At 42.3% G+C, this 144,179-nt stretch overlaps 1 protein-coding gene and 1 long non-coding RNA gene across 2 annotated transcripts; both read left to right on the forward strand.

Moving 5' to 3' along the window:
• Positions 1-223: 223 nt before the first annotated feature.
• LOC120980015 (mucin-5AC-like) lies at positions 224-85,689 on the forward strand. The gene is made up of 15 exons (XM_040408880.1): positions 224-338; positions 5,318-5,370; positions 20,564-20,664; positions 24,893-25,044; positions 28,171-28,309; positions 33,451-33,561; positions 48,028-48,207; positions 49,813-50,052; positions 62,804-62,960; positions 63,085-63,213; positions 65,342-65,486; positions 68,514-68,557; positions 71,702-71,962; positions 84,201-85,576; positions 85,648-85,689. The coding sequence occupies exons 3-15, from the start codon at positions 20,578-20,580 to the stop codon at positions 85,687-85,689; spliced, it is 3,063 nt and encodes a 1,020-aa protein (XP_040264814.1). The 5' UTR covers positions 224-338; positions 5,318-5,370; positions 20,564-20,577.
• A 34,174-nt stretch (positions 85,690-119,863) lies between these two features.
• Positions 119,864-120,814, forward strand: LOC120981021. The gene is made up of 3 exons (XR_005774606.1): positions 119,864-119,989; positions 120,138-120,167; positions 120,572-120,814. It is a non-coding gene; the product is annotated as an uncharacterized LOC120981021 (long non-coding RNA).
• Positions 120,815-144,179: the final 23,365 nt, after the last annotated feature.

Raw genomic sequence — 144,179 nt, forward strand, 5'->3', positions numbered from 1 at the left:
ACTAGATCTATGAGTGGGCGCTGGAATGCTAAAAGAGTAGTATATCATAGATTTTTTTTTAACATTTTAACATTTTTTTTAGGCAAATATATTAAAGACTGCCTATCTCCACTGGTTTATCAGAATAATGTCCAGACATGCCAAACTACTTGCAAATCTTTGAGCGTGCCAGATAGATCATGCACCATGGACTTCACTCCCATTGATGGCTGCGTCTGTAAGAAGGGATTGTACTTGACACAACATGGTCAATGTGTTCTACAGAGTCAATGTCATTGTTACCACTTGGGAACATATCATACCCCTGGAGAAAAACTATACAGAAATGGCATTGAGTGGTATGTATTATTGAATGGTCAGTCATCTGCATACTATGGATACCATGGTTTCCTAATAACTTCCAAAGGTCCACGTTCTATAAAGCATTATGCTTGTTTAGCATTCCTATACACTGTATGCTATGGGCCTCACTATAAGTTCTTGTGCACACAACCGTATTTTTCATCCATGTGCTATCTACATTTTTTGTAGCTAACACACTGACCCATTCATTTCTATGGGTATGTTTTGCGGATTAGGCTACTTTCACACTAGCGTTCGGGTGTCCGCTCGTGCGCACCGCTTGAAGGGGCTCACGAGCGGCCCCGAACGCATCCGTCTGGCCCCAATGCATTCTCAGTGGAGGCGGATCCACTGAGAATGCATCCGCCTGCCAGCGTTCAGGTGTCCGCCTGGCCGTGCGGAGGCGAGCGGATCCGTCCACACTTACAATGGAAGTCAATGGGGGCGGATCCGCTTGAAGATGACACAATATGGCTCAATCTTCAAGCGGATCCGTTCCCCATTGACTTTCAATGTAAAGTCTGAACGGATCCGCTCAGACAACTTTCACACTTAGAAAATTTTCTAAGTTTTAATGCAGACGCATCCGTTCTGAACAGATGCGAACGTCTGCATTATCAGAGCGGATCCGTCTGATGAAACATCAGACGGATCCGCTCCGAACGCTAGTGTGAAAGTAGCCTAAGTGTGTCTGTTCTGCAAATTATAGATCAGGTAATATTCTTGTCTTTATTGTGGACAAGTAAAGTTCAGAATTCACATGGACGGTATCCGTGTTTTTCAGATCTGTTGTTTTGCAGACCGAAATACAGACTGCCCTGTGCATTGCCTTACTATGCAGTGTAATATTTGTGCATTGATATGGTATGACTGTAATCGTACATAAATATATGTTAAATATACATTAGCTACTGTTTACACTAGTGTCATGGTGCCAGGGGTGAACTGGAAGCTTAAAGTGGTCCTCGAAAAAAATACAAATAAAACCCCATATTATAGGAGGCTCCAAAATGACAGATGGGGCAACGCAACTAGGCAGAGACAACGGAAGTGGTCGGGACCATCAATATCATAGTGCAGCACAAACTGTTAACCCAGCACAAAATTCTACCCCCCCCCCCCCACTGCAGTATTCAATTGTATCTCCATTCTGAGGACATCAATATAGTTCAATTCAGAAGGGCACCTGCAGACACCTGCCAGGCGCATAAGTACATGATGCTCAGCATTAAAGAAGTTATCCAACTCCTATAATGACCCTCCTAATGCCCGGGCCCCTCATACTTATCCTGCTCCCCGGCAAACGGGTCACTTTTGATCGCTGCATCGCACCATTTCGGGCAACGCTAGGGAGGCTCGCCCCCGCCACGGCCTGTTATGATGAGATGCAGTGGCGGCCATGCAGGGATCAGAAGTGACGCGGGTGCTGAGGAGTGGGGTAAGTATAACCTATATGAGGGACCCAGGGAATTAGGAGAAGTCATTATGTAGTGTCCCACTAAGTAAGTGTGGGCACTACTAAGGGACATGTTGCCCCCACCTCCTGTGGGAAATTGCTATTGTATTTTGTATTACATTATAATGCATATTTTCATGTTATTTCCTGTGTACCAGGCCTGTTAGGGGTGTAGTTTCTCCTCCCAAGCTGTAGAGGGAGCTAGGGAACCCCCTAGTATATATAGTTAGGCCCAGACAGGAAAGAGTTAGTTCAGTCCAGTCCAGGAGGCTAAGTAGCTCAGTCTAGCCTGCCTGAAGTCCTGAGTAAGCAAAGCTCAGAAGTTAGTCCTGGAGAAGAAGTTTCCTCCTGAAGTTATCCTGCATCAAGCAACGTACAGAGCAGCGCTAATTGTATCCAGCCAAGTAGGAAGCTGAAAGGCAGAAGTTTATTTGTAGCAAGTGGATTTATACCAGAGGAAGGTTTCCCTACCCAAGGATAAAGCCAGCTATTAGGGCCTTGGAGAAAGTCAGACAGGATTCTGCAGAAAGTACAGCCTGATCTGTAAGTTGATTCCCTCTGAGTAATCTTGCTAGGATTATACCTGCCATTGATGTAAAGCCTGCCTGTTACCAAATCTACTTGATATGGAACTGTCTGAAGCCTGTATATAGTTGAACTATTCAGTAAAGAGGAGTTCTAGTTCGCCATAAACGTGTGGGATCTTGCCACAGGCACGCTAAACTTTCAACACCCAGGGCACCTCACCTATCACCTGGCCTGGTCCCTATATCCAGAGAGTGCCCCAGAGGATCTACGTGCCAGCCTCTTCATCACTGCTGTATGCTTGCCCAGGGTATACTACAAACTGTGAGTACAAAGAGCAACCCTCGGTCTGTTAAATGACCCCCGTGACCTCACATTAGCTCACCCTGCAGGACTGGCGTACTGCAATTATAGGGGTTGGATAACCCCTTTAATAACTACTGAGAGCATCAGATCGTTAGGTATCTAGCTGGCAACCATGAGATGAGCTAAGGTGGCCCCCATGGCATCTGCCACCGGGAAATTTCCTTGTAGGAGTTATGGCCAGTCTGCCCCTGCATAGCTCCCCTTAAAAAATAAGCCATGACACTGTGATGGATATTTTTTTTGACATATCCAAACTAATACTGACAGACCGCAATGACTTTTATGGGATCTGTTTGATTTCTGCTAAAGTTCAGGTTTGATGGCCGCTGACAGCTTGAAGGAAACCCTGATGGAACCTCCAAACAGTGGTGTGATATACATTAGTTTAGCTATTTACAGTGATCTCTCAAGTTACAATGGTCTTAGATTGTAATATTTTCAGCATATAATGGTCTTTCAGGGCCACTTTAACCTGAAGCCACTTTTAACATACAATGCCCCACTCACTGCCAATCTGTGGCACATGTGAATGACTGAAAGATCCAGCCAATCAACATGGACATGGACATTTCACTGTATTACTGAGGTGGTTACCTGTCTAGCTGTTTTTTACCTGTGCCAAGATGAACTGCTCCCTTGGCAATAAATGAGGGTGGCTCCATGTTATTTTCAGGTATATTGCTTTGCACTCTGCGGGGTTCGATCTCCATCACTCCACAGCGGGATCTTCTTCTCCCAGCTGTGCTGAAATCAACATCCTGTTGAGAGGGGAAGGTGGAGCACATGACTGTTGCAGTCAATTACTAGCTGCAGTGGTTACCTGCTCCCCTTTTGGAGGGAGAAAATACCGTAACATGCTTCAGTTCTCTCTCCGGCCAAAAATACTGATCACTTGCCGGAATGCCGAATCCGGCATTAATTTACATTGAAGTGTATTAGTGCCAGATCCTGATGACACCGGAGAGACGGATCCGCTATTTCAATGCAATTGTCAGACGGATTTGCATCTGGATCCGTCTGACAAATGCCATCAGTTTGCGTCCGGATTGCCGGATCTGGCAAGCTGTGTCGGAGACGTAACTGCCTGACGGAATCCTCTGCCGCAAGAGTGAAAGTACCCTGATCACCACCATGGGTTGTCTGTTATAGTCTTGGATAACCCCTTTAAAAAAGTTTTTGTCCTCATCGTAGAGAGTGATGTACAGCTCCCTTTGAGTTTTATATGTATTGTTCTGCTTTATTGGTATCAGTTATCTGCTTAATTCTGTTTTATCTTCATTTTGTAGACTTTTGGGTTGAAATTTTGGGGGCTTCTGAACTAATTACTAGTTTTCAATAGAATTATGTCCTAAGTAGATTCAACCTATAGTGGTTATCCCAGGCCACTGTATAAATATCAGTTTGACAATGTCAAACCTACAGATGTATCACTCATCATCTTGACCTGTGTGCAGGATACTCTGTTAACATGGAACTTGGTTAATACTATAATGTTAATGTAGTACGTTCTATACTCTTACAGAAGGTATGGAAATCAGCAGGGTGCTATCCATTTGCCGATATCCCACGCGGTGGTGAAGACCACTTGCTGTATCTGGTCTAGATGAGAGAGCTAATTAGGGTTGTGTCACCAGGTACACACTGGAGCGCCTGCATGCTTGACCAGTGCCTCCACAGCACGAGGGTGTAGTCAGAAGGCTCAGGGATAGAGTTGTGAGGATTTAAGTATCCTTCCAGTTCAGCTTGTAGGCCATGGGGCTTTAGAAATGTTACCCAGCACCAAAAGAGGGTCTCATTTTAATTAACTATGGAGCCTTGTGGCTAAGGGTACTTTCACACTAGCGTTTTTCTTTTCCGGCACTGAGTTCCGTCACAGGGGCTCAAATCCAGAAAAGAACTGATCAGTTTTATCCTCATGCATTCTGAATGGAGAGCAATCCGTTCAGGATGCATCCAGTTCAGTCTTTTTTACTGATCAGGCTTTTCAGAAAACCGTAGCATGTTGTATTTTTACCTCCGGCCAAAAATCCGGAACACTTTGACTGAACTCCCATTTTTCCCAATGACTTGCATTAATGCCCGATCCGGTGCCGTGTGTTCCGTCAAACCGGATCCGGCTTTTGCATGTTAAACCCGAAAAATTGCGGATCCGTTTTTCCAATGCATTTTTTCATTGTGATCAGAATCCTGATCAGGATTCAAATGTAATCCGTTTTCACACGTTTTTCTGGATCCGGAACCATTGAACCAGGTCTTTTACAGACTCTAATTAATCAGCTTAGGGTACTTTCACACTAGCGTTGTTTGAATCCGGCGGGCAGTTCCGTCGCCAGAACTGCCCGCCGGATTCAAACAACGCTAGTGTGAAAGTACCCTTAGCTGATAAATTTGAGTCTGTAAAAGACCTGGTTCACTACAGCTCTGGAGCTTGAATCTCCAGTCTATATCCTTCCGTTTTCTCTTTTATGTAAGGTTTTGGTTGCTCTTTCATGGCTAAAAAAGTGCAGCATGCAGCATATTGCCATGACACCAGCGTAAACAGAGCTTATAAGCAAAAATGTTCTTTAAATTTTGTGTTTATTTATTGGCAGAATGTGTGAGTAATTATTGATGCTGCTTCATTTACAGTGTCTGCCGCAATGGGAAGCTATACTGTGACTACAGCAACTTGCAAAAAACAAGTAAGAACAATAATCAATAACATACAATTGGTGTACTACATGCTAAAGTATGTCTCTATCTGATCACCTGAACTATATATGTTTATTAAACATCTCCTTTCAAAGCGATAGACAATACTTTGGAATTGAACCCCCCAACCACCCCCAACAGCCTCCACTTTTCTGGAAAGGCTTCTTATTAAATTTTAAAACATTGTTACCTGTGCATTTAGTCTTAATGCCCCTTTACACTGGCCATGCATTAGGCAGAAAATTGCTAACAAGCGCCTGCAGGAATGCTCATTAGCGATGATCTGTTGGTGCAAATGTGCTGCAGATTACCTGATAGATGAACGAAATGCTCGTTCATCGGGTAATAAGATAGTTTGTGCGGACACCGAAATCATTGTTTGCCGGCGGCAGATCGTGTCATCTAAACAGCCTCTGCTGCCGGCAAACAACGAGTCTGTATGGGGATGAGTGATGGCATTAGCGATAACTCCTCCCCATACTGTGGAGGAGAGTGCTGCAAGTAAATGCAGCGGTCTCTTTCACTGAGTAACAGTTTAAAGGGGTCTTTAAGAACCATAGTCATTTTTTATATTGATCTTGAGTGATAAAGCCTGGCTTGGTATTCCAATTTATCCAACTGTGCCAACACCTGTCAAAACCAAACTCGAACAATTTTTATAACCCTTAGGGCTCATGCACACAAATGTATTTTCTTTCCGTGTCCCTTCCGGGTTTTTTTTGCGGACTGTATGCGGAACCATTCACTTTAATGGGTCCGCAAAAAAAACGGAAATTACTTTGTGTGCATTCCGTATGTCTGTATTTCCGTTCTGCAAAAAAATAGAACATGTCCTATTATTGTCCGCATTACGGACAAGGACAGGACTGTTCTATTAGGGGACAGCTGTTCCGTTCTGCAAAATACGGAATGCGCACGGATGTCATCCGTATTTTTTGCGGACCGCAAAATACATACGGTCGTGTGCATGAGCCCTTCATTTGTACAAGGTAGGCACTGTCATCTATCAACATGAAAGGGTCTTTCTCGAGCTTGTGATGTAAAGTTGGAAGTTCAAAGTTTCCTAAATGGGCTTAGCATTAAAATTTTCCTTAGCTGAAACAGAAGGCAGAAATCAACCTTCTAAAATATCTTCAAGTCCATACCCTTAATAGTCCATCCTTGTCCTCTGCCAAATCATATAATAAATACTACAAATTAATTAAAAGTAAATGAAATGATGAAAGATTAAGATAAACACAGGTCAATTATTGGTGAAAATCATTATGGTTGACAGTATTTCCTGGGCCATTACTGAGTTAGAGCTGTCAAAAGCTAACTTTTCACATTTTGTTTAGAGTTTGACCAAAAAAAAAAAGCCCCAAAAATAATATATATTCTATAATTTCAGCAGAGCTAAATTTCACATACAGAAAATACAGTACAGTTTATAATTGTGTAATGTACATACAATGGTAGTTGAATGAGTTGCCCAGGACTTTAATATTGAGTACCTATCCTATCCACAATTAAAGGCCACTTCATTGTGCTTATTGGAATGGTTCCCGGATGTCTGAGCTCTACTAGTCAAACCGTAATAGCCTAAAGGGATGGACAATCAGTACTACGATCATTCCTCCCTAAACAGATTCACTCTTAATGCAGTGAACCACAGGGAGAGAGTCAGGAGGAGGGGAGAGATTGTTATGGCACAGACAGAAGTGGTAATAGTTCACTGTGGCTGTCCTCACTCCAATGGTCCCTGGGGCCATGCCGTGAATGGAGGCATGCAACCCTTCTTCCCCTCAGGGTACACCATACTCTTTCTGGGGCTCCTGCCTGATGGTGGCAGGGGTGCCCTTGATGTTATATGTGTGTGGTGATAGGGTGCAAGGCAGGAGGCCTGTGCTGATGTCAGTAGAAGACAATAACCTGGCCATATTTGGGGGTAACACATCTTAATCACTTTTCTGAGGTAGTTTTGGCATTTCATAAACAACGCCATTGGTAGTAATATGTTTTTTAAGCCAGTTTTTCTACAGAGTAGATACACAATCTTACCAAGGATGAATATAGAATGGCAGGCTGTGAGATGGCTGACTTGGATTCGTTCTATTAAAAAGGACCTTTCATCTGTTTTACTTATTGGAGCTGAATAAGCGGTAACCCCCGCTGATGCTGCCACCCAGGTTTTTTTTAAACATCACCCCTACTCCCCACTGCGCCCTCCTGATGTTTTTGTGCTCAGTATGCCAATACTGAGCATCGGAAAAGGGAGGAGGAGACGCCAGGGTTTCTCAATGGGTGTCTCCTTCTCCCTGGCTGTGCCGCGACCCAATCACATTGGAGAGCGTCACAGCCAGGGAGAAGGAGACGCCCATTGAGAAACCCAGACGTCTCCTCCTCCCTGTTCCGATGCTCTGTATTTACATACTGAGCGCGAGAACTTCAGGCGAGTGCAGCGGGTCGTAGGGGCGATGTTTAAAAAAAAAAAACTGTGTGGCAGCAGTACAGGTATTTAGCTCCTATAATTAAAACAGATGAAAGGTCCTCTTTAAATACAAACAACTTCACATATTAGCCAAGGGGGTGCAAAATGTCTCTCACAATATGCACCGCAGTTCCTAGCTGTGGAGTGCCGATCCACTCCATAAGCAGTAAGGTCTGGTCTGTTGCCATAAATGAGTCATTAGTTTTTCTGTCTGTCCATGAATTAGTCTTCTGTAATGGCTCTTTATTGTCTGTAAAGTTTTCCTTCATAAGTTTGGCACATGTCCTCAGCATGCAGAGATGGAGAAACCTTGTAGTAGGCCTCATACTGCACTTGCACATGCAGCTCTGCACACTTCAGCTGCCTAGCTCTGATTACACCGTATGACATGCAGATGACAGGTGTTGCACATTTCACTTATTTGGGCAGTCACGGGGCCAAATCTGACCACATAACTCAAGTATGAACTCAGCCTTACAGGTCGATGTTAGTTCTAAGAAGAAGTGCACTCCTTTTACTCCTGTTGTCAGCTGATTCCACATAGATGTCTACAGAACCTGTTAAACGCTTATACAAGTAAAGCCCCCCGACAGAGTGGAGAGGGTGTCAGCAGTAAGTGTGTGTGGACGTCACTGAATATTTTGCCCTTCCTCTGATCCATCAGACTAACAACCCACAAAAAAAAGATCCTGTCTGTGGAGCATCCGCCTTCACTCGGTCAGCATTTGGTCAGTAATCCATCAGTATTGCTAATTCCAAAAAAACAGGAGTGGATCCAAAACAAAGATGACACGTGAACGGAATATTTGCAAGTCTTCTGTGTTTTGTACCCACTCCTGCTTTTGGCTACCAAATCACAAGCCAATTCTGATCGGTCCATACAGGCCTCACAGCTTCTACACAGACAGGATCCGTTGTGCATCTCATTTAACCTTCCTTCTGACAGATCAGAGGAAGGGTCAAATAAATTATGATGTCAGCCAAGCCAAAAAGGCTAAATAGTGGCCCAGCAATGAAGTAGGGAGAGTGGGAACAGCGTGATAAGTCCACAGAGTGGCTCTATGACATTGTGGTGAGGTGAAAGCAGCATGAGGAGACCACAGGGTGGCCCAATGACAGAGTCTGTAGGTGGCAGCAGCATCAGGAGGCCACAAAGTGGCACAATGACAGAGTGGGGAGGTGGTGGCAGCATGAAAAGACAACAGAGTGGCAAGGTGACATAGTTGGGAGTTGAAAGCATCATGAGGAGACCACAAAGTGGACCAATAACAGAGTCTGTAGGTGGCGGCAGCATCAGGAGGTCACAGAGTGGCTCGATGACATAGTGTGGTGGTGGCGGCAGCATCAGGAGGCCACAGAGTGGCTAGATGATATGGTGTGGTGGTGGCAGCAGCATCTGAAGGCCACAGAGTGGCACAATGACAGAGTGTGTAGGTGGCGGCAGCATGAGAAGACCACAGAGTGGCAAGGTGACATAGTGGTGAGGTGAGAGCAGCATAAGGAGACCACAGAGTGGCCCAATCACAGAGTCTGTAGGTGGCGGCAGCATCAGGAGGCCACAGAGTGGCTAGGAGACATAGTGTGGTGGCGGCAGCATCAGGAGGCCACAGAGTGACATACAGATGTATCATCGCTACCGCTCCCTTATTTCGAAATTCGTTACTAACTAAATGCGATTTTATCTCCTCCAGTCTATCAATACACACCAATGCCAGTAGATGGCGGTGTTGAGGTAAAGTTAATATCGCTATCCGGCTCCTGATACAGCCTGTAGTCATCCCGACACTATACAGGAGCTGGGCGATGGCACCTCAACATTAAATCATAAAAAAAAAAAATGGTTCTGTACCCCACTGCACCCGACTGTACTGTCCTGTGCCCCACTGCACGCGACTGTACTGTCCTGTGCCCCACTGCACCCGACTGTACTGTCCTGTACCCCTGTCCTGTAAAAAATATGTTCAGTACATATAAGAATATGTTAAAATTACACAGGCAGTAATAGCTATAGCGCTTATTAATATCATACTGGTGCAATCCAAACCAAGTATGATATTATTAAGCTATCTATCAATTTATCGATCTAAAAGTAAAACTTTTTGGTGTGCACACCTTCTGCTGGTCTTGCATCTAAGTTTATTTAACAAATAGCACTGTGAGATAACATACTCCTAATGATTACAAATTTAAAAAAATAAAATAAAAATAAGCATACAGTACAAATATTTATTACTGTATATGGTGTTACTTTACACCCTACCCCCCACTCTCAGTATGGCTATATTAGGATCTAAGGCCCCTTTCACACGGGCGAGGAGGGGCTGGAGGGGTTAAAAATAGGCTGGAGGGGTTAAAAATAAATAAAAAATAATAAACTACTGTACATTCATATATTTATGTATCGATCACAATTATGATTCAGTACATCGAGAATATTAGACTATATATTTGCATATGCAGCTCTATAATATATCTGTATTCACCGCTCCATTATGTCTTTAGATCTGTGATACAAGTGGATTCGATTTGGATAACACCTGGTGATACATTGTACCGGATTTTTTGCGGTCTACTGCATACAGATATATAATAGAGCGGTGTGTACAGATATATAATGAAGTGTATACAGATATGTAATGGAGCAGTGTACAGTATACAGATATATAATGTAGTGGATACAGAGAGTATTTATTAGCTATGTTCCTATAGTGGCTGAATGTTAATACAGTATCGAAAAACATGTACAGTATGGATACATTTGTATTTAGCAAAGCCTTTTGATCATTTCCTCCTTGACGGCGCCCCCCACCGACCCCCCCCTTCTGCCAGGACAATTCCCACACCTATTCTTGCTATTCTTAATGTTGGATCTCTTTCTCCACAATTGCGCAAAGGAAATCTAATATGAATTATGATGTTAACACTGACACCATTAAAACAAATAATATTGTTACATGAAAAACAAAAATAAATAAATCAATACAGCTGCAGCGCTGGGTAAGTTTTAAAATACACCAAAAGTTTAAAGGCAAAAATAGACCAATATATACAGCGTTGCTGCTATATTGATTTATTATATATAAATATACCTTATATATTTATATTATATATAAATTTACATATAGTATAATTATTTTTTAATACAGAGGTTATCTATCTATCTATCTATCTATCTATCTATCTATCTATCTATGTCCATTATACTGTAAAATACACTATATCTAAATCACCATACCTCATATGGATCATGGAATAAATAATTATACAATATTACACTAATTATACTATATGTAAATTTATATATAATATAAATACTGTATTAACATTCAGCCACTATAGGAACTTAGCTAATAAATACACTCTGTATCCACTACTTCAGAGAAAAACAAATAATAAATAAAAATAAATATGGAAAACTGCATCAAGATACAAAACAATATACACTTAAAGGATAAAAAAAACAGATGAATGCAATATTGATTGTGTATCTGACATAGGCCGAATGCACACGGCCGAGAGCGGTCCGTGGTAACCCGGCCGGGATTCCTGCTGACAGCAGGAGCGCACGGCGTCATTGGTTGCTATGACGCCGTGCGCTTCATGCCGCCGCTGCTGTACAGTGATACGGCCGTGTGCATTCGGCCATACTTGAAGCAAACTATCTTATTACTTGAAATTGGGACATTCTCTAATAACTTTCTTATCCCCTAAACACTGAAGGTATTTAGATGCAAATCGCAATTCATATGCTAATGCCGCCCTTCATTAAGTTTGCAAGTACATACAAAAGGATAGATTAATGGTGTACATTGCAGTATTATACCTCAATATCGCTGACTACACTGCCTGCGCCTGACTCTGGTGAACAGCTAGCGGGGTTTAAAAATAGGGCTGGAGGGGTTAAAAATAGGGCTGGAGGGGTTAAAAATTAATAAAAAATAATTTAACTCACCGTAATCCACTTGTTCGCGCAGCCCGTCTTCTCTTCTGTCTTCTTCTGTGCTGTGCACAGGAAAAGGACCTTTGATGACGTCACTGCGCTCATCACATGGTCCATCACATGATCTGTCACCATGGTGATGGATCATGTGATGGACCATGTGATGAGCATAGTGCCGTCACCACAGGTCCTTTTCAAGTGCACAGCACAGAAGAAGACAGAAGAGAAGACGGGCTGCGCGAACAAGTGGATTAAGGTGAGTTAAATTTTTATTTGATTTTATTTTTCCCCTCCAGCCCTATTGTACTATGCATTCTGTATCAAGAATGCTATTATTTTCCCTTATAACCATGTTATAAGGGAAAATAATAATGATCAGGTCTCCATCCCGATCGTCTCCTAGAAACCGTGCGTGAAAATCGCACCACATCCGCACTTGCTTGCGGATGCTTGTGATTTTCACGCAACCCCATTCACTTCTATGGGGCCTGTGTTGCTTGGAAAACGCACAAAGAGGAGCATGCTGCGATTTTCGCGCAACGCACAAGTGATGCGTGAAAATCACTGCTTATCTGCACAGCCCCATAGAAATGAATTGGTCCGAATTCAGTGCGGGTGCAATGCGTTCACCTCACGCATTGCAGCCGCGCGGAAATCTCGCCCATGTGAAAGGGGCCTTACAAGTGGAGTACGTGTTTATTAACTAAAATCAGGAAAATTGCTAAAATAATGACCAGCAATAAAAAATAGCAATGAATAAAAAATAGCAATAAATTTTAAATAGTGATAGATCCAGGAGCATACACAAACAAATAAATTAATATCCCATAAATATCATAGTTTATGTAGCAGCACCTGAGTTAGATAGTGTTTCAATTCACAGAGGGGAATAAGACAAGTTCAGTTCACTTCCATATTCTAATATAATTGTAGCAGCATAGAATAGGAGAATAGAGAATATATATATATATTATATATATATATGTATCCAAGTTCACAGCAATTTGTTGCAGTATAGACAAGGTGGCAGTAGTTGGTAAGTAACTATCAATGTCAGCGCTTCGATCTTTTAATGGAATTTGCCATATAACAGAGACAGCAGGCAGTTAGTGAAGGACCTATTTATGGGATATTAATTTATTTGTTTGTGTATGCTCCTGGATCTATCACTATTTTATATGTATTGCTATTTTTTATTGCTGGTCATTATTTTAGCTATTGTCCTGATTTTAGTTAATAAACACGTACTCCACTTGTAAGTGTTGCCTGCTACTATTTATTTATTTATTTACAACTAGATTGGGTGAGTCTTTTAGCAGTGCACCTATCCATTATTACTCCTGGTTGAGCAACCCAATATTTTTATATGTGAAAAACTTGCATTAATTTTCAAATTATTATTTTTGCATTTTTCCTATTTACATACATTTACATATATTTTATTGATTTATTTATATAAGGACCAGTCAGAAAATAAAATGGCTGTCTACATTCTTCACTGCCAGGTCTTTTTATAGCTGGAGCGGTCAATGCAGAATATTCAGTGAAAAGGCACCAGCAGTGAAAGGGTCTCCAGCAGGAAAAAAACCTGGACTTTTAGCCATCTGCAGACAATACCCCCCTTCCCCCAAACAGGGAGTTCCTTTTGTCTACGGGCTTTCAGTGAATGGGAGGGCAGGGCATCAGTGTGTAGAGAGATAGCGTGTGATCTAATTCACAGACAGCAAGATCCCTGTAGGGGGATAACTGGCAATGCATTTTTTGCAAATGTAATATATTTTTATAAGTTATATTATAATATAAATAATAATAATATAATTATAATATGTATATATATATATATATATATATACATACATATATGTATATAAATATATACATATATATATATATATATATAAATAAATATATATACAGTACAGACCAAAAGTTTAGACACACACCAGTGTGGTGGTGGCGGCAGCATCAGGAGGCCACAGAGTAACAAGGCGACATAGTGTGGAGGTGGGTGGCAATACCAGTACCCGCTGAAGATGGTGGGTCTAAGAAGGAGCACTTGGCATTAGATATGTAGTATCAGGCGGGTGGCAGCATCAGAATAGTAGCTGAGGCAGGTAGCCAGAAGAAACCAGTCTCTTTTGTCAAAGTGTTGGTGTGGCACCATGGATGATCTAGTCTTATGCATCAGGAATTGGTTGGTGGAAATCCTGGCTGATCCATTCCTGATTCATCTTGACAAAGGTCAGTCTCTCCACATTTTGGGTGGACAGGCGAGTTCTTCTTGGTGTAACTATGGTCCTCGCCGCACTAAACACCCGCTCTGATGCCACACTACTGGCCGTGCAGGACAGCTTTTCCAGGGCAATCTCGGCAAGTTGCAACCACAAATCCAGTTTGGCTGCCCCGTGTAGCAAAACCAAGTGAGCATGCACTGGGCCAATTGCGCAAGTGACTCGGATGGACCCCCTGCCTCCATCTCCACTGCATACTGCCAAGATGTGTTTGGGTCATTTGCCTCATCTCCCCCTTGCTCCTCCTGCTTCTCCTCTCCTGTTACCTGTGTGCAAAACCACCAATTTCGCTAGATATTGCTTGTGCTCCAATGTCCTCTTCCTCCTCCAGTCCAGCCCCCACAGGGCTCATGTGGCCGTGAGATGTAGGCGCCACGTCTCCAGTCCCCTGACCACCCATATTTACCAGCATCTGCTCCTGGACATGAAGCAGTGGAATGACATTGTTCATCCCATAATCCTGGCGACTGACATATAACGTGGCCTCCTCAAAGGGCCTGAATAAACGGCAGGTGTAACGCATAAGCTGCCACTGGCTGACATCGAAGTTAGACAGGGAGTTCTCCTGTCCGCTTGGATCATCAGGAAATCGTTGATGGCCTTTCTCTGTTCGTACAGTCGGTCCAATATATAGAGGGTGGAATTCCAATGGGCATATCAGCATATGTTGGAGGATGCCGTTCTGCCGCTGCAGCTCAAGGAGAGTGTGCTTTGCGGTGTACGAGTGGCTGAATTGCATGCAAAGTTCTCTGTCCATTTTTAGGATGTCTTGCAGATGGGTGGAAGACTTCAGGAACCGCTTGACAACCAGATTGAACACATGTGCCATGCAGGGCACATGGCACCTCCGGCAACTTAATTTTTTTTGCCACACAGCCGAGTAGGTGATTTTACCCCCAACACTATGCACTGACTGACTGCTACCACTGCTGCCTCCTTGAGCAAAGCGTGTGGTCTACCCCGGGCGTTTGGCTCCTGACCTCCCACTGGTGACCCAATGCTGACTCCCGGCCACGCTAGCAACTTGCTGGCTCTGCCGCTGGCTCACGGGCAAGCTGACACCCTCTTCTCCCAATGATGATGAAGCCCTTTTGTCACCCGGCTCCCAAGTGTGATCAGATACACCATCATCATCGAGTAGTGTCTGCACGTCACTGATGTCCTCCTCAACCGTTTCTGGGTCAGGAGCCTGACCGCTCTTAACACCAGCTCCCATGCCACTCTCCTCATCACTACTTTCCTGCCTAGTGTAGGAAGCGACGGATGCCTCCGACACATCTTGGCTGGCCAGTAGCTGCTGACTGTCCTCTAGTACCTCTTCCTCGCTGAAAAGTGGAGCAGAGCCTACAGCATATAATACTTCTCGCGGTGAGGGAACAGAAAAGGACAGAGGCAGGTTGAGTTCAGGTGAGGGCACAGGGCCTGCTCCCGGGTCATGCCAACTAAGGGTTGTGTCTGACGAACCCACTGACTCTTGGCTGGGGGTGTCTGATGTAAGTTGCAACGAAGTCGAAGATCGAGTCAACCATTCAAGAACCGCAAGGTTGCTGGTCACGACAAGACCGGTAGCTGACACTGGCAGCTCACGCCTCTCGCTGCGACTCCTGCTGCCATGGCCCCTTACTCTGCTGTGACCTCTGCCTGCGCCAGAAACATTTAGGCCTCTGCCACTTCCCTGTGCAGGGCATGGCACTTCTCTGCCTGACATACTGTTAGATCAAATAACCAAATGTTAGATATATTTTTTATTTCGCCACTAATACACAGCAAACAGGGTTTTAGAATATATCACTGCACTGCTAATCGGCAAAGAGGCCCTAATTGTTTTCTATTTTTACACAAAAGGCTTTTCAACAGATAAGTGCAACAATGAAAGGTGAATATATTTGTATTTCGCCAGTAATACATGGCAAACTGGGCTGTAAAATATCTTACTGCACCGCTGAATGGCAATTAGGCCCAAGTTTTTTTCTATTTTTACACAAAAGGCTTTTCAACAGATAAGTGCAACAATGAAAGGCGAATATATTTGTATTTCGCCAGTAATACGCAGCAAACTGGGCTGTAAAATATCTCACTGCACCGCTGAACAGCAATAAGGCCCAGATTTTGTTCTATTTTTAAACAAAAGGCTTTTCAACAAATAAGTGCAACAATGAAAGGCAAATATATTTGTATTTCACCAGTAATACACGGCAAACTGGGCTGTAAAATATCTCACTGCACCGCTGAGCGGCAATATAGGCCCAGATTTTTTTCTATTTTTACACAAAAGGCTTTTCAACAAATAAGTGCAACCACGAACGGCAAATATATTTGTATTTCACCAGTAATACACGGCAAACTAGGCTGTAAAATATCTTACTGCACCGCTAAACGGCAATTAGGCCCAATTTTTTTTCTATTTTTACAAAAAAGGCTTTACAACAGATAAGTGCAAAGATGAAAGCCAAATATATTTGTATTTCGCCAGTAATACACAGTAAACTGGGCTGTAAAAAAGCTACTGAGGAAGGGGTAATTCGATACCCCGAAACGCGTCTAGCTAAAACAGGACCCCAAATTCTGGGACCACTTGGGAAGCTGGAGGACTGTACCGGATTTTCGCAAAGAAAAATCGTCCGCCACACGAATGGTATATTCGAAAAGCAACCTGTAAGACCTGATTCCATGGTGAAGGTCTGACTGCACGTGCCAAACAGCTGCCAGTGTGGGAATTAAGGATGAATATCGCTCGTAGATTACTGGTCTATATATCCATAGGACCACTGTACAAAGCGACTTTGTCGACACAGCAAGTGAGACGGTAAGACCGTTCGATTTTAATCCGGCATAATTCAAACTTTCGTTGCTAACATTCCAGTGGGACGCCTCCGGTTCATGTAAATAGCAGGACGCCGCTTCGCTCTGTTTGCTCCTTGCTTACTGGGACATTAACACTTTCGGATACCACTGCCAACTTATCGAATTGGGCGTATTTTAGGACATTTCTTATATCGCTACCAATAGATTTGAGACTTTTCCCATACGAATATTTATACGAAATATGTATACGATTTGCATCCATTGACATTTATTAACTGTGAATCGATTATTCCATGCCAACTATTTCTCGATTTTTTATGACATATTGTATCCCATTCATTTTATGATATTTTTAGGTATTACTGCCTGTTGTGTATTTTGGGTAGGTTTATTAGTCATTCATGATATTATTTAATATTTATCGCTGCTGTGTACATTGCCACCTATTGAACTATATCTATTGATTTTACATGCAAATAAACTCCATATGGTTCAGATATCCTGAGAGTGCCCAGTTACCTTTGTTTACCCAGTTACCTTTGTTAGCTGTATAATGGCAATTTGGGTGCCCAGTCAGTGCTGCAAGGTCTAATAGGAATGTTCCTATTACCCAGGCTATCACCTCCCTGAATAAACCCTGTTCAACAGAAATGCTGTGAATTTAATCCTCCCTATCCTTTCCCTACACCTTGAATAATCTTTCCGTGCACTTGTAAATCGTTGGTTTTTTTTGCACGTTTTTTCTATCACTGTCCCTAGCGCCTGCAGACACGTCTCTCCCTGCACTAAGTACGCTGGTGAATGGCAGAATCTAAGATGGGTATTTATAGGGCTGTGACATCACAGGGCTGGCTGGCTGCTGATTGACTGCATGCATGGCATTGTGGGTGATCCCAACATCTGGTTAAGATGATTTCACAGCAGCTGTTGTAGACAAAGACTCGTTGGTGGCTGCCTCCTCCATGACTGTGGTAGTTGCTGTCAGACGGACACACCAGACCTAGGCATTTTCCTCTCGGGATTGCACTGCTGCACGGTCTTCTCAGATAGTAATAGATTTCTCTTCCTAGGATGCATGTGGCAGACTTTCTGGACTTGTTGCAGTAGGCTCTACCCTCTCTATTTCACAGACTTACTGGGGAGACTCTTGTTTTCCTTTCTCAAAGAGGCTCACACATGCACGTGTTGCTTCTAGCTCTGCTTCCTAGACACTTCCTCCACTGTAGCCAGGGGGTAGGGAGCGGGTTCAGACTGCCAGTGTTAACTATTTCTTGCCAGCACATAGCTATTAGGGATACATGCAGTGCACAGAAAAGAGTACTTTAAAAATGAATCTCAATAACTTTTTAGCATAAGGATAACTGTTCAGCATTAAATTAATCATTTGCAGTGATCTACTGGATCACTGCATTGGCTCAAAGCACATACCTGTTTGCACTGGGCGATGTACCGCCAGCGAACAATTATTTTAAGCTCCACATAAAAGATTCAATCACCAGACGAACAAGAGGCTGCTTGTTCTTCTGGTGATCAGCAGTACCTTTACATGATACAGTTATCGGGAACAAGTGTTGGTACAAACCTTTAACTCTGATAATTTTTCTGATTGAAGGCCCTCATTAGCTTTTTTCTTCCTAAAAACTTGTTAAGGTGTGTGGACTTATTGTACCCTTTAAAGAACCTTATATTAACTGGCCAAAAATGTATAAAAGTTCATTATGCTTGTTCTAGTGCGATAAGTTTGCATATGTGAGGAGTTTTGATATATAGTAATTGTCATGTTGACATAGTTGTTTTTTACTCCAGTAGGGTCCAGATATTTTGACAACAACAATACTATAGTTTGCAGGGCTATTATTGCCGTCAAAAACATCATCATAACCCAAAATAAATATGACTGTATGTCAATCGGATCCATTTGAAAATGTATTTGTCATAGTGTCCTTAGCTGTTCTGCTACTTCTATTATGAACATTATTCTCTGAAATACAGTACAATTTTTTTGCCATAAGCAACAGTCACCTTCTCTCCTTGCTATGTGTATGTGTGCAGCTGCAGGGCTGTGTCTAATTGTTATTCATCTTCTGTTATAATTGCTGGTCTGTCCTCTTTCTCCTTACCTGAGAATATAAGTTCTTGCTAAGGTGTTTTCTCCTGCTGTTTTGCATATGTACTGACCTGTGCCTGTTTACCATTGTGACCTTCTGCTGCCAACCCTGACCTTGGACCCGTAACATGTATTCATACAAACTATGCCTGCCCTGACCTCAGCCTGTTTGTGACCATGAGTATTACCAGATCTCCTGGTTGTAACTACATCAGGACTCTTCCAAGAGATAGAAGCCTGATAGCTTTCCTACAGCAAACACCAGAGTTTCAATATAGGGTTTAAAGGGTGAATACCAGTCCACCACTGGGACAATTACCTCAATCAATCAAACCAGTTAGTTGGCACAGTGATTCCTCAACCATTTTCTGTTGCACATATCGGTCATGGCTCCATTAAAGGGGTTGTCTGGTCTAGGAACCAACATGTGACCAATTAAAAAAAAAAAAAAAAACACTGATCTGTCAGTGGCTGCATTTTTCCTACGCTACTGCCCTGTATATGACTAGAATGGGTAGACCAAGGAAAAATTCATTTTTTTGGGGGGGTTGCCAGCTCCTAGGGTAGACAACCTCTTTAGGAATGGAAGCCATGATGATAATATTAAGAACAGCTAAAACTGCTGATACTATGGATTGGGTTGTTCTACATAGTCAGGGAAATCATCTCTTTAGCTAGAGCAGAGTTGCCACAATTACATTCCTGACAACTGCACATGACCATTAAGGTGTGTGACTGGCTGGGGTAGTTTGAGACATCATCACTCTAGCACTGAAAACAGACTTTTGGGAAATGATGTAATGGAAGGGGAGTGGACAGGTGAGTAGGTTTTCTTTTGTTATTTTATATCAATCCCTGCTTTTATGTAAATGTTGGGGGTGATGGGAAACCCCTTTGACCACAAATGTATATGTAATATGTAAGTCATATGGTCAGGCTCATGACAACAAAGTCAGAATTTTCTTGAGTGTACAGTATTTCAAACTGTTTGGTATATTACTCAAAACGTACTGGGAAAAAGTGATTTTATTGAGACCTTCATATCAAACACATAAAACTATACATGTGACTGCATTTTAAAATGAACTTTCCACCTACCAATGGCAATCCAAAAGCTTCCTATAAGAAAAACCCTATCTACACTCCTGTATGGGGATTGGAATTCCTAAGATTACCTTTTTTTTTAAATCTAAATATGTTGAAAGCTCTGTCACCAAAATCAAGCTCTGAACCCTATAAAAGTACCGTATATTATGGTGTTACTTACCAGAATTTTTGACCATTTTTGATAATATGAAAAAACCCAGGTACACTTTAAAAATAAACTTCTGATCTATTCTGTAATATGTTATAAAGGGAGTATTACTTTATAGTGATAAAAAACAGGGTCATGACACCACTCTAGGCTGGGTGCTGACATTTTAATGAACAGTACAGTAAGTAAGAATTTCTTGAATGAGAATTTCTAGTAAGAGAGATGAAAATGAAAAAAATTTTGTGACTTAACATTAATGATTATGACAATAATTTATAAAATCTAATATTCTCATGTATTCCTATTACATTTTAGATTGTACACAACCCATGGTCTACTTTAATTGTTCTCGGGAACCTGTGGACGCTACAGGAATCGAGTGTTTACAGGGCTGTCATAATTTAAATGTAGACTGTGTGAGTATATATTAAATATAAAATGTCATTTAAATATATATATATATATATATATATTAATGTGTAAGAAACATAACTATAAAGGGTTCCAGCATTACTTGGAAGTAGGAGTTTGAAGAGAGAAAGTGGAAAATAGAGGGAGATTAGAATTGAATTAGATACCTGATTCGGTAGAACCCAAGTTGAATAGAACTTCCAGAAATTCACTCATCACTGTATAGGGATCTTGTTGTGTAGGGGCCTGGGAGCTTGAAGTTATGACAGTGGGGCATTTCTACTTTTGAAAATTGTTTATTGTTTTAGACAGTTTTAGACAACCTTTCTACCTCATCCAAAAAGGGGACGAGGCTTAGTGTAAATGGGATGTGGCTTCACAGAAAAGGGGCATTGTCTTAAATGTGACACAATGCACTAAAAATGACCAAAAACTTGGCACATTTTTCGTAGTCAACTAAGCCAAAAAACAGTTGATGTAAAGTCAAACTAGATGGTCTAAATATGCAACATATGCATAAGCCCCTGTGATAAATTTGGCACAGATCCATTTTAAGTTGACAATCTTTTGGGTCATATCAGTAAATCTTCCCCATCTACTTTATATGTACAACATCAGTTCTCAGTAGCTACCTGCTACAATTTTACACAATGGGGAGAAATTATCATGGGGGGAATATTTAGGTCAGTTGTGCCAAGTTTATCAAACATCATACATTGTTAAATTTGGTGCATCTTTAACCACTTGTTTTCAACCGCACGACTTTATAGGTTGGAGTGCTAAACTGTTAAGGTAACTGTAACCCACTGTATAAAGCATGCTCAGCTAAGATCCTTGATGTGAATGCAACCCCTGCGTATTTTAAAGTTAGCTGTGATCCTGCTGTTTGGGAATTAACCCCGTCCTGCCCTGACTGGCAGGAAGGCGCTAATTCACTTTTTTCATAAAAAAGTAAATAAAAAATATTAAAAATGAAAATAAAAAAGTCAAATATTTTTTTTTATAAAGTTATACCTAGAGTTATTAGTTTTAGCAGTAGTATAGCAGACTACGTTAACATGCATACACACATTTTTCTATTTTCTTTCATAAAAATATATATATTTATTAGTTAGCAATAGTATTGCTAAGTTTGTGTGTAAAATATCCAACTATACACACATTTTTTCTCTATTTCCTAGCCATTTTTTTTAAATATAGGTATGTGTTTTAGCTATATTTATTATAGCTTTTTCTTTGCGAGTAAAATATAAAAAAAGCATATTTTTATTTATTTACAAAGCAATAAAAAAAAGCCAAACGCTTAAAATGTCAAAAGTTCTCCAACATTAATTCCTTAGGGGAGAGCAACAATAAATAAAAATAGTTACTATTAAGGAGTTTCTAATCTTTTGGCACTGTAAAGTAGCATCCATTTTAACAGTACTAACATACGGTAATGGTTTCAGAAATGTTATGTAAATCTTTTTTTTGGTAAAAAAAATAATAAAAAGAAAGGAAACCTTAATTTTTTCATAATTTTCACAGATTTCCTTCAATTTTTTAAAAAATATTATATTATAGCACGAAAGAAAGGTCTTAGGCTACTTTCACACTAGCGTTTTTATTTTCCGGTATTGAGATCCGTCATAGGGTCTCTATACCGGGAAAAAACGCTTCAGTTTTGTCCCTATTCATTGTCAATAAGGACAAAACGTAACTGAACAGAACGGAATGCTCCAAAATGCATTCCGTTCTGTTATTATACCGGAGAGCAAACCGCAGCATGTTGCAGTTTGCTTTCCGTCCTGGGATGCAGAGCAAAACTGATCCGTCATGACCCACAATGCAAGTCAATGGGGATGGATCTGTTTTCTCTGACACAATCTGACACAATAGAAAACGGATCCGTCCCCCATGGACTTTTAATGGATTTCATGACGTATTCGTCTTGGCTCTGTTAAAGATAATACAACCTGATCCATTCATAACGGATGCAGACGGTTGTATGATTAGTAACGAAAGTGTTTTTGTTGAACCCTGCTGGATCAAGCAAAAACGCTAGTGTGAAAGTAGCCTAATGTGTCCTGCGAAAAATAATATCAAATACTTGTAGGTTGACTCAGAAATTAAATAGTTATTTGCAGTTAGATAGGCCCATTGCTACAATTGAAACATTGGCCTGGTAAGAAAGGTGTAAACACTCTGGGAATGAAAGGGTAAAGTGAGTTTTATGGCTTTTTGATACTGATGACCTATCCTCCCTTGGTAAGCGCAGATGCCTTCTCAAATAGCTGATTGGGGGGTGTAAGACCCCTATCGATCAAATACTGATGAGCTGTCCTGAGGTTAGGTCATCAGTGTCAAAATCACGGAAAACCCCTTTAGGGGCTCATGCATAAACGTGTGCAAATTACCGCTTTTTATAAAAGTCCCAGTGCTAAATCGGGAATGAAACTCAATAACATAGCTAATCATAACTACGGTACTTTCACAACTAGCACACAACTGGAGTGAGTGGTGTAAAAATGACCCCAAAAAGTCACAAAGCCCTATTTTGTAACTTTGTAAAAACAAAATTCTGTAGTGCAGGGCTTGATAAATTCCCCCCAATATGTTGGCAATGTTATCCATGAGAGTTAGTTCATTTTTTATGAAGCTGACCACAGCATTTCGATGCTCTAAGACACAGCGTCAACAAGACTCCATAAGCATGGAAACATGTGCTAACTTGGTGTCTGCTAAATCTATAGGTTTAAATAGGTTTTAGGCTGAATATGTAAGTAAGGGGTAAAACAAGAACTCATAAGACCCCATAGTAAATTAAGGACTGAACCCCAAACACTGTAGTCCTGTACAACAAGGATCCAAAGGATAGTTAGTGTCATACTATATATCAGATCTTCTGCTGGTGCTAGATAGAAGAAAGGAATGATGAGCCCTCAAGACACTGGGACCTCTGAGAAATACAATGGCTGTAATTACAGCCATGATGTATTTAGTGCTTTTGAACAAAATATATGCAGTCCGTGTATTTTACAAATATTCTAAATGGTATACAATTATACATACATAAGATGTAGTGTAATAAATACACAACCACATCTCCTTTCTGTCTTATCCTGGACAGAAGATCCAGGATGCCTTTTGGTGGCATTTATTTTGGCATTGTGTGGAACTGTTGCTTAGTCACACTTAGGGCCACTTACTGTACATGAGGCAATGTTCACCAATCGATCTTTTCTATGAACGTTTGTTCCCAATAAATGCCAGTGTAAACATATTCTGCAATCAAACGATATGCAAAAAAACACATTTTAAAACTCAACATGAGAAAGAAAACCTTGGAGGCCATTTATTACAGAAGGGATATGTTGTTGCACATTTACCACACAGCTCTGCACCAGTTTTTTGGCTTAGATAAGTCACCAATTATGCTACAAGCGCCATTTTGTGACAAAATTTGTGACTTTTCATCTTTTACAAAAACTGTGCAGGGTGTGGGCAAACGGAGACAGGTCTCTGTCAGGTGCCCTACAATGAGAGAAAATACAAAAAAAAGAGGATTATTCTAAATATATTTTGGGTGGCTACCCTGAATATATGAAGTAGCAAAAAAAACAAAAAAAAACAGGTGTGGCGCTAGGCAGGTGAAATGTGTTCTCCAGAGAAAGATGAGGTGGAATGGAAGGAATATAAATGGGAAGGCAGCACAAGTGGTCAGAGTGTAGCAAGAGCCTTCACATCAATGCAAATGGAAGAGATGCGGTCTGTATTGGAGTGTCTAGAGCTGAAGGAGCTCGTGTCCACTCCAATACACTGTGAAAAGTTGACTCACATACAGACGCCACTCCCTGAAAAGAGGAAATGATAAAATCAATACCAATAGTGAACTATCACACGTGTGTTTATTGAATAAAGGAATATCGATCAGAACTTGCTTGAAGCTGTTTGTTAAAATTAAGTAACAAGAACAATTTGAAAGTACCCTACTCTGGGATACTGCATCAGCAGGGCACATCTCGCCGTCCTAAGGCATGATGGGACACATGACAAACCATGAAGTAGGATATAAGCATGAGAGATAAAACTGCAAATGAGGAATGGGAGGTAGAGTAAATGATAGAGTAAAAGGTAGTTTATGGCGTAACCCTTTTAATAGTAGCGCACTTAATAAACAGAGGTTTATATACCGCATGTACTGGGTTTATATTTGTAGTATAGCTCAATCATTTTTGTTGTTTTATCTCACAGTACAGCAATGAGTGTGTCTCGGGTTGTGTATGTCCTCGAAATACACTCGCTGATGGCAAAGGAGGATGCGTGCCTAGTAATCGATGCACCTGTTTTTATAATGACAAGATATATGATCATAATGCAAAAACCAAGATTGGCTGCAGGAACTGGTATGTAGCTTGTGATACATGGTCAGATATTCTGAAGATGATATTGAGATGAGAGAGAGGGAGAAATAGAGATACAGGGCAGTTTCTAGGAAATATAGGCTAACAGGGCAAGCATCAAAAAAGTGCCCCCAGCACATAGAAAGCCAGTGTAGGAATTTCATAATATTACCCTATATAATAGAATAATGTGATACACTGTTGGAGGGGACCCCACACTAGATTTGAGCTCCCCCTTAAAAACTGGGAAAGTTGCAAGCTTTAATGTGCCCCCAATGGTTGAGAAAGCTTTCTGACACCTATAATGCACCTCAAGAATGGAGAAAGCTGAGTGAGAACCTATGACAAAAATGCTATTCTCACCCGCTGTCATAGCCTCTATTCTAAGCTTCTGTCAGCAGTTCCTTCAGATTTGAAAGAGAGATCAGCAAAGCATGCAGCACATTAGGATCCATGATGGATGACACTGCCAAACATACAGGAGAATACAACATCACATACTTACATCTAGTGATGTCTCCTCTGATGTAGATGTACTGTATTCTTTCCTCATCTTCTCTATTCATAGCAGAACACCATAATGACTTCTTTCAGCCATGTCTTGTCTCTGCATAGTTTGACACGAAGACATCTTAATTTCCTACTTTTCAATCACCCCCCACCTTCTGAACACCCCACCCTGCCACCCTTAATACTGTGCTCCCAATACTATACTGCAGAAACAGATAGTGTCCCTTTAAATAATTATTGACACATGGTGCTGTGAAAAATAAGTGTGCCCAACAAATCTGACAGTAATAGTGCCACAAACATATTGTCCCCCAAAATAATTGTGCTAAGGTAATACTGTGCCAAGATGTCTCCACGGTAATAGTGCTTCCTAAAGTCCCACCAATGGTACTAATCATTTGGTACTAATGGTAACAGTGCTCACAATAGTAATAATGTCTCCCATTGTTCCCTAGAAGTATTAATGCCCGCTATAGTGCCCCCAGTAGAAATAATTCCCCTTATAATGTGTCCCAGGTACAAGACCACCTTCTTACCCCCTTTTAATGTGTGCCAGTACAAAAATACCCCCTTATAATGTGTGCTAGTAGAAAAATGCCCCTTAAAATGTGTTCTTGTGGAAAAAATGTCACCTTATAGTGTGTGACGGTATAAAAATACTCCTTATAATGTGTGTCAGTACAAAACTTAGGCTATGTGCCATTACAAATAAATTCCCCTTTGTAATGTGCACCACTGCAAAATATACTTCCTTATAATGTGTGCCGGTACAAAAATATCCCCTTATAGCATGTGCCAGCACAAAACTTACCCCCTTTTAGTGTCCCCAGTAGAACCAATTTAGTATAATTAGTGCCCCCACCTTATAATGAGTGCCAGTAAAACAATGCCTCCTTATGCTTGCCAATACAAAAAAATGCCCCCTTATGTGTGCCAGTACCAAAAGGCCCCTTATAGCATGTGCCGGAACAGAAACCTCCCTCTTTTAGTGCCCCCGGTAGTGCCCCCCCAGTTATAATAATGCCCCTCTAGCCCAACGGAATGCTGCTAAAAAAAATAATAAACACTACTACTGACCACCATGTGGCTGTTAGCGATGCTGTGCCAGACACAGACCTCTTCTGTGCTGTGTCCTGAGCTGCATGCTGCCCGGATCAGGCAGCGCTATAACGATCACATCTCATAGGCTACAGGCATTAGGCCAGAAGCCTATATGGGGAGCTATGTGGCAGGGAGACATCGCCCCCATGCCCCGCCACAACATTCAATTGTATTGCCGTTCTGAGGACAGCAATACAGTTGAATAGTGATAGATAAGCACTTCACCAATGGAAGCGCTCATTACCTAATAGTGTCTGCCCAGGCCGCCTCTTAAAGTACCACCCCATGCCACCACACCCCTTACTCTGTCCTAGAAACAGTCCTGCTAAAACATAAACCTTAACAAAATGTAAAGTCTGCAACCATACTGATACAAGCATGGACGAGCCTAGCGTTGTTAGAAAGGTATTGTCATGTACTATACGTGTATGTTGTCCGATTTTCATTTTTTTACATCAATCATGGCATATCCCCTTTATGTACATCTTTGGGGGCAATTTGTTTGTACTGTTGCATTGTACTCATTTTGAGCAAAAAAAAAAATCTTTTTTTCAATTCGTCTTTATTAGGCTAATTTCACACTGCCGTTTGGTGCGGATCCGTCATGGATCTGCACAGACGGATCCGCACCGATAATACAACCGCATGCATCCGTTCAGTTTGTATTATCTTTAACATTGCCTAAACGGATCCGTCTTGAACACTATTGAAAGTCAATGGGGGACGAATCCGTTTTCTATTGTGCCATGTTGTGTCAGTGAAAACGGATCCGTCCTCATTGACTTACATTGTGTGTCAGGACGGATCCGTTTGGCTCAGTTTCGTCAGACCGACACCAAAACGCTGCAAGCAGCGTTTTGGTGTCCGCCTCCAAAGCGGAATGGAGGCGGAACGGAGCCAAACTGATGCATTCTGAACGGATCCTTATCCATTTAGAATGCATTAGGGCAAAACTGATCAGTTTTGGACCGCTTGTGAGAGCCCTAAAATGTATTTTACAAACAGAAACCAAAACCGCAGTGTGAAAGAAGCCTTAAAAATATGGAGTCCGTTTTTTCTGTACATACCTGAGATGCTCTTGTAGCAGCCTCTGGATTTTCTTTCTTTTACGTCAGTTGGGGAATTGACGGGCTCCTTATCTCTGCTCTCTGACCTTAAAAACACTCATTATAGCTCAGTTCTTATCTTACTGATAAGACTGTGGCTTAAATAAGTGTTTATGACCTCTTAGTAGTTTAGAGGTTTCTGAGGACCGGCACAAAGTGAAAGTGAAAGTACCAGTCACACAGTTAGAAAAACAGTTAACCATTGCTGACAGAGCGGCTCAATATTTTTTAATAAAAGCCAATTGAAAATAGTTTTTTTAGCCAAAAATGAGTAAAATGCAATCATAAACAAAAATTGCCTCCGAAGATGTACATAGCCTTTAAGTACTACACTATACTATGACATCTGTGACTATATATGTGTTTGATCAGGATTTGTTCAGACTGTGTATAATAATGTTTTTTCTCCAAGTACCTGTATCAATCGTAAATGGGTCTGTGATCAAGGCGGAGCACTGGCTGAGTGCTTGGTTTATGGCCAAGGAAATTACATAACATTTGACAAAAAGCATTACCGATACAGTGGACAGTGTGAATATACTTTGGTTCAGGTATGTCACTTTACTATTTACATAGATCCTTACTGAGTAATCTTTCATGTAACTACCCTCTCTATGAAAAGATTGTGATGCTTTTCAGGATAATCACATCTAATCAAAAGGTTATTAGGCTGATTTCATATATGCCTCAGAGGCCCCATTATAGATGCACTCCATGCATGCAGGACTATGTTATCTGGTAAAATGAGAAACTCCCTAAAAGAAACACGATAAATTCTGTTACAGTCAATGGGGTTCATCTGGCACTATTAGTGTCAGTTATGTCCCAAATTTGCTACTTCCTTTAACCCCTTAGTGCATAATGCCATACATTAGAGTGCAGAAGGTATATGGAGAGTTCTCACGAGCTGAGCCAATCCAAACATGGTGGGTGCCAGCTGTATAATACAGCAGATACCAGGCCTCAATGACCGGGAACAGAGATAACTTTAATCCAGTCATTTTACACCTCAGAAGCCTTGGTATTTGAGTAAACAGAAAGAAGGCGCTCCGGTTGGAGGCCCTGCAGCAAAAATGTGGGGTTCTGATAAGTTGCTTTGACAGCTTGGGGCCTTGTGAAGGTTCCCAGGCCTGTCAAAGTAAGCTGCCTGCAAAACCGTGCCTGTGGCGGGGCATGACAGGCAGCCTATTAAAATCTCATAGACTGCAATAGTCATCTATAGCAGTCTATGGCACAAGCGATCGGAAGATCTTATATTCAAGTCCCCTAAGGAGGCTAAAAATAACAGTAAAACATACATAAACATTTTTTTCCTGTGTGGTTTATTCTATAACGAAAGTCTCCAATTTGTGGTCACTTTGTCCATGCCAAAAAATTAAATAAAATGTGCACAAAAAGTTATATGTGCCCAGAAATGGTACTCATAAAATCTGCTACTCGCCCCACAAAAAACAAGACCTTACACAGCTCTGTAGATAAAAATGTATTGTTAAGAATATAGGGAAGTATATGTTGTTGCAAAAAAATTTATATTTTTTTTCCAAAGACTTATTTTTTTAAAACCAATAAAACATAATTAAAATGCATATATTTGGTATCATCGTAATCACACTTAACTGCAGACTAAGGTTGTAATGTCATTTTTACTGCATAGTGAATGCTGTAAAAATGTAACAGAAAAAAATATGCTGAATTGTAAGGTTGTTTTTTTTCAATTTCACACCACAAAACATTTTTTCCCCTGTTTCCAATGCAGGATTTTGTAAACTAAATGGTGCCAATAAAAAATACAACTTGTCCCGCAAACAATAAGCCCTCATATGACTATGTGAAAAGAAAATTTAAAAGGTTGTGGCTCTTGGAAGGTGGGGGGACATTTTTTAAAAAAAGCAAAAAAAATAAATTGTCTAGTGCTTAATGGGGTAGCAAAAAGGAAATCATTATTGCTGATGTGACTGCAGCCTTAGCTGACTAAATTAACTCGTTCTTGCAAAGTGCTGTTGTAATATATGAATATCAAAATTGCAGTCTCTCATTTATATATTTTGAGGAGCCTGTGTCCATGCAAAATAAAGGCAAAAAAATAAATAAACATAAATATCATAAACATAAATACAGTATATCTTTATTTAATATGTTTATTAAAACAAAGGAGGATATTCCTGAGGATATTCCTCAGTAGAGCAGCGTACAGTTGTGCCAATGACGACGTGCTGAGTTTTTTGAGAAGAATGGCACTAGTGTTGATATATTTCTGATAGTGCCACATCTCAATTGTAAAGCCTTTGGAATAGGGGTGTGTGTATAGTGTCCTGTTCTCTTTCATCATTCTTAAGAGACGGCAGGTGCAGGGCCGGACTGGGGATAAAAACCAGCCCTGGAAAAAGTTGCACACCAGCCCCACAGCATTGCGTCATTATTTACTTGTTTATAATAGGAGAAAGCATTCATTTTAAAACACGTGTGTAAACACGAATATGAACTTTGCCCCACGATAGCTCTTTTGTAGAACCCCCATAAAAACTTACAGTTACTTGACTTGGCCCTTGGTGATCTCGGACGCCACTTCAACACTTTGGCCGGGGGCTCGGCAGAGCTGATGTTGTGCTTTAACCTAATGAGAAAGATTTCATAATAAGGATTTGGAGAAAGGGCAGAGGGATAGCAGAGCAGGGAGAGGCTGGTGCTGCTACTAGGGGTTCATACCATGGGGGAGTAATAAAGCCCACCATAATGCCCCCCCAGTAGTAATAATTCTCCTTATAATATGCAAAACATACCCCTTTGTAATGCCCCCAGTTGAGCTAATGTTCCCATAATGTGCCAATATAAAATACCCCTTCTCAGTGCCCCCGTAGATGACCCCCATAGTGCTCCCCCCTTCCCCATAGTACCCACCATAATGTGTCCCAGTATAAAATGCCCCTATACAGAGCCCCCATATAAAATATCTTTTTTTAGCCTCAGTAGATGCCCCTATAGTGCCCCCCAATAATCTGCAGTAAGATGTGCCCCCATAGATGCCCCCAATCATGTGCCAGTAATAAGAGCCCCCCCCACCATCATGTGCCAGTAGCCAGAGCCCCCCCATATCATGTGTCAGTAGCCAGAGCCCCCTATATCATGTGCCAGTAGCCAGAGTGCCCCCAATCATGTGCCAGAAATAAGAGCCCCCCCACCATCATGTGCCAGTAGCCAGAGCCTCCCATATCATGTGCCAGTAGCCAGAGCCCCCCCATATCATGTGCCAGAAATAAGAGCCCCCCCACCATCATGTGCCAGTAGCCAGAGCCCCCCATATCATGTGCCAGTAGCCAGAGCCCCCCCATATCATGTGCCAGTAGCCAGAGCCCCCCCATATCATGTGCCAGTAGCCAGAGCCCCCCATATCATGTGCCAGTAGCCAGAGCCCCCCCATTATCATGTGCCAGTAGCCAGAGTGCCCCCATATCATGTGCCAGTAGCCAGAGTGCCCCCATATCATGTGCCAGTAGCCAGAGAGCCCCCCTTATGGGCCAGTAGCCCCCCTAATGGGCCAGTAGCCCCCCTTATGGGCCAGTAGCCCCCCTTATCATGTGCCAGTAGCCCCCCTTATCATGTGCCAGTAGCCCCCCTATGTGCCAGTAGCCCCCCTTATCATGTGCCAGTAGCCCCCCTTATCATGTGCCAGCCCAGTAGTCCCCCCTTATCATGTGCCAGCCCAGTAGTCCCCCCTTATCATGTGCCAGCCCAGCCCAGTAATCCCCCCTTATGTGCCGGCGCACTAGCCCCCCTTATCATGTGCCAGCCCAGCCCAGTAGTCCCCCCTTATCATGTGCCAGCCCAGTAGCCCCCCTTATCATGTGCCAGCCCAGCCCAGTAGTCCCCCCTTATCATGTGCCAGCCCAGTAGCCCCCCTTATCATGTGCCAGCCCAGCCCAGTAGTCCCCCCATTATCATGTGCCTGCCCAGTATTGTACCTATATAAAAAAAAAAAAAAAAAGAATACACTTATACTTACCTCCAGCAATGCGATGCGATGCAGGCCGCCTCTTCCGTCTGTGTCCCTCGCTATACGGCTCAGGCGACGCGATGACGTCATTGCGCCGCCTGCACCGGCCTCTGATAGGCTGCCAGCACTAAGCCGGCAGCCTATCAGAGGAACAGGAGGGGACACACCTCTCCCTCCTCTGCCGCAGCACAGGCATCTGTATTGCCGTCCTGAGGACGGCAATACAGATGACTATGGAGATGAGCGCTTCCGCAATGGAGGCGCTCATCTCCTGCTCTGCCCTGCCGCCGGCCGCGGCCGCCCCCACTTGTCACCAGGGCCGCGGCCTTGCGGCACTCAGGCTTGCCGGCCCACCGGGAAATTTTCCGATATCCCGGCAGGCCAGTCCGGCCCTGGGTAGGTGTAGGCAGATATCTATATGGCCTCCAATCATTTAAATTCCACCCCCCTATAAGGTAATACTTGTCAGCCTGATTAGGTGTTATAAGTGAGCTCCTTGCTCCTTTGTTTTAATAAACATTTTAAATAACGATTTATTTATTTTATTTTTTAAAGTTCTATTCAGGCATAGATTGTTATTAGTAATATTAGGGACGTATACGACAAAGAACACATTTAGGAGATTCAGTGATGAATACAGTATACTTTACAATAAAACATTTTATCAATTATATGTTCAATGACTCCAGTATTGATACTTTTGGTACCCTCATAGCCATAATGATATTTATAAAATTATTTATGAGTATTGAACTGCATAAAAAAAACGATGGTTCCGTAGTTGTATTATATATCTTCATTATTCTTATTGTATGAATTATGCAGAAAAAAAGGGCTCTTTCTGTCGTGTTGAAGTAAAAAACTTCAAACTTTTTGACTGTTAGAATATGGGTAGTTGAAAAAAAAAAGGGGGGTAATTTATTAAGACGTTATAATAAAGCGCTGGCGGTGCATTGCCGAAGTTATGTTGAGGCGCTGGCCTCCTTGCTGGCTTACATTTAGACCATTTTCTACGCCTAAAACAGATGTAGAAAATAATGAATGAGACAAGCCTGCCGGCCCGTGCCCTTCCCCGCCCACACCACTTTTTTAGACCTGGGGTGAGCGGGGGAAAAGGCATAGATTGCGGCGCAACTAACGGTTGTGCTGCAATCTGCCCTGAAATGTGCCTAATATATTATATATATATTTAAAATATATGTTATTAAAGTATTCAAATAAATGACCTCCAAAATTTTGGGGTCTTGTAGACCAAAACTGGTTGGGTCATTAAGAGGGTTCTCCAGGGAGAATTTTTTTTAAGAGAATACAGTTCAAAAAGGGTTAAAAATCATCCTTATTGCTGTACTCAGTGATTGGTTGAGTGGGCCTTCCTGGCAAGTTTGGCATATTGAGGCAGGGACGGAAACTGAAGAGCTGTGGGGATTGGAGCAGTGTTGGAATATCAGGGGTTGATAACAGGTGAAAACCCCTGGGATAATCAATATCAAACCACAAACAAAGACTAATTAAAATATAAGTGGCAAGGATATGCAGTAGAATAAAAATAAAGGTACATTTTCTCACATCCAACACATGGATGTCAAACAATACAGTTTCTACGGTATAAATAAATTGGTATTGAAACTATTATTAGACTATGATTTTCATTTTTATTGTCTGTGCTGCTCATATTGTGTTTATTCAAATGTGTGATTTCAGGATTTCTGTGGCGCGCATGTAAAAAATGGAACATTTAGCATCATTTCTGAAAACACCAGGTGCAGCGATACTGGTTTAACCTGTTCAAAGACCATCAAAGTGTTTTTACATGTGAGTTAATAGTTAATAACTACTGGCAAAATATTGATTGCAAAATGTATTGTCAAGAATAATAAAAAAAAAAACACTAAAACATCTCTACGGCACCACTGTAACATTATGCAAAAACTGTTTTCCTCAACCTACCCTTTCTGACTTTCTTCTAATTTTGTTAGCTTTCCCTTAATTTTCTCTGCTACACTGTGTAAAATAATCTTGCCATTCAGTCTATAAACATGTAAAAAACATTTAGATATTCAGAAAATAATTTAATGGGGTTATCTCATAAAAAGTATTACTATGCAAAGAACATGTCATTGCAAATTAAAGGGGTATTCTCATCTCAGACAATGGGGGCATATCGATAGGATATGCCCCCATTGTCAGAGATGGGACCCGCACCTACACCGAGAATGGAGCGGGGAAGGTGGTGGCCGGAGGACCCCGGGTTTCCAGAGGTTTGGCCACCACCAAGCCCTCTCAGAATAGGAGCGCACCTCGCTTGCGCAGCCACTGCTCCCATTCATTTCTATGGGGTCTACGAAAGTAGCCGATGCTCGCGTATTTTCGGCGGCCCCATAGAAATGAATAGAGGGCAGCTGCGCATGCACAGTGTGCTCTCCACAACTTTCGGGGCTCCATTCTCAGTGTAGGTGTGGGTCCTAGTGGTGGGACCCGCACATTTCAGACAATGGGGGCATACCCTAGCGATATGCCCCCATTCTTCTTCACTAACATGATCAGTAGCTTCCTCTGAGAGGTGCGGGTGCTTGATTGTCTCGCTCCTGCACACCCACAGAAAGGGAGCAAAGTCCTCAAGATAAGAAGATAAGTTGGTAAAAAAAGAAGTTTAAATTCCTGGGATACATCCCTTAAATTTTTTGTCACTGTAAAATAGAAATACTAAGAAATTTTTATTTTTATTACAATTTATGTAATCTTAACCTCTTCCCAACCTACATTGTACATGTACAGCAAACGTCGGGTCTTTAAAGATAGCACCCGCTCAGGAGAAGAGCAGGTGAAATAGTGGCCGTTGTTAAAAACCCTGATGTGGACGCCACAAGCTGCAGTGGGGTCCTTGCATACAAGCGAGGATAGATGTGTAACGTGTATCTGTAATACTCATGGTGGTAAATATGAAGCATGCTTAGCAGGAAAATGGGATGGTCAAACAAGATTTTTTGAAGGAAATCTGTAACAATTTTTATTGCAGCCCTATCTGAGGGCAGTATAAATTTATAACAGTGACCCTGGTTGAAACACTTGGGCACTAACTTTTTTGGCCCAGTTGTCAGAGAGTAGTCCAAATCTCTATGAGATGGTATCCCCCCCCAACCCTTAAGATGATTGACAACTTTTTCCTAAATAAGGGCTCATGCACACGACCAGGGCAAGGCACAGGCACCGGCTATGTGCACTCCATATTGCGGTGCAGACCCATTGACTTGAATTGGTCCATGATCTGAAAGATATGGGCAAAGATAGAACATGTTCCATTTTTTTGCGGTGCTGTAATTACCGGCGTCACGCACAGGAAGGGAAAAGGGAAAAGGGAAAGCCCTGCCCAAGGGAGAGGGAAAGGTGGTGACCCCTGACTCACCTTGCGGCTGGCACCTGACGTCCCTAGACGGGTTCCTCACCCGTGCGGCGATCACGTGCCTAAACCCTGGCTTTCCCTAGAATGAGTCCTAGATAGTGAACGGGCCGGTGGGATCGCTAGTCCGCACCACTGACACTAAGAGGGAAACACCAGGGAGAGGACAGACAATACAGACAAACACATACACCCAGGTGGGCGACCACAGCAGACCACAAAGGTCCAACAGGGATCCGGAGGGTAACGTTCTGGACCAACAACCAGAGAACGCAGCAACACAGCTCCAGAGGGTCAGTATAGAAGTCCAGGCAGGAAGCTCTATATCTGGCAACCAGAGAAGTGTGAGAGGGGAATATAAGGAGGTTGGGAGTGCTGGACAAGGAACAGCTGAGGAGAAGGAGCTACGGATCCCTGAGTGAGCCAAAAAGGGTTGCAAAGCAAACTCAGAAAGCTACCATAAGGAAACAGCCCTATCTTACATAGAGCGCGCAGCCAACCGCTGCAACTTCCTGACCCCGGGTATAACTGAGTCAGGCGTGGGTCTTGACACCCTCGTGACAGTACCCCCCTCTCTACGAGGGGCCTCCGGACACTCAGGACCAGGTCTCTCAGGATGAGAGGCATGAAAAGCCCGAACTAGCTTGTCAGCGTTTACCTCAGACGCAGGAACCCACATTCTTTCCTCGGGACCGTAACCTCTCCAATGCACCAGATATTGAAGAGAGCGGCGAACCCGACGAGAATTAACAATTTTGGATATCTGAAACTCTAGATTACCATCCACAACAACAGGAGGGGGTGGCAGCGGTGACAGTTCTAGAGGTGGAACATATTTTTTGAGTAACGACTTATGAAAGATGTTATGGATTTTAAAAGTCTGAGGTAGCTCCAGGCGAAAAGCCACGGGGTTGATGATGGCTACAATTTTGTAAGGGCCATAGAACCTAGGACCCAGTTTCCAAGAGGGAACCTTTAATTTAATATTCCTAGTAGACAACCACACATAGTCATTCACTCCTAGGTCCGGACCTGGCGACCGTCTCTTATCAGCCATGCATTTGTATTTACCTCCCATATTTTTCAAGTTAGCTTGCACCTTCTGCCATACCGATGAAAGAGATGACGAAAACCGTTCCTCTTCGGGAACCCCAGAAGACCCCCCCTCTTTGAAAGTACAGAATTGGGGATGAAAACCATATGCACCAAGAAATGGTGACTTACCAGTAGATTCCTGACGGCGATTATTTATGGCAAACTCAGCTAACGGTAAATATGATGACCACACAAAACATCTTAGATATGTCTCCAGGTTTTGGTTGGTACGCTCAGTCTGTCCATTCGACTGAGGATGGAAAGCTGAGGAAAAGGACAAGTGTACCCCCAAACGGGAACAAAAAGCTTTCCAAAATTTAGAAATAAACTGGGTACCCCGATCCGAAACAACATCGGAAGGGACCCCGTGAAGCTTCACGATTTCACTGATGAATAACTGAGCAAGAGTCTTAGCATTAGGTAGTGCGGGTAACGCAATGAAGTGTACCATTTTGCTAAACCTGTCCACTACTACTAAAATAACTGTTTTACCCACAGACAAAGGTAAGTCAGTGATAAAACCCATTGACAGATGTGTCCATGGTCTATTGGGAATGACGAGTGGTAATAGAGACCCTGCAGGACGTGTATGTGAAACTTTTGCGCGCGCACAGGTAGAACAAGAAGACACAAAATCCAATACATCCTGACGCAACCTTGGCCACCAAAAACGACGAGACAATAGCTCCAAGGTTGCTTTACTACCCGGGTGCCCAGCAAGTGCCGAATTATGATGTTCCTTTAATAGTTCGAAACGCAGGTTCAAAGGTACAAACAATTTCTCTGAGGGGCAAGAGACCGGGGCGTCCCCCTGGGCCTCTAACACCTTCCCCTCCAGAGCAGAGTGTACCGCAGAAACAACCACTCCTCTTTGAAGAATGGGTACCGGATCACTCACATTAACCCCTCAAGGGAAACAACGAGATAGTGCATCAGCCTTGGTATTCTTTGCCCCAGGACGATAGGTAATAACAAAGTTAAACCTGGTAAATAATAGCGACCACCTAGCTTGTCTAGGGGTGAGACGCTTAGCTGATTCGAGGTACAGAAGATTTTTGTGGTCCGTAATCACAGTGACGGGGTGGACTGCCCCCTCTAAAAAGTGACACCATTCTTCAAACGCTAGTTTAATAGCTAATAGTTCCCTATTGCCAATATCGTAGTTCTTTTCTGCTGCAGATAGTTTTTTAGAAAAGAAAGCACAAGGACGCCATTTGCCAGGAGACGGACCCTGAGACAGCACCGCCCCTACTCCCACCTCTGACGCATCGACTTCAACAATAAAAGGCTGAGAGACATCAGGTTGGACTAGTACAGGTGCCGAGGTAAACCTCTCTTTTAGAGAGGGAAAAGCAACTTTAGCGGCGTCAGACCATTTAGAAAAATCTGTCCCCTTCCTAGTCATGTCAGTAAGGGGTTTTACAATAACTGAATAATTTTTAATGAATTTCCTATAGAAATTTGCGAAGCCCAAGAACCGTTGCAGTGCTTTGAGGTTCTCAGGAAGATCCCAATCTAAAATTGCCTGGACCTTCCTAGGATCCATACGGAAACCTGAAGCAGATAAAAAATAACCTAGGAATTGTATCTCCTGAACGGCGAAGACACATTTTTCAATTTTAGCATATAATTTATTCGTCCGTAGGACCTGCAGTACTTGTCTGACATGCACCTCATGTGTTCTCAGATCAGACGAATAAATTAAAATATCATCTAGGTATATTACCACAAACCTGCCGATTAGATGACTAAAAATGTCATTAACGAAATGTTGAAAGACGGCAGGAGCATTGGTCAGACCGAAAGGCATAACTAGATTTTCATAATGCCCCTCAGGGGTGTTAAAAGCTGTCTTCCACTCATCCCCCTCCTTGATACGAATCAGATTGTAGGCCCCCCTAAGATCAAGTTTGGAGAACCACCTAGCACCCGCAATCTGGTTAAACAGGTCAGGAATGAGAGGAAGAGGGTATGGGTCTCGGATGGTTATCCGATTTAATTCGCGAAAATCTAGGCAAGGACGCAGGCCCCATCTTTCTTTTTAACGAAGAAAAACCCTGCAGCCACAGGTGAAGAAGAGGGTCTGATGTGTCCCTTAGCCAAGCTCTCGGAGATATAATCTTTCATGGCTTGTCTCTCTGGACCCGAAAGATTATATAACCTGGTCTTGGGTAATTTTGCGCCGGGAATAAGGTTAACCGGGCAATCATAAGGACGGTGAGGTGGTAACTTCTGACAACCCTTTTCAGAAAAAACGTCCTCAAAGTCCGAAATAAATGTAGGTAGGGTAGTTATGGAGGCGACTAAGCAATTGCTATTTAAGCAATTTTCTCTGCAATGCTCACTCCACTCCGATATCTCCCTGGCCTGCCAATCCACCACTGGATTGTGCGCTACCAACCAGGGAAGGCCCAGCACTACCGGAGTGGGAAGCCCCTCCAGAACATAACATGAAAGCATCTCGTTATGGTGGTCCCCTACCCGAAGGTGTAAATTATGAACAATGTGGGTGAGGTTTCTCTGAGACAGAGGAGCAGAATCAATAGCGAATATGGGAATAGGTCTCTGTAGCGTACAGAGAGACAAACCCATAGTGCGGGCAAAATGGGCATCTATCAAATTTACCCCTGCTCCACTGTCTAGAAAGAAAGAAATAGTCTCCGTCTTAACACCAAAAACAATAACCGCTGGCAACACAAATTGCGATGTATGTATGGAGGAAACATATACCCCCCGGCTGACATCCTCCACACAGCCTGGGGTTAGTAGTTTTCCGACGGTCTTTTGTTTCTGAGGAAAGAAGGACAGACATTAATGAAATGACCGGCGTCACGCACAGGGAGGGAAAAGGGAAAGCCCTGCCCAAGGGAGAGGGAAAGGTGGTGACCCCTGACTCACCTTGCGGATGGCACCTGACTGCCCTGACGTCCCTAGACGGGTTCCTCACCCGTGTGGCGATCACGTGCCTAAACCCTGGCTTTCCCTAGAATGAGCCCTAGATAGTGAACGGGCCGGTGGGATCGCTAGTCCGCACCACTGACACTAAGAGGGAAACACCAGGGAGAGGACAGACAATACAGACAAACACATACACCCAGGTGGGCGACCACAGCAGACCACAAAGGTCCAACAGGGATCCGGAGGGTAACGTTCTGGACCAACAACCAGAAAACGCAGCAACACAGCTCCAGAGGGTCAGTATAGAAGTCCAGGCAGGAAGCTCTATATCTGGCAACCAGAGAAGTGTGAGAGGGGAATATAAGGAGGTTGGGAGTGCTGGAAAAGGAACAGCTGAGGAGAAGGAGCTACGGATCCCTGAGTGAGCCAAAAAGGGTTGCAAAGCAAACTCAGAAAGCTACCATAAGGAAACAGCCCTATCTTACATAGAGCGCGCAGCCAACCGCTGCGACTTCCTGACCCCGGGTATAACGGAGTCAGGCGTGGGTCTTGACACCCTCGTGACAGGTGCAGAGGCACGGACTCGAAAGCGATTCCCTCCTCAGTATGGAGAGTAGCGATTGCTGGTCCCCAAACAATGCTACTGCATTGTTTCTGTGCAGCAGAGTGCTGTTTAAATAGCACGATCTGCTGCCCAGAAGTGATAGTTTAGCTGTCCACACCAACAATCTATTACCTGATGAACATCCATTTCCTTGTTCATTGGGTAATTGGTGGCACCTTTAAACAGGCTGATTATCACTAACATGTGTTAGTACAAATGCTCGTTTGCGATAATCTGCCCGAATATCGGGCAGTGCAAAGGGGTCTCAAGTCTAGGGTGTGGTTCAAAAAGTTAAGAGAAGATGGCATTGTCTTGCTCAAACAAGGGTACAAAAAGATGGCAAAGACACTGAATGTTCATTTAGATACAGTTGGAAGTATATTTCACAAGTTCAAAGTTAAAGTAACACTGGTCATACAGATGTCAAAGAGAGGACGTTCTTTCAAACTTGCAGACTTGTGTGTTCTTTTTAGCTCATTGTCCCAATATTGTATGTGAGTGTCACCTTTTGTTTTTGTACCAGCGACTTGTGAGTGTGACTTCAGTTGCTCGCTCACATACAATATTGGCACAATGAGCTAAAAAGAACACACAAGTGCTGGGTTAAGCAAAGCTCCCAGTGTGGACTTGTAATTGCTACAGGTGACTGAAATGCTTCATATTATAAAGAGAGGACGTTATCACCAGCTGCCACCAGATTCCTGCTGAGGGAGGGAGGTCAAAAACTCTCAAGTGACTGCAAAAGACCTGCAGCAAGATTTGATGGCAGCAGGCAATGAATATTCAGTTTACCCAGTAAGGCACACTGAAGATCTTCATCCCTGAACTCCCAAGATGTACACCTCTACTGACCCAAAAGCAGAAGAAAAGTCGCCTCCAATGTGCTGAAAACCATATAAATAAGCCAGAAAAGTTTTTGGATTCTGTTCTGGGCACGGTTAAATAAAATGGAAATTTTTTGGGCCTATGTATCTAGAGGTGGAAGAAGGGCGCATGTGCATATTGTGTGCAAAGTTACAGCCCCTTCCACAAATCCATGTCTCCTTGTTGGATGAAATGTTTAAAGGTTAGAACTGTCACTTGATCAGGGCCCGTTTTAGACAAAATGTGACCCTGCGCAAAATCAAAAGTGGGGCCCCAGATCTTGTAATAATGTACTAACAACACAGTTACATTCTGTCGATTCCGGCCCCCCTCACAGATTAACACCCCATAAAGCTCCTTACACAGATCTGCACCCTCATGGCCCCAAATTATGCCACATGCCCCCTCCCCTCACAGCAATGAGTTCCCTTCACTCACGGCATCTGAGAGTGTTAAAAACCGGAAACTCAGGCTTCCTCTTCAGACACACTTTCCCCCAGCAGATATCAGGGAAAGCACACTGTTCTAAAAATGAGCCGCCCCCTCATTGTTAGTATATTCCAGTTCAGGCCACTAGATGGCAGCACTAAACTGTGATATAGTGATTTCTATACAGAATAATGGAGCAATTTTCACTTGGTCCACTTGGGGACCTAACAAAAAGTATAAAAAAAAGAATTAAAAAAAAGTTTTAAATTATAAAAAAATTAAAAATTGAATTATAATCACCCCACTTTCCCCAAAATAAAAATAAACAAAAAAGAAAATAACATTATAGGCATCGCCGCATGCGAAAACGCTTGTACTATTAAAATAAAAGAAAAATTTAGCCCATATGGTGAATGGTGTAGCAGAGAAAAATAGAAAAAGTTTCACATAAGTAGAGAAGGGGGCGGCACAGTTACACTAACAATCTGCACTGTAGCGAGGCGATTATCTGGGCTGATGAGGATCTACACACTGCCGGTGGTGCACAGCTGATCGCAGTAAGTAAGGTACATATGGTCACAATAGGAGAGAAGGAATATACAGCGGCACTCACCAGTGTGTTGTATCAGACAGGTGCTTTTATTCCATATATAAGATGTAGCAGGGGGCAGACAATTCTTAGTCACGCATTAAACAGCGACGGCAGTTTCGCGCTACAAGCGCTTCCTCAGGCTGTGCCACAGCCTGAGGAAGCGCTTGTAGCGCAAAACGTGACTAAGAATTGTCTGCCCCCTGCTACATCTTATATATGGAATAAAAGCACCTTTCTGATACAACACACTCGTGAGTGCCGCTGTATATTCCTTCTCTCCTATTGTGTAAATATAAAAAAAGGCTGATTCTCCATTTTTTCATAACTTTATCTGCCCAAAAAATTGAATGAAAAGTGATCATCATACACACCCCAAAATGGTATTGTCAAAATTGACAGATTGTCCCGCAAAAAATTACATCTCCATAGAGAGGGTCAGAATACCGCAATGATAAGAATTATTATTTTTTTTAGGCCTCTTTCACACGACAGTACACCCTGTACAGAATTATTAGGCAAATGAGTATTTTGACCACATCATCTTCTTTATGCATGTTGTCTTACTCCAAGCTGTATAGGCTCGAAAGCCTACTACCAATTAAGCATATTAGGTGATGTGCATCTCTGTAATGAGAAGGGGTGTGGTCTAATGACAGCAACACCCTATATCAGGTGTGCATAATTATTAGGCAACTTCCTTTCCTTTGGCAAAATGGGTCAAAAGAAGGACTTGACAGGCTCAGAAAAGTCAAAAATAGTGAGATATCTTGCAGAGGGATGCAGCACTCTTAAAATTGCAAAGCTTCTGAAGCGTGATCATCGAACAATCAAGCGTTTCATTCAAAATAGTCAACAGGGTCGCAAGAAGCGTGTGGAAAAACCAAGGCGCAAAATAACTGCCCATGAACTGAGAAAAGTCAAGCGTGCAGCTGCCAAGATGCCACTTGCCACCAGTTTGGCCATATTTCAGAGCTGCAACATCACTGGAGTGCCCAAAAGCACAAGGTGTGCAATACTCAGAGACATGGCCAAGGTAAGAAAGGCTGAAAGACGACCACCACTGAACAAGACACACAAGCTGAAACGTCAAGACTGGGCCAAGAAATATCTCAAGACTGATTTTTCTAAGGTTTTATGGACTGATGAAATGAGAGTGAGTCTTGATGGGCCAGATGGATGGGCCCGTGGCTGGATTGGTAAAGGGCAGAGAGCTCCAGTCCGACTCAGACGCCAGCAAGGTGGAGTACTGGTTTGGGCTGGTATCATCAAAGATGAGCTTGTGGGGCCTTTTCGGGTTGAGGATGGAGTCAAGCTCAACTCCCAGTCCTACTGCCAGTTTCTGGAAGACACCTTCTTCAAGCAGTGGTACAGGAGGAAGTCTGCATCCTTCAAGAAAAACATGATTTTCATGCAGGACAATGCTCCATCACACGCGTCCAAGTACTCCACAGCGTGGCTGGCAAGAAAGGGTATAAAAGAAGAAAATCTAATGACATGGCCTCCTTGTTCACCTGATCTGAACCCCATTGAGAACCTGTGGTCCATCATCAAATGTGAGATTTACAAGGAGGGAAAACAGTACACCTCTCTGAACAGTGTCTGGGAGGCTGTGGTTGCTGCTGCACGCAATGTTGATGGTGAACAGATCAAAACACTGACAGAATCCATGGATGGCAGGCTTTTGAGTGTCCTTGCAAAGAAAGGTGGCTATATTGGTCACTGATTTGTTTTTGTTTTGTTTTTGAATGTCAGAAATGTATATTTGTGAATGTTGAGATGTTATATTGGTTTCACTGGTAAAAATAAATAATTGAAATGGGTATATATTTGTTTTTTGTTAAGTTGCCTAATAATTATGCACAGTAATAGTCACCTGCACACACAGATATCCCCCTAAAATAGCTAAAACTAAAAACAAACTAAAAACTACTTCCAAAAATATTCAGCTTTGATATTAATGATTTTTTTGGGTTCATTGAGAACATGGTTGTTGTTCAATAATAAAATTAATCCTCAAAAATACAACTTGCCTAATAATTCTGCACTCCCTGTATGTCTTTTTCAGTGTTTTGCGGTCCGTTTTAAACGGATCCGTTGTTCCGTTTTTTTGTTTCCGTTGTGTTTCCGTTTCCGTTCCGTCTTTCCGTTCCATTTTTCCGTATGGCAAATACAGTATACAGTAATTTCATAGAAAAAATTGGGCTGGGCATAACATTTTCAATAGATGGATCCGCAAAAAACGGAACGGATACGGAAGACATACGGATGCACTTCCGTATGCATTCCGTTTTTTTGCGGACCCATAGACTTTAATGGAGCCACGGAACGTGATTTGCGGCCAAATATAGGACATGTTCTATGTTAAAACGGAACGGAAAAACTGAAAAACTGAAACGGAATGCATACGGAGTACATTCCGTTTTTTTTGCGGAACCATTGAAATCAATGGTTCCGTATACGGACCGTATACGGACCGCAAAAAACGGCCCGTAAACGGGGGGAAAAAAACGGTCATGTGAAAGAGGCCTTACAAAGTGAATCCTGATGAGACTTACTGAGGGTGGGCTTGCTGGAGTGAGTGGGCCTATAGAGGTGCTGCTAGGGTTGCCACCTTTCCAAACAAAAAATACTGGCCAAGATTCCCATGGATTAATACGGGTGTTATTTGATATTATTTTACATTTTGCTCCATTTTTTTTCAATAAATTCAAACTTTTCACTCTTGGGGACAACCTGAGAGTTACATTTTTATTTAGCCTCTATTTTTAAATGCTTCTGTGGGGATTTGAACTCATCTACAGTAAAGGAAGGTACCTTAACCATTGAGCTATAGAGCTTCATGTTAAATGACTATAACTATATTATGGCTAAAAACCCTCATAGTAGTTTCCCACGTATTATGCATTCATATATATCGGAAGTATAATTTTATATATTTTTTGGTAATTACATATTTATTTTGTGCCATATATTTTTTTTAATCAGGCAAAATGTATGCCAACTGATGGCATTAGTAAGGGTAATTTCACACAAGCGTTTTTCTTTTCCGGCGCTGAGTTCTGTCCTAGGGGCTCAAATCCGGAAAAGAACTGATCAGTTTTATCCCAATGCATTCTGAATGGAGAGTAATCAGTTCAGGATGCATCAGGATGTCTTCAGTTCAGTCTTTTTGACTGATCAGGCTTTTCAGAAAACCGTAGCATGTTGTATTTTTACCTCCGGGCCAAAAATCCTGAACACTTTGACTGAACGCCGGATCCGGTCTTTTTCCCATTGACTTGCATTAACGCCGGATCCGGTGCCGTGTGTTCAGTCAAAACGGATCCGACTTTTGCATGTTAAACCCGAAAAATGTGAAAAAAAAAGTTAAAGTCCATAAATGGCGGATCCGTTTTTTCCAATGCATTTTTTCATTGTGATCAAAATCCTGATCAGGATTCAAATGTAATCCGTTTTCACACATTTTCCCAGATCCGGCGGGCAGTTCCGGTGTCGGAATTGAACGCCGGATTTAAACAACGCTAGTGTGAAAGTAGCCTAAGACTGATCAGGATCCTGATCAGTCTTAAAAATGCCTGATCAGTCAAAAAAATGCATTGAAATGCCGGATCCGTCTTTCCGGTGTCATCCGGCAAAACGGATCCGGCATTTATTTTTTTCACCTTTTTTTCAGTCTGCGCATGCGCAGACCGGAAGGACGGATCCGGCATTCCGGTATTTTGAATGCCGGATCCGGCACTAATACATTCCTATGGGAAAAAATGCTGCGTCCGGCATTCAGGCAAGTCTTCAGTTTTTTTCGCCGGAGATAAAACCGTAGCATGCTGCGGTTTTCTCTTTTGCCTGATCAGTCAAAACTACTGAACTGAAGACATCCTGATGCATCCTGAACGGTTTACTATCCATTCAGAATGCATGGGGATAAAACTGATCAGTTATTTTCCGGTATAGAGCCCCTGTGACGGAACTCTGTGCCGGAAAAGAAAAACGCTAGTGTGAAAGTACCCTAAAAAAAAATTAAAAAATACTTCTGCTGTATATGAATACCTAATGCAAGAGAAACTTCTATGAGGTATTCAGCAATAGTTTAGCATTAAGCTCTATAGCTCAGTGGTTAAGGGTCTTGCATTTAATGTACAGGGTGGGCCATTTATATGGATACACCTTAATAAAATGGGAATGGTTGGTGATATTAACTTCCTGTTTGTGGCACATTAGTATATGTGAGGGGGGAAACTTTTCAAGATGGGTGGTGACCATGGCGGCCATTTTGAAGTCGGCCATTTTGAATCCAACTTTTGTTTTTTCAATAGGAAGAGGGTCATGTGACACATCAAACTTATTGGGAATTTCACACGAAAAACAATGATTCGCTTCGTTTCAACGTAACTTTATTCTTTCATGAGTTATTTACAAGTTTCTCTTTGTTTACAGCCATTGACGTGTCGCCGAGGTTAACACGTGAGGAGCAGAAATTGTGTTGATGTCTGGTGAATGCAGTAACCGGGTCATTGCAGCAGATTTCAATGCAAGACACCCTACGAGACCACCTATCTCCCATGCTACAGTTAGCAAACTGCTTGCTAAGTTTAGTGAAACTGGTTCAGTGTTGGATTTGCCAAAATGTGGAGGCATGAAATCTGTCTCTAATGAAGAAACATCAGTGGCTGTCCTAGCTTCATTCAGCAAGAGCCCACAGCGTAGCACTCGCCGCATGTCACTGGAGAGTGGCATTAGTCGAACATCCCTTCGGCGGATATTAGCTACTCACAAATGGCACCCTTACAAACTCCAGCTACTGCAGCATCTCAATGAGGATGACCCAGATCGGCGTACTGAATTTTCAGAATGGGCAAAACAAAAATTGGAACAGGACCCTCAGTTTACGCAGAAGATTTTGTTCAGTGATGAGGCAAACTTTTATGTGAATGGTGAAGTTAGCAAACAAAACCACCGCTATTGGTCTGACACTAACCCACAATGGATAGGTCCCTCCAAGACTGTTGGAACAAAAAAATTGATGGTATGGTGTGGTATATGGGGTACAAAGATAGTGGGGCCATTCTTCATCAATGGAAACCTCAAGGCCACTGGATATGCGAAATTGCTACATGATGATGTGTTTCCCTCTTTATGCACTGAAGCTGGCACGTTCCCAGTTTTTCCAGCAAGATGATGCACCACCACATTAAGGGTGTCAGGTCCGAGCATTCCTAGATGAACATCCTTCATATAAGATAGGGCCGGGGGCTATCCATAGTATTCAGTATATTGGGCAGACTAGATGGGCCAAATGGTTCTTATCTGCCGACACATTCTATGTTTCTATGTTTCTATGTTTCTATGAACAGTTTTCTGGAAAGTGGATTGGTCGTCGTGGGCCAGTTGAATGGCCCCCAAGGTCTCACGATCTGACCCCCTTAGACTTTTATTTTTGGGGTCATCTGAAGGCAATTGTCTATGCTGTGAAGATACGAGATGTGCAGCACCTGAAACTACGGATACTGGAAGCCTGTGCTAGCATTTCTCCTGCGGTGTTGTTATCAGTTTGTGAAGAGTGGGAGAAGAGGGTTGCATTGACAATCCAACACAATGGGCAGCACATTGAACACATTTTATAAGTGGTCAGAAACTTGTAAATAACTCATGAAAGAATAAAGTTACGTTAAAACCAAGCACACCATTTTCTTGTGAAATTCCCAATAAGTTTGATGTGTCACATGACCCTTTTCCTATTGAAAAAACAAAAGTTGGATTCAAAATGGCCGACTTCAAAATGGCCGCCATGGTCACCACCCATCTTGAAAAGTTTCCCCCCTCACATTTACTAATGTGCCACAAACAGGAAGTTAATATCTCCAACCATTCCCATTTTATTAAGGTTTTTCCATATAAATGGCCCACCCTGTAGATGGTTGTGAGTTCGAATCCCCACAGAAACATTTAAAAAATAGAAGCTAAATTAGACTTAAGCACACAGGGTGTCCCCAAGCATACTGACAATGCTTATGGATAACCTTTTCATGTTCATAGCCATATACGAAGTCAGAGCAGGGACTCCTAAGCTGGGAATTTCCAGAGTGCCGACTCCTCAGTGATCTGAAGCTGGAGGCCCCTTAGAGGATTGGGGCCCAGTTTGCCCCCCCCTCCCCCAAACGCTGGCCCTGCACTTGATAAGTGGCAGTACAAAGCATGAACACCAGTTTTTTGGCACATTTTCAATTTTAGGGGTGTTATCATGCTGCACGCTTTTTTCACCTGTATGAAGAGAACAGAATATTTCTCTGTTACTTTTGGCCCCTGCACATTGCTGTACATTACATGTATCTACTGTAAGCAAAAGAAATATGGAAAAATATTTCTTAAAATTCTCCTAACAGTAATCTGCTCTATTCCTAGGACTACATTCTTCTTTTATCAAATGGCAAAGCAGATTTATGCAGTGAGGGAGACGTGTCTGAGTCACCCTTTAAGATACGGGACACCAGCCTTTATCTGATCATTACTGCAAGCAATGGACTAGTTCTGGTTTGGGATAAAAAAACAAGTTTCACTATCAAGCTCACAGGAAATTTTCAAGTAAGTATTCTTTAAATTTACTGATTTCTTAAAAAGGAAGATCGATCAGAAAGATTTTTTTTTAACTCAATATTCATAGGAAACAAATTGTTTTTCAGTTTTCAGCTGTTTTGCTTTTTCGGCAGAGCTATGCCATAAAAAATTCAAAATACAATATTGTCCTTCAGTAGCAGTCAACACAAAAGAAAAGACCTACTATATAGATTGTAGTGTTGATCGCGAATATTCTAATCGCAAATTTTTATTGCGAATATTGCCACTTTGAGAATTCGCGAATATCTAGAATATAGTGCTATATCTTCGTAATCGATAATATTCTAGTAGTGGGGGAAACCCCCCACCGTGCGGTGTCAGAGGGAAAAGGGGGATCAGCCTGGCCAAAAGGAGGAATAAGGGAGCAGGTCACCTCCTACAGCGTCCCTAATTCTGGCCCTGACTCCTGTATGAGCCAACCCAGATGGTAGGAGGGCTCATACTCTGGAACCTTGGGGCCCTACTAACCCTCAGGAAATTCCCCTTTTCCCTCTGACACCGCACGGTGGGGGGTTTCCCCCACTGCCCGCCGTGACAGTATGACCACAAGGGTGGCCCTCACTGGAAAGATGGTACAACCAGACAGAGCATAACTCCAGCACACACCAAGGCTGGAGTACCACCCAGCTTCAGGCATCCAGCAGAGGCTAAATAGCCCAAGCAGCCACACCCACAAACACATAAACCCAGTATTAAAACACTAGGAAGGGAGTTAACCCTTCCAACACCAGACAAGGGGAGGAAGCCACTTAAAGGGGAAGTGCACACACAAGCATGGAAAGCTACACGTTGCCGCAGGCAACAACATGCGTGGCAACCATGTCACAGCAATAACCCAGAAGGCCGAGACACTGCCACCGCATGCACACACAGCAAGAAGTTGCCGCGGGCAACTGCAAGTGTAGCAACAGTGTCACAACGCACACGATAGGCCGTGACAGGTGTGGGTCCTAACTCTGAGACCCACCTCTATGCCATCTGTGTTGTGTCAGGGATTTTTCATGGACCTGTACACTTTAGTGGGTGTGTTTGGTCTGCTTTAAAATCAATGGGTACTTGTGCTGTCCATGTAAAGTCCGAATAGCACATATCAGTGAAAAATGGAAATGTTCTAAGGACTACTTCACATTTCAGCGATTTGGTCAGTGATTTCCATCAGTGATCATGAGCCAAAACCAGTAGTGGAGCCTACACTGAGATAAAGTATAATGGAAAGATCTGCACCTGATCTGTGTTTTTGACCTGCACCCAGTTTTCGCTCACAATCACTGACCAAATCACTGAAGTATGAACTAGAATCAGCCCAGACTGTCAGACCAAAAAGCTGAGAGGTCTCGTCATAGCTAGCAAATTCTCACATTCTGACAGTATACGGAAATAATAAAGTCCTGTGCGGGCTGGGATCGAACAACCTGGCAGTTTGCACCTGACACCTGTAAAGAGTCAAAATAACTAGCTTGATATTTAATAATCATTACTTAAATGCCACATCGTCGAAATAGTGGACATTCACTTTAAAGCAACTATCTAATTTTTGTGTTATAATATGTATTTTTTTTTTATACCTAACAGCAAAATGTCTGTGGACTCTGCGGAAATTACGATGGCAATTCAAACAATGATTTTACTACCAGAGGTCACCTTGTTGTACAAGACGAAATAGAATTTGGTGATACTTGGAAATTATCACCATCATGTCCAGAAACTGAAATGATGATAGAACCCTGTGAGATTAATCCCCACCGAAAGTCATGGTCTCAAAGACAGTGTGCCATTATCCTGAGTGACGAATTCAAAACCTGCCATTCTGAGGTAATTTTAGTAACAGCCCATGGAGCAACAACAATAGGTTACAAATAATCATCATAATCAAAAAATTGTAAGGTTCAACATTTGCAGATACACCGCGTCATAGGCTGAGGCTCCCAGACCTAATTGGCAAATCACACTCACTGTGAAGTCATCCCAAGTCATCCCTGAAAAACATACAAACACTTTTTATGTATGTTTGGATGTATTGCAAGCCTTTTGTTGTTGTAATATGTTCCAGAGCCTAGTAGACCCAAAACCTGGGTGGTATTTTTAGGTGGCAACGGTCTATGTATGCATATAAGGCAAGTAAACCTTATGCTCTCCCTAGAGGACTAGAGATGTGACCTTTGAAATTTAAATGGACAAGATATGTATACAGTAGATTGTGTTGTGTATACAATGCCTTTATGTGGATAGTCATCTGGATTGTGGCTTGCAATACTCAGCGGTGCCACTGAGCAATATTACTGTAGCTGTGGGAATTGCAGTCTTCTCCACTGCCATCTACAGGAGAAAGTGTGAACATAAGTATAGGGCTGAGAAGGAGTCTGATACTAAATTGTATTTTAAGCCTGAGTGGGGTTAGCTCTGTGAGAATCATCAGGGGACTGCAAACAGAACCCCAGCTAGAGGAAGCCAAGGGGAAGGGGGAGCAGTGTTAAGTTTGTTCCCCTGGGAGTTTTTAGCTGAGGCCAGAGTTGTTAGTGAAAGGGGTGATATGGTAAGGGCTCTTGAGGGTAATGATCTTGTGGTGTTAACATAGACCCAAGTTAGAGAGTGACACACTCTATAATTATTAGGTTCTGTTTAGTTTAATTTGTGTTCATTAACTGTTATATTATTGTAACTGTTAAGATTTTGTCCCTCTTCTGAGTGCTGTTACTGCAAAACCCCAGCGCAAGGGGGTATCTGTAATTTGGTTTGTAATGTTTGAACTGTTTGTAATGCTAATGTAATGTACAGTATACCTAGTATGTCTAAGCATGAGAAAGGCATGGCCAGAATTAACCATCTTGGCTCAGCCCTCTCTGGAGCTTAGGGTGTGGGCTGGCTCTACCCTCTAGTGCCACAGTTTTCTAGCTAAAGAGAGGAAGGAAGTTGGAAGCAGTCTCCATGTGCTCCTCTTCCCCAGACTCCAGCTTCAATTTCAGGAGCCTTCAGATCTTCCATGAGCTCCAGGGGATGAAAGAGAGGAAGATTTGAAGGGGGATTAGCATCGCTACAGTGTGAGAGTCAGCAAGGTAAGCCAGCATAAAGCATTTCAGACCCTACTGCTGTATAGGGATAATCTGTTAGGATACCCTCTACACCCAAGATTAATGGACACCACAGCCATGGTTGCCAGATTGCGGTTCTTAGCCAGAGATCCCAGTCCCAGAGACTTTAGCAAGAGAAAGAGTAATCAGAGGCCCATTGCTAATACTACTACTTACTTAGCTCATGCTTTGACATCTGGGGAGAATTTTCACTGTATGCAGATAATTTCTGGATGTACTACAACTTCTATTTTGCACACAATAGAGACTTTCATTTGGTTAATCAGACCTGGTTACTGACTCTTCTATGCCTTTCCTAACACCACATGTTGGCCATTTCACCATTTCAATGCCCGCCTTGCACACAGACATTTAATATTAGGGCACACTAAACTACCATCAGGGAGGATCCCTAGCTACATGAAGTCCACTGAAGGAATAAAGGGTGCCCCTCATTCACTGAACTAACCCCATGGAGCGATGGCCAGAGGGAGTACACTGTGACACATCATCAGGGCCACAATCACTCCCATCCTCTGCTCTGGCTCCTCAGGGGCTCACTGTGTAACCATCAAGCTTGTCATGTCACTGCATGTGCTAAAGTGGTATGTGAACTTAAACTGTTTGAACTGAGCTTGGTCTGAGATTTAAGGGGGACATGTGAAGCCCCTTGTTACAAACAGAGCAAAAATACAATCAATACTACACATTGATGAGCATTCCTGTCAGGCTGCTCAGCCATGATGGCATATCATATGCAGGATCACATCTTAACTGTCTATTGTAGAACAACGTAGTGTGTAGTGAGGCCCTGTCCCCTCACTCTTGTAGGTAGCTCTGTACTCTTTTTCTCTGTTCTCTTAGTTATAAGGACCACATAGTCAAATTTGATGTGAATATAATTCAACTGATGATGTCAGGTAGGGTTTTCTTGACAGTGTCAAATACTTATTTTTTTTTTACTGCATCTCATTACAAAAATGCAATATTTCTGTCTTTCGTTGTAAGAGTCCTATGAAATGGCCTTATGCAGAGCCATAACAAGCACTGATGAACAATAAAAACAGGTCAATTGGTACACTTTTTATTTTTTATTTTTTTTATTTCAATTTTGTGAAGACATATACACAAATCACAACAATACTACAATATCAAAGTCTATATTACAAATTAATAAATATTATAATAACTTTTGTTTCTTTTCTTTATTTTTTTTAACCCAAATACCCACCCGCCACCCTTAGAAAGAGAAAGAGGGACTAAACAAAAAAAACTAAACTAAACATCCAGGCCTAGTATAACCATTTTTTCCATATTTCGTCAATTTTTTCAGATTTTTTAGTATAACTCTCAGTCACCCGTTCTACTTTAATCAGGTTGACAACTGCTTCTCGCCACTGTCCCACTGTGGGGAGGTCTTCCTTTACCCATTTCCTAAGTATAAGGAGTCTAGCTTGAAATAGTACTTTACCCAAAACCAATCGTACTTCTTTATTTAACTTCAGATGTTCAGTTGCCCCTAGTATACAAACTACTGGATCTTCAAAAACTTGAACATCCAAAAATACTAGTACAATCTCTGCTATCTCTTTCCAGTATCTAAAAAGTCTGGGGCATGTCCAAAAACAATGTATAAGATCTGCATTCTCTCCCCTACATTTTGGGCACTTATCTGAAGTTCTCACACCCATTTTCTTTAATATTCAAGGAGATCGGTGTAATCTATGCACTATAAAAAACTGTGATATCTTATGTGAACCCCTATCCGACACCATAGCATAACTTCTAAGAGCATCTTTCCATTTCTCTTCCGTAAAAGACTGAAGTTCTTTTTCCCATTTTCCTCTAGCAAGTATTGTAATTCGTTTTTTTTTTTCCCTGCATCAAGATCCCATATCTTTTTGCAGTTATTCCTCTTTTTTCTCCTCCATTGGTGAATTTATATATTCTATCTGATTGTTCCTTTCTATATTTATCTACATGCACCGCTGTCGTCAACGCATTCCTAAGCTGGAAATATTTATAGATATCCTTTTGGGGGATCCCAAACTCCCTAGCCAGTGTATTGAAGTCCTTCAGTTTATCTTCCTCAAATACTTGACCTAAATATTTCATCAACTAGGAAAAAACGGCTGGCACTCGCTATGTGGTTGCACATCAAACAACTATTTATTAGTAATTAACCGCTAGTTCAACAGTAGATATTAGCAGAAATACATGCACTTTAACATTAAAATAACATTGTTAAAAGAACCCCTAAAAAATAAATAATATAAAATACAATAACACTGGACTGGTTGCGTCACAAACCGCACCAAAGTAATGTCTCTTGAGACAGTATAGTGTTCCTTTGCCAGTTTGCAGTATGTCTCCAATTCAGTGTACTGTCTCTTTAAATAAGAAAATATAGCCAAGTCCACAAGCTATTTTAGTTATTGGGGGATATCATCTCCCTCTCTATGTTTACCGTCAGTAGTTCTTGTATTACTGGATATTGTAGCCTTCAGTAGTTGGGTATGTGGTGAATTCACAGAAAAGTTTTGGCTTACCCACATAAACGACACTCCGGCTGTCTGATTCAGCCGCTTGTTCCACTGCTCGCTCTCGGCGTCCCCGCTCTCTGGCGTCTGTCACGTGGTGTACCAGAGATATCGCGGGACTTGGGAATTTCAGTCCGATATTCTTAGTCCGATATTCCTATGAGAGCTGCAGGTCGGATGAAGAAATGGAGCGCTCCACTTTGTAAAAGATACTTTAGATTTCATCCATCATATCCAGAAGCTTGATGTTGGCAGGGATATAACGCTAAACGCGTTTCGAGGACTTCAATCCTCTTCCTCAGTAGCTATATCCCTGTTGTTGAATCCCCTCCTTTTATACCGTCATGAGTGATCTGCAAAAACTGGGCTGGAATCACTTATTCTTATAATGCGATTTTTGGTGCGGTTTTGGTGCGGTTTTGAAAACGCACCTGCGTTTTTTGTGGCATCGAGACCGCAGCCTCTTAATTAGTATTAGTGTGGCCAAACCATGGTCAAAATCAAATATAACATGTCAAAAAATCAACAACAATATATACAATTTTATATAAAAGACAATATAAAATATACCGCAGGAGATCCATCATTTATAAATAGATAAGAACAAGATAGTACTATAATCTATAAAGACTTCTATATATCCAAGGGTCTCATCCTCTACATATTGTATTCATATCTATCCTCCAATAATAGTATTCGTAGTGGAAGATAGTGTAGGTGGCTGCGTGCCTATCGGCAAGAGGGGATCACAGCGCCGGTAAACGGCCAAACATGAGATCCCCAATTGACTGAGAGGCACACCGCCTAATCTATAAGAAGCCAAAGATTTCCAGCTCGGCGTTTAAGCCTACTGGCATCAGGCTTCCAAAATTATAGATTTGCTTGGATTCTGCCCTAGACATCCGCTCAATATGGTTTCCACCCCTCCAGTGTCTATCGATTTTTTCTAAAGCCACAAAGGACAGACCTGTAGGGTCTTGTCCGTGAGCCTCTTTAAAGTGCCTTGAGAGTGAGTGTTTTTCATAACCTTTCTTAATATTGGAAATATGTTCCGATATCCTCACTCTCAAGGTCCTTTTAGTCCTTCCAATATATTGCCTTGAGCACGGGCATTGTACTAAATAAATAACGCTCACAGAATTGCATGTGAGAAATTGATCAATCTCCCATACAAAAGAATTTTGTGTGGAAGATACCCTCTTGGTATTCCTTGGAATTTTTGTAATTTTGCAGCAAATACAATGTCCACATTTGTAAAAACCTTTCAGATTAGTTAGTCTGCCAGTATTTGATGTCACTATCTTTTTAGTTTTAATCGATGGGGCTACTTTTATCCCTAAATTGGCCGCCCTCGTATATATTATCTGTGGTCTGGCTGGTATTAGCATGCCCATTATTTTGTCTTGTAGCAAATGGTGCCAATGCCGTTTAATAATTTCTTCCACCTTCCTTCTTTGTGTCGTATAAGGAAGGATAATTCTGAACTGGGAGTCTGTTTCACTTTGTTCTGCTGTTTTTACAGTTAATAATGAGTTTCTCGGTAGTTTCCTCACTTTCTCCAATGATCCTTCTAATATATTGGTCGGATACTGTTTGGCCAGGAATTTATCCCTCAGGTGCATTGCTTCTAATTCGAACTGAGCCTCTTCGGTACAGTTCCGTTTTAATCTACGGAACTGTCCGAAGGGTACATTCAGTAACCAATTCGGCAAATGGCAACTAGAATGCAAAATGAATGCATTCCGGGCCGTAGGCTTTTGATATGTCTTACATATATATTTGTTTGCTGCTCGCATAATCGATAGATCTAAAAATTCAATTTCTGTCGCATTTGTGCTCTGGGTAAAAACCAAATTCAAGTTATTTACATTAAGTTCTATTATAAAATTGTTAAGACTATCTTGATCTCCCTTCCAAACTAAAAGAACGTCGTCGATATAACGACGCCAGAGCACCAGGCTACCCCCTCTATGCTGATCAATAGTTTCCCGTTCCCATTGTGCTAGGAACAGGTTTGCATAGCTGGGGGCAAACCTGGTGCCCATGGCTGTTCCTCTAATCTGTAAATAAAAACATCCCTCAAAATAAAAATAATTATGTTGTAAGATGTGTTTAATACCTTCTAAAATGAAATCTGATTGTTGTTTCTTCATTGTCTTATCGTTTTCCAGATGGGCTTTAATGGCTCTTATTCCTGCTTCATGGTCTATTACCGTGTAGAGGGACTTGATATCGAGTGTAGTCATAATCCAGTCCTCTCCCACGTTTAACCCTTCTAATACCTGGATAATTTGTGTAGTATCCCTCAGGTATGATATAGTTGTTTTCACCATGGGTTGTAGCTAGGTGTCTATATATCTTGATAAATTTGATGTTAAAGAGCCAATACCTGATACTATGGGGCGGCCCGGAGGACTCTCCATGTCCTTGTGTACCTTAGGACGGCAGTAAAAGACCTGGAGTCTTCCGGGCGTCCCCATAATATACTCTGATTCTTGTTGAGACAAAATACCCATCTGGACCCCTCTCTGACAATATTCTTCTAATTTCTCACTAAATCTCGTTGTGGGATCTGTGTCCAGTTTTTTATATGTCAATTTATCAGATAATTGTCTCTCACATTCCTGTATATATTTTGCGGTATCCAAAATCACGATCGCCCCCCCTTTGTCTGCGGGGCGAATCGTGATTTTCTCATTTTTTTGTAGTTCTCTAACTGCGGACACTTCTCCATTTGTTAAGTTTTTTTCTATATAATTGTCTCTCTTTTATTTTTCTGAGATCGGCTTCAACATTTTTCTGGAAGCTACCCATCTCTGGGCCAATTTCATTTCTGGGGACTTTTTTTGATTTTTTCTTTAAGTTCGTGTGTTTAAACCTTTCTTCTATTTGCGTAGTTATGGAAATCGAGACATTACTTTGGTGCGGTTTGTGACGCAACCAGTCCAGTGTTATTGTATTTTATATTATTTATTTTTTAGGGGTTCTTTTAACAATGTTATTTTAATGTTAAAGTGCATGTATTTCTGCTAATATCTACTGTTGAACTAGCGGTTAATTACTAATAAATAGTTGTTTGATGTGCAACCACATAGCGAGTGCCAGCCGTTTTTTCCTAGTTTACGCATATCTCTTGGACTGACTGAGTGAGCAGTCCTTCGGCTAGAGCACCCCTACCGTACCGAGGAGGGTGGTGAGCTATCCACATATTTTTTATATTTTTTTATATTTCTAAATATTTCATCCCCTTTTTTTCCCAGTCGATGTAAGTCCTAATCGTTTGCAATTCCTTTAAATATTTTTTTTTCCAAATAGGTGTGTACTGCAAAAAACCTTTGATTTCTAATATTTTTTTAACTTCCACCCATATGTACTCCAGTGAATTCAGTGTTCTATTTCCTATAGAATTTTTCCCTAGTATGCCTGATTCCAATACCTCTGAGTGATTCCATTCCACTCTCCAACCCAGTTTATTTAATTCCTGTCTTCCCACTAAACCGTTCAATTTACCTTTTAGCTGACTATATTGTGTTATTAAATAATATAAAAACCAATTAGGAACAGCTAATCCAATCTCTCTTTTTTTTTATCCTAGGGATAGCACCTTTCCAAATAAAATCCCCCATTAGGCTATCTAATAACCTAAAAATCTTCTGCGGCAATCTCAATGGGGCATTTTGTAGTACATAAAGTATTTTTGGAAGAATTTTTTTTTTTATTAGGTTTACCCGACCCTGAATTGACAGCGATACTCTTTTCCAAATGTGTATTTTAGTTCTAAGTTCTTTTATTACGGGAAGTACATTTAACTTTTCATATTCTTCTATATTTCCAGAGATTTGTATACCTAACTATTTAAAACTCTCGTGTTTCTCAAGCACATGCACCCTTGAGTCCTTCTGTGATTGCCCATCTCCTAATATCATAATTTGGGATTTCCCCCAATAATATTTAAACCAGAAAAAAAATAAAAACTTATCTATTATATCTATTACTCTATTAAACTGATCCCCAATATTGTGCATAAATAATAAAATATCATCAGCATACATTAATAATTTTTCGTCTCCTTCCACATATTGAAAACCTTTGAACTCCCTATAATTTCTTATTATACTTGCCAGGGGCTCAATCGCTATAGCAAATAGTAATGGGGAGAGAGGGCATCCCTGCCTAGTGCCCCGATACAGGGCAAGAGGCAGGGACAAGCTCCCATCCACCATCACTCTAGCCCTCGGATATAAGCTGGATCCATCTTATAAATCCCTCCCCTATGCCAACCCTATTCAAGACTGCCCATAAATACTCCCACTCAATACAATCAAATGCCTTTTGGGCATCCAGTGAAAGTATAGCTTTCTCACCAATTTCTGTTCTATTAGCCTCAATATTAAGGTACAACCTTCTTATATTTGAGTATATTGTTCTGTCGGGTATAAAACCTGTCTGATCTTCATGGATTATACCTTTGATCACCTTAGAGAGCCTACCTGCCAAGACTTTTGCCAAAATTTTAACATCCGTATTTAACAAAGATATTGGTCTAATTGTTCTTTACCCTTTTTTGGAATTAATATTATAATTGCCTCTTTCATGGAATCTGGTAAGTCCCCTATTTTTTGAGCCTCACACAATGTTATTTTTAATTCTGGTATTAACACCTGGGCAAAAGTCTTATATATTTCAAAGGGGAGGCCATCACACCCTCGTGTTTTTGCAGGATTCACCTTACACAAAACCTCGTTTATTTCTAAAATCAATATTTATTTTTCCAAATATTCCTTTTGGGCCTGAGATATCTCTCTCAAGGCAATCTGGTCTAAATATAAGTCCAAATCTATTTTCGAATATTGTACCCTAGACTTATAAAGTTCCTGAAAATAGTCCACAAAACCTGATGTATTTTTAGCTTTTCCTGTTCCTCCTCCCATTCCTTCCTATTGTATTCAGTGGGGTTCGTTATACATGCTATTCTTGCTTCTTCTAGTTTTTTTTCCCCAGTACATTACCTCTTTCCTTAGTACTTTTCTTCCAGTAATTCACCTTTTTAAACAACAATCCTTGCAAGTATGCCATGGCGGTATCCCAAACGATCAATCTGCTAGCGGAATTATTATTCTCCTGGAAAAAAAAAAAATCATTCCTCCATTATACTCTCTTTATCTGAAATCAATGATAACCAATGAGCGTTAAACTTAAACATTGGCAAATTATTCTTTCTGTTCAAATCCAGTTCCATTACCACAGCACTATGATCGGATACAGCCATAGGCAAATACTTTATCTTAATCCTGTTTTGGGACATTAGATTTTTATTTCCCAAGACCATATCTATTCTTGACCAGGTTTGGTGTGATTTAGAATAACAGGAACACATGATTTTTTCCGGGTTCTGATAGCGCCAAACATCAATCCAGTTAAATTCTAAGGCCAGTTTAAACAAATCTACATTTTGTATTCTTCCCCCTCTGCTAGACATTCTATCCCTGAGTGGGTCCATTACAGTATTATAATCTCCTATCGCAATCATTATGCATTCTTGTCTATACAACATGAATCTATGTAATTCATACATCTGGCTTATATGGTGGTGGAATATATATATTTGCGATTACTATTTTAACCCCTTCTATATTGCATTGTAAGAAGAGGTAACTACCACAGTCGTCGGCCTCGTATGCAACACACTCAAATTTAATCTTATCATGTATCAGAATTGAGACCCCTCTTGAGTAAGTAGTACATACCGAATGGTACCCTTCCACTATCCATCTCTTCTCCAACCACCTTAAGGATTCTTTATCTAGGTGTGTCTTTTGGAGGCAAACGATGGCTGGCAAGAACCTCTTTATCCACTGAAGGATAGCATACCTCTTTACTTTCTCTCGTAAACCTCTCACGTTCAATGAAAGAATCCTAACCATCTAGCAGAGAGGAAAAAACAAACAAAAAAAAAACGCGTCCCCTCTCCCTCTTCTCCAAAATACCTCCCCCTCCCACGCTGAATAGCCCCCCCTCTGCTTGTCAGCAGTCGGGGCGGCTCCATTGCTTAGCATAATGGCTCCTTATCCCCCCTCACACCCCCCCTCAAAGGCCCATCCCATTCGCTAACCTCAAGTGGCTCCTGAAAAAAATCAATCCTTCCTTTGTATTCCACTCCTAATTTTACCAGAAAAAGTAGACTATACTTCAAACCTGCCTCCCTTAGTCTCTTTTTTACAGTTATGAACTCTTTTCTACGTGCATTGGTGTCAGCTGAGTAATCTAGGAAGAGTCTTATCTTTTCACCATGTATCTGGTATTTTTTCCGGAGGTTCTAGCATCAGACAGTATTGTATCTCGATTCTTAGCAAGTAAGCATTTGAGCAACATATGTCTGGGATAGTCCCCTGGAACTCTCTTTTTTGTGGGGACCCTATGTGCTCTTTCGATAGCGAACAAAGGGGAAAGAGTACCCTCCCTACAGTTCTCCTTTATCCATCTCTCCATAAATTCGATACAGTTGTCCCCTTCTGCCCGTTCTGGGATCCCTACACATCTTATATTTGTTCTTCTCGATCTATCTTCTTGATTTATTATTTTTTGTTCCATCTTGCCATTCATCTGTTTTAAAGATACAACCTCCTTCTCTAGATTCTGAACAGAGAGCTCCAGAGTGGGAATCCTTTTTTCCATCTCATGTAATCGCTGCCTTATTTTCTCCATCTCATCCCGTATTACACTAACATCAGTTTGCACTGCCCCGATCTGTGTCATTATATTCCCCATTTCATTTTCCATCCTCGAGACAGTGCAAAATATGTCCTTCATCATTTTTACATCTATCTCTGTGAATACCGCAGAGGGTCCCCACTCTTCCACTCCACCCGTAGATCCGTTCTCCTGCATCAGAACATGGGACTCTGCATCTATAATTTTTTCTTTCTGTAGGGAACAAGAACCTGCAGAGTTTGGGACCAGAAATTTATTTAAACCCTGTTGTTTGGACCCAGTCTCTAACCCTGTTACTGATCTCCTACCACTACCACCAGTAGGGCCATGCTGTTCCTCCTTTTTCTTAGGGGGCATTTTTAAACTAACTCTTGTCTCTTTTTCCCTTTTCCACTTCTCCTCCCTCCCCTTCCCTCTTCCACGCTACCTCTTCCGCTACCTTTTTCCCTTCTTTTTTTCTCTCCCTCCTCTCCTCCTCTGTCTTCACCCAGCACTGTCACAACCCTTCCCAACCATTCTCTCGCAAATACAGATGTAAAGTTGTCTTAATCAGAGACATAAAATCTGTTAACATATAATAACGCTAAAGTTTGCAATATAATAACATATTGTAACAAGCAATCCAAATAGACATAGCCGTACATTTCAGCTTAGACCAGAAGGAAAAAGATTATTTGAGAGAAAGGGTATTAATAATAGGAGGGAAAGAGAGAGACAAACAAAAAAAAAAAAAAAAAAGTCCAGCAGCCAAATTGTGAAAGTTTTCCTAGTGTCCAGAAGTATCTCATACATTAACTCCGAAGAAACAATGTCCATCAATCCGAACACGTTTGGTCAAAAAGAGAGAGAAGGAAAAGTCGCAAATTCAACAGAACAAGTACCAGCCTTGTACCTTTAGTGAGAGGGTTAAGCTACATTAGAACGAGTTAGTCCCTGGTTAGTCCAGGAGAGTTTGGAGGTGTTAGAGGGGGTTAGTCCTATGAAAAGTCCCTGGTTAGTCCTATAGAAAGATCTTCTTCAGAGGGTTAGAATCAAAGGTCAAGATCGAAATTACAATAGGGGTATAAATGTAAATACAAAGATCGCTGTACAATGTAGTCCACAACCATCTAGGTATCTTCACCCCTTTTTTTTTTTTTCCTTCTTTCTTTCCCTCTTATCTCACTTGTTACTTTCTTCCTTCCACAAAGGACGCTCAAAAGGACACTCAATCCCCACATACAAGTACTGCAAAGTTTTAAATAACAACCTCCAATTTCCACTCTCCACACTCCAGCTTCCAACCCCTCTCTTTTTCTCTTTTTCTCTTCTTTTTTTCCTTACTCTCTCCTCCACTTCTTCTTTTACCCCCTTTAACAATATCACTACTTTATTATAGGATGGGGGGCATCCAAACAGACATCAGAACGGTGGGCTCCACTCTAGACGGCCGCTTATCACCCACAGTGCCCCTCAGTGGCATTAAACTGACAATTCAGACCCTCCAGGGACCATCCAGGAGGGGGGGGGGGAGACAAACAACCTCCTCTGATCCTCTGCTCCTCCAGAGCGGCGACTCACCACCCCAGCAACGACCACGGCATCGGCATCCACAGCAAACCCATCCAGACCGGCAGAAGTCAGCGCCCAGGTATCCGCTTCAACATCAGCGTCAGCATCCCCGGCAAGCGCATCGAGGTGGGGAACAAGCAGGCAGACCGGCAAGCGGGCAGGCCGGATAACCAGCGAGCAGCAGGGGGAGGGGGGGCGGAGCCTAGCGTCTATCGTCAGACGCTCCCATGCTCCTTAATTGGTACACCTTTACTCACAGTTCTCACATCAGCCAATGGAATCAGCCTCTGCTGATTATCTGTGATTAGTGAGAACTGCAGTCTTTTCCTAGGCCAGTGATGTCACTTTCATAAAGTGAATGGGCATGGGGTGTAACTAGTACCAAGCATGCCACTTTACATTGTACAGCACTGTTCTTGGTATGCTGTGAGGAGGCCGCTGCACACACCGGCCTCTTCCAACAGCTGATCTATGGTGGTAGCTGGTGTTGGACCCCCACCGATCAGGTATTGATGACCTATGCTGAAAAGTTCATTACTGCAACTTTCAACCACAGCATGCTTCTAAGTACATTATAAAACATACAGTTTACAGTCTCAAAATTGGCAGGTAATGCGACTCCTACTCATTTACAGTACCCCATTTAACCTTTACATATGACATTACAGTAATTGTTTGCTACTATTGTTACAGGTCGATCCTACTAGCTATTATCATGCATGTGTGAAAGATTCCTGTGCTTGTGATGAAGGAGGAGATTGTGATTGCTATTGTACAGCTATTGCAGTGTATGCCCAGGCATGCCTTGGCCATTGTGTTTGTATTGACTGGAGAACTCCAAACCGTTGTCGTAAGTATCACTGATAAAGAACTTTATCCTTCTTAGAAGAATTCTGCCCGCTAGACAATCATTAACTTTTTTGTAATATCTTATAGTTATTCATGTGGTATGTGCTTGTTGTCTTTTTGTGCAGCTGTGTTCTGTGACTATTATAACAATGACGGTAGGTGTGAGTGGCATTATAAAGCATGCGGAGCCAACTGCATGAAGACCTGTAGAAATCCATCTGGAAATTGTTCATCTGAACCAACTAAAATGGAAGGTCAGTATATCACCAGTGGCTTTATATTCAGACTTTTCATAATAACATCTATAATGACAAACCATGCTATAGAAGTGTATACTAGTGTGTCAGCTGTAGCATACATCTCACAACCTACTGCAATTACCAAGATTGACGTTAACTCTTATCAGATGTTGCAGTAAATGCTGACTACAGTACCTAGTTGGTTTTATCAAGGTGATTGTGTGTTGCTGGATGCTTGCCATGGCAGGTGGCTCTTTAGACACTGCTAGGTCTAAAAATTCTAAATATGTCTGAAGTATAGACCCTGCTGTTGAAATGTCTGTTGAATCTAGCAGCCTCCTCCTCACTCCCACCCCAGATAAACAATTTGAAACTCCCTTCCCAAGTTCCCAAAGGTAATGGTGTAAACAAAAGAAGCAAATCTAGTTAACATCCTAAATCCTATAAACCATTTGTGGTTAGGAATTCTACTAAGGTGACTCCATCCCCCTCTGTTTTTTGTGGTTAGCCAGTCAATAGTAGAGGTTTCCAACCAGGGCAACCTGTATCAGAGAATGGTGCCAATGAGCCCCATTAGGCTCCATCCCTATAGATGCTTCAAAGTCATCAGAATTTCCATTGGTTTTTCAACATCTGGAGACCATTTTGGTTGATATTACATCCATTGAAGAGCGCATCTTGGCTGTTCATGTCTCCACAGAACTTCTTCCTTTGTCTTAAATTTCCACCTATTATGACACTCATGTTCTTAAAGCTTCTCATTCTGGTACCAGTGTCGCTCAAGTGGAGCCTTTTTTAGCTTGGCCACCACGCTCCACTTCCACTATGGCATCTTTGGAGAAGGAAGCCATGGTAAAAGATACGTCTTCATCCTCCTAATATACTACAGGGTCTTTTTTTAGGGCTTCCCTCGCAACTCACTAATCCTCCGAGCCTTCCATTACTGCAGGCTACTACCATATTGACAGCCACCCTCACAATCCAAGATGCCAGACGATAACCCAGTTCTTTCCAGTAATGGACCCATGGTCCCTAAAAAAAAACTCTAAAAGAAAGATAGAACTAGATAATGCAGGGAGGTAGAAGCAGGCAAGTCTGCGCCGACGACTCTACCAAAGAAAAACAAAACAATAACAAATGTAAATCACTCAAACCATGTTCTAGGTCAGGATGAGATTAGTTCTTTATTAAAGGGTCTATCTTTCTGTTAAACAGTGAGGCCCAATGGCTTTCAATTATTTCTTGTTCATTGTTCTTTCATTCATAAGCTCACTTTAGCCAGGTATTTTGCTATCTCCTCCTTGATGGACGATTCCTTTGACCAAGACTCCTTTGAAGCATCTGGATATGTCCCAGGTTGATGTAAAACCTAAATTTACCGTACATTTTATTCCTTGTATTATAGCGATCCCGGAATTCAGTCTCTTTTCAACCTAATAAAAGAGGAGTTCAAGAGACCCAAACATCTTTATGTCAATTATCATAAAGTGTCCCCAGCTGTAAAGATCGCACTCCAACCTTTACCATTGAACAATGGCATTGTCATTAGAGCAGCGGATACCTGATAATAATTGACAACTGAATGTTACCATTATCCTTGCCCCAATGGCATATCCCTACACTGCCTGACACTATCAGCACTGATTCAACAGTGGTATTCCTACTAGAAATGCATTAATAAATTGGCTATTGAGTTTTACAGGTTAGGGCAGTGTATGAATGTATGACCCAACAGTACATCTGGCCGCATGTGGCCAAGACACAGCCACCTGTGGCAGCCCTTGACTGAACGATTTTATGGTAAACTGTGCACCCTTTGGGTGTATTTGTACCGCATACAGCCAGCCAACCCAGCGGGCCGTACCCTCTGTTAAGGGTAAAAGCCCAATGTAATTTTAATAATATATGTCTACTAGGAATAACAAAGGAATGGTGTAATGTAGAACCCTAAGAAAAATATTCTTCTGAACTATTATATTATGAGCAATGATATTACACCCTTAAATAGACATGTCAGAAAAAAGGTATCAGAGCCTCTTTATAATCGGTCCAGTTTTATAATAATTTGCCATTATTATTATCATTAACAATTCTTGAAGATATTTTATTTGCTTCCACATGTCCTATGTGTACCTTTCTTTAGGCTGTTATCCTAAGTGCCCTGATGATAAGCCCTTCTTTGAAGAACTTGGTATGCAGTGTGTAAATCAGTGCGGCTGCTATGATCAGATGGGACAATACTATAAGCCAGGGGACAAAATCATATCCTGCAATAACTGTGAATCCTGGTGAGTTATCATAAAGTATAAAGTACCATAGATTCACAGGAAAGCCTGCACCACTCAAGGGCCAATGTTTTCAGTTTTATTCAATGATCCATGTTTCGTACAAAAGAGCCAACAAAAACCATATGCCAAGATTAAGATCAAGCATTGATCAAAACGTCATAGCTGTTTTTATGGGACCTTTTGTACGAAACATGGATCACTTAATCATGCCAAAAACACTGGACCTCGAGTGCTGCTGGCTTTTCCGTGAATCTACCTATTGGCTTCTGGGCCTTGCGGTGCACACATATGGGAAGGACTTTTTGCAAACAAGATGAGCTGGCTGGATTCTTATATCTGGCTAGGCTGACGGAAAGCCCTGGTTACATATGAACCACCTTCATAGGAACGCACTTCATTCTGGCATGTGCACACTGGCATTAATGATAATGAGCAAAGCAGCCCTTCGAAGAGGTGGTCATGTTAGAACAACATGGAATGATTTATAAAATTTTAAAACTACCCCAATTGACCGGTTACCTAAAGTACACGTCTCTAAAGTAGGAAGCTAAATATGTTTGCTTCTAGAGACACTATGGCCTCATGCACATGACCATATGTATTTTGTGGTCCGCAAAAAACGGATCCGCAAATAATACGGATGATGTCTGTGTGCATTCCCTATTTTGCGGAACGTTACAGTTGGCCCCTAATAGAACAGTACTATCCTTGTCCGTAATGCGGACAATAATAGGACATGTTCTCTTTTTTTGCGGAATGGAAATACGGACATAGGGAAAGGGAATGCACACAGAGTAACTTCCATTTTTTTTGCGGACCCATTGAAATGAATGGTTCCTTATACAGTCCACACAAAAAAAAAAAACGGAACGGACATGGAAAGAAAATGTGTTTGTGTGCATGAGCCCTAATGCAAAAGTATCCTCCACCTATTAATACCCTATAATTGATCAGTGACACTGTGTCCAGTCACCATCAAATTAGTGTCACTGCTACCACATAGTAGTATGCCTGTTAGTATATATATGAACAGATCCACTACTGAATGCAATCATGTCACAGGGACACTTCCCTAAAACAGCATAGGCTATACACAACTCCCTCCTTTAATATGGGTGCTTTCAGATATGCTGCTAGTATTTAGGCACCTATCCTTCTGCCTATGTAACACAGCTGACCCGCTCACAGCTACCCTGCTCGACGTGTTTCTATGCGGATATGGGACCGCATTTCATCAGGAGCAGGTCTACAAGTTTGCAGGTCGAGGAATAATCTTAAATAGCATGTGGCATAATAGCACCGCACATAGTGGTGTGTAGCGCTGCAGCATACCGGCGCTGTGACATATTTAATGTACAAAAAAAGGACAGTGCTTAACAAAAAAGAAGACAAAACAAAGGACATATAAGCAAACAGTAACAGAAAAAAAAAGGAATAAAACATATAAGGGGTTATTCCCATGAATAATATAAAAAATGAAAATCAGAATATCATACAGTACAAGACAATTTATTTCTAACAAAGCTAGAACCAGCCCTGTACCTCACATGGATCCAGAGATCTCCCCATTCATTGCTCTGCTAGATTTATATCAAGCTGACAGCTCAGGGGAGTGTCTTTCCTGCTGCAGCTCAGGGGGGGCGTGTCTCAGCTCTCCCTATCACAGCTCAGGGGGCGTGTCCATGCTCTTCCTATCACAGCTCAGGAGGCAGTTGAAGGATGAAACTGAGCATGTGCGGCCATCTTAATGAGCCGGTCAAAGAAATAATCAATTAAGTGTCACTATGCAGATACATTTTATTGAATAACCCAGTAGCTATACAAATTTTTTTATTACATGCAATTACAAAAGTATTCAGATCCAGGTGCTGGTTTGAAATCCGTAAAATATTTTTTGTGGGACAACCCCTTTAAAGGGAACCTGTCACCTTGAAAATGCAATGTAAGCTACACGTACAGTACCATGTTATAGAGCAGGAAGATCTGGAGGGTTGATTTTACATCACGTTTTTTTCTTTAAATATGGTGCCTTAGCGGAGCAGGCGCCATAGCAACTGGGTGCCTGCTGTTTCATACAGGAGGCACCCGCGGCTAATGTCCGCCACTGGTGGTAATGCTTATCACAGACATTTAACCTCTCAGATGCCATGGTCAAACCTGACCACGGCATCTGAGCATGCTAAACCATGCTAAATACTGGAAGCGTGTGCTTCCTGTAATGCTCCGGTTCCCCCATGTGATGATCGAACGAGCTGGAGCTTGTGTGCGGCAGCCCCTGTCATAGTAAATGACAGGAGGCTGCTGCACAGTGTTTCCTAATGAGCCCCTGCCTGTAGCAGAGCTCCATAGGAAACTTGTAAAATCATAATGACAATAGCAATCTAATAATTCCTATGGGAACTATAAAAAAGTGTAAAAACGAATAATAAAGTTTTTATAAATAAAAAATAAAAAGAAATTCTAATAAACCCCCTATTCCCAAAATGAGAATTAAAAAAATACACATCATGGGTATCACCGCATGCAAAAACGCCCATACTATCAAAATATTAATCCCATACGGAAAGAGGCAAAAAAAGGGTCAAAATGGCCGATTTGCCATCTTTTAGTTGCTTCTCCTCGCACAAGAAATTAAATAAAAAGTTGTCAAAAAGCTGTACACACCCCAGTATCAGTGAAAAGTACAGATCGTCCCACAAAAAATGACCCCTTATACAGCTCCGCACACATAACTACAAAAAAAGTTATAGGGATCAGAATAGGACAGCAAAAAAAAATTTTTTTTTTTTTTCCATATCTAAACACAAGAGACTTAAAAAAAAAGGGACTAGCCATGCACCAAATTATCATTCAGCCTGAGCTACTGTGATAAGTGTGGTGTGTGTCCAGTTTACACAGGGTTTCTCCATCTACAAGGAATAGTAAATCTGCCCCCAGTATTTCAGTTTGGCATTTTTTACACATTTGTATCACTTTTGTATAATTTTTCTGGTAATATGATCCTCATAAATAATTTTTTTTTTTCAGCAACTGCACAACCAATGGCATCCAATGCAAATACGATAAGTACGGTAAGACAGTCACGTGTGTAACATAGTAACATAGTATATAAGGTCGAAAAAAGACATTTGTCCATCCATCCAGTGTGTGTATATATATATATATATATATATATAAATATACATTCATTTTAAAATCTACCATGATTAGTAACAATTGTAACAACACCAGGCAGTAACAATTGTGGAGCATTTTTAATATACATCTATGTTGTAAAATTCCTCTATTATTTGTACTAGAAGTTTGGGAATTAAATGAAGTCTGCAGTAGGATTCTACTGGGCATGGGTGTGTCTGTGCACGTTTGACACTATCCAATCAGTACCTCTAATGGCAGGCTATGGAGGCACCTAACCACAAATGGTAACACCCAGTTGGAACTTTATTCCAGACTGTTGGCAATTTATTCATAAAATTCTAGTAGAAATAATGGAGGATAGAGTAGCTGTTGCATGAGGGATGCAAGACGTTATTAAAACAGACATGTCAGGAGATCTGACAGGTCCTCCTTAAAGGGGTTGTCCAGTAGTTTATAACCGATGGCCTATCCTCAGAATAGTCTATCTGTAGCCGATGAGTGGGAGTTCTGCACCCTGCACCCCTCACTGATCAGCTCTTCTGTGTAGCTCTGTCACTGGAGATTAAAGCTGATACCTCCAACACTGAGTGGACAGAATTTGTCCTATTGAAGTCAATGGCAGCAGATCTGCAGTGACCAGCGCTGTCCAGTACAATGTTGTATGAAGATGTGCTGTAGCTCCTGCGCCAACATTCAGCGACAGAGCTACACAGAACAGTGCAGGGGTGCAGGACCCTAGGACTCATAGGTTTATTATAAATGGAAAATATGACCTTAAAGGTCCTCTGTCAGCAGATTTGTACCTATGACACTGGCTGACCTGTTACATGTGCACTTGGCAGCTGAAGACATCTGTGTTGGTCCCATGTTCATATGTTCCCGCATGGCTGAGAAAAGTTATGTTGTAAGGGTTTAGGAGACTTTAGGAGAAGTCAGGGCCATAAGTGATGGTGTTTTCACTGTCTAGACCTGTCACTCAAAGTATAGAGGGAGCGGCAGTTGCAGAGAGGACAGAGTCTCTTGGTGTAATGGTAACGCCCCCATTGCTCCTAGAAGCTCATTTTCATATATTAAAACTTTTTTCTCAGCAATGCGGACACATATGAACATGGGACCCACACAGATGCCTTCAGCTGCCAAGTGCACATGTAACAGGTCAGCCAGTGTCATAGGTACAAATCTGTCGACAGATATCCTTTAAGCGAGTTTTCCATTTTCCATCAACCCCCAATCATTTAATCCAATGTTTGCCCATCTTTCACTTTGTAATGCATTGAAATAATTACCCGAATCCATCCTATCTCCTGCTCCAGAATGCAGTCACATGCTGTGTCCGTTTCAAACCAAAGTATTTGAAACAGCATCAAAATCAGATACCATTAAAGGGGTTTTCCAGTTTCCATCAACTCCTTTCATTTAAGGTTCTTTCAGAAGAATGTAAGTACTCCGTGCCTGTGCTACGGACTGCAAATTTTGGTTCGCAATTCACGGGCACCAGCCATGTGCACTCCATTTGCTGACACGGACCCATTGACTCGAATGGATCTGCGTTACGCAAGGTACGGCAAAAGATAGAACATGTCCAGTCTTTTGCAGTGTGGAGGCACAGACCCGAAAACCTATAGAAGTGCTTCCATGGGACTCCGATCCCTGCCTCTGTTCCACAAAAGATAGGACAAGTCCTATCTATTTTCGTATCTTGCAGATTGCGGACCTATTCAGGTCAATGGGTCTGCATCTGCAAAGGGAGTGCACACAGCGCACAGCAATTTGTGGTCCGCACGTGCACAGAGCACTTACGTTCATCTGAATAGACCCTAAATGAAAAGAGTTCATGGAAACTGGAAAACCCCCTTTAATATTATCTGAGTCTAATGCTGTTTCAAACGACACTATAACCCTGTCCAAAATGCATTCACATGACCCTGTCGGCTCTTGTCTCTGCAACCTCCTTTGATTTCATGTCCAGGCGCATCCAGCCTGGTCTTCCAGTCTCAGCAGTGTTCCTTAGTGTGAATGCGCATCTAATTAGCATGGGTAGGGAAAAAGCGAGGCCCTACGACCCTCTGCATCCTCAACAGCAAGGCAGCAAACTTCTGGTGCATGCACTTCACTAGTAGACACTGTAGGGAAATAGACCTGTTGGTCACGAAAGCATCTGTGCATTTGCTGGAAGTTTGCCTCTTCACTACTGAGGAGGCAGAAGAGATGCCTTCTTCCTGCCTATGCTAATTAGATGAGTGTTACCAGTACCACTACAGGGCACAGCAGAGACCAGAGGACCAGGCTGGAAGTGAATGCACATGATGTCACACAAAGCTGCAAAGAGAAGAGCTCTCTTTAACGAGCCATGTACTTGTATCGGTTGGACTGGAAGAAGACGTTTTAATATCTGTATGTAAACAAGAAAGTTTCCTATCACTGACCACAAGTGGATTTGACCAGTTTTATGTTGGAAAGCTCTATAACTATTCATAATAATAATAAAAGTTCCAAGGGCTGCAGGGAATAGAGGGAATGGTGGTGACTCAAGTGCATGAACAACAGCTCCCACCTATTATTAAGGGCTCATGCACACAAACATATTTTTTGTCCTTGTCCCTTCCAAAAAAATGAAAATTACTCTGTGTGCATTTCGTTTCCGCAAGTCCATTCCGCCAAAAAAATATAGAACATGTTCTATTCTTGTCCGTTTTGCGGACAATGGATCCATAAAAAAAACGATTGCAACATGGATATCACACGGACTTCATCCGTATTTTATGCAGATCTGTGTTTTGCAGGCTGCAAAATTCATACGGTCGTGTGCATGAGCCCTAGTAAGGATGCCCTCGCCAGGTAGGCAAGTAGTTGCTGTGTGTTAATAGTCAAGTATTAATGAAGTTGGGGCCTTCCACTTAAAATCAGACAAGATTGCCTTGTGTCTTTTATTTATCATGCAGTCATCAGTTTGCTACATTATAGTTTTATGTTACAAGGTATTAGGGAAATGTAATCCATGTATGGGGATAAATGGATCTACAGGCATCTTCCCTGCAGTCTACATGTTGTTACACTGTCATCTTTTCCCTATACAGCCTGCTACTGTGAATACCATGGACACATTTATGCCTACAATGAAACTATCTATGTTAAAGATATTGGCAAAGGAATATGCCTTGTCCTTGTATGTGGCATCAATGGTACAACAACTAAATACTATGTTTCTTGTGGAACGACATCAACCAGAGCAACTAAAACATCAACAGTAACTATTACTTCTAAGAAAGTCACATCTGAATTTACATCAATGACAACAAAATGTTTTTGCATATTCAGAAACATGACATATGATCCAGGTAAGATTTGTCAATCTAAACTGTGTCTACCTACAATCTTCCAATTACTGGGGTGGTTCTATAAGGCCTCTTGCACATGACCATATACCCTTGAGATATACGGTCCGTGAGCGGGCCATATGTCCCGGAGCAGCATTGGTCGTGCCCACAGGAGCACACAGCATCATAGATTACAATGATGCTGTGGACATCGGGCCGCTTGCGGGACTATTCTTATGAGTGCGGGACATTGCACCATTGTAATCTATGATGCTGTGTGCTCCCGTGTGCACGATCAATGCTGCTCAGGGACATATGGCCCGCTCACGGACCATATGTCTCGGAAGGCATACGGTCGTGTGCAAGAGCCCTAATTAGGATCTTAAAAGGTTCTTATTCTTCTTGCAGAGATACAACTGATAAGGCGTCTTTAGGGCAGTGTTTCAAGGAAAATTCAGTAGCATAGAATTTCTGAAACTTTTCTGTGAATCTCAACAGTTGTACTTCTCAAGCAGGCCTCATGGAATGGAAGAAGAGAAGTTTCAAAGCAAAATGGGGCCGATACTGTTGGAGGCAAAAGTATATTCCAAAACTCCTGCTCTGAGTAAAATGAATACTATAAAAGTGATGTAGCTGTTCTAGGTTTTCACTTCACTTGAACGTACCATGGAAATTGTAGTCTAAACTAGACCTTTTGAGTTGGTTTGAAAAGGAAACATTCTGGTTGGCTTTTGGAAAAATTGGTAGTTTATCAATTGGTAGTTTATCAATTCAGGGGACTACCTCTTGAAGCTCTTAAAGAGAATGCCAAGAGTGTGCAAAGCAGTAATCAAAGCAAAAGGTGGCTACTTTGAAGAACCTAGAATATGACAGTTTCAGTTGTTTCACACTTGTTTGTTATGTATATAATCCCACATGTGTTAATTCATAGTTTTGATGCCTTCAGTGTGAATCTACCATTTTCATAGTCATGAAAATAAAGAAAACTCTTTGAATGAGAAGGTGTGTCCAAACTTTTGGTCTGTACTGTATATTTTCTTTTTTTACTGAAATACAGCCCTATATGCTTTCACCTGAAATAACTGCAACAGTGCAGTGCATATATATATTTCTTTTTTTACTGAACTATGCCCCTATACGCTTTCACCAGAAATAACTGCAACAGTGCAGTGCGTATATATTTTTCTTTTTTTACTGAAATGCGCTCCTATATGCTTTCACCAGAAATAACTGCAACAGCGCAGTGCGTATACATTTTCCTTTTTTTACTGAAATACGCCCTGTAAGGGATTAGGTAGCGGGGATGTCGTCTCCTGGGTAGACAGGCACAGTTTAGCAGGCACACCGAAGAAGTTGCAGTCCACACGGCAGGAACTTCTTCAAACTGACCTCAGCCAGTTTTATTGTCAGGTTGAGGTACAGAACATAAAATATAACAAACAAAAATCCTAAGCCTGTCCGGCTCTAACTATACAGCATGAAACCTCCCTGACCAAGTGCCGGCCTAATACCAAGCACCTAAACAAAATAGCAAAGTCCATACCTCTCGAAACACTCTCACAGGCTCAATGCAGGTAACCTGTTCCCAGGCTGAGAGAGCTGTGTCTGCATCCCTAGCACACCTGAGTAATTACCTGACAGCCCAAAACCCGGACTGTCCGGAAGGAGTGGGGCCCACTTTTCTCTCCCCACTCCAGCAACACAGGCCCTAAAAACAGACCTCTCCTGAACATTTCCCTGGTTGCTTTTAAATGACAGAAGTGAGGAATCTTGGGCACACATAGACCCCGTCCACTACTTCTCCAGACACTCTGTCACAGCCCCTATATGCTTTCACCGGAAATAACTGCAACAGTGCGTAAATATTTTTCTTTTTTTACTGAAATACGCCCCTCTACGCTTTCACCAGAAATAACTGCAGCAGTGCGGTACGTATATATTTTTCTTGCTGTACTGAAATACGCCCCTATACGCTTTTACCAGAAATAATTGCAACAGTGCGGTACGTATTTAATTTTCTTGCTGTACTGAAATACGCCCCTATACGCTATCACCAGAAATAACTGCAACAGTGCAGTGCGTATATATATTTTTCTTTTTTTTACTGAAATACACCCCTATACGCTTTCACCAGAAATAACTGCAACAGTGCAGTGCGTATATATATTTTTCTTTTTTTTACTGAAATACACCCCTATACGCTTTCACCAGAAATAACTGCAACAGTGCAGTGCGTATATATATTCTTTTTTTTACTGAAATACAGCCCTATAGGCTTTCACCAGAAATAACTGCAACAGTGCAGTGCGTATATATTTTTCTTTTTTTAGTGAAATACCCCCTATACGCTTTCACCAGAAATAACTGCAACCGTGCAGTGCGTATATATTTTTCTTGTTGTACTGAAAAGCGCCCCTATACGCTTTCACTGAATAAAATACTAAGATATAAGCCACCAAAGGCTTTTCAACATAACACTTGCAGCCCAATAACAAAAAGCTGCAATGAAAGAGCTGTCTAATGACTATTTGGATCCCCAAATAATCGTTCCCTGCACTTGTAAATCACTTTCCTATTAATGTTTCTAGCGCCTTCTGACATCTCTCCCTGCACTAAGATGCTGTGAAAGGATTCATATCCTTTCCCTGCACTTATGAATCGTTTTTTCTTTTTCACAATCATTTTTCCACTTGTCGTCCCTAGCGCCTTCACACGTCTGTCCCTGCACTCTGAAAGCTGTAAAATGGCATAATCTAAAATGGCTGCTGTATTTATAGGGCTATGACATCACACCATCAGCACTGTAGTCCCCGCTTCCAGCGTTAGAGCTTGGCTGGGGTCTCGCTGTCCTGCACCCGCCCTGGGCCCAAGACCAGGATCCAGCTTCCAGTGGGTAGAACCGTGTTGTAATCCCAGGGGAGTATATTACCGATACTAATCCCCAGAGTGAATATAGCTGTTCCCCCCACACATGAGATGAGACTCTATGTTGGGGGTGAAACAAATCAAGAACTCTTGTTACTGAAGTCCAACTCAGTATATATACCGTTCAAGAAGTCTAACAACATAACTCAATCAAACATGAACAGCATGCAAACAGACATCCCCTCCCCAGTGTCTTAATGAAATAATAGGGAGAGAGGAGACATATGTGATGGGATTATCTCCTGAGTGTATCATAAGGTGATCTGCTCCTCTACACCGGAGTCGGCTACTCCTAGAGTCAGCTATCTTAATCCCATCACTAACACAATAGAACAAAGGTACAAATAAACTAACAAATTCATTGGGAGTCTCAGTGCAGAGTTAACCCTTTTTGTGTTGCAGGATTCACACCCTGCACCTTTAATGGGCAATAGGAAAGATGTGGCCTATAAATCAGGGTTAATAGTTCCTTGTAACCCCAAGAGGTCTGAGGGGGGTCTCCATAGTTCTCGGTCCATAGTCCGTAGGAAGGAGGCTAGCACTCAGGCTTCTCCATCAGCCCCATTGACGGTTCAGTCTGTCGCAAATTTTGTCTGCGATTGCGTTAAATTTTTTCTGCGTGGGTGCAATGCGTTTTAATGCGTTTTTCAAGCGCGTGAAGAAAAACTGAAGGTTTACAAACAACATCTCCTAGCAACCATCAGTGAAAAACCCATTGCATCCGCACTTGCTTGCTGATGCAATGCGTTTTTCACTGAAGCCCCATTCAATTCTATGGGGCCAGGGCTACATGAAAAACGCAGAATATAGAGCATGCTGCATTCATTATGCAATGCATAACTGATGCGTGAAAAAAAACGCTCATGTACACAGATTAATTGAAATGAATGGGTCAGGATTCAGTGCGGTTTCTATGTGTTCATGTCACGCATTGCCCCCACGTGGAAAACTCTCTCGTGTGAAAGTGACCTTAGTCTGCCTGTCTTCAGCAAATTGTTTCTGTGCTTTCTTGTGCATCATCTTTAGGTCTCATGCACACGGACGTTGTTTTGGTCCGCATCCGAGCCGCAGTTTTGGCAGCTCGGATGCGGACCCATTCACTTCAACGGGGCCGGCAAAAGATGCGGACAGCACTCTGTGTTCTGTCCGCATCCGTTGCTCTGTTCCGTGGCCCTGCAAAAAAATATAAGATGTCCTATTCTTGTCGGCGCTTTGCGGACAAGAATAGGCAGTTATATTAAAGACTGTCCGTGCCATTCCGCAAATTGCAGAACGCACAAGGGCGCCATCCGTGTTTTAGGGATCCGCGATTTGCGGACCGCAAAACACACAATGGTCGTGTGCATGTAGCATTAGAAGAAGCTTCCTTCTGGGATGACAGCCATGCAGACCAATTTGATGCAGTATGCGGTGTATGGTCTGAGCAATGACAGACTGACCCCCCCACCCCTTTAACCTCTGCAGCAATTCTGGCAGCACTCATATGTCTATTTTGAAAATACAACCTCTGGATATGAAGCTGAGCAAATGCACTCAACTTCTTTGGTCAACTATGGCGAGTCCAGTTCTGAGTGTAACCTGTCTTGTTAAACCGCTATATGGTCTTAGCCACCGTGTTGCAGCTCAGTTTCAGGGTGTTGGCAATCTTCTTATAGCCTAGGCCAGTGGTGGCGAACCTCTCTGCGGGCACCAGCACCCTGGAAAAAGTCTATGGTGTACCAATATGCCTTAGACTTTTCCTGCCATTCATCAGCACAGGGTGCGCTATTAACGTCACAGGCAGCACATTGAATATAGGCAGGCTATTATAGATAAATAATAAAGTACATGGAAGTTATACTATATTGGACTTAAATTGCCGTGTTGGCACTTTGCAATAAATAAGTGGGTTTTGGGTTGCAGTTTGGGTACTCGGTCTGTAAAAGGTTCACCATCACTGGCCTAGGCCATCTTTATTTAGAGCAAGAATTCTTTTTTTCAGATCCTCAGAGAGTTCTTTGCCATGAGGTTCCATGTTGAACTTCCAGTGACCATTATGAGAAAGTGTGAGGGCGATAACACCAAATTTAACACACCTGCTCCCCATTCACACCTGAGACTTCGTAACACTAATGAATCACATGACACTGGGGAGGGAAATTGGGAACAATTTGGCCATTTTCACTAAGGAGTGTACTCACTTTTGTTGCCAGCGGTTTAGACATTAGAGTTATTTTGAGGGTACACCAAATTTACACATGTTGTCCCATGAAAAGATATAATAAAATATTTACAAAAATGTGAGGGGTGTACTCACTTTTGTGAGATACTGTACATACATACGGAAACTTCTCCAAAACCTAACGCTACTTTCACACTTGCTCTAGCAAGGTCCAGAAGGGGAACCTAGGTAAGATATTACCTAGGTAATATTATGAAACCTGATGAAGGGGAAGTTTTAATCCCCGAAACGCGTTGTTTCCAATAAATAAGAAGAACCCACTCCATTGAGACTGTTTCCATCGTGGATTTGCGCCGAAGCAGAACCTCTTTTCTCTATCACTACTGGTTTTGGCTTACAATAACTGATATTAATAACTGACCAAATAACTGAAGTGTGAACTTGGCCTTAGGGGATTCAAAGAAACAAAGTCACAGCTTGCAAACAGACAGATTTTTTGTATCTCTTGTATCTCAGAAACAGCTAGAAGAAAAGAAAGAAGCTAAAGACCAATTGAAAAAAATATTTTTAGCCCAAAATGAGTAAAATGTCCATAGCATCTATAAAATATATCATCTTTACACTGCCAAAGTATCTGCAGTGTAAATTCACTTGTGGTGCAGAGTTTAGTAGAATGTCAATTTAAGCCTCATGCACACGTCCGTGGAACGACTTCTTCCTCTGTGCTTCCACAGAGCCCCTGCTGTCAGGTGGGAATGCCATCAGCAGCACGTCTACCAGCATGCTCTTGTACTTGTGCATCTTCTGATCACACTCCAGTTACGGAATTAAGGATGGGACGTTGTCCTTGTAGTAGGGATCCAGCAGGGTGGCCATCCAGTAATCAGCACCGGTTAAAATGTAGGCAACTCGGCGGTCGTTGTGCAGGCACTGCAGCATGTAGTCGCTCATGTGTGCCAGGCTGCCCAGAAGCAACGACAAGCTGTCCTCTGTGGAAGGTGTATCGTCTGTGTCCTCTGTATCCCGCCAGCCATGCTCCAGTGATGCCCATGAGCTGCTTTGGCTGCCACCCTGCTGTGAACACTGGTCCTCCTCATCATCATCATCCTCCTCCTCCTCATCCTCCAGAACTGTGTCCTGGCTGGACAGTTGTGTACCTGGCCTCTGTTGGTGCAGGAACCCAGCCTCCGAGCCACTTGTGAATAACTGGCCTGATAATGGTGGAAATGATCCCTCTTCCTCTTCTTCCTGTGCCACATCCTCTTCCATCATCGCCGGAAGCATTTTTTTCAAGGAGACATAGAAGTGGGACGGCATCGTCGGCACTGGCCATGTTGGTGCAGTATTCGAAACAGCGCAACACGGCACACACGTCCCGCATGGAGGCCCACTCATTGGTTGTGAAGTGGTACTGTTCCACAGAGCGACTCACCAGTACGTGCTGCAGCTGAAACTCCACTATCGACTGCTGCTGCTCACACAGTCTCTCCAGCATGTGCAAGGTGGAGTTCCATCTTGTGGGTACGTCACATATGAGGCGGTGAGCGGGAAGGCCGAAGTTACGCTGCAGCGCAGACAGACGAGCAGCAGGAGGGTGAGAACGCCAAAAGCGCACACAGACGGCCCGCATTTTCTGCAGCAGGTCTGACATATTGGGGTAATTTTTCAGGAACCTCTGCACCACCAAATTCAGCACATGTGCCAGGCAAGGGAGATTCATGGAGCCGGCTTGGCCCAGAGCTGCTATGAGATTTCGCCCATTATCGCACACCACCAGGCCGGGCTTGAGGCTCAGTGGCACCAACCATTCATCAGTCTGTTGTTCCTTGCCCGTCCACAGCTCCTGCGAGGTGTGGGGTTTTCCCCCCAAACAGATGAGTTTTAAAACAGCCTGCTGTCGTTTCCCTTTGGCTGTGCTGAAATTGGTGGTGCAGGTGTTACGCTGACCGGATGAGGAGGCGGTAGAGGAGGAAGCGGAGTAGGAGGAGGAGGCAACAGGAGGCAAAGAGAAACGTCCTGCAATCCTCGGTGGTGGAAGCACATGCGCCAAACTGCTATCTGCCTCAGGCCCTTACGCCACTGCATTTACCCAGGGTGCAGTTTGGGAGATATATAACGTTCCTGCACGTGCTTACTGGTCCACGGTTTTGTGGACATTGCTACAGATGCTGTTGCGCAGTGCACACCTGATTGTGTCCGCCACTTGTTTGTGCAGGGCAGGAATGTCTCGCATGGAAAAGTAGTGGCGGCTTGGAACCATGTACTGTGGGACAGACACCGCCATAAGGTTTTTAAAAGTCTCCGTCTCCACCAGACGAAATGACAGCATTTCAAAGGCCAGGGATTTTGAAATGCTGGCATTCAAGGCCAGGGATCGCTGGTGGGTAGAGAGGTACTTCCTCTTTCTCTCCAGTGTTTGGGGGATGGGCAGCTGAACGCTTCCATGGGACAGTGTGGAGTTGCTTGGTGATGGTGACGGTGATAGAGGTGGTGGTGGGGCTGCCACACCCTCTGTTTGCGGGGTGGTAGGTGCCACTGTAACTCCAGGGGGGAAGGAAGAGGCCGAAACTGCAGCAGAAGACGGAGCAGGAGGAGCCTGAGATCTTTTGTGTTTTTTTGAGGTGTGTACCTCACTGCAGCTCGTGCTTTGCATTTAGATGCCTGGTCATGCAGGTGGTGCTCAGGTTTAGAACATTTATGCCTTGCTTCAGGCTCTGATTGCACAGTGTGCAAACCATTTACGTCTTGTCATCGGCACATTGTCTGAAGAACTGCCACGCCAGGGAGCTCCTTGGAGCTGGCTTTGGTGTGCTCAGTTGCTGAGTGCAGTGGGAAGTAGCAGGCGTACTGGCTAGGGGGTGGCCACTCTGCTTTTGCACCTTGCTCCTTCTTTTGCTGTGCGGCTGGCGCTGTGTGACCACCACCTCTTCCTCTTAACTGCACACATCACGTGCATGACCTTGATTCCATGTGGGGTCTAGGACCTCATCATCCTCCACTTCATCTTCCACCTACTCTTCACCCCTGCACTCCTTGCCGATCTGCACACTGCCTCAGCAGTTGACACCTGTGTTTCGTCATCATGATAGACGTGCTGCGGTGGTTCTCCCATGTCCACATCCTAAAACATAAGTGGTTGGGCATCAGTGCACTCAATCTCTTCCACTTCTGGGGCAGGGCTAGGTGGATGGCCCACGGAAACCCTGCCAGCAGAGTCATCAAAAAGCATAAGAGACCGCTGCATGACTTGGGGCTCAGACTGCCACCTAATCTACTACCGCCTCTACTTGTTCTGGCCTCACTATTCGTACACCGGTATTCGGGCCTACAAAATAACGCAGAATGCTCTGTCGCCTACGTGCACCTGAGGAAGGTGTTTCATTTGGAAGTGTAGCTGGCACAGATCGACCACGTCTTCTCCCTGCAAACAGGTGCTCCATCAACACCAGCGGCACCACGACCAGGGCCACGTCCCTTATTTTATGCTCTCCTCATTCTTTGAGGTCACCCACTGAACTAACAGACAGATTAACTACAGTGTATATTAATTTCCCTGTCACGGATGCAGTGCAGGTGTACCTCACACCAAAAATGGGTATATGTCACCCATCAAACTAACAGACGGATTAATTATATTAATTTCCCTGTCACAGATACAGTGCAGATATACCTCACACATAAAATGGGTATATGTCACCCACCGAACTAACAGACGGATTAACTATATTAATTTCCCTGTCACGGATTAATATATGTATATGTCGACCACCGAACGACTTATATTTTTGTGTCAGGGATACAAAGATGGTGAATTGCACCCACAAAAAAAATCACTATAGATCACCCACAGAATTAACAGCCAGATTAATTATTATATTTCTGTGTCAGGGGTGCAAAGCTGGTGTATTGCACCCACAAAAAAAATCGCTATACAGTAGGTCACCCACAGAATAAATAGCCAGATGTGATTCCTAACACTCTCCCTGACTTCAGCTGCCTGCTTCCTGTCCCTGCACTACTCAGAGCTAATGGGCGGTGCTACACGTGATCCAGCTTGCATAGAGGCTGGGTCACATGATGCACCAGCCAATCACAGCCATGCCATTACTAGACATGGCTGTGATGACTTCTAAGTGCCCTAAAGCCTTTCAAAAGCTTTATTAAATTGGATTGCGCTGCAAATATTCCTGAAGTCCTCTTTCACACAATGCGGTTATACATCATCAGATCCAAGCATGGGACAGAATGCAAGTACACATGAATAATCCTCCCCTCATCCAAAACCTATAAAAGTCAAGGGGTCACAGAATAGTAAAGCACTTTCACATATAGGTGAAACTCGAAAAATTAGAATATCGTGCAAAAGTCCATTTATTTCAGTAATGCAAATTAAAAGGAATTGCATTAATGCAGCTTAAAAATAGAATTTTGTGAAAAGGTTCAATATTCTAGGCTTAAAGTGTCACACTCTAGTCAGCTAATTAATCCATATCCCCTAAGCAAAGGGTACCTCAAAATTGAGACTTTAGGGTTTCATAAGCTGTAAGCCATAATCATCCAAATTATAACAAATAAAGACTTGAAATATCTCGCTTTGCACGTAATGAATCTATCTTATATATTAGTTTCAACTTGCATTACTGAAATAAATGAACTTTGCACGACATTCTAATTTTTTGAGTTTCACCTGTATATGTCCCGTAAAAAGGTTTATTATACTCACAAAGTTAGACTTGTAATAAGCATGTCACAAATCTAACATATATGTGAAAGTGCTTCACTATTCTGAGACCCCTTAGCTTTTATAGGTTTTGGATGAGGGGAGGAATATTCATGTGTACTTTCATTCCGTCCCATGCTTGGATCTGATGATGTATAACCGCATGGTGTGAAAGTGGACTTAAGGAATATTTGCAGCACAATCCTATTTCGTACGGATTGGACTTTAAGTGAACTTGACCCACATCACTATATTAGGATCTGCAGCGCGAAGAGTCCAGGCAACGTATCAGAGACTTTTTCTTTCTAAGCTTTACTAAATGCCTGAACACGAACCCGAACTTTTGCTGCAAAGTTCGGGTTCGGGTCCGGGTACCCGAACTCGCAAAGTTCGGTACAGACCAGAACTTTGCAGTTCAGGTTCGCTCAACACTATACAGTAAGTTTTTTTAAATATACATAGTGTCATAAAAAAAAAAAAAATATATACACTGCTCAAAAATATAAAGGGAACACTTAAACAACACAATGTAACTCCAAGTCAATCACACTTCTGTGAAATCAAACTGTCCACTTAGGAAGCAACACTGAGTGACAATCAATTTCACATGCTGTTGTGAAAATGGGATAGACTGGGGAACAGGGATAGATAGGTCTGGGGAACAGGTGGAAATTATAGGCAATTAGCAAGACACCCCCAATAAAGGAGTGGTTCTGCAGGTGGTAACCACATCCCACTTCTCAGTTCCTATTCTTCCTGGCTGATGTTTTGGTCACTTTTGAATGCTGGCGGTGCTTTCACTCTAGTGGTAGCATGAGACGGAGTCTACAACCCACACAAGTGGCTCAGGTAGTGCAGCTTATCCAGGATGGCACATCAATGCGAGCTGTGGCATGAAGGTTTGCTGTGTCTGTCAGCGTAGTGTCCAGAGCATGGAGTCGCTACCAGGAGAAAGGCCAGTACATCAGGAGACGTGAAGGAGGCAGTAGGAGGGCAACAACCCAGCAGCAGGACCGCTACCTCCGCCTTTGTGCAAGGAGGAACAGGAGGAGCACTGCCAGAGCCCTGCAAAATGACCTCCAGCAGGCCACAAATGTGCATGTGTCTGCTCAAATGGTCAGAAACAGACTCCATGAGGGAGATATGAGGGCCCGACATCCACAGGTGGGGGTTGTGCTTACAGCTCAACACCGTGCAGGACGTTTGGCATTTGCCAGAGAACACCAAGATTGGCAAATTCACTACTGGAGCCCTGTGCTCTTCACAGATGAAAGCAGGTTAACACTGAGCACATGTGACAGACGTGACAGAGTCTTGAGACGCCGTGGAGAACGTCCTGCTGCCTGCAACATCCTCCAGCATGACCGGTTTGGCATTGGGTCAGTAATGGTGTGGGGTGGCATTTCTTTGGAGGGCCGCACAGCCCTCCATGTGCTCGCCAGAGGTAGCCTGACTGCCATAAGGTACCGAGATGAGATCCTCAGACCCCTTGTGAGACCATATGCTGGTGCGGTTGGCCCTGGGTTCCTCCTAATGCAAGACAATGCTAGACCTCATGTGGCTTGACGAAGGCATTCCTGCAAGACGAAGGCATTGATGCAATGGACTGGCCCGCCCGTTCCCCAGACCTGAATCCAATTGAGCACATCTGGGACATCATGTCTCGCTCTATCCACCAACGTCACGTTGCACCACAGACTGTCCAGGAGTTGGCAGATGCTTTAGTCCAGGTCTGGGAGGAGATCCCTCAGGAGACCGTCCGCCACCTCATCAGGAGCATGCACAGGCGTTGTAGGGAGGTCATACAGGCACGTGGAGACCACACACTACTGAGCCTCATTTTGACTTGTTTTAAGGACATTACATCAAAGTTGGATCAGCCTGTAGTGTGTTTTTCCACTTTAATTTTGAGTGTGACTCCAAATCCAGACCTCCATGGGTTAAAAAATTTGATTTCCATTTTTTAATTTTTGTGCGATTTTGTTGTCAGCACATTCAACTATGTAAAGAACAAAGTATTTCAGAAGAATATTTAATTAATTCAGATCTAGGATGTGTTATTTTTGTGTTCCCTTTATTTTTTTGAGCAGTGTATATATATATATATATATATATATATACACAGTATATATATATATTTAGTATAAATATGTGATTTAAACAATAGTTCATTTTCTGATGACACATTCCCTTTAATATTTTGTACCACTGTATCTGCAGTTGTGTTCAGTCAAGTTGAATTCTTTCCACTTAATCTGGTCTGAGATTTTTTAGAGGGGAACAGCTCAAATAACATCATCCAGCAGATTTGTTTTTGCATTATACATAATGACTTGTAGAAGAGGGGCAGACATTTAAAATATGCATTTTCTTTTTTAATATGTGTCTTTTTTCATAATAATATTAATTCATACTGTGATTAACCTAACCATATCTCTCTTTTCTTTTTACAGATACAATAATATATATAACCTATGACAATATAAACGCGTGTGGAACTAAAGTTATATGTGATAAATTTTGCAGAATAAAATCTGAGCCATTGCCATGTACAACACAATTAACCAGCACCACAAAAAAAATCACTACTGTTTCATCAAGTGCTACAACATCTTTATCTAGTTTGACAACAGTTACCACTACACCAGCCACAACAGCTTCAACATCCATAAGTATAACACCAACCACCACTTTCAAAAGTACAACTAGTAGTACATTAACTGCCTCCACCACTAAAAGCACATCCACTGCAACAACAACACCAGCAACAACCAGTACTAGTGCCACAACCTCCACAAGTGTTACAACACCAACAAGTACTGTGACTACTACAAGTACAACTACATACCCTACTTCAACTAAAACCTCTACAACTGTTACACCAACTAAAAGCACATCAGCTTCTGCAACTACAACACCATCCAGTACTTCTAAAGTTACAGCAAGCAGTACCACATCAGCATCCACTACCACGCAATCTTCTACCACTTCTGTAAGCACAAAACCATCTACAACTTCAACAACCAGTACTAGTGCCACAACTTCCACAAGTGTTACAACACCAAAAAGTACTGTGACTACTACAAGTACAACTACATACCCTACTTCAACTAAAACCTCTACAACTGTTACACCAACTAAAAGCACATCAGCTTCTGCAACTACAACACCATCCAGTACTTCTAAAGTTACAGCAAGCAGTACCACATCAGCATCCACTACCACACAATCTTCTACCACTTCTGTAAGCACAAAACCATCTACAATTTCAACAACCAGTACTAGTGCCACAACTTCCACAAGTGTTACAACACCAACAAGTATTGTGACTACTACAAGTACAACTACATACCCTACTTCAACTAAAACCTCTACAACTGTTACACCAACTAAAAGCACATCAGCTTCTGCAACTACAACACCATCCAGTACTTCTAAAGTTACAGCAAGCAGTACCACATCAGCATCCACTACCACGCAATCTTCTACCACTTCTGTAAGCACAAAACCATCTACAACTTCAACAACCAGTACTAGTGCCACAACCTCCACAAGTGTTACAACACCAACAAGTATTGTGACTACTACAAGTACAACTACATTCCCTACTTCAACTAAAACCTCTACAACTGTTACACCAACTAAAAGCACATCAGCTTCTGCAACTACAACACCATCCAGTACTTCTAAAGTTACAGCAAGCAGTACCACATCAGCATCCACTACCACGCAATCTTCTACCACTTCTGTAAGCACAAAACCATCTACAATTTCAACAACCAGTACTAGTGCCACAACTTCCACAAGTGTTACAACACCAACAAGTATTGTGACTACTACAAGTACAACTACATACCCTACTTCAACTAAAACCTCTACAACTGTTACACCAACTAAAAGCACATCAGCTTCTGCAACTACAACACCATCCAGTACTTCTAAAGTTACAGCAAGCAGTACCACATCAGCATCCACTACCACGCAATCTTCTACCACTTCTGTAAGCACAAAACCATCTACAATTTCAACAACCAGTACTAGTGCCACAACTTCCACAAGTGTTACAACACCAACAAGTACTGTGACTACTACAAGTACAACTACATACCCTACTTCAACTAAAACCTCTACAACTGTTACACCAACTAAAAGCACATCAGCTTCTGCAACTACAACACCATCCAGTACTTCTAAAATTACAGCAAGCAGTACCACATCAGCATCCACTACCACGCAATCTTCTACCACTTCTGTAAGCACAAAACCATCTACAACTTCAACAACCAGTACTAGTGCCACAACCTCCACACGTGTTACAACACCAACAAGTATTGTGACTACTACAAGTACAACTACATTCCCTACTTCAACTAAAACCTCTACAACTGTTACACCAACTAAAAGCACATCAGCTTCTGCAACTACAACACCATCCAGTACTTCTAAAGTTACAGCAAGCAGTACCACATCAGCATCCACTACTACGCAATCTTCTACCACTTCTGTAAGCACAAAACCATCTACAATTTCAACAACCAGTACTAGTGCCACAACTTCCACAAGTGTTACAACACCAAAAAGTACTGTGACTACTACAAGTACAACTACATACCCTACTTCAACTAAAACCTCTACAACTGTTACACCAACTAAAAGCACATCAGCTTCTGCAACTACAACACCATCCAGTACTTCTAAAGTTACAGCAAACAGTACCACATCAGCATCCACTACCACGCAATCTTCTACCACTTCTGTAAGCACAAAACCATCTACAATTTCAGCAACCAGTACTAGTGCCACAACTTCCACAAGTGTTACAACACCAAAAAGTACTGTGACTACTACAAGTACAACTACATACCCTACTTCAACTAAAACCTCTACAACTGTTACACCAACTAAAAGCACATCAGCTTCTGCAACTACAACACCATCCAGTACTTCTAAAGTTACAGCAAGCAGTACCACATCAGCATCCACTACCACGCAATCTTCTACCACTTCTGTAAGCACAAAACCATCTACAATTTCAGCAACCAGTACTAGTGCCACAACCTCCACAAGTGTTACAACACCAAAAAGTACTGTGACTACTACAAGTACAACTACATACCCTACTTCAACTAAAACCTCTACAACTGTTACACCAACTAAAAGCACATCAGCTTCTGCAACTACAACACCATCTAGTACTTCTAAAGTTACAGCAAGCAGTACCACATCAGCATCCACTACCACGCAATCTTCTACCACTTCTGTAAGCACAAAACCATCTACAATTTCAACAACCAGTACTAGTGCCACAACTTCCACAAGTGTTACAACACCAAAAAGTACTGTGACTACTACAAGTACAACTACATACCCTACTTCAACTAAAACCTCTACAACTGTTACACCAACTAAAAGCACATCAGCTTCTGCAACTTCAACACCATCCAGTACTTCTAAAGTTACAGCAAGCAGTACCACATCAGCATCCACTACCACGCAATCTTCTACCACTTCTGTAAGCACAAAACCATCTACAATTTCAACAACCAGTACTAGTGCCACAACTTCCACAAGTGTTACAACACCAACAAGTATTGTGACTACTACAAGTACAACTACATACCCTACTTCAACTAAAACCTCTACAACTGTTACACCAACTAAAAGCACATCAGCTTCTGCAACTACAACACCATCCAGTACTTCTAAAGTTACAGCAAGCAGTACCACATCAGCATCCACTACCACGCAATCTTCTACCACTTCTGTAAGCACAAAACCATCTACAATTTCAGCAACCAGTACTAGTGCCACAACTTCCACAAGTGTTACAACACCAAAAAGTACTGTGACTACTACAAGTACAACTACATACCCTACTTCAACTAAAACCTCTACAACTGTTACACCAACTAAAAGCACATCAGCTTCTGCAACTACAACACCATCCAGTACTTCTAAAGTTACAGCAAGCAGTACCACATCAGCATCCACTACCACGCAATCTTCTACCACTTCTGTAAGCACAAAACCATCTACAATTTCAGCAACCAGTACTAGTGCCACAACCTCCACAAGTGTTACAACACCAAAAAGTACTGTGACTACTACAAGTACAACTACATACCCTACTTCAACTAAAACCTCTACAACTGTTACACCAACTAAAAGCACATCAGCTTCTGCAACTACAACACCATCTAGTACTTCTAAAGTTACAGCAAGCAGTACCACATCAGCATCCACTACCACGCAATCTTCTACCACTTCTGTAAGCACAAAACCATCTACAATTTCAACAACCAGTACTAGTGCCACAACTTCCACAAGTGTTACAACACCAAAAAGTACTGTGACTACTACAAGTACAACTACATACCCTACTTCAACTAAAACCTCTACAACTGTTACACCAACTAAAAGCACATCAGCTTCTGCAACTTCAACACCATCCAGTACTTCTAAAGTTACAGCAAGCAGTACCACATCAGCATCCACTACCACGCAATCTTCTACCACTTCTGTAAGCACAAAACCATCTACAATTTCAACAACCAGTACTAGTGCCACAACTTCCACAAGTGTTACAACACCAACAAGTATTGTGACTACTACAAGTACAACTACATACCCTACTTCAACTAAAACCTCTACAACTGTTACACCAACTAAAAGCACATCAGCTTCTGCAACTACAACACCATCCAGTACTTCTAAAGTTACAGCAAGCAGTACCACATCAGCATCCACTACCACGCAATCTTCTACCACTTCTGTAAGCACAAAACCATCTACAATTTCAACAACCAGTACTAGTGCCACAACTTCCACAAGTGTTACAACACCAAAAAGTACTGTGACTACTAGAAGTACAACTACATACCCTACTTCAACTAAAACCTCTACAACTGTTACACCAACTAAAAGCACATCAGCTTCTGCAACTACAACACCATCCAGTACTTCTAAAGTTACAGCAAGCAGTACCACATCAGCATCCACTACCACGCAATCTTCTACCACTTCTGTAAGCACAAAACCATCTACAATTTCAACAACCAGTACTAGTGCCACAACCTCCACAAGTGTTACAACACCAACAAGTATTGTGACTACTACAAGTACAACTACATACCCTACTTCAACTAAAACCTCTACAACTGTTACACCAACTAAAAGCACATCAGCTTCTGCAACTACAACACCATCCAGTACTTCTAAAGTTACAGCAAGCAGTACCACATCAGCATCCACTACCACGCAATCTTCTACCACTTCTGTAAGCACAAAACCATCTACAATTTCAACAACCAGTACTAGTGCCACAACTTCCACAAGTGTTACAACACCAACAAGTACTGTGACTACTACAAGTACAACTACATACCCTACTTCAACTAAAACCTCTACAACTGTTACACCAACTAAAAGCACATCAGCTTCTGCAACTACAACACCATCCAGTACTTCTAAAGTTACAGCAAGCAGTACCACATCAGCATCCACTACCACGCAATCTTCTACCACTTCTGTAAGCACAAAACCATCTACAACTTCAACAACCAGTACTAGTGCCACAACCTCCACAAGTGTTACAACACCAACAAGTATTGTGACTACTACAAGTACAACTACATACCCTACTTCAACTAAAACCTCTACAACTGTTACACCAACTAAAAGCACATCAGCTTCTGCAACTACAACACCATCCAGTACTTCTAAAGTTACAGCAAGCAGTACCACATCAGCATCCACTGCCACGCAATCTTCTACCACTTCTGTAAGCACAAAACCATCTACAATTTCAACAACCAGTACTAGTGCCACAACTTCCACAAGTGTTACAACACCAAAAAGTACTGTGACTACTACAAGTACAACTACATACCCTACTTCAACTAAAACCTCTACAACTGTTACACCAACTAAAAGCACATCAGCTTCTGCAACTACAACACCATCCAGTACTTCTAAAGTTACAGCAAGCAGTACCACATCAGCATCCACTACCACGCAATCTTCTACCACTTCTGTAAGCACAAAACCATCTACAATTTCAACAACCAGTACTAGTGCCACAACTTCCACAAGTGTTACAACACCAAAAAGTACTGTGACTACTACAAGTACAACTACATACCCTACTTCAACTAAAACCTCTACAACTGTTACACCAACTAAAAGCACATCAGCTTCTGCAACTACAACACCATCCAGTACTTCTAAAGTTACAGCAAGCAGTACCACATCAGCATCCACTACCACGCAATCTTCTACCACTTCTGTAAGCACAAAACCATCTACAATTTCAACAACCAGTACTAGTGCCACAACCTCCACAAGTGTTACAACACCAACAAGTATTGTGACTACTACAAGTACAACTACATACCCTACTTCAACTAAAACCTCTACAACTGTTACACCAACTAAAAGCACATCAGCTTCTGCAACTACAACACCATCCAGTACTTCTAAAGTTACAGCAAGCAGTACCACATCAGCATCCACTACCACGCAATCTTCTACCACTTCTGTAAGCACAAAACCATCTACAATTTCAACAACCAGTACTAGTGCCACAACTTCCACAAGTGTTACAACACCAACAAGTACTGTGACTACTACAAGTACAACTACATACCCTACTTCAACTAAAACCTCTACAACTGTTACACCAACTAAAAGCACATCAGCTTCTGCAACTACAACACCATCCAGTACTTCTAAAGTTACAGCAAGCAGTACCACATCAGCATCCACTACCACGCATCCTTCTACCACTTCTGTAAGCACAAAACCATCTACAACTTCAACAACCAGTACTAGTGCCACAACCTCCACAAGTGTTACAACACCAACAAGTATTGTGACTACTACAAGTACAACTACATACCCTACTTCAACTAAAACCTCTACAACTGTTACACCAACTAAAAGCACATCAGCTTCTGCAACTACAACACCATCCAGTACTTCTAAAGTTACAGCAAGCAGTACCACATCAGCATCCACTGCCACGCAATCTTCTACCACTTCTGTAAGCACAAAACCATCTACAATTTCAACAACCAGTACTAGTGCCACAACTTCCACAAGTGTTACAACACCAAAAAGTACTGTGACTACTACAAGTACAACTACATACCCTACTTCAACTAAAACCTCTACAACTGTTACACCAACTAAAAGCACATCAGCTTCTGCAACTACAACACCATCCAGTACTTCTAAAGTTACAGCAAGCAGTACCACATCAGCATCCACTACCACGCAATCTTCTACCACTTCTGTAAGCACAAAACCATCTACAATTTCAACAACCAGTACTAGTGCCACAACTTCCACAAGTGTTACAACACCAACAAGTACTGTGACTACTACAAGTACAACTACATACCCTACTTCAACTAAAACCTCTACAACTGTTACACCAACTAAAAGCACATCAGCTTCTGCAACTACAACACCATCCAGTACTTCTAAAGTTACAGCAAGCAGTACCACATCAGCATCCACTACCACGCAATCTTCTACCACTTCTGTAAGCACAAAACCATCTACAACTTCAACAACCAGTACTAGTGCCACAACCTCCACAAGTGTTACAACACCAACAAGTATTGTGACTACTACAAGTACAACTACATACCCTACTTCAACTAAAACCTCTACAACTGTTACACCAACTAAAAGCACATCAGCTTCTGCAACTACAACACCATCCAGTACTTCTAAAGTTACAGCAAGCAGTACCACATCAGCATCCACTACCACGCAATCTTCTACCACTTCTGTAAGCACAAAACCATCTACAATTTCAACAACCAGTACTAGTGCCACAACTTCCACAAGTGTTACAACACCAAAAAGTACTGTGACTACTACAAGTACAACTACATACCCTACTTCAACTAAAACCTCTACAACTGTTACACCAACTAAAAGCACATCAGCTTCTGCAACTACAACACCATCCAGTACTTCTAAAGTTACAGCAAGCAGTACCACATCAGCATCCACTGCCACGCAATCTTCTACCACTTCTGTAAGCACAAAACCATCTACAATTTCAACAACCAGTACTAGTGCCACAACTTCCACAAGTGTTACAACACCAAAAAGTACTGTGACTACTACAAGTACAACTACATACCCTACTTCAACTAAAACCTCTACAACTGTTACACCAACTAAAAGCACATCAGCTTCTGCAACTACAACACCATCCAGTACTTCTAAAGTTACAGCAAGCAGTACCACATCAGCATCCACTACCACGCAATCTTCTACCACTTCTGTAAGCACAAAACCATCTACTACATTAACAACCAGTAGTAGTGCCACATCATCTTCACCAACTACGGAAATTACAAGTTCAAAAACTTCTAGTCCTTTTACTACCACTGAAACTACTAAAACATCAACTTCTCCACCATTTTCTTTAAGTGCTAGTACTGTAAGTTCTACTTTTTCATCAACTTCCACATTAGGTAAGTTTTGAAAGGAGGAAGAAAATGTAGTTTTTTGTGGAATCTTTATTGTGGAAGAGTACTGTATTTTGAGGATGACTTGATTACCCTGTCTTGTTGCTGTGAACAATGCAATGATAATAATTTAGCAGTATTGTTGTAACTTTAATTTTAAATGACAACTTGTGTTAGCTTTTGACTAAATGTGCCTATGTCCTACAATAGCTGTTGGCTTAATGTTTAATCGGTTGGAAGCTTTTCTTTCCAACATTCTCCATTGACATGCATGCTCGATCAAGCAATGGCAACTGATAGATATCCGTTACCATAGTCTTATTATCTCCTGTGAGAATAAAGGGTCCAATATCCCCCAGATGTCTGCCATTGAGCGTTAACAGGGAGAACGCAAGCATCTTGAGAAAATTGAGAATTCTAATTCGTCCAACATGCTATGATTTAATGGAATGGATATAGTTTTAATATTTGTATAGAACTTGGAATTTAAGATGCCACATTGTATGCATACGTTACAGGTTTTACCTGATCTACATTTGGAGCGGACCAATTTGCAGAATGCAATATCAGTTGGAAAAACATCATAGCCTAGAGATTTGTGGTTCCATTATATTAAATCCATGTTTAAAGGGGTTCTCCGGGAATTAAGAAAATGAAATTACCGAAAATACCTAAATATTACTTTATTATAAATATATTTCCAATACCTTTATTAGTTATAATGGCTCGTTTTGTCTAGAGAACAATTATTAGGAGAAATGAAATGACTGCCGTCCTATTAGTACACACAAAGTCTGTCCTAATCACAAAGCAGGACAAGTTATTTCAGAACACTGAGCTAAAGAGCTGCCTCATCCTCCTCTCCTACTTGTCACAGATTATGAACCTGAATACAGCTATTAAGATCTTCAGCTGAATCTCTGTGGGAAATGAGGAGACATGAAGTACAGAGAGGAGGTGGGGGTGCAGCACTTGTATGCAGTCTTCATTAACACAGCCTCACATTACCCCCAGACTGTCCTGTCCGTTCTCTCTGTAATTCATGTTTCCTCATGAACTTTATTCCTAAAAATATTCAGCTAAGGATCTTATCAGCTGTGTTATCAGAGCAGAGAGGAGGATGAGACAGTAACTTGTCTGAAGTAACGTGTCCTGCTGTGTGTCTATCGTACCGCGCTGCTTTAAATCCTCAGGAAGTGTTTCTTTTTAGGTTAGTGCCATATGCACCTTCAGACATAGGAAAACATTGATATCCACACCAGTCGCCCTCCTTCAGTGAGCCACTCTGTGAATCATCAAAGAGGTCGCACAGACAGTGAAGTACCATCGACAAGGGTCAAATGGTAAAAGATTTATTATACTCAAAGACGTGATCAAGTTTAAAACATATCATAAAACACTGGATAACCCTCGTATTCTTGCCCGACCCGGATTTTGCTCACACTTCGTCAGGGGCGAACACTCCACCTACTTTCGTGTTGTCTTATAAATCCACATAAATCTCTCCTCCCCACCTTAGTCAGAAAAATTATCATATACTACATTATAACCGTCCTTATATATAGTTAGTACACGTTCCCATCTACATCACTATTTCTCTGGTGCTACTATAGTTAAAATCAGGAGCAATTCCGTCACATCAAGCAGGGCTTGAGATCAAATTCTACATTTAACCACTGTGGTTGCAGTGTCTCCAGTTTATATATCCATTCAACTTCACAGCGGTTTATTTTAGCAATAGGGTCTCCACCCCCCAGTGCGGTTTCAACACCGGTGAATATCAAACCTTTCGGATTTTTCTGGTGCAGAAGACACTATGGAGGGAGACACTATTTGACACTTCCTTAATGTTGTTTTTCCATCTATATACCTTATTTGTGTCATAGTCCCCACATACTTTAAGGAATTTCTATGAGCCCAAAGCCCAAAAAGAGCAGGGAGAACCGAGGGGGATTTTCAACTTCAGCTCCTATACCCTTTCTGAACAAGAAAAAAGTGTGTTGGGGAAGGGATTGAAGTTTGCTCCAACTAATAGACCTAACAAATTTGAGGCTTTCTTAGACGTGCATAAATATATAAGAAAGTTAAATATTGCCAAGTATTGCATAAAAAATCAGGCACCCCTTCTTAAAAATGAGGGGATGGAGAATGGAATGATTTATACCCAGTTATGAGAAAAATCCACATTCTTTCCTAAAAGCAAAGAACATAATTGTATTGAGGCATTTAAAATGGGGGGTTATTAAAGGAAATAGACAAGATGGATACCAAACCCAAACATCACAATTTAACATCTGAGGAAAAAATAGCTTTAAAGGGATTCTGTCACCTCTTTTTACCCTATAGAGATGCGGACATGCACGGCTAGATCGCCGCTAGCATGTCCTAGATATATGTGTACCATAGCTCTGTGTGGTTTTATTGAGTGTAAAAAATGATTTTATATATATATATATATATATGTAAATCAGCCTGGTAAGGAGCCCAAGGGGCTGTACTAACCGATCTGGAGCCCAGCCACGCCCCCCTGTGAAGGAGCCCAGCACCGCCTGTATCTACGAATCTCTTCCTTGCTCACAAGTTCAGATCGCCGTAATCTTTTGATGTGCGAGCTCGCGCATGCGCAGTTCCTTCCTTGGGGCTGATGCCAGCACAGGGAAGGAACACTATGCCGGTGTTCCGTGATATTTCCCCTACCCGTGAGATTTCCCTACCCTCGTCACTTCCTGTTGTGATGCGGCTGCACCGAATATGACGTTCCAGCTTTGGAAGGAGGTGTGCCGCGCCGCGCAGGCGCACAATGACGGGGTAGGGAAATTTAACACCAGAGTTGGGGAAAAGGGGCAACCTAATGCACTTGCACCTTACCTCTCAGCTGGACACCGGCCGACAGGTCTCAGCTGGACCTAACCGAGAGGGTAGGAAAAAAATACGGGCCAGTGCGCAAGCACGGCTAACTACTCCCCGACCGTTAGCCTTTGCTGGAGCTAGTCTCATCTGCGCTGGTTCTTGGTTGATCTCTTACAGTGCTCACTGGCCCGTAATTTTTCCCTACCCTCTAACCGCTGGTGAGGTTCACGGCGCATGCGCAATGTGGGACGGTGTCCAGCTGAGAAGTTAGGCGCAAGCGCCTTAGGTGGCCCCTTCTCCCCAACTCTGGTGTGAAATTTACCAACCCCGTCATTGTGCGCCTCGGCACACCTCCTTCCAAAGCTGGAACGTCATGTCCGGTGCGGCCGCTTCACAACAGGAAGTGAGGAGGGTAGGGAAATCTCATGGGTAGGGGAAATATCACGGAACACCGACACTGCTCATCGTGAGATTACGCGATCTGACTTTCTGAGCAAGCAGGAGATCCCTGGATACAGGCGGTGCTGGGCTCCTTCACATGGGGGTGTGGCTGGGCTCCAGAACGATTAGTGCAGCCCATTGGGCTCCTTACCAGGCTGATTTACATACATATAAAATAATTTTTTACACTCAATAAAACCATACAGAGCTATGGGACAGGTATATTGCGGACATGCTAGCCGCAATCTAGCCGTGCATGTCCGCATCTCTATAGGGTAAAAAGAGGTGACAGAATCCCTTTAAAGAGCCTTGAATCGAATCCCAGTATTGTTATCAAGCCGGCAGATAAGAGGGGGGGGGGGAATTGTTGTGATGGAAGTTGATAAATATGAGAGAGAATTGCAGAGATTACTGTCAGATAATGAAACTTATTTAGTCTTGAAGAAAAAAAAATTCCCACATTTGAATACAAAAGTAAAATAGATAAATTGCTGCAAGAGGGTTACAATAATGGGATTATTAATAAAAAGGAATTTGATTACCTGACAGTGAAATATCCAGTCACCCCAGTTATATACCATCTGCCCAAGATTCATGAAAGCTTGACAAACCCTCCTGGGAGACCTATAGTCTCTGGAATTAATTCACTCACAAGTAGACTTACAGAATACGTAGACTTTTTTATCCAGAAGTATGTACCTGAAGGACACTGGGAGTGTCATTAAATTAATCAAGGATTTAGGTATGAGCCGGGAAAATACATGGATTGCCACGGTAGATGTGACATCCTTGTATACGATTATTCCAAAAGAATTGGGACAGAGCAATTAAAGAAGAACTAGATAATGACCCCCAATGTCTAGCCAGCAAGGGAAATTTATTTTAGATAGCGTGGATTTTTGCCTCAGTCATAACTACTGTTGGTTAAATACAATCTACTATCTGCAGCAAACTGGGACGGCGATGGGGGTAAAATTCGCCCCCAGTTTCGCTAACCTTTTTATGGCCCTTTGGGAGAAAGAGAATATTAAACCAATTCTATCTAAAATAACACAAAATGGTGAATTGATCGTATGGAGACGGTATATACACGACTGCCAGCTAATTTGAAATAGAGAGTGACAGGCTCTGGAAGATCTTATAAATAAGTTAAATGATAATGATTGGAATTTGAAATTTACCAGCAGTATCAGTGCGACCTCTATAAATTTTTTAGATCTCGCGATATATATTGAGGCTAACATCTTTGAAACAAAAACCTATTTTAAGGAAACTGATGTGAACACCTATATAGAAACTACCAGTAGTCACTATGGCCCTTGGTTAAAAAATATACCAAAGGGTTTATCAAAATTGCACAGATATTTAGGTCTATAAAGAACAAAGCCAACTTTTTCAAAATTGTTTTATAGAAAAGCGCTATTTGAGAGAGGAACTTATTAGATGTAGTAGGGATGTAAAAGGGAGTGATAAAAAGGGGGGGACAAAAGTTGTTATGAAAGAAAAGGATTTTCGTTTTACCTTCTTTATGCAGTATAATGCAAATGCTGGATGTATGAAAAATGCCATTAAAAAAAAATAGTGGGCTGTTCTAAAAAATGATCCAGTTTTGGGAAAGGTGATCCCTGACCAATCGGACATAACATACAAGAAAGCCCCAAATATACACAGCCATTTGGTGCGTAGTTTTATTCCAAGGGAGATCATAAAGGGAGATCATAAAGGAGAAAGGGAACCGGTTCACATGATGTGGCTTCTGCCCCCCCCATGTAGAAATAGAACTAAGAAAAATAAAAAGAATAATGTACAAACAATTCACTCTAACACAAAAGATCTGAGCTATAAAGTCAAAGGGGAGATTACATGTGAACATGCTTTTTTTTATTATATTTTTTTTCTTTTCGTCCCTCTCTCTCTCTCTCCAAAGGGTGGGGGGTGGATAGTTTGGGGTAAAATTTTATTATATTCATTGGTGTAATATGGAATTTTGGATCTTTCTGATTTTGTATATGTTCTTATATAACTGGGGAAAAAAAGAACAAAAAAAAAAAAAAAGAACATGCGGGGGTCGTTTACCTATTGGAGTGCCCTTGCGGCCTCCAATATGTGGGACGTACAATGAGGAAATTAAAAACATGAATCAAGGAGCATATCCGAAACATTAAAAAAGGCTTGGAGACACATAGTATCTCCCTCCATTTTGAAAAAGTGCACCAGCAAAATCCGAAGGGTTTGACCCTTTTGCTAAAATAAACCGCTGTGAAGTCTAATGGATATATAAACTGGAGACACTGCAACCACAGTGGTTAAATGTAGAATTTGATCTCAAGCCCTGCTTGATGTGACTGAATTGCTCCTGATTTTAACTATAGTAGCACCAGAGAAATAGTAATGTGGATGGGAACGTGTACTAACTATATATAACGATGGTTGCAATCCGATATGCTATGTGAATATATACGTAAGTTTGAGAAAGCTAAAGAACTAAGAGAGGTAAGAGCTGTGAATGAGATGGAAAAGTTAAAGAACAAGTAGTATGATACCTTGGGGTGAGGGAGGAGCCCTACGGAGGAATACTTCTGAGAATGAAAGGCTGTAACCTCCGACTGGCCAAAATTAACCATGCGACCTGGACCTAGCAGCTGAATAGGAATTATGAATGGAAGTAATATCGGAGTGGTCTGAATGAATCACGGGAGTGGAGTATAAGTAGTAACAGCTGGGGCATGATATCCTGTGTATGGTGGATAGGAATACATTTTTTGTATTTTACTGGTGAAAAGAAATATGGATTATGAACTCAGAGGAATGGAAAGTTATCTATATCAAGATTTTATAGGGTATATATAGGTTTTATTATAATGAACAATATGATAATTTGTCTGACTAAGGTGGGGAGGAGGGATTCATGTGGATTTATAAGACAACCCGAAAGTGGGTGGAGTGTTCGCCCCTGACGAAGCGTGAGGGAAACCCGGGTCGGGCAGGAACACGAGGGTTATCCAGTGTTTTATGATATGTTTTAAACTTGATCACGTCTGTGAGTATAATAAATCTTTTACCATTTGACCCTTGACGATGGTACTTCACTATCTGTGTGACCTCTTTGATGATTCACAGAGTGGCTCACTGAGAAGGACGGCGATTGGTGTAGCTATTGATGTTTTCCTATGTCTGAAGGTGCATATGGCCCTAACCTAAAAAGGAACACTTCCTGAGGATTTAAAGCAGCGAGGTCCTATAAACGCTAGGACTGACTGTGTGAATTTTACCCACTTCACTTTAGGACCTGCAGCGCAAAAGTGACAGGCAACGTATCAGAGACTTTTTAATTGTGTTGTCCTGCTGTGTGATTAGGACAGGTTTTGTGTGTACTAATAGGATGGCTGCCATTTTATTTCTCCTAATGATTGCTCCCTAGACAAAATGAGACATTATAACTACTTAAAGGTATTTGGGAATATATTTATAACATAATATTTGAGTATTTTTATTTTCTTAATTTCTGGAGAACCCCTTTAAGAAGAGAATTAACTTTATATATTTTTTCCTTTTAAGACGTAAGATACAATAGACTGAAAGAATGCCAGACATGAATAAGAAGAAATGGAGATGACTGAAATGCCAGCATGTAAGCCCTGTATGTTGGTTCTTTTTAGATAGAGTTTCCCCTGGTCTCTTGAAGACACTGTATACTGTAGTAGGTGAGGCAATGCTCCTGCAGCCATTGACTAATTTTTTATGTTAATTGGATATAGTGAATATACTGTAGCCACCGATTCTGTAACTATTTCATCGGTTATGTGAATTGTTTGGCAAATCCTATGAGTGTTTGGAAAGGCTGTCTGGGATTTAAAAAAAAACATGGCTACTTTTTTCCAGAAATAGAACCACACCTGTCCATGGTTTGTATCTGGTTTTGCTGCTCAGCTCCCTTGAAATACCACACACAACCTGTGGACAGGTATTCTGTTGTTTTCGGAGAAAAGCAGCCATATTTGTCTGAATCGGGACAACCCCTTCAAACACTGGGCCACCTCGCCACACAATCCATATATCCTTGGTCATAGATTCTGAAGAAAAGTTTAACAATTCTGTGACTATATTTACCTTTGACATAAAAAATCAGTCACTGTATAATGTCATAAAGAGACTAGGGAAAACTAGGTCTCCTTGACTTTGTACTCTGTACAGTATATCTTCTTTGGCTGGACAATGAGGCAGCAGCTTCCCACTTTCAGTACTTCTGACACTTTGGGATGTTGTTCTAAAAGCACAACTAAATAAGATGAGTGGCGCCACCCCACACTCCATGTTCATGGAGGTTTTGCTTTGTGTGCGCTCTTTGTGTATTTTCCACAATGGTGGATTATAATAGGGGTGTTTGGGTTGGCAGCCCCGGGTCTGGCATCACTGGGGGGCCCAACACTGACCCAAACGGTCACATACTGTGGCGGGGCACGGGAGCGCATAGTTCCATGCTACGTTGCCCATCACAGCCATTGGCTTCAGGCCTAGTAGGCCTGAGACCTATGCAGTAGCAAAATACCGGCTCAGGGGGCGCGATGATGTCACTGCGCACCTGTGCCGGAGCACGGTACAGTGACGAGTGCAAGTCTACCTCACCATCCGAGCCCGTACCATCTGCGTGTGAGCGCCTGGACACAGGTAAGTATTAGCTTTTAGTTTTTAGTATTTTTTTATGTGTGTGTGCCAACTTTGGGGGACATTACTGTGGGGCACAGGAGGACATACTGTATTACTGAAGGGACATCTGGGGCAAATTACTAAATTTTGGGCAGTGTTGGTGCAATGTGGGGGATCTTGCTATTGGGGAGGCACTATAGGGGCATTTCCATTACAGGGACATTATTTTGGCGACACTATATAGGCATTATTAGCTGGAGCACAATATAGGGGGTTATTATTATTACTGTGGGCACTCTAGGGGACATTATAATTGCTGTAGACACTATAGGGACATTTGGGGTAATTTATAAAACTGGTGTAAAGTAGAACTGGCTTGGTTGCTATGGACAACTAAGACAGTTCTAGTTTACACCAGTTTGATAAATTGCCCCAATTATGTTTACTGGTTGTCACTATTTTTTCAGCAGTATAGTACCAGAGGCATTGGGGAGCACAAGGGGCACAGTATTGGGAGTGGCAGCAGGATGACATTGTCAGGACACCAGGATGGGGAGGTTGATGGAAAAATTGAGAAATCTAACGTGTCTGTGTAACAAACTCTGTAGAGACGAGAGGCGGCTGAAAGAATTAGTCATAGCGGTCTGGGTCAAGTGGAGGAGAAGAGGAAAGAAAAGGTCTACATTACAGGAGATGTCACTGGATGTAAGAGGTATGTGGTGCTGTATTCTCCTATATGTAGTGCTGGCTCACTATTGTGACCTGCGTCTCATCTTCACCTCCAAGTCTTTTTTATTATAATTATGTGTATTTTAAATTTGGCGACTAAAAATTTAATTTGGCTGCTAGATTTTTCAGTTTAGGAGTCAATGGCTCCTGGGTATTTTTTTTAGTGTGGAGCACTGTGTGCTGCTTTGTCCTAGCCGGAAGAGGTTGGAGAGCACCGTGGCAAGAACGACGAGGGCGATCCAGCTTTCAGCAGCGCAAAATGCAGGTAACATGTAGTGCTACATGGGACTGCAGGTACCATCTACAACATGATCTGCACACAGAAAGTTATCACTCTTATCTGGGGTGTTACATAGGACTGCAGGTGACATCTACTACATTATTTGTACTCAGAATCTCTGAGTAAAAATAATGTGGCAGATATTCCCTGCAGTCCTATGTAACACCCCACATAACACAGTGATAACTTTCTGGGTACAGATAATGTAGTAGATGTTCCCTGCAGTCCTATGTAACACCCCACATAACACACTAATTCACTGTGTTATGTGAAGTGTTACATAGGACTGCAGGTGACATCTACTACATTATATGTACTCAGAGAGCTATCACTGTGCTATCTGTGGTGTTACATAGAGACTCTGAGTACAAATAATGTAAATAAGGTGTAACACCCCGGATAACAGTAATAGCTTTCTGTGTGCAGATAATGTAGTAGATGGTACCTGCAGTCCTATGTAACACTACAGGTGACATAAGATAAAAGGGTTCTCTGGGATTTACATATTGATGGCCTATCCTCAGGATAGGTCATCAATATGAGATTGATGGGTGTCCCACTCCTGGCATCCCCGCCAATCAGCTGTTTGAGGAGACTGCGATGTTCCAGTGAGCGCCGCAGCCTCTTTGCTCCTTACCAAGCACAGAGCTGTCAATTTGATAGCACTGTGCTTGGTACTGCAGCTCAGCCCCAATCACTCGGATGGGACCAAGCTGGCTCTAGGCCATGTGAACGATTAATGTGATGTCATATGGAGTAGGAAGAAACTATGGCACTCGGGAAACACCGCAGCCTCTTCATACAGAAAAATAACTAAACTAAAATGGAAGGAGGGGCCCAAGTTGGATAGACAGCCCCGGGCCTATCATGCACTTAATCCGCCACTGATTTTCCACTACATACTAATTGAAGACCGAGATATTAGCACACTCCAAAAACACTATAGTTCAGTCAGCCAATCCAACTTTTCTGTAATGTCAATACACACCTTAGAGTATGGCCACACAGTCAGATTTCGTGATATAATTTTGGAAGCCAAAGCCAGGAGTGGCTTTTAAAAGGAGGAGACGTCGTACCTTTCCTACATTTTCTCTCTTTTTCTGATTCATTGCTGATTTTGGCTTTCATAACTGCATCAGGAAACCCCACCATGTGGCTGTACCATGGACATAATATTACAGGAAATAAGAAAGAGCTGCATTGACATGGACACGTGACCACAGCCCAGAACAGAGCATATAAGCAATTAAGGTAAAATAAGTACATTACAAAATCACAGCTAAATAATTATTTTAAAGGATGTTGCACTGAAGAAAACACCTTTAAGGCTACACAGAAACATAGAGTCACCAGAGGTTTTGGGTAAAATCATTAATGCAACAGGGGGTCGACACTAATCCTTATTGTCATCTAAAGATGCCCAAACACATTCTAGATGTTGGTAGAAAGGAGAATTGGGCATGTTGGGTCTCAGCCTGTGCGTTTCTCTGTCCCTATGGGAATTAAGCTGCTGTCTGAGATGCTGCTGTCTTTTCGCAATTAAAAAACGTTCAGCCAACAGCTATTGTAAATTTATGTGATACAAAACCTAAATAGCATGCTGATTTATTTGTTGTATTATAATAATGTTGAAATCACACTACGATCTAGTGACTCAGTATTGCAAATTGATCTTTGCGATTTCTACAAACTAGGATACAGAGCTACTTTCTGGATCTTACTAGAGGCTCCTTCACACTGCCCAAACATCGAGCAGATCATCGCCAACAAGTGTTTGTAGGGACACTCATTTGCCATAATTTGCTCGTGTAAAGGTGCCGTTGATTACCCCATAAATGAGCGAAACACTTGTTCATCCGGCAATTGGATTTTTCATTCGGTCACCTAAATCATCGTTTGCTGGCAGCAGATCGTGGTGTCTAAACAGCTCCTGCCGCTGGCAAACGATTCTGAATCGGGACGAGCGAAGGCATTAGCGATCGCTCTGCTCTGTACTGTGGAGGAGATCACTGCATGTAAATGTAGTGGTCTCCTTCACTGACGAACAGGCACTTGCCAGGAATGAAGTTCGGCCGAGCAGAGAGTTGGAAGGAATAGATGTAGGCCAACAGTTATCTAATGTGTATGATTAATTCATTGGTCATGCACAGATGTTAACTAGAAGTCAGCGAGCCCATATACATAGACAAAGGGGCATTCACATGAGGGAGCCCAGAGGAACAGCTGTTGGCCGAACAAATATTCAGCCAACAGTTATCGTAAGTGTATGGCAAGTTAGCAATTGCAATGTAGTACAAAATATAGAAAGTAGATTTTTTGTTGCATCATGATACCATTAAAATCACACCATAATCTGCCAAATGCATCTCTTTGTGGTAGGTGATTTCTTCAAACTACCACACAAAGCTATTATCTGGCTCTTACTAAATCAGAAAAAATCAACATTTCTACAATCAAATGTTACTTTTTCATGGGGTATATCTGAAGTGGTGGGGCAACTGTGGCATATGGTTCAGGTGTTGGCGGTAAGGAAAGGTGTCAACAAGCCACTTTGCCTGGGCCAGAGTATTTACTGTAGATAGTGGGTGAGGGGAGTGAACTGAACCTTTGCCTGGGTAAAGGAAAGTCTAGCTTCAGCTCTGCTTTTTAATTTTTTTAAAGAAACAATGATAAGGCTTTGTATAACAAATGAAGGGGCATCCATACTGCCTCACTGAACATTAGTTCTAGTAGATACCATGTTAGATCTTATTCATAGCTCCATGTTCGTGATGACATCCATGGCAAGACAGTGTTTCAGCCTTGAAAATGCCCATGAAAGGTCCATTGTTGATCTTTGTGTTTTTGCCCTCTGGGTGTAATCCATATTCCACATGCACATCTGGGATGAAAATGGGATTTCCAGAACATCTGAGGTTTTCAAAGACTTCTCTGAGCTTGTTTGAGCCACAATACAGACCAAAGTAGTAGATGTTGCCATAGTTTTTCCCCTGACCCACAGTCAGTGACGAAACAAGTAGGTGTGAATGAACGCACTACAATCAATGAATACATGTTCTTTCTCTGGAGAACACGGACAGCAAACATCCATGATTCATTGATGTGTGAATAATGCCTCATTCATACGTCAGTGTTTTGGTCAGTGATTTCCATCAGTGATTGTGAGCCAAAACTAGGTGTAGCTCTAAACACAGATCAGGTGCAGATCTTTCCATTATACCTTGTGACTGTGGAGGCTCCAATCCTGGTTTTGGCTCACAAGCACTGATGGAAATCGCTGACCAAATTACTGACGTGTAAATGAGGCTTTAGACCTAACACCACATTTCTCCTGCTGCAGGAGAAATGTTTGACTTGAACTACAAAGGGGCAGGATTACTTCAGTTTAAAATGAAGAGTCCACGAAGAGTCGTAAGATGTGGCAAAATAACAGTGGCTCTTACTGGATAACAAATTTGGTGCCTGGCTAGACACTTTTATCTTTCTTTACAGCAACTTTTGGTTGTCTTACTGTGCGCCAACATTTTGTGGCAAAATGTTAGGGCAGTTTTGCTGCACATTGCTACATGTAAGGCTAGTTTCACTCTAGCCTTTGGGAGATCTGGCAGGCTGTTCCGGCAGGGAGTTGCCTGCCGGAGCTCTGTGGATTCGGCATTGCCAGAAGCTACATGAATGCCGGCAATGCCAGAACAAGAGAGCTCCAGCAAGCCATAACAACCTTCCGGATCTCCTGAATGCTAGTGTAAAACTGTCTTTATGCTACTATACACCATTTGCTAAGCCACACAAATGGTGTTGATGAGAAGAAGCAGATGGATCAATGTAAGGAATGTAACTGTGAAAAATTATCACATTAGTGATTTTGTCACCATGGTGTTTTTAAATGCTATCATTTTTCAAAGTTATGAAAAATATTATTTTGTAAATAGCCTTAAGTACAAATTATAATACATTCAGTATGTTAACCCTCTGCCGCAGGTACTGAAACATACAGACCGACAACTAAATTTGAGTATCCAAATATGACAACGCCCATAATCACTGTAAGTAACTGTCTATTGGTGTTTTTCTTCATATCATAGTTGTGCCAAATAAGATGAAAAGTCTGAATTTTTCTGTTACGATAACTGGATGTGTTCCACACTGTTAGGCTTCATGCACATGACGTATTACCAAAAAGCACAGAAAATGGACAGCACACAGATATCATCTGTGTGCCATCCATATCCGTGCAGTTGGGCCACAAATGATAGAACCTGTCCTATTCTTGTCCATTTTGAGGACAAGACAAGAATGGACTTTTTGACAGTGGGTCCTGCAAAAATTGTGGGATGCACATGGACCCCATATGTATTTTGTGGATCTGCAATTTGCTTTCCTAGTTTTCTAGGCAGCATTCCAGTTAAAGAGGATTTTATATATATATATATATATATATATATATATATACTGTATATACACACACATATATTGTCATTTTCTTTTTTGCTGTGGCTGCCATCTTTGTTGACATGCCTCTTCTCCATATGATCATATACGGTCGTCCATCCTTTTTTATTTGAACCTAAATGAATTTATTTTAGATGTATTTGCATTTTGAAACCTTCTTTGAACATTTGCAGTCCTGGTACTGATTAGTTTTTATTTTCTTTTTTATTTGTTTTCAATTGCTTTACTATGGTTGGTGTTACTAAGCATTGACTTCTATGGCACTGTGCACTGAAGTTATACGTGTTAGAAAATTCTGCTTATACATATTTATTTTGATATATAGGTAAGTTAATCATTGCATGAAGTTGTTTATCTGTGAGGGATTGTACTTCACACTTCAATGCAATGTGTCAATGCACAGTGGTGGACAGCTATTGAGCAGGGATCCTTAACCCCTTAGGGACTCATGACGTACCGGTACGGCATGTTTCCCGAGTCCTTAAGGACCCATGACGTACTGCGGGGATCAAACTTTAAAATGCCCCAAATAAAGTTTTATTAACCCCCCCTGCACCCCTGAATGATTTTATGTGGGCGGGTGGTACAGGGGGGGTGTTTCAGGCGGTGCAGGAGGCGGGCGGTGCGGCAGGCGGGATCGCGATCCCCCGCCCGCCTCCCCTTGAATAATCGTTGGTGTGCAGTGGTATACCAGGGTGTCAGCACATTGCTGACACCCTGGTATAAACGGCTGACATCGGTGATGCGATATCAGCCGTTTAACCCTTCCCATACCGCGGTCCGTACGGACCACTGTATGGAAAAGGTTAACAGCTCAGGGAGCACCCTCTCTCTCCCATCGGGGGGCTGCTGTGCCTTTGCAGCCCCCCGATGGAGAGGGAGAGAGCCCCCAGAGAGCCCCCAGACAGCCCCATCCTTACCCTTCCCCGTCTGCGAGGTTGTGGCTACAACTGAGCAGACAGGGAAGGTTCCCATGGCAACAGGACGCCTTCTCAGGCATCCTGCTGTCCATGGTCCTGAACAGATCTGTGCTAAAGGCATAGATCTGTTCAGACAAAGTGTAAGTAAAATACAGTACAGTACCCTATATAGTGTAATGTACTGTATTATCCAGACATCAGACCCACTGGATCATCAAGAACCAAGTGGGTCTGGGTCAAAAAAATTTTAAAAAATGTGAAAAAAGTTAAGATTAAAAAAACACATTTATCACTGAATAAAAAAATAAATAAAAAAATACACTACACAGATTAGGTATCACCGCGTCTGTAACGACCTGATCTATAAAACAGTCATGTTACTTTCCCCGCACGGTGAACGCCATAAAAATAAAAAAATAAAAACTATGAGAAAATTGAAATTTTGCCCACGTTACTTCCCAAAAAAAGGTAATAAAAGTGATCAAAAAAGTCGCATGTACGCCAAAATAGTACCAATCAAACCATCATCTCACCCCGCAAAAATCATACCCTACCCAAGATAATCGCCCAAAAACTGAAAAAACTATGGCTCTTAGACTATGGAAACACTAAAACATGATTTTTTTTGTTTCAAAAATGAAATCATTGTGTAAAACTTGAATAAATAAAAAAAAGTATACATATTAGGTATTGACGCGTCCGTATCGACCGGCTCTATAAAAATATCACATGACCTAACCCCTCAGATGACCACCGTAAAAAAATATAAATAAAAACGGTGTAAAAAAAGCCATTTTTTGTCATCTTACGTGACAAAAAGTGTAATAGCAAGCGATCAAAAAGTCATATGCACCCCAAAATAGTGCCAATCATACCGTCATCTCATCCCGCAAAAAATGAGACCCTACTTAAGATAATCGCCCAAAAACTGAAAAAACTATGGCTCTTAGACTATGGCGACACTGAAACATTTTTTGGGTTTTAAAAATGAAATCATTGTGTAAAAGTTACATAAATAAAAAAAATTGTATACATATTAGGTATCGCCGCGTCCATGACAACCTGCTCTATAAAATTACCACATGATCTAACCTGTCAGATGAATGTTGTAAATAACAAAACAAAAAAAAGTGCCAAAAAAGCTATTTCTTGTTACCTTGCCGCACAAAAAGTGTAATATAGAGCAACCAAAAATCATATGTACACTAAACTAGTACCAAAAAAACTGCCACCCTATCCCGTAGTTTCTAAAATGGGGTCACTTTTTTGGAGTTTCTACTCTAGAGGTGCATCAGGGGGGCTTCAAATGGGACATGGTGTAAAAAAAAAACGTCCAGCAAAATCTGCCTTCCAAAAACCGTATGGCATTCCTTTCCTTCTGCGCCCTGCCGTGTGCCCGTTCAGCAGTTTACGACGACATATGGGGTGTTTCTGTAGACTACAGAATCAGGGCCATAAAAAATGAGTTTTGTTTGGCTTTTAGCCCTTACTTTGGTACTTGAAAAAAAAATATTAAAATGGAAAATCTGCCAAAAAAGTGAAATTTTGAAATTGTATCTCTATGTTCCATTAAATCTTGTGCAACACCTAAAGGGTTAACAAAGTTTGTAAAATCAGTTTTGAATACCTTGAGGGGTGTAGTTTCTTAGATGGGGTCACTTTTATGGAGTTTCTACTCTAGGGGTGCATCAGGGGGGCTTCAAATGGGACATGGTGTCAAAAAACCAGTCCAGCAAAATCTGGCTTCCAAAAACCATACGGCGCACCTTTCCCTCTACGCCCTACTGTGTGCCCGTACAGTAGTTTACGGCCACATATGGGGTGTTTCTGTAAACGGCAGAGTCAGGGCAATAAAGATACAGTCTTGTTTGACTGTTAACCCTTGCTTTGTTAGTGAAAAAAATGGGTTAAAATGGAAAATTAGGCAAAAAAATGAAATTCTCAAATTTCATCCCCATTTGCCAATAACTCTTGTGCAACACCTAAAGGGTTAACGAAGTTTTGAATACCTTGAGGGGTGTAGTTCATAGAATGGTGTCATTTTTGGGCGGTTTCTATCATGTAAGCCTCACAAAGTGACTTCAGACCTGTAGTGGTCCCTAAAAATTGGATTTTTGCAAATTTCTGAAAAATTTCAAGATTTGCTTCTAAACTTCTAAGCCTTGTAACATCCCCAAAAAATAAAATATCATTCCCAAAATAATTCAAACATGAAGTAGACATATGGGGAATGTAAAGTTACCACAATTTTTGGGGGTATTACTATGTATTACAGAAGTAGAGAAACTGAAACTTTGAAATTTGCAAATTTTTCAAAATTTTTGGTAAATTAGGTATTTTTTTATGCAAAAAAAAAATATATTTTTTTTACTTCATTTTACCAGTGTCATGAAGTATAATATGTGACGAAAAAACTATCTCAGAATGGCCTGGATAAGTCAAAGTGTTTTAAAGTTATCAGCACTTAAAGTGACACTGGTCAGATTTGCAAAAAATGGCCAAGTCCTTAAGGTGAAATGTCATCCCATTTTTTCAGTAATAATTGTATTTTAGGCATTAATGTGTAGCCCTTTATTTTCATTTGCATCTGGTATTCCTTCACTAGTATGTCTGTGGTCATTTTAGTAAAAGTGACAATAGTAAGTGTAGCCATATTGGTTGTTATCTATGAAGTAGCTTATCAGCAATTAATGGTAAAACATTTTTATTGGTAGGACATGCTAATAGTTTATCTGGTTACATTTTTGAGCAGCCAACACAAATAAATTGATAATGTAATTATTTCCCTTTTGTCGTTCATCCTTTGTAAAGAGGTTGTCCCGCTGGACAATCCCATTCTGTATGTACTGTTGGGAAAAATAGGACTTTGTGGAGGGTAAGAAGGTCTGCATTTTATTGCTGCAGGGTAATGATGTATTACATAGTACCCATTCAAAAGTACTGTTTAATGCATGGTTCTTTTGAGGCGGGTGCCAGAGTAGAGCTACTTTAGTTTTATGGGTTAGTTGCATTTTTATTGTAAAATATGACCTTGTTTTATTTGCTTAATGTCAAATTTATATCTGGTAAGGAAGGTTGTAGGGAAAGTATGGATTCATACACAGTTTTTATGGTGTTTTTGCCATCTTTTACACTTGTTTCATTTGGTTTTAGTACATGCATTGTATGTGTTTTTATGAAAAAACATCAACCTCAGATGTTAGTTGAAAAGATATGGGGATTTTACAAACACTGGATACACTTGCGCTTTTCACAGTGGTGTGTTTTTCAATTAGGGTGTGTTTTTTGTGTTCATTGCATGGTTCTTAAAAACTCAGCTTGTTGTAGCAATGGCATTTTTTGGGTGTTTTTCCATACCCTTCTATACAGGAAGAAAAATGCTGAAAAAAATGCAATTTACACATGCATGAAGATAAAAATGTCTAAGGGATGCTGCATACAAACACACACAGTTATAAATATACACACAGTGTTTTTGGAATAATGTCACTGTGGTTTTTTTTAGCTAAAAAAATAGATCCAACAGAATGAAATGATACATTATTCCTTTATAGTTTCCAATAATTTTGTATCCACATCTGATCTTGGCTTAGAAAAGTGCATGAAAGGCAGCCATAAAAAAAACTGAGTCTGAATCAATCCTAACTTCACTCAGCTTTTTACAGCAGATTTTGTGGCCATTAGGGCTCATGCACATGGCCGTTGCCTGGCCGTGGCCGTATTGCAGCCCGCATACGGCGGATCCGCAATACACGGGAACCGGCCGTGTGCATCCCACATCACAGATGCGGACTCATTCACTTGAATGGGTCTGCAATCCGGGAGATGTGGTGCGGTGCAGAACGGAAGCACGGATGGGAACCCCACAGAAGCACTTTGGAGTGCTTCCGTGGTCCTTCTGTCCATGCTTCCGCACCGCAAAAATAGAACATGTTCTATTTTTTACGGTGCGGACGGATCACGGACCCATTCAAGTTGAATGGGTCTCGATCCATCCCGGCCGCCCCACGGATGTTGCCCGTGCATTGGGGACCGCAAATTGCAGTCCCCAATGCACGGAACGGCGCACAATGGCCGTGTGCATGAGCCCTTATGGTACAATGTTTGAAGCCAAAAGCATAAGTAGATCCAGCAGGAAGGAGAAGTATACGCATGTTCCTTCCAAAACTTCTGACTTTGGACAAAATTGTTGGCAACCTTCCATTAAAGAGATAAAAACCCACTATGGTCACTGAAATAACTTGAAACTGACAAAAGTAAAAACAAATAAAAAATTACTGAAAATCAACTAATGAAAATTAGACATTGCTGTTGAATTGTGGTTTAACAGAATAATAATAAAAAAATAAATAATGCAATTTAAAATAAAAACAAAAACAAACTAATGACATGGTATCCCTAGAAATGATTGAAAATAATTTGACCATAGGGACATGTTAAACTAAGGTGCGTCCTGCAATTAGCATCACAGGTGTCTTCAAACTTATAATCAGTCAGTCTGCCTATTTATAGGGTGAAAAGTAGTCGCTGTGCTGTTTGGTATCATGCTGATTAGGGATGAGCGAATCGACTTTGGATGAAGCATCCTAAGTCGATTCGCATAAAACTTTATTTTAATACTGTACGGATCGAGCTCTCTGTACAGTATTAGAATGTATTGGCTCCTATGAGCCGAAGTTCTCGCGAGACTTCCCGTAATAACTTCATAAATTGTTTTCTACTGTAAAAAAAACAATTCCTGAACGCTGGTTTGGTTCCAAGTGGTACCTTGGAACTGAACCCGAGTTCGGGAAATGTTTTTTTACAATAGAAAACTATATATGAAGTTATTACGCAAAGTAATAACTTTGGCTCATAGGAGCCAATAGATTATAATACTGTATGGAGCACTCGCTCCATACAGTATTGAAACAAAGTTTTATGCAAATCGACTTCAGATGTTTCATCCAAAGTCAATTCGCTCATCCCTAATTCTTATCATTAAAAAAAGAATGCTAAGGAAAGAGTTATCTCAGGAGATTAGAAAGAAAAGTATAGAAAAGCATTTTAAATGTATAGGCTATAAGACCATCTTCAAACAGCCTGATATTCCTGTTACTACAGTTGCACATAATATTGGATGTGGCTGCTAGAGGAAAATTGATGACAAATTGAAGAGACGGATAATACAAATAGTAACCAAAAATCCCAGAACAACTTCCAAAGATTAGATGTGAACTCCAAGGTCAAGGTACATTAGTGTCAGATCGCAACATCTGTCGCTGTCTTAGCCAAAGCAGACTTAAAGGCATTGTCCAGCCATTAATATTAATGGCCTATCGTGAGGATAGGTTATCAATATCTGAGTGGCAGGGGTCCGACTCCTGGCCAGTTAGCTGTTTGAAGAGGAGGTGGCACTCCATGTGAGTGCTGCTTCCTGTTCATTACACTGCACTCAGTGTAGTGGACAACCCCTTTAACCGCCTCACGTCCGCCCATAGGATATAAACGTCCTATGGGTGGACGTCTATTTCTGACAGCACGTTTTAAAACGTCCTGTCAGAAATAGCAGCTGCACGCTAATCGTGCAGCTGCTGATCGGGTTGCCCGCTGTCAGTGACAGCAGGGCAACCCTAAGACAAGGCAGGGACAGTTCCCAGGTGTCCCTGCCTTCACGATCGCTGCAGACACAGCGCTCACCGAGCGCTGTGTCTGCAGAGCAGGAAGCGCTGTGCGCTTCCTGTTCCGGCCCGGCGGTCATGTGACCGCCGTGACCGGAGAGTGCAGGAGCTGTGTGAGGTCTCTCAGAGACCTCGATCAGCCCTGCTGTGAGGCTGTACAGCGCAGGATTGCTGCTGTACAGCCTCTATAGGGGTGCATTTGTCCTGTAACTGGGGCTACTATCTCAGCCCCAGTTACAGGAGAAATCAACTGTGAAAAAAAAAAGAAAAAGTGAAGCAAATGTCCCCCAGAGGTCTTGTATGACCTTATGGGGGACGAAAAGTGTAAAAAAAAATAAAAAAAATAAAGGGTTGAAAAAATAAAATAAAATAAAGTTTCACATGTAAAAAAAAAAAAAGTTCCCAAGTTAGGAATAAAAAAAAAAAATTAAAATAGAAAAAATAAAGTAAAATAGACATATTTAGTATTGCCGCGTCCGTAAAAACCAGCTCTATAAAAATATCACATGACCTAACCCCTCGGGTGAACACCGTAAAAAAAAAAAAAAAAAACGGTGTCAAAACAAGCAATTTTTGTCACCTTGCATCACAAAAGGTGCAACACCAAGTGATCAAAAACGCGTATGTCCCACAAAATGGTACCAATAAAACCGTCACCTCATCCCGCAAAAAATGAGCGCCTACATAAGAAAATCTCTCAAAAAATAAAAAAACTATAGCTCTTAGAACATGGAGACACTAAAACATAATTTTTTTGGTTTCAAAAATGCTATTATTGTGTAAAGTGAAACAAATAAAAAAAAGTATACATATTAGGTATTGCCGCGTCCGTAAAAACCAGCTCTATAAAAATATCACATGACCTAACCCCTCGGGTGAACACCGTAAAAAAAAAAAAAAAAAAACTGTGTCAAAACAAGCAATTTTTGTCACGTTGCATCACAAAAGGTGCAACACCAAGTGATCAAAAACGCGTATGTCCCACAAAATGGTACCAATAAAACCGTCACCTCATCCCGCAAAAAAATGAGCCCCTACATAAGAAAATCTCTCAAAAACTAAAAAAAACTATAGCTCTCAGAACATGGACACATTAAAACATAATTTTTTGGTTTCAAAAATGCTATTATTGTGTAAAACTTTAATAAATGAGAAAAAGTATACATATTAGGTATCGCCACGTCCGTAACAATCTGCTCTATAAAAATGTCACTTGACTGAACCCCTAAGGTGAACGCTGTAAAAATAAATAAATAGAAACTGTGCTAAAACAACCAATTTTTTGGTCACCTTGCCCCATAAAGTGTTATATTGAATGATCAAAAAATCATATGTACCCAAAAATAGTACTAATAAAACTGGCACCTTATCCCCTAGTTTCCAAAATGGGGTCACTTCTTGGGAGTTTCTACTGTAAGGGTGCATCAGGGGGCTTCAAATGGGACATGGCATCTAAAAACCATGTGGAGTTCCTTTCCTTCTGCGCCCTGCCGTGTGCCCATACAGCAGTTTACGACCACATGTGGGGTGTTTCTGTAAACCGCAGAATCTGGGTAATAAATATTGAGTTTTGTTTGGCTGTTAACCATCGATGTGTTAGAGAAAAAAATTGATTAAAATGGAAAATCTGCCAAAAAAGTGAAATTTAAAAATTTGATCTCCATTTTCCTTTAATTCTTGTGGAACGCCTAAAGGGTTAACAAAGTTTGTAAAATCGGTTTTGAATACCTTGAGGGGTGTAGTTTCTACAATGGGGTCATTTATGGGGGTATCCACTATGTAGGCCCCACAAAGTGACTTCAGACCTGAACTGGTCCTTATAAAGTGGGTTTTGGCAATTTTCTTAAAAATTTGAAGAATTGCTTCTAAACTTCTAAGCCTTCTAACGTCCTAAAAAAATAAAATGACATTTCCAAAATGATGCCAACATAAAGTAGACATATGGGGAATGTTAAATAATAAATATTTTATGAGGTATCACTTTCTGTTTTAAAAGCAGAGAAATTGAAATTTAGAAAATTGCGATTTTTTTTAAATTTTTGGGTAAATTTGGGATTTTTTCATAAATAAAGGTGAAATATTTTGACTCAAATTTATGACTATCATGAAGTACAATGTGTCACGAGAAAACAATCTCTGAATGACTTGGATAAATAAAGGCGTTCCAAAGTTATTACCACATAAAGTGAGATATGTCCGTTTTGCAAAATTTGGCCTGGTCAGGAAGGGGGCAAAGGGCCCAGATGGGAAGTGGTTAATGGAAGATGACCGAAGACTGTTGAAAGCAAATCATAAAAAAGCAAGACTGAAATTTGCCAAAATGCATATTGACAAGCCACAAAGCATTTGGGAGACTGTACCTTGGACAGATGAGACAAAAATTGAGCTTTTTGGCAAGTCACATCAGGTCTATGTTCACAGATGCAAAAAGGAAGCATATCAGAAAAGGACATTGTACTTGAAACATGGAGGAAGCTCAGTTATGTTTTGGGGCTGTTTTGCTGCATATTGTGTTGAATCTGTGCAGGGCACAATGAAATATAAAGACTACTATCAAGACATTATGGTGTGAAATGTGCTGCCCAGTGTCAGAAGCTTGGTCTCAGTCACAGGTCATGGGTCCTCCAACAGAATAATGACCCAAAACACACAGCTCAAAACATCGAAGAAGGGCTAGGTGCAAAGCATTGGACTATTCTGAAGTGGCCTTCTATGAGTCCTGATCTAAATCCTATTGAACATCTGCGGAAGGAGCTGAAATATGCAGTCTGGAGAAGGCCCCCTTCAAACCTGTGACAGCTGGAACAGTTTGCTCACAAGGAGTGGGTCTAAATACCTGTGGACAGGTGCAGGAGTTTTATGAGAGTTAGGCCACCCGATCTCTTACAGGGGGCTGTGATCCGCACAATTAACCCCTCAGGTGCCGTACCTGAGGGGTTAATTGTGCGTATCATAGCCCCCTGTAAGAGATCAGGTGCTGCCAGGCAGGAGGGGGCACCCCCCCCCTCCCTCCCCAGTTTTAAATTCATTGGTGGCCAGTGTGCCACCCTCCCTCCCTCCCCTGTATTACATTCATTGGTGGCCAGTGCGGTCCCCCCCTCCCTCCCCTGTATTACTGTACATTCATTGGTGGCCAGTAGGCCCCCCTCCCTCCCCTGTATTACTGTGCATTCATTGGTGGCCAGTGGGCCCCTCCTCCCTCCCCTGTATTACTGTACATTCATTGGTGGCCAGTGGGCCCCCCCCTCCCTCCCCCTCCTAATTAAAATCCCCCCCCCCCATCATTGGTGGCAGCGGAGAGTTCCGATCGGAGTCCCAGTTTAATCGCTGGGACTCCAATCGGTAACCATGGCAACCAGGACGCTACTGCAGTCCTGGTTGCCATGGTTACTTAGCAATTTAGAAGCATTATACTTACCTTCGCTGTCTGTGACAGGCCGGGCGCTCCTCCTACTGGTAAGTGAAAGGTCTGTGCGGCGCATTGCTTATAGCACAGACCTGTCACTTACCAGTAGGAGGAGCGCCCGGCCGGTCACAGACATCACAGGTAAGTATAATGCTTCTAAAAATTGCTAAGTAACCATGGCAACCATGACTGCAGTAGCGTCCTGGTTGCCATGGTTACCGTTCGGAGCCCCAGCGATTAAACTGGGACTCCGATCGGAACTCTCCGCTGCCACCAATGATAGGGGGGGATTTTAATTAGGAGGGGGAGGGAGGGGGGGCCGCACTGGCCACCAATGAATGTACAGTAATACAGGGGAGGGAGGGGGGCCCACTGGCCACCAATGAATGTACAGTAATACAGGGGAGGGAGGGGGGCCCACTGGCCACCAATGAATGTACAGTAATACAGGGGAGGGAGGGGGGGCCCACTGGCCACCAATGAATGTACAGTAATACAGGGGAGGGAGGGGGGCCCACTGGCAACCAATGAATGTACAGTAATACAGGGGAGGGAGGGGGGGCCGCACTGGCCACCAATGAATGTAATACAGGGGAGGGAGAGGGGGCATACTGGCCACCAATGAATTTAAAACTGGGGAGGGAGGGGGGTGTGCCCCCTCCTGCCTGGCAGCACCTGATCTCTTACAGGGGGCTATGATACGCACAATTAACCCCTTAGGTGCGGCACCTGAGGGGTTGATTGTGTGGATCACAGCCCCCTGTAAGAGATCGGGTGCTGCCAGGCAGCAGGGGGCAGTCATGTACACAGTTATTAGTATATTCTAACTTGAAGCGTCCCCATCACTATGGGAACGCCTCTGTGTTAGAATATACTGTCGGATCTGAGTTTTCACGAAGTGAAAACTCAGCTCTGAAAAAGCTTTTATGCAGACGGATCTGCGATCTGTCTGTATGAAAGTAGCCTACGGCCACGGATCACGAACGCGGATGCCAATCTTGTGTGCATCCGTGTTTTTTCACGGACCCATTGACTTGAATGGGTCCGTGAACCGTTGTCCGTCAAAAAAATAGGACAGGTCCTATTTTTTTGACGGACAGGAAACACAGATCATGGTCGCAGATGAACAACGGTGCATTTTCCGAGTTTTCAACGGACCCATTGAAAGTCAATGAGTCCGCAGAAAATCACGGAAAACGGAACAACGGCCACGGATGCACACAACGGCCGTGTGCATGAGGCCTTACAGAAATCGCTTGATTGCCTCAAAAAGTTGTGCAACAAAATATTAAGTTACGGGTACCATCATTTTTGTCCAGGCCAGTTTCATTAGTTTGTTTTATAAATTATTCTGTTGAACCACAATTCAAAACAAATGTCTGATTTTCATTAGTTGATCTTCAGTGACCATTTATTTCAGTTTATAAATCACTTGTCAAGTTATTTCAGTGACCATTGCGGGTTTTTCTTTAATGGAAGGGTGAGTCCGTGTGTCTGTTTTTGGCCCTCAATGTGTCATTTGTATTCCACAGACACTGTTCAGCTGAAAATTAATTTCCAGAGCATCTCCTACCAATAGTCCATGAAAAAAAATAATGGTCAGTGGAAAACTGCTGATATGTGAACAAACAAATTAAAAGTCAACATGTGCATGTGCTGTCTGTGGAGACAAATGACAGCACACATCCTTAAATTATTTAAGTGTAAAACAATGCCTGAGGTCACTTTTATACATTAGTGTTTGTTTAGTGAGTTTTGGTCAATGATTATCATCAGTCATTGTGAGCCGAAACCAGGTGTAGGTCAAACCCATCAAGCATGTGCTCATGGCTTGGGCTCACAATCACTGATGGGAATCACTAATCAAATACTGACTAAACACTGATTGAAAGTAGCCTAATACCTTGCACCCATTGATTTTAATATGCTAGTTCTCGCATCAGTACTTTTTTACTGACCATGGGTTAGTGACAAAATCACATAGACCTGCACTACTTTGGTCCATGATGCAGACTTAAAACACCCATTAAAGTCTATGGGTCCATGAATAACATAGCATTCATTTTTCACTAACAACTGATAGGAGACGCTCTGTAAATTAATTTTCAGCTAAGCAGCATCCATAAAACATGGATGACACACAGAGAATAAAAAATTGACACATGGATAGGGATGAGCGGACCGCTAGATGTCCGGGTTCGAGGGTTCGGCCGAACTTCGTTTCAAAGTTTGATTCGGGTTCCAAACTTGACCCCGAACAACAAACCCCATTGAAGTCAATGGGGACCCGAACTTTGGGGCACTAAAATGGCAAGAGGGCTGCAAAAGGCTCCAAAGTGTACGTAAAAGCAGTACAATTGCCCTCCAAACAAAAGTGGATAGGGAAGTGACGTAAAATGCCATAAAAATAATAAATTACAATCTTGAACCAAGCGGCGGAGGTCCAAAAGGACTAAGAAGTTGAGGAGGCTGTGTACATGGCGGTGTAGGTGGAAGAGGCGGCGGAGGTGGGCGATAAAGCCAACACTTTTTCTGTTAGTTTTTTCCCATGTGTCTGTCAATTCTGTATTAGGTTGCTAAGGGCCACAGTGTGACAGTTTGGTGCTTGTATGTCTTGGGTTAAAACTGGGTAAAAAATTTGTCTCCATTATAGATCTCACATGTCCCCTATCTGAGGACTATATATTAAAATAATCTTTCTCCTACTACAGTAAGATGGATGCCAAAGGGGTGTTCCAAATTTTAAAAAAATTGCCAGTGCCACAGACACACTCCACAGAGGAATTTACTCTACTACAGCAGTTAGACGGATGAAGGGTCGTGTTCCTAATTTTTTTAAATAATTCATGTCTTTCACACACACACACACACACTCCACAGAAGAATTTCCTCTCCTACAACAGCTAAGACGGATAAAGGGGGTGTTCCTCATTTTTAAAGCAAAATTAATGACTTTCACAGACACGCTCCACAGGGATCGTCTCTTTTCAGGGGGTCACACTCACAGATATCTTCGCAGACACGGTTATAGTGTCCAAACTCTTGCTTTATTTCAGACACTTTAGCAAAGCACAGGTTAAGAAGTGGCAGCTTCAACTTATAACGTGTGACATCCACACAAAATAACAAACCCTTGCCCGGCTAGGCTCTAACTAAACACATAAGTGTATCCCTGACTCACCTAGAGAGCCCTGTTCACACATGGAACACAAATGCGGCTTTCCTCAGCCATTTAGTCCAGCAACCTACAGGCTGTGACACTTCAATACCTTTTGGGGGATTGTGGCCCAGTAGTCCTCCCGACTCTGGCCTCGTGATCCTTGTTTCACAGGCGTCACTGAATCCCCCAAAGTTCAGGCTATCGCCTAGCCTCGTGGCCCCTCAGCCACCCGGCTGAGACCACTCACACAGAGCCTCACCAGCAGTGTTCCCTCTAAGCCTTGGCGGCTGCTGAGCGGGGTCGGCTCAGAGCTGGGCACAGCGCCATTAAAGGTGGGCGATAGGAAAACCTAGGATAATTGTCACATCAAAGAGCATACAGTGTAACCCCTGTGCCATCCCGTACAATACAGTGTAACCCCTGCACCATGCTGTGTAATATACAGTATAATTCCTGCACCATGCTATACAGAATACATTATAATTCCTGCACTATGCCGTACAATATATAGTATAGTTAATACACCATGCTGTACAATATACAGTATAACCCCTACACCATGCTGTGTAATATATATTATAATCCATACACCATGGTGTACAGTATACAGTATAATCCCTGCACCATGCAGTACAGAATGCATTATAAAATCCCTGCCCCATGCCGTACGATATACAGTATAGTTCATACACCAGTGGGCTTATGCCTTTTGATCAAAATGTACCCTAATGCCTTTTGTACAGCATGTAGTATGGGGGGCTGTACACTTTATTATTGCACTGAGAATCGAGTTTAATTAGCTCTAAGCATAGCATTGTGGATGTGCGATCCAGTTCTGTTTCTCCCCTTGGTATGCACCATGCTGTACAATATACATTATAATCCCTGCACCATGCCATACAATATACAGTATAATCCATACACTATGCCGTACAATATACACAATAACCCCACAGTGTAGGTGTTATACTGTATATTATACAGCATGGTGTATGGATTATACTGTATATTGTACAGCATGGTGCAGGGATTATAATGTATATTGTACAGAATGGTGTATGGATTATAATGCATATTGTACGGCATGGTACAGGGCATATAATGTATACTGTAGTCATCTATAGTGCTATTCGTTTTAGCACGGTAATCTATAGCGCCATCACGCTGTTGTTCTTGGCAAGATTAAATTACATGGTAGATGGTAATGCTATAGGTGATGGCCCTGTGGATGAGGGTGCTATAGGTGATGGCACTGTATATGGGGTGCTATAGGTGATGGAACTGTAGATGGTGGTGCTATAGGCGATGGCGCTGTAGATGAGGGTGCTATAGGCGATGGCGCTGTAGATGGGGTGCTATAGGTGATGGCACTGTAGATGGGGGTGCTATAGGTGATGGCACTGTAGATGGGGGTGCTATAGGTGATGGCACTGTAGATAAGGGTCCTATAGGTGATGGCACTGTAGATGAGGGTCCTATACAGGGGCGTAGCTATAGGGGGTGCAGAGGTAGCAGTCGCTACCGGGTCCAGGAGCCTGAGGGGGCCCAAAGACCCTTGTGTCACATAAGAAGACACCAGTATTTTAGAAAGTCCTTGATCGTCACATCTCTGGCTGGAGGCAAGGGGTTAGGTTGAGAATTTAGCTTGGGGGTGTGCCGTTTAAATTTTTGCCTCAGGCAGAACGAAGGCTATGTGCTTCCCTGCCCCTGGCCACAGAGCACTGAGGGAAGGGGGCCCAAGCTGAACTCTTGCACCTGGGCCCATGAGCCTTTAGCTAAGCCCCTGGTCCTATAGGTGATGGCACTGTAGATGAGGGTCCTTTAGGTGAGGGCATCATAGCGGAGGGCAGCACCAGGAACCAAAAGGATGAAACAAGTGTAACCTGCTGTAAATGTAACGCAGCCACAGCTGTGGACATGTTCGAGTGTATCAGCTAAACTAAATAACAAGAGTCTGTGAGAAGAAAAGCTAAGAAGTGTGAGGGGTTAATGTCTGACAACCCTGTGTGATCTGGGGTATCCCAGGGTATTATATTGCTGCAGTATGTGGGGTCCTCCCAGTCCCAGACTCCCAGGGGGCCCCTGGACCCCGAGCCTCAGATGGATACATTCCTGCGCAGTCTATTATGCCCTTTTGAAAACCCATGAGTTCAAATGTCTTTGCTGAGCTTTTACTAATGGGTTACCCTGACAGTAAAACCACTCTAGCCTCAGGCTCTAAGATGACGCCGCTGACGTTACCTCGCCTGGCTGCTGCGTGCTCAGTCCAGTCAGTCCTCCTCTCCTCTTCCGGTCAGAAAAAGGAGGAGCCGCAGCAGTAGAGCGGTAATATGTGTAGGCGGCGCCACGCTGAGCCGCACAGGTCGCATCATCTTGAGTGTGGGCATTAGTGTGGGCATTAGTGTGGGCATTAGTGTAGGCATTTTGCCGGCGGCAGGGTGAGCGGGTGCTGAGCGGACATGAGCGGGGGCACAATAATTGCTGCGCGGTCGCGCACCCGCGCAGCTTAGAGGGAACACTGCTCACCAGGACTCTGCTTCACAAGACACGCCAGAGTGAGACACACCCAAGATCCAGTAGCAGGATTAAATAGGATCCCTGGACATGAGCATGCCTCAAGTCCCAGACTGGAACCTGGGGAAACTCCCCCTCAATGTTCACATTGCCACAACGGATAAAGGGGGTGTTCCTTTAAAAAAACATAATGACTTTCACAGAGGCCCCCCAAACATTGAACTCAAGAGAACTCACAAACTGCTCAGGAGTACAACAATGGATAGGTGCGCCTGGTATACCTCTGTACTCTGGCCAAGGTACAGACAAGTCCTGTGGGATCCATGCCTGGTTCATTTTAATGAATGTTGGCTATGGACAGGCGGATGTGCCTGTCCGTGATCACCCCCCCTCCCCCGCCATGCTAAACACAAAGACACTTGCCACAGGGCAGACCAGCACCTCCAAGGCGTAAAGCGCAAGCTCAAGTCATGTGCCCAATTTAGAGACCCAGAAGTTAAACGGGGCAGACTACATGCAGATGTGTGGACACGTACTGTTCCACCATGTTGCTGAAGATCTGTCTCCTGCTAAGACGGTCAGTATCAGATGGTGGTGCTTAATATTTAGGCGTGCAGAAAAAGCTTTTCCACATTTCGGCTATGCTAACCCTCCCTTCTGAGGTGCTGATGGTGTCCCTGCTGCGTTGGCAACTTCCTCCTTCTCCGCCTCGTGCTTCCAGTGAGCCCCCGCTGTCAGGTGGAAACACCATCAGTAGCTCCTTTACCAGCATTTGCTCGTACTTGTGCATCTTCCGTTCATGCTCCAGTGACGGAAGTAAGGACAGCACATTGTCCTTGTATCTGGAATCCAGTAATCAGCACCGGTTAGAATGTGGGAAACTCGGCTGTCGTTGCGCAGGCACTGCAGCAAAGAGTCGCTCATGTGTGCCAGGCTTCCCAGAGGCAACTACAAGCTGTTCTCGGTGGCCGGTGTATTATCTGTGTCCTCTGTATCCCCCCATCCACGCTCCATTGATGCCAGTGAGCAGATTTGGGTTCCACCCTGCTGTGATCCTCCTCCTCATCATTATTTTCCTCATCTTCCAAAACTGTATCCTGGCTGGACAGTTGTGTACCCGTCCACTGTTGGTGCAGGAACCGCCCTCGGAGCCACCTGTGGACGACTGTCCTGATAACAGTTGGAATGTTCCCTGTTCCTCCTCCTCCTGTGCCACATCCTCATCCATCACCGCTGGCTATGTTGGTGGAGTGTTCGAAGCAGCGCAACACGGCAAACAAGACCCGCATGTAGGCCCACTAGTTAGTGGTGAAATGTTGCTGTTCCGCAGAGCGACTCAGCCGTGCATGCTACAGCTCCACTATTGCTGCTGCTCGCACAGTCTCTCCACATGTTCAAGGTGTAATTCCACCTTGTGGGTACGTCTCATGTGAGGCGGTGAGCGGGAGGGCCAAAGTTACACTGCATAGCAAACAGACAAGCAGCAGCAGGGTGAGAACGCCGAAAGCGTGCACCGACGGCCCTCACTTTCTGCAGCAGCTCTGACATATCTGGGTAGTTCTTGAGGAGCCTCTGCACCAGCAAGTTCAGCACATGCCCCAGGCAAGGGATGTGCGTCAAACTGGCTAGCCCCAGAGCTGCTAAGAGGTTTCACCTATTGTCGCACATCACCAGGCCTGGCTTGAGGCTCAGCAGTACCAACCACTCATCGATCTGTTCTTCCATGCCTGCCCACAGCTCCTGCGCGATGTGGGGTCTTTCCCCCCAAAATATGAGTTTCAGAACAGCCTGCTCTCGATTCCCCCGGGCTGTGATGAAGTTGGTCGTGCAGGTATTCCGCTGACATGGTGAGGAAGCGGAGTAGGAGGAGGCAATAGGTGGCACGAGAAACGTCCAGAAATCCTTGGTGGTGGTTGGACATGCGCCAAACTGCTGTCCACCTCAGGCTCAGCCGCCACTACATTTAACCAGTGGGCAGTTAGGGAGATATAACGTCCCTGCTTGTACTTACTGGTCCACGTGTTGGTAGTTATGTGGACCTTGCCACTAATGGCGTTGCACAGAGTACACCTGATTTTTTCCTCCACTTGTTTGTGCAGGGATGGCCCACCTGGAAAAGTATTGACGACTGGGAACCACTTATCGCGGGACAGCTGTCGTCATTACATTTGTAAAAATGTCCATCTCCACCAGACGGAATAACAGCATGTCAAAGGCCAGCAGTTTTGAAATGCTGGCATTCAGGGCTAGGGCTCATGTGTGGGTGGGGGGGTACTTTCTCTCCAGGGTTTGTGGGATGGACAGTTGAACGCTTCCATGGGAAAGTGTAAACATGCTGGGTGACGGTGGTGTTGGTGTGGCTGCCACATTGTCTGTTTGTGGGGTGGCAGGTGCCCCTGTTGCTCCAGAGGGGGAGGTAGAGGCCAAGACTGCAGCAGAAGAGGGAGCAGAAGGAGCATCTGAACTTTCATGGTTTTTGAGGTGTCTACTCCACTGCAGCTTGTGCTTTGCGGTTAGAAGCTGGATCATGTAGACGGTGCTCAGGTTGAGAATATTTATGCCTCGCTTCAGGTTCTGACTGCACAGCTTACACACCACCCGTGTCCTGTTGTCAGCACAATGCCTAAAGAACTGCCACGCCAGAGTCTCCTCCTGCTCCCTTTCCTTTGCTTTGGTGCGTTATGTCTCTTGGCACGTTGGGCAGTAGCAGGCGTACTGGATGGGGGCCGACCACTCTGCTTTTGCACCCTACCGCCCTTTGCTGTGAAGCTGGTGCTGCGTGACCCGCTCCTCTTCCTCTGAACTCCATGCGTCACTGGCATGACCTGGATGCCAGGTAAGGTGTAGGACCTCATCATCATCTTCCACCCACTCCTCACCCCTGCCCTCCTGGCCGGTCTGCACACTGCAGAAAGCCACAGCAGTTGACACCTGTATTTTGTCATCAGAGATGTGCTGCGGTGGTTCTTCCTCGTCCTCATCCTCAAACATAAGTGGTTGGGCATCAGTGCACTCAATCTCTATCACTTCTGGGGCAGGGCTAGGTGGATGGCCCAGGAAAACCCCGCCAGCAGAGTTATCAAAAAGCATAAGTGACTGCTGCATAACTTGGGGCTCAGACTGCTTGTCTGATGTGCAAGGGGTTGAGGTGGAAGATGGATGCCCGTAGGCTGCCGGTGGCAATTTTGCGCTTTAAACAGTGGACCGGGTAGAAGACAATGTGAAGGAAGTGGAGACACTGTCATCCTTCCAATCTTCCACCGCCTGTACTTGTTCTGGCCTCACCATTCTTAGAGCGGTATTCGGGACTACAAAATGTTGCATAATGTCCTGTTGCCTACATGCACCAGAGGAAGGTGTTTCATTTGGGTGCGTAGCTGGTACGGATCAATAACTTCCTCTCCCTGCAGCAGGGTCTCCACCACCACCAACACCATCTATACCACTACCATGGCCACATCCCCTAATTTATGTTTTCCTCATTTTGTTACTGTCACCCACAAAATTGCCTGACAGATGAATAATTGTTTATCCGTGTCATGGATGCAAAAGAAGTGTTTGGAAAAAAAAAATTGGTAGGACACACTGACCCAATTAACCGGCTGAATAGTACACTGAATAGTATTAACCAAGTACAGTGTATTTTAAAACCAAAAAAAGTTGGGCACTAACTCTATTAACCGACTGAATAACTATTATATATTCCCCTTGACGGTAGCAAGCACACTGTATTTAAAACCATACAAATATTGGTAAGTCACACTAACCCAATTAACCGGCTGAATAACTATTATATATTCCCTTTGACAGTGGCAGGTACAGTGTATTTTGAAACAAAAAATATAGGTGAGTGACACCGACCCAATTAACTGGCTGAATAGCTATTATATATTCCCTTTGACGATGACAACTACAGTGTATTTTAAAACAAAATATATAGGTAGGTCACAACAACCTAATTAACCTGCTGAATAACTATTAGAAATTCCTTTTGACGATGGCAAGTACAGTGTATTTTAAAACCCCAAAATATTGGTAGGTCACACTAACCCAATTAACCGGTTGAATAACTATTATATATTCCCTTTGACTGTGGCAGGTACAGTGTATTTTAAAACAAAAAATTTAGGTAGGTCACACTGACCCAATTAACTGCCTGAATAGCTATTATATATTCCCTTTGACGGTGGAAACTACAGTGTATTTTAAAACAAAAATTATAGGTGAGTCACACCGACCGAATTAACCGGCTATATAACTATTATATATTCCCCTTGATGGTGGCAAGTACAGTGTATTTTGAACAAAAAAAAAATATAGGTAGATCACACCAACCCAATTAACCGGCTTAATAACTATAATACAGTCAGGTCCATAAATATTGGGACACCGACACAATTCTACCATTTTTGGCTCTATACACCACCACAATGGATTTGAAATGAAAAAGATGTGCTTTAACTGCAGACTGTCACCTTTAATTTGAGGGTATTTACATCCAAATCAGGTAAACGGTGTAGGAATTACAACAGTTTTCATATGTGCCTCCCACTTGTTAAGGGACCAAAAGTAATGGGACAATTGGCTTCTCAGCTGTTCCATGACCAGGTGTGTGTTATTCCCTCATTATCCCAATTACAATGAGCAGATAAAAGGTCCAGAGTTCATTTCAAGTGTGCTATTTGCATTTGGAATCTGTTGCTGTCAACTCTCAAGATGAAATCCAAAGAGCTGTCACTATCAGTGAAGCAAGCCATAATTAGGCTCTGAAAAAAACACAACAAACCCATCAGAGAGATAGCAAAAACATTAGGCGTGGCCAAAACAACTGGAACAGTCTTAAAACGAAGGAACGCACCGGTGAGCTCAGCAACACCAAAATACCCGGAAAACCACAGAAAACAACTGTGGTGGATGACCAAAGAATTCTTTCCCTGGTGAAGAAAACACCCTTCACAACAGTTGGCCAGATCAAGAACACTCTCCAGGAGGTAGGTGTATGTGTGTCTAAGTCAACAATCATGAGAAGACTTCACCAGAGTGAATACAGGGGGTTCACCACAAGATGTAAACCATTGGTGAGCCTCAAAAACAGGAAGGCCAGATTAGAGTTTACCAAACGACATCTGAAAAAGCCTTCACAGTTCTGGAACAACATCCTATGGACAGATGAGACCAAGATCAACTTGTACCAGAGTGATGGGAAGAGAAGAGTATGGAGAAGGAAAGGAACTGCTCATGATCCTAAGCATACCACCTCATCAGTGAAGCATGGTGGTGGTGGTAATGTCATGGCGTGGGCATGTATGGCTGCCAATGGAACTGGTTCTCTTGTATTTATTGATGATGTGACTGCTGACAAAAGCAGCAGGATGAATTCTGAAGTGTTTCGGGCAATATTATCTGCTCATATTCAACCAAATGCTTCAGAACTCATTGGACGGCGCTTCACAAGGCAGATGGACAATGACCCAAAGCATACTGCGAAAGCAATCAAAGAGTTTTTTAAGGGAAAGAAGTGGAATGTTATGCAATGGCCAAGTCAATCACCTGACCTGAATCCGATTGGGCATGCATTTCATTTGCTGAAGACAAAACTGAAGGGAAAATGCCCCAAGAACAAGCAGGAACTAAAGACAGTTGCAGTAGAGGCCTGGCAGAGCATCACCAGGGATGAAACCCAGCGTCTGGTGATGTCTATGTGTTTCAGACTTCAAGCTGTAATTGACTGCAAAGGATTTGCAACCAAGTATTAAAAAGTGAAAGTTTGATTTATGATTATTATTATGTCCCATTACTTTTGGTCCCGTAACAAGTGGGAGGCACATATGCAAACTGTTGTAATTCCTACACCGTTCACCAGATTTGGATGTAAATACCCTCAAATTAAAGCTGACAGTCTGCAGGTGAAGCACATCTTGTTTGTTTCATTTCAAATCCATTGTGGTGGTGTATAGAGCCAAAAATGTTAGAATTGTGTTGATGTCCCAATATTTATGGACCTGACTGTATATTCCCTTTGACGGTGGCAAGTACAGCGTATTTTGAACCCCAAATATAGGTAGGTCACACCGACCCGATTAGCCAGCTTAATAACTCTTATATATTCCCTTTGACAGTGGTAAGTACAGTGTATTTTAAACCAAAAAAATATAGGTAGGTCACACCGACCCAATTAACAGGTTGAATAACTATTTTATATTCCTTTTAACGGTGGAAATTACAGTGTATTTTTAACCAAAATATAAGTAGGTCACACCGACCCAATTAACAGGTTGAAGAACTATTATATATTCCCTTTCACGTTGGCAAGTACAGTGTATTTTAAAACAAAAAAAAAGGTAGGACACACCGACTCTATTAACTGGCTGAATAACTATTATATATTCCCTTTGACGGTGGCAAGTACAGTGTATTTTAAACCAAAAGAATATAGGTAGGTCACACCGATCCAAATCACCGGCTGAATAACTATTATATATTCCCCTTGACGGTGGCAAGCACAGTGTATTTTAAACTCCAAAAATATAGGTAGGTCACACCGACCCAATTAACCGGCTGAATTACTATTATATATTCCGTTTGACGTTTGCAGGTACAGTTTATTTTAAAACAAAAGAAAAAGTAGGACACAGCGACTCTATTAACCGGCTGAATTACTATTAAATATTCCCCTTGACTGTGGCAAGTACAGTGTATTTTTAACCAAAAAAATATAGCTAGGTCACACCGACCCAATTTACTGGCTGAATAACTTATACATTCCTTTAGACGTTGGCAGGTACAATGTATTTTAAAAGAAAAGGTAGGACACACCGAGCCAATTAACCGACTAAATAACTGCTATATATTCCCTTTGACGTTGGCAAGTACGGTGTATTTTGAACACAAAAAATATAGGTAGGTTACACCTACCCAATTAATCAGCTTAATAACTATTATATATTCCCTTTAACGGTGACAAGTACAGTGCATTTTCAACCCTAAATATAGGTAGTTTACACTGACTTTATTAACCTGCTGAATAACTATTATTTATTCCCTTTGACGGTGACAAGTACAGTGTATTTTAAAACAAAAAAATATAGGTAGGTCACACTGACCCAATTAACTGTCAGAATAACTATTATATATCCCTTTGACAGTTGCAAGTAAAGGTTATTTCACTAGAACAATAGGTATGTTTCACCCACACATTTAGCACTATTATATATTTCTGTTACTGGTGCAAAGGAGTTGGATTGCACCGAAAAAAAATGCCAACACGTTACCCTTAGAATGGTATTTCTGTCTCACTGGTGCAAAGGAGCTTTATTGCACCACTCCATAATGTGTAGAGGTCACCCTCAGACTTATTAAAAAAATTTAAATAAAGGCCTAACACTCTCCCTGCCTGCAGCAACATCCTGTCCCTACACAAGTCAGAGAAGAATAGCGGCGCACAATGTGATCCTTGCTCAAAAAAGAAAAAAAGTTGCAGCACTTATGAATCTATAGCAAAGTATGGTGGTGGTGCCCACAATGTTGGATACCTGTCTGTAGCATCCCCAAATCTTCAAGAATAAAACAAAAATAAAACTGGTCTTCAATTCATGCTGGTTTATTCACAAAAAATTGCAACATTTCGACCTCTCGGTCTTTCTCAAGCAAACAAATGTGTGTATACACAAATACATATACCATCCTAAATGGTCACAGGAACATTATGCAAATTGACCAAATGATCACCATGCAAATGGGCACATACTCAATGCGATCACGACCAATGATCACATCATCATTATGCAAATTGGCCACATGACCACTATGCAAACTAGTCACATGATCATCATGCAAATTGGTCGCATGATCACTGTGCAAATCCGTGATCAATCATTACCCTTTAACCTATAAATCAGGTAATACACAGTGCACGTGATATTAATCCTCAGTGTGATTTTATATCCCAATTCATCAGTGGTAATTGAATATACATAATCTAAACTTATATGATGCTCCTTATAAATGTACATAATATAAACTTACAGACATGATGCTCCTGAGGACATATCCTCTCAAGCAATCGCTTCACTAAATGTCAGACAGTGTGCTCAAGAGAACAAAGTGCGCATGTATTGGAATACTGCAGACTCGGCATGTCCGGCGCGTCACTGCGCCTGCACAACAGTTCACTTGGCCCTTCTTGTCTCCGAGTGTGATATCAAGAAGCGCTAGTGCTCATGTTCATCAGCGCAATACATTAAATCATCAGTGCTGAATTCTCCCACATAGTGGGGCAGATATAACAATATATAACGCTGCAGTAAACCCTCTTTAGAATTTTCATAGGCTCCAAGATGGATAGATAGGATTAACCATTATCAAAAGGGGAACACTATTCAGGATATTGTGCAATACAGAAATTAAGATCTGTTTTAGATTGAGGGGGATCAAAGTCATAGTATAAAGACAATTTGCTGCTGAGACCCAGATCTATAGGCAGCGTTCACACATGACTGAGATTGGGGCATATCTCGCACTTTGGTGGAGAAATGTCCCCAGCTGTCTAATTCAGACAATCTATGTGCACACCCAAAAAAGGGGGGCGTGACCCTGAGTTTATGAGGAGAACACTGCCACTAATTAGGTGTACCCCCACTCATTCAGTGGAAACGTCATCCCACTCCCGTGGAGAAACACTTACCATATCTTGAACGTTCATACGGGACTGAAATCCAGGATCAGGTGATAAATCAATCGACTGACCACCCCTCCTCAAGACAGTCCAACCAGTATAGCCCTTTAAATAGAGGTCTCAGCAACAATGCAGTTTCAGTACTAACCAACCGCCTCAAGCTAAACCAGTGGAAAAAGTTGCATAAGTTACCTATGCTGGTGTATCCCTATAAGATAACGATAAATAATACCTCCCATCTTTGGGACCTACCATCTTACTTGGTAGACTCTATAGTCCCTTGGTGAAGTGATTCCCAGTCATGTCCACCGGTTGCACCTAAAGTTGCACCCAAAGTGTTACCTAAAAAGAGAGATAAAAACATATCAGAAAATCACAACCAACAGGTTGGGTATCAAACTTAATAAAACCATAACAATATCGTTACTCAGTAGTATTCATACAGTGAAGAAGTGGTTTTTGGCCCAGAATGGTTCAATAGAGTGACCCTATTTTGAACTCTCTATTCAGACCTTTTGGTTCTAATGTTTCAAGTTCAAAAATTCATTTTAGCTCCAATCTCTTTAAAGCACGTTCACTATCTCCTCCCCTACTTTAGGGGGAGAACCCATCAATTATTCTGAATCTCAATTGTGATATATTGTGACCAAAATTCAGAAAATGTTCTGGTACTGGTAGTTCTTTTTTTTGCAGTTCAGTTTGTCTATCTCCTGAGAGTAATTTGCGTATTTGGTACCTATGCTGGTTAAGATGATTTTTAAATTCTTGTGTGGTCTCGCCCACACACAGGAGGCCACAGGGACACTGTAAGAGATAAATCACATAGTCCGACTTGCATGTGAAAAATCCTCTAATTAGGTACTTCTTATCGGTACGTGGATGCGAGAAACTATGTCCTTTAAGCATGCCATTACAATTACAACATCCCAGGCAAGGGTAAAAACCCTTCCTTTTGATAAATAGATCATTTTTCTGTTTAGTGTCCACCTACACAAGTCTGTCGCCCAAATTTTTTGCTCTTCTATAAGACATAAGAGGAGGTAATTAAAACTCCTCAATGTCCGGGAATGAGTCAGTCAGTATATGCCAGTTAGTTTTCAATATGTTCATTATTCATTTACTGAATGTACATTAAGTGGACACAAATAGTATCCTCCTATTTACACCTGTTTCTTCTTTATTTTTATGTAGGTATGTAGGAGTTCCCTGCAGTTTAATCCCTGTACTATTTGTCTGTGTCGTCCCACCAAACTCTTGCGGTAGTCTGGTTGGTGGAACATTTCATCAAGTTTACCTTCTAGCTTAGTCTCATCAGTCACTATGTGTTTTACTTAAAAAAATTGGCTGTATGGCAGTGTCCATTTTTGTTTTAGGATGGGCACTAACTAAGCATATTGTTTCTGTCAGTTGGTTTTACATATAGGTCTGTTCGCAGGGTCCCCTTTTCTGTGTACACTGTTGTGTCAAGAAATTGTAGCTCTGTTTGTGAGTGTTCCAAGGTAAATTGGAGTTCCTGATGTACTGAATTCATGTATCGGTGAAAATCCATCAGTGTTTCTACTGTGTCTGTCCAAATGAAGAAAATATCGTCAATGTACCTCATCCAGCCCTTCACAAATGCAAAATGACTGGATGTGTACACCGACATTTCTTAAAAGTGAGTCATATATATGTTTGCATACGTCGGGGCCACATTGGACCCCATTTCGGTCCCCCATTGCTGCACATAATAAGTATCTTCAAAAAGGAAATAATTGCATGTGAGTACTACAGTATCTCCAGTAAAGAGAGAAAAAAATCCCTCAACTCTCTATCCACCTTATCTTTCTGTAAGGCCCAACCACTGGTTTAGCTTGAGGTGGGTGGTTAGTTCTGAAACTACATTGTTGCTGAGACCGCTCTTTAAAGGGCTATATTGGTTGGACTGTCTTGAGGAGGGGTGGTCAGTCGATTGATTTAACACCTGATCCTGGATTTCAGTCCAGTATGAACATTCAAGATATGGTAAGCATTTCCCTACGGGAAATGAGTGAGTGTACACCTAATTAGTGGCAGTGTTCCCCTCAAAAACTGAGGGTCATGCCCCCATTTTTGGGTGTGCACATAGATTGCTTGAATTAGACAGCTGGGGACATTTCTCCACCGAAGTGAGAGATATGCCCCAATCTCAGTCATGTGTGAACGCTGCCTATAGATCTGGGTTTCAGCAGCAAATTGTCCTTATACTATGACTTTGATCCCTCTTAATCTAAAAAGGATCTTAATTACTATATTGCACAATATCCTGAATGGTGTCCTCCTTTTGAAAATGGTTAATCCTATCTATCCGTCTGGGAGCCTATGAAAATTCTAAAGAGGGTTTACTGCAGCGTTATATATTGTTATATCTGCCCCACTATGTGGAAGAATTCAGCACTGATGCGTTAATGTATTGCGCTGATAGTACATGCACACTAGCGCTTCTTTGATATCACACTCGGGAGAGTGATGAAGTTTTATTTTTGATTTATTCTGCACTATGTGATCCAGAATTTATGCATGCATGGTCACATGGTGCACTGGCCAATCACAGCCATGCCAATACTAGCCATGACTGTGAAGGCTTCCAAGCCCCCACAGCTTAATTGCTTGTTGATTGCCTGCGGTATGGACAATGAACCCAGACACAGACTTTGGCGCCAAAATCTGGGTTTGGGTTCGATATAGGGACCCCCATATGGCCAGTACGGTCCTGAACTTTGCAGTCTGGGTTGCTCATCCCTACACACGGACCAAACAAGGATGCGTCACAGGCATCACATGTAACAGGAACTGATTTTTTCACGGATGTGAAACAGACATGGAAATGCGAACGAGGCCAAAGGGTGGTACCACACACAGCTCTTTGTGACAGTTTTTGATGCACTTTCTTTTAGCCACAGCCAAGAGTGTGTTAGAATCAAACATGCGTTCAAACATTCATTTTCTGCTGCATAACCCACATTAAAAATACCATTGATAGCTTCTCATCAATTTTTTGCCTTATGAACTTACCCTAAGGGTAATTTCACCGAGAGGTGGAGTCTATAGGTACAGGAAACATAAAAAGGAAGGGCTTTTACATTTCGACTTACTGGATCCATTTCTTGCTTTGGCTGAAAAAACTCCATCAAAAAGGTTGTTATTGTTTGTTTGTTTTTCAAACCATGTGAGAAACTGCCCTAAAAAGCTAGGTTTTATTTATTGACTGCTTTTTTTTTTTTATAGACTCCAAGTCCATGTGAAGCTGTGAGTTGTCCAGAAGGTTCAATGTTCAATCTCACTAGCCTAGACTGTATAAATGAGAAGCGCCCCGTTTGCAAAATTCCGTTAAAACGAGTATATAATTCAAAGCGCTGTTGCTTTACTTATATCTGTCCATGTAAGTACATATGATTTTATATCCTAACTCTTCCAATTTTGTAAATACTTTATATACTGGTTTGTGGTATACTTTACACTGTAGTGCTTTGCACTAAAGAAACGTTTTTACTTTCCAGCAAGGTGCAAACATCTGTTCTTTTTGGCACAAGTCAATAATAAATTTGTTTAAACTCTTTTGTGCCAAAATTCTGCCAGCAACAGTAAACCTTTCCTATTGGAATGGTAGATTTAAACATCACTTGGAAATTATCGTATAAAACTGACCTAAAAATCATAACCTTAAAGGGAATTTGTCAGTTCCAAAAACACCCCCGAACTATAGTAAGCTGTGTATAGTGTAAGTGGTGCTGAGTCTGGTTATGTAATTTATATTTTCATAATCACTTGCATTCTGACACTATGCTGCAATAACCCGGCAGTAAAATGCATTGTAAGGACTCTTGTGCTAATGCATATGATGAGGAGGACTCAAAAAGAAGTCCTCTCAATGCATTCTACTGCTAGTTTGTGGGAACATAGCATCAGAAGTGAGTATGAAGATAAAAATTACATAATCAGACTCAGCACCGCTTACACCTTACACTTTACACCGCTTACTCTAGTTTGGGGAGGTGTTTCAGAGCTGACAGATTGCCTTTAAAGGTTTTTTTCTGGGAATTTTTTTACTGATAACCTGTCCTCTGGATAGGCCATCAGTATCTTATCGGTGGGGGTCCAACACCTGAGACCCCTACAGATCAGCTGTTGGAGAAGGCATTGGCGTTCGCAGTAGCGCAACGACCTCTCAGTAAACCAAACACAGCGCTGTCCATTGTTTAGTGGCTGTGCTTGGTATCATAGCTTAGCCCCATCCACGTTAATGAAGCTGTGTCTAGACCACGTGACCCATGAATGCAACATCACATGGCCTAGGGAAAGCTGGAGAAGGCCGAGGCGCTACTGAAAGCACCACTGCCTTCACAAACAGCTAATTGGCAGGGGCCTCAGATGTCGGACTCTGACTGATCAGATACTGCTGGTCTATCCAGATGATAATTCATCAGTGTAAAACTCCCAGAAAAGTCCTTTAATCTACAATTAAATCCATATATTTTTGCAAGTACTTAGTGTGGATTGTGCCCCCACTAGTGATATTTATCATCTCTCTGTTATGACTTGACCACAATGATGTTTTGCCCATAATGACTCATTTTACTGTGTGATCCAATGGATCTTAAATGGTAAATTAGTTTTCTACTATCAAAGCATCACTGAATTGTGAAGATTTCAGGTGCCATTGGAGGCGATTTGATAATTGTGACAAAATGTGGGCCTAAAAAACCGTTGTGTATAACTTGCACCACATTCAAGTGTTTTAGATACTTTCTTTGCTTTATCTGTCATGAGACATCGCTTGGTGGCACAACATTGTAGTACAAGTTATGCCAACTAATAGATGGTGTAGACATAGGCCCATCAATATATTTTCACTTTTTTGGATGAGTTTTACTCCAAAATGTGTCTTATCTTCAATGGGACTCAGGTATTAACCATTTGCCCCAGAAATGAGAAGTATTTGCGCTATGCACATCAGTTTGTAAAATAAATGGAATGGAAAGTGGGTGTTGTTTACTGCTGGGCCACAATTTAAACGCACTTATGTATTTGCAGCTTTTTAAAAAAATTTACTCAACTGCACTCCAGTAGGTGGGTTTTGTAAAAAAAAAACTGAAGGGACATTATTAGTCAGATTCACAGATGTGACAAATGTATTTAATATTTTCAAAAATGTATCATAAAAAACTAACTTTAAAAATATTGCACATAATGAAGTCTATGCTTAAAGAGGACCTTTCATGGGTCCAAACATAGTTGTAAACTAACTATCAGGATATGTAGCACGGCGCCCAGGGATCTCACTGCACTTACTATTATTCCTGGGCGCCGCTCCGTTCGCCCGCTGTGGCCCCCGGTATATTCTCCAGCTCTGTATGCTAATTGATAGCATCAGAGCAATGGGGAGGAGACTGCCCTTTTTATCAATGGCACAGAGCGTCAAAGCCAGGGAGAAAAAAAAACTCACCTTCTCCCTGACTGTGACGCTCTGCGCTGCGATTGGACAGCTCACAGCCATTGAGAAAAAGGGCAGTCTCCTCCCCATTGCTTTGATGCTAGCAATTAGCATACAGAGCGGAAGAATATACTGGGGGCCACAGCGGGTGAATGGAGCAGCGCCCAGGAGCAATAGTAAGTGAAGTGAGATCCCTGGGCGCCGCGCTACATATCCTGATAGTTAGTTTACAATGTTTGGACCCATGAAAGGTCCTCTTTAAGCTAAATGGTCTGAAGCTACACCATATTTGTTATCCAATATCACTGCAGTAATAAATTTGGTGTATCTTTAGACTGCCTGAGTGATGTATTTGTGCCAGTATTAGAGGGTTTGCTCCATGCCTGGCAAATTGCATTTACTAAGTTGGTGCCCAGATGTTTTGTGGGTGTGGCATCAGTTTTATCTGTATTTCTCATTGCAACTTTTTGCAAAAAAAGTCACAACTTACCTCAAAGTCGGAAGAGTACTCCAATCCCCTAATGGAGTACAAACTGTCGAAAATCACTATTATAAAGAAGGTTAGACTTCAGAATTAAATAGTGGGGATCATTTATCATGCTCGTCTGTCTAGCATTAGACCATAGTAGTGGATTAGCCTGTCACTATTTTGCATAGTATTTATAAAGAGTCACACAGCAGGTGATGAATGAGGCGATGCGTCTTTGTATTTATCAGGGCTCAAATGGATTGTGTGCAATTAGACTTTCTGTTGGTCAGCTCAGAAATGAGGTGCTAAAGTGCAGCAAAAAAGTTGCATATTAGATAAAAATTCCAATATTCGATAAAAAGTCCCATATTAGATATAAAAAGTCGCAGCCATATATTCATGTTTATAAAAAGACGTACGTCAACCTGCTGATGTTTCTATGTAAATACAATCGTTGCACGGCCAAAATTTGCAGATAATTCCGGTGGAAAAAAGGTGTACTTGCATGAATCAGTCTAAATACAGTCGTGGCCAAAAGTTTTGAGAATGACACAAATATTAGTTTTCACAAAGTTTGCTGCTAAACTGCTTTTAGATCTTTGTTTCAGTTGTTTCTGTGATGTAGTGAAATATAATTACACGCACTTCATATGTTTCAAAGGCTTTTATTGACAATTACATGACATTTATGCAAAGAGTCAGTATTTGCAGTGTTGGCCCTTCTTTTTCAGGACCTCTGCAATTCGACTGGGCATGCTCTCAATCAACTTCTGGGCCAATTCCTGACTGATAGCAACCCATTCTTTCATAATCACTTCTTGGTGTTTGTCAGAATTAGTGGGTTTTTGTTTGTCCACCCGCCTCTTGAGGATTGACCACAAGTTCTCAATGGGATTAAGATCTGGGGAGTTTCCAGGCCATGGACCCAAAATGTCAACGTTTTGGTCCCCGAGCCACTTAGGCCTCTTTCACACTTGCGTTGTTGGGATCCGGCATGCACTTCCGTTGCCGGAGGTGCCTGCCGGATCCGTAACAACGCAAGTGTACTGAAAGCATTTGAAGACGGAACCGTCTTCCAAATGCTTTCAGTGTTACTATGGCACCCAGGACGCTATTAAAGTCCTGGTTGCCATAGTAGGAGCGGGGAGCGGGGGAGCGGTATACTTACAGTCCGTGCGGCTCCCGGGGCGCTCCAGAATGACGTCAGAGCGCCCCATGCGCATGGATGACGTGATCCATGTGATCACGTGATCCATGCGCTTGGGGCGCCCTGACGTCACTCTGGAGCGCCCGGGGAGCCGCACGGACGGTAAGTATGCTGCTCCCCCGCTCCCCGCTACACTTACCATGGCTGTCAGGACTTTAGCGTCCCAGCAGCCATGGTAACCACTCAGAAAAAGCTAATTGTCGGCTACGGCAATGCGCCGAAACAACGTTTAGCTTAAGGCCGGATCCGGATCAATGCCTTTCAATGGGCATTAATCCCGGATCCGGCCTTGCGGCAAGTGTTCAGGATTTTTGGCCGGAGCAAAAAGCGCAGCATGCTGCGGTTTTTTCTCCGGCCAAAAAACGTTCCGTACCGGAACTGAAGACATCCTGATGCATCCTGAACGGATTTCTCTCCATTCAGAATGCATTAGGATAATCCTGATCAGGATTTTTCCGGCATAGAGCCCCGACGACGGAACTATATGCCGGAAGACAATAACGCAGGTGTGAAAGAGCCCTTAGTTATCACTTTTGCCTTATGGCACGATGCTCCATCGTGCCGGAAAATGCATTGTTCTTTACCAAACTGTTGTTGGATTGTTGGAAGAAGTTGCTGTTGGAGGGTGTTTTGGTACCATTCTTTATTCATGGCTGTGTTTTTGGGCAAAATTGTGAGTGAGCCCACTCCCTTGGATGAGAAGCAACCCCACACATGAATGGTCTCAGGATGCTTTACTGTTGCCATGACACAGGACTGATGGTAGCGCTCACCTTTTCTTCTCCAGACAAGCCTTTTTCCAGATGCCCCAAACAATCGGAAAGAGGCTTCATCGGAGAATATGACTTTGCCCCAGTCCTCAGCAATCCATTCACCATACTTTCTGCAGAAGATCAATCTGTCCCTGATGTTTTTTTTGGAGAGAAGTGGTTTCTTTGCTGGCCTTCTTGACACCAGGCCATCTTCCAAAAGTCTTCGCCTCACTGTGCGTGCAGATGCGCTCACACCTGCCTGCTGCCATTCCTGAGCAAGCTCTGCACTGGTGGCACTCCGATCCCGCAGCTAAATCCTCTTTAGGAGACGATCCTGGCACTTGCTGGACTTTCTTGGACGCCCTGAAGCCTTCTTAACAAGAATTGAACCTCTTTCCTTGAAGTTCTTGATGATCCTATAAATTGTTGATTGAGGTGCAATCTTAGTAGCCACAATATCCTTGCCTGTGAAGCCATTTTTATGCAAGCAATGATGGCTGCACGCGTTTCTTTGCAGGTCACCATGGTTAACAATAGAAGAACAATGATTTCAAGCATCAACCTCCTTTTAACATGTCAAGTCTGCCATTTTAACCCAATCAGCCTGACATAATGATCTCCAGCCTTGTGCTCGTCAACATTCTCACCTGAGTTAACAAGACGATTACTGAAATGATCTCAGCAGGTCCTTTAATGACAGCAATGAAATGCAGTGGAAAGGTTTTTTGGGATTAAGTTAATTTTCATGGCAAAGAAGGACTATGCAATTCATCTGATCACTCTTCATAACATTCTGGAGTATATGCAAATTGCTATTATAAAAATTTAAGCAGCAACTTTTCCAATTTCCAATATTTATGTAATTCTCAAAACTTTTGGCCACGACTGTACATGCCAACTAAACCACATCCCCAACATCAGTCAAAAACAAAAAAACAATCAAACCAGTAAAAAGGGACAAATAAAGAGGTGCAAAACAAAGAGCAAACACTACTAAAAATTAGACAAAAAAAGGTGCAAACCAAACAACAATGTTAAGTGGCCCCCAGTGTGCGCCATTTGGCAAAATTGTTGCAAGAAAGCTAAAATGTGACTCTCCAAAATAAATGAGAGCATAAAGTTTCTTGTTAACACATTACCCCCCCCCAAGGGTTCTATTAGGCGGTAAGATACTTTATCATTTGCAAGTGACAAGCGACAATTTGGAGAGTCATGTTCATTCAAAAGATGTTCAATCACACAAAACAATAATCTCTAAACAGTTTTTGCTGTTTGCTTGTTATTGCAGTTGTGGCTCTTTTTTTCGCTATAGCAGGGTTTTTCTAAATGGTGATCTTGGTTGTGCAATGGATGTGTAGTGGTGCTTGCATAGAAATGAATGGGGTTGCAGTGGCACTGCGACTGCAGAATCGCGAAGAACCCAAGACTGCTGGGGCCGTGGCAAACATGTGAGTCGTTCTGTGACCCCATTCATTTTTATGCTTGTACTGCTACACTGCGATCTTTGGGTGCGACCGCTGTCACGCCACCAAGATCGCCATGTAGCCAAACCCTTACGCTTCTAACAACTGGCAGATTTCTAGTTAGATAGGGGGATGTGGTGGTGACTAACAATAATGTTTCGGTCAGAGTGTCTTTCATGGGCTGTACTTGTTTTTTTTGCGTCAAATTTACAAAATGCAGCACGCCTTTTGTTAAATTTGTTGCAGAAAATGCCTATGGATTTTTCAGTCTTAAAGGAGTTGTCTCATCTTAGAAATTGGTGACATATTGCTAGGATATGCCACCAATGTCAGATAGGTGCGGGTCCCACCTCTAGGCAGGCATGGCATGGCACAAACCACAGTAAATATGGCACAAATATGTTGTACATGTGGCACAAATGTCTACTCTGCTGACAAAACAGGCACAATCACTCTACTTTTCTGGCACAGCACTCCTGTTATATTACCCCCTAAGTTTACACTGTCTAAATATCAGACAAGATTAAGCATTTTGCCCCAGATCCTTACACATTTTGTCTACCTTTACACCACCTATTGGTTGGCTTTAATGTGTACCAACAGTTTTGCACCAAAATGTTGAAGCAATTTTGGTGCACGTTTGTGACCCTGAAGCCATACTCCTTTCCTCCTAATCCATACCCCTTGATGAGCAAGGTGCAAAAGGTATGCAAAACATATAATAAAAGTGATGCAAAGCATGTGCAATATATACAGAATTTTGGCACATTTACCTTAATTAATCTCTCCCATTGGGGCACATTTATTAACCTTGCCTGTTTTGGCCATAAAATTAGGCTACTTTCACACTTGCGTTTGGAGCGGATCCGTCTGGTGTCTGCACAGACGGATCCGCTCCTATAATGCAAGCGCTTGCATCCATTCAGAACGGATCCGTCTGCATAACTGGTTTTTACAGATCTGATTTTTCACTTCGTGAAAACTCAGATCCGACAGTATATTCTAACACAGAGGCGTTCCCATGGTGATGGGGACGCTTCAAGTTAGAATATACTAAAAGAACTGTGTACATGACTGCCCCCTGCTGCCTGGCAGCACCCGATCTCTTACAGGGGGCTGTGATTCGCACAATTATTGTGCGAATCATAGCCCCCTGTAAGAGATCAGGTGCTGCCAGGCAGGAGGGGGCAGACCCCCTCCCTCCCCTGTATTAAATGTGACCAGTGTGGCCCCCCTCCCTCTATATTCATTGGTGGCCTGTGCGCCCCCCCCCCCTCCCTCCCCAGTATTAAATGTGACCAGTGCGGCCCCCCTCCCTCTATATTCATTGGTGGCCAGTGCGGATTCCCAGTATTAAATGTGACCAGTGCGGCCTCCCCTCTCCCCCCCAATTAAAATCCCCCCCCCCCATCATTGGTGGCAGTGGAGAGTGCCGATCGGAGTCCCAGTTTAATCGCTGGGGCTCCGATCGGTTACCATGGCAGCCAAGACGCTATTGCAGTCTTGGCAGTCATGGTTACTTAGCAATAAATAGAAGCATTATACTTACCTGCGAGCTGCGATGTCTGTGACCGGCCGGGCGCTCCTCCTACTGGTAAGTGAAAGGTCTGTGCTATAAGCAATGCGCCGCACAGACCTTTCACTTACCAGTAGGAGGAGCTCCCGGCCGGTCACAGACATCGCAGCTCGCAGGTAAGTATAATGCTTCTATTTATTGCTAAGTAACCATGGCAGCCAAGACTGCAATAGCGTCTTGGCTGCCATGGTAACCGATCGGAGCCCCAGCGATTAAACTGGGACTCCGATCGGTACTCTCTGCTGCCACCAATGATGGGGGGGGTGATTTTAATTAGGGGGGGAGAGGGGAGGCCGCACTGGTCACATTTAATACTGGGAATCCGCACTGGCCACCAATGAATATAGAGGGAGGGGGGCCGCACTGGTCACATTTAATACTGGGGAGGGAGGGAGGGGGGGCCGCACTGGCCACCAATGAATATAGAGGGAGGGGGGCCGCACTGGTCACATTTAATACTGGGGAGGGAGGGAGGGGGGGCCGCACTGGCCACTAATGAATATAGAGGGAGGGGGGCCGCACTGGTCACATTTAATACTGGGGAGGGAGGTGGGGCCGCACTGGCCACCAATGAGTTGAATACAGGGGGGGGGGAGGGGGGGTCTGCCCCCTGCTGCCTGGCAGCACCTGCCAGGCAGCAGGGGGCAGTCATGTACACAGTTCTCAGTATATTCTAACTTGAAGCGGCCCCATCACCATGGGAACGCCTCTGTGTTAGAATATACTGTCGGATCTGAGTTTCACGATCTAACTCAAATCCGATGGTATATTCTAGCATAGAGGCGTTCCCATGGTGACAGGGACGCTTCAAGTTAAAATATACCATCGGATTGGAGAAAACTCAGATCTGATGGTATATTAATAGGGGACTCCTGACTTTACATTGAAAGTCAATGGGGGACGGATCCGTTTGAAATTGCACCATATTGTGTCAACGTCAAACGGATCCGTCCCCATTGACTTGCATGTATGTCTGGACGGATCCGTTTGGCTCCGCATGGCCAGGCGGACAAAAAAACGATCGGGTGCAAGCGTTCGGGTGTCCGCCTGCTGAGCGGAACAGAGGCCAAGCGGAGCCAAACTGATGCATTCTGAGCGGATCCGCATCCACTCAGAATGCATTGGGGCTGTACGGATACGTTCGGGGCCGCTTGTGAGAGCCTTCAAACGGAGCTCACAAGCGGAGCCCCGAACGCAAGTGTGAAAGTAGCCTTAGACAGGCGTGATTCATTCAGCTGTCTTTCTTTTCCTGAGTATTTATTAAAAGTCGCGCAGCCGTTGATGAATTAGACAAAGACGTGTTTGTTTTTTTGTTTTTTTATTAGTCTGACCTTTGGTGGTTGTTTTTCAGTTAGACAAGTTCATATTCACTTATGCTACTTTCACACTGGCGTTTTGAATTCCGTCTGTGAGATCCGTTTCAGGGATCTCACAAACGGTTCAAAACGGATCAGTTCAGCCCCAATGCATTCTGAATGGATAAGGATCCGCTCAGAATGCATCAGTTTGGCTCCGTTCCGCCTCCATTCCTCTCTGGATGCGGACACTAAAATGATACTTGCATCGTTTTGGTTTCCGCCTGGCGATGCGGATCCAAACGGATCCGTCCAGACTTACAATGTAAGTCAATGGGGGAGAATCTGTTTTCACTGACACAATATGGTGCAATTGAAAACGGATCCGTCCCCCATTGACTTTCAATGTAAGTCAGGACGGATCCGTTTTTTTTACAGAAAAATGCAAACGGATCCGTGCTGAACGGATACAAGCATTTGCATTATAGGTGCGGATCCGTCTGTGCAGATACCAGACGGATCCCCACCGAATGCAGGTGTGAAAGTAGTCTTACACTGGTCTAATTAATTTGCACAGGAAACTGTGACTTTTAATGCAAAAAAAGTTGCATTTCAGCACTGAAAACTGACACAGAACAGTACACCATCCCTGGAGTGAAGTAGAAATTAGACTGTTTTTGTGACAACTTCAGAAAACATCTGAAAAAAAATAAAAATAATAGTTGAGTGAGGTGCAAAACCAGAGCAATTTCAGTGGTAAACAGAACAAAAAAAATAAGCATTTTTTAGACTAAAAACAGGCACAAACACTTTAGAAAATGTTCCCCATTTTATTTTATTTTTTACCGAATGGGTTGATAGATTTGTTAATGCATATACTGCTAAAATGAAAAATGTGCATTTATATAATGATATTATTCCTTTTCCCCTGTAGACTGTGTGGCTAGTAATGGAAACAGATATGAGGTACATTTTATGTTTTATACATTCATTTAGAATAGTTTTAGAATGTATTTGTGATTATAGACAATGAAGTTCATAGAGAAAAGTGGGGACATATCGCCAAATCAAAGTGAGTTGCCCTTTCTTGTTGGGGCCTTTCTCCCCATTGTGTCAGGATAAGAGGTGCCAATGCATTTTTTCTCCCTTAGTTAAAAATAATGGCTTTGCATTTATGCTCCCAACTTAAAGTGAACCTGTCACCCACATGTGACCACATAAACTGGACATTCTATATAATTCCCATTCACATTATCTTTCGGACATGCTATTTTATTTTATTTTTCATTTGCTGTGCTTTACCTCTATTACACAGCGAAACTCTTTCCCTGCTGTTTATTATAATGAGCTTTCCCATGTCATCACGCCACATTTTCTACTCTACCCACTGCATTCCAAATCACACTATTGGGTCTTTAATGCACTACTTTTGCTTCAAATAACAGCGCATACATGATCAATATAATATTGAGGTCATATTTTATTGAGGCGCAAGATTAAATCAGAATGCTCAGGTGCGGGATTTTGGCGTGAATTGAAATTACGATAGAGCTGTCATTCAACAGAGAGGGGAGGAGATTAGCATAATGAGCTTGAAGAAGTCGGATTCCTCACCTTTACGTTAGCAGTGCCTATCGGACTTATCTTTCCTTATTTACATAACGAGCAGGAAAATTTTACGGGTACGAAGACATCCTTTAAAAATGGTTACCTTTAACTGAACAGTACATTGTAAGTAAGTGACAATAATTAACTTATGGGGATCAACGAGTGTGACAGGTTCACTTGAAGTGCTTATGCACCTTGTATAAGGTCATATCATTGGGTATAGGATCATCAGGTTTAGTGCAAAACTTAGCTACTATTCCATTCTACCTATTACCATTTGCAGCTATGGGGTGATGATCCTGCATGTAATAAACATAAATATGTTCACTGAATAATTTTATTCCTTTACTTTTGCTTCCTTCAGGATTTGCTATGTTGTAATATTTCCAAGGA

The sequence above is a fragment of the Bufo bufo genome, chromosome 10 (genome assembly GCF_905171765.1).
Source record: "Bufo bufo chromosome 10, aBufBuf1.1, whole genome shotgun sequence".
Classification (NCBI taxonomy): Eukaryota; Metazoa; Chordata; class Amphibia; order Anura; family Bufonidae; genus Bufo; species Bufo bufo.

What these genes read in the sequence shown, in the direction of transcription:
- LOC120980015 (XM_040408880.1), top strand. Translation starts at nt 20,578, where the DNA reads ATGGTCTACTTTAATTGTTCTCGGGAACCTGTGGACGCTACAGGAATC. An exon ending in TGAACCAACTAAAATGGAAG is followed by an intron (nt 63,214 to 65,341) that starts GTCAGTATATCA and finishes ACCTTTCTTTAG; the next exon opens with GCTGTTATCCTAAGTGCCCT. An exon ending in ATGCAAATACGATAAGTACG is followed by an intron (nt 68,558 to 71,701) that starts GTAAGACAGTCA and finishes TTCCCTATACAG; the next exon opens with CCTGCTACTGTGAATACCAT.